The sequence below is a fragment of the Sarcophilus harrisii genome, chromosome 6, assembly GCF_902635505.1.
Source record: "Sarcophilus harrisii chromosome 6, mSarHar1.11, whole genome shotgun sequence".
Classification (NCBI taxonomy): Eukaryota; Metazoa; Chordata; class Mammalia; order Dasyuromorphia; family Dasyuridae; genus Sarcophilus; species Sarcophilus harrisii.
The window spans coordinates 135,359,570-135,481,465 of NC_045431.1; the positions used below are offsets into that span (position 1 = coordinate 135,359,570).

The window sequence follows — 121,896 nt, forward strand, 5'->3', positions numbered from 1 at the left end:
CTGAAAAAAGCCACAAATATAGTACCATCAGAAGATATCCTTGAAATTCACCAGAAAAGGTCTGTTTTGGCTCGTGGGTGGATACGGTTAGATCAGGCGCAGAGAGCAGGCAGGAAGCAAGAGCATGGAAAGCAGACCAGAAGAGGATGGGGTGTGATCTCAGTCAGCAAAAAATCTGCAGGGAGAACTTTATCACAGTGGGCTACTTTGCCCTAGTAGCAAGGCAGTAGATCAGCAGAGAAGCTATAAACACAGGGGGTAAAGACTATAACCCTGAAAAGCTAGGGTATCTTGGGATTTGGCCAACCCCCACCCAACACCAGAAGTGACTCAGCATGCTCTCAGAGTCTCACAGCATAGACACAGCGCAGCCATTGCTGTCCTGCTATTGCCTCACTGCTGCTCCCTGCAGTCTGTAGAGGAAGCTTGGTAACACCATCCAGCCTCCCCCCACCAAAAAAATAAATAAATAAAACAGAATCCATTTTGTTGTTGTTGTTGTTGTTGTTGTTGTTGTTCTCGTTAATTTGTTTTCTATGATTCTTCTTTGACAAATGTGCAAAAAAATCAAAGCAGACTCTAAGAATAGATAATTTCTATATGGATAGAGAGCAGACTTCAAACCCTGAGGAAACTAAAACAGATTGCCTCCAGATGAATTCCCAAAGGGGGATATGATATGGACCCCAACACACAAGACTCTCATAGAAGAAATTAAAAAGGCTCTCATAAGAGAGCTAGAAGAAAACTGGGAAAAGGAAAGGGAAGCTTGGCAAGACGGTATGAATAAGTCATCACACTCATTTAAAGATAAAGTGGATAAAGAAAACAAATCCTGGAAAAACAGAATTAGTGAATTGGAAAAGGTAAAAAAATTCCAAGGAAAACAGAATTAGTGAATTGGAAAAAGAAAATATCTCTCTAAAAAATAAAATTGGAGAAATGGGGAAAAATAATTCCATAGAACAAAACAACCCATTTAAAAACTCAATTGCAAAATTACAAAAAGAAATAAAAAAGTAAATGCAGAAAATAATTCATTAAAGATCAGAATTGAACAAATGGAAATGAATGATTCAAGGAGAAACAAGAATCAGTCAGGTAAAACTAAGAAAATGAACCACTGGAAAAAAAATGTCAAATACCTTCTTGGGAAAACAACAGCCCCGGAAAATAGATCTAGGAGAGATAATCTGAGAATTATTGGACTTCCTGAAAAATATGATGAAAAAAAGAGCCTGGACACTATTTTCCAGGAAATTATCAAAGAGAACTGCTCAGATGTTATAGAAACAGAGGGTAAAATAGACATTGAACGAATTCATCGATCACCTACTGAAAGAGACCCTAAAATCAAAATTCCAAGAAATATTGTGACTAAACTCCAGAACTATTAGACCAAGGAAAAAATACTACAAGCAGCTAGGAAAAAAAAGAAACAATTCAAATATAGAGTCAAAATGAAGACTACTCAGGATTTAACAGCATTCACATTAAAGGACCAAAGGGCCTGGAATCTGATATTCCAAAAGGTGAAGGAAATTGGTATGCAACCAAAAATAATTTATCCAGTCAAAATGAGCATACTTCCCAGGGAAGAAGATGGACATCCAATGAAATAGGTGAATTTCATCTATTTTTGATGAAAAAACTGGAACTAAACAAAAATTTTGATCTCCAAACACAGGATTCAAAAGAAACATAAAAAGGTAAAAAGGAATCTTGGGAACTATCTTTCTGTTATAAATACACATAAAGAACACATATATAATTTGTTCTAGAAACCAGAAGTAGAAAAGAAATTGTACCAGAAAAAGGATAAAGTGGGGGTACTACATCCCATGAAGAGGCAAAGGAAACCTATTGTATCTGAGGGAAAGGAGGGAAAGAACATAGTATGTATCTTACTCTCATTAGAATTGGCTTAAAGAGAAAAATATTAAAAATATTCAATTTAGAGAGAAACTTCTCCCACCTCAGTGAAAAGTGGGAAGGGAAAAGTGAAAAGGGAAGAGGCAAACTAAGCAGAAGGGAATACAGAAATTTTGAGTAAAAGGGGTAGGAAAGGGGGAGGAGATTTAAGGTAAGGAGAGGGATGCTAAAAAGGGAGGGTTATGAGAGGTAAGTGATGCTCACAAGTTTAATACCAGGGAGGGAGGTAAGAGGGAAGGAAAGAACAAAAACATAAGCAGGGGTTAACAAGATGGCAAATAATACAGAATTGGTAATTTTAACCATAAATGTGAATGAGGTAAACTCCCCCATAAAGAGGAAGCAGTTAGCAGAATGGATTAAAAGCCAGAATCCTACAATATATTATTTACAGGAAACACACTTGAAGCAGGGAGATACATACAGAATAAAGGTAAAAGGTTGGAGCAGAATTTACTATGCTTCAGGTGAAGTTAAAAAAGCAGGGGCAGCCATCCTGATCTCAGATCAAGCAAAAGCAAAAATTGATCTAATTACAAGAGATAAGGAAGAACACTGTATCTTACCAAAGGGTACCATAAATAATGAAGCAATATCAATATTAAACATATGTACACCAAGTGGTGTAGCATCTAAATCCTTAAAAGAGAAATTAAGAGAGCTGCAAAAAGAAATAGACAGCAAAACTATAATAGTGGGATATCTCAACCTTGCACTCTCAGAATTAGAAAAACCAAACCAAAAAATAAACAAGAAAGAAGTCAAAGAGGCAAATAGAATACTAGAAAAATTAGGTATGATAGAAATTTGGAGAAAACTAAATGGAGACAGAAAGGAGTACATTTTCTTCTCAGCAGTTCATGGAACCTATACAAGAATTAACCATAGATTAAGATATCTCTAGAGGCCTACTTGCATAAAATAGAGAAAGAAAAGATCAATGAATTGAGTTTGCAACTAAAAAAGCTAGAAAAGAAACAAGTTAAAAACCCCCAGTTAAATACTAAACTTGAAATTTTAAAAATAAAAGGAGAGATTAATAAAGTTGAAAGTAAAAAAAACTATTGAATTGATTAATAAAACTAAGAGTTGCTTTTAAGAAAAAAAAATATATATAAACCCTTAGTAAATCTGATTTAACAAAAGGAAAGAGGAAAATCAAACTGTTAGTCTTAAAAATGAAAAAGCAGAATTCACCACTAACAAAGAGGAAATTACAGCAAAAATTAGGAGTTACTTTACCCAACTTTATGCCAATAAATTCAATAACTTAAATGAAATGGAGGAATACCTTAAAAAATATAGTTTGCCCGGATTAACAGAGGAAAAAGTAAATTGGTTAAACAGTCCCATCTTAGAAAAAGAAATAGAACAATCTATTAATCAACTCCCTAAGAAAAAATCCCCAGGACCAGATGGATTTATATGTGAATTCTACCAAACATTTAAAGAACAATTAACTCCAATGCTATATAAACTATTTGAAAAAAATAGGGATTGAAGGATTCCTACCAAATTCCTTTAGTGACACAGTACTGATACCTAAACCAGGTAGGTTGAAAACAGAGAAAGAAAATTATAGATGAATCTCCCCGATGAATATTGATGCTAAAATCTTAAATAAAATATTAGCAAAAAGATTACAGAAAATCATCTCCAGGATAATACACCATGATCAAGGAGGATTTAAACCAGGAATGCAGGGCTGGTTCAATATTAGGAAAACTATTAGCATAATTGACTATATCAATAACCAAATTAACAAAAAACATATGATCATCTCAATAGATGCAGAAAAAGCATTTCATAAAATCCAGCGTCCATTCTTGATAAAAAAAAAATTGAGAGTATAGGAACAAAAGAATTTTTCCTTGAAATAGTCAGGAACATCTACTTCAAATCATAAGTAAGCATCATATGTAATGGGGATAAACTGGAACCATTCCCAATAAGATCAGGAGTGAAACAAAGTTGCCCACTATCACCATTACTATTTAATATTGTATTAGAAATACTAGTTGTGGCAATAAGAGAAGAAAAAGAGATTAAAGGAATTAGAGTAAGTAATAAGGAAACCAAATTATTACTCTTTGCAGATGATATGGTATACTTAGAGAACCCCAGAGATTCTACTAAAAACTATTAGAAATAATTGTCAACTTTAGCAAAGTTACAGGATACAAAATAAATCCTCATAAATACTCAACATTTTTATACATCACCAACAAAATCCAACAGCAAGAGATACAAAGAGAAATTCCATTCAAGATAACTTTTCAATAGCATAAAATATTTAGGAATATATCAACCAAAAGAAAGCAGGATTTATATGAGCAAAATTACAAAACACTTTCCACACAAATAAATTCAGATTTAAACAATTGGAAAATGTATAAATTTTAAATTATTAAATTGATAAATTTTCCAGAATTTCTTTTACCTAAATAAATAAACAATTGGAAAAATATTAAGTGCTCTTGGATAGGCTGAGCAAATATAATAAAAATGACAATACTACCTAAACTAATCTATTTATTTAGTGCTATACCAATTAGACTCCCAAAAAACTATTTTAATGACCTAGAAAAATATAACAACAAAATTCATATGGAAGAACGAAAGGTCAAGGGAACTAAAAAAAAAAAAAAAATCAAATGAAGGCGGCCTAGCTGTACCTGATGTAAAAGTATATTATAAAGCAGTGGTCACCAAAACCATTTGGTATTGGCTAAGAAGTAGATTAGTTGATCAGTGCAATAAGTTAGGTTCACAAGACAAAATAGTCAATAACTATAGCAATCTAGTTTTTGACCAACCCAAAGATCCCAACTTTTTTGATAAGAATTCACTATTTGACAAAAACTGCTGGGAAAATTGGTAATTAGTATGGCAGAAACTAGACATGGATCCACATTTAACACCATACACCAAGATCAAAATGGGCCCATGATTTAGGCATAAAGAATGAGAGCATAAATAAATTAGAGGACCATGGGATAGTTTACCTCTTATACTTGTGGAGGAGGAAGGAATTTGTGACCAAGGAAGAACTAGAGATCATTATTGATCACAAAATAGAAAGTTTTGATTCTATCATATCAAAAAGCTTTTGTACAAACAAATCTAATGCAAACAAGATTAGGAGGGAAGCAATAAACTGGGGAAATATGTTTACAGTTAGATGTTCTGATAAAGGCCTCATTTCCAAAATATATAGAGAATTGACTCTTATTTAGAAGAAATCAAGCCATTCTCCAATTGAAAAATGGTCAAAGGATATGAACAGACAGTTCTCAGATGAAGAAATTGAAACTATTTCTAGCCATATGAAAAGATGCTCCAAGTCATTATTAATCAGAGAAATGCAAATTAAGACAACTCTGAGATACCACTACATACCTGTCAAATTGGCTAAGATGACAGGAAAATATAATAATGAATGTTGGAGGGAATGTGGGAAAACTGGGACATCGATGTATTGTTGGTGGAGCTGTGAATGGATCCAGCCATTCTGGAGAGCAATCTGGAATTATGCTCAAAAGATTATCAAAATGTGTATACCCTTTGATCCAGCAGTGCTATTACTGGGCTTATATCCCAAAGAGATACTAAAGAAGGGAAAGAGACCTCTATGTGCCAAAATCTTTGTGGCAGCCCTTTTTGTAGTAGCTAGAAACTGAAAAATGAATGGATGCCTGTAATATTCTTCTTAAAATGTAATGTCCTCTAGGAGCAGGTTTTATTGGGCACTTCTGGAGGCAGCCTTCCTTTCAGTTCAATAATCACCACAAGTGCAGCCAGGGATTAAGATTCAAATTCTTAATTTTCTCCTTCAAAATCTTGTCTCTCTCACTTGGGGCTTGGCTAGTTTTTCTGGAGGCCTATCTCTCTCTTTAGTTCCAAGAGCTTCTGCTCCCACCTGCCTTCTCTGGCCCCACGTTGGGTGCCAAAATGTAATTCTTCTCTAAAATATAATCTTCTCTTGTTGGAGTTTTCTTGGGGTCTCTGGAGGCGGCTTTGTTTTAGTTCAGTAATCACCCAAATATAGCCAGGTATTAAAGTCCAAATCCTTTATTGTCTCTTTATAAGTCTTGTCTCCTTTCCTGTGGCCCATTTAGCTTTCTTATAGGCCTTCTGTAGTCTTGGTTCCAAGAGCATGAGCTACTACCTGCCTTCTCTGTCTTCTGAATCTTCCCCACTGAATCCTGGTTGAGACTCCAAGAGCTTCTAGTGAGCTTGTCCTTTTTTGGCCCTGAGAGCTTCTCCCTTATATGTTCCACACTGAATATACACCAATCATTATATCAAGGAATATTTTGGCCAAACTTCAAAATATTCAGATTAAAGAAAAAATTCTACAAGCATCCAAGAAAAAAACAGTTCAAATACCAAGGTGCCACAATAAGGGTCACACAAGATCTGGCTGCCTCAACATTAAAAAATCGCAGGGCCTGGAATTTGATATTCTGAAAGGCACAAGAACTTGAGATGCAGCCAAGAATAAACTACCCAGCTAAGCTGAGCATTTTTTTTCCATTGAAGAAGATGGACATTTAATGAAACAGAGCAATTCCATCTGTTTCTAAAGAAAATACCAGACTTAAACAAAAAATTTGATCTCCAACAAGACTCAAGACAAGTAGAAAAAGGTAAAAGGAACTCTCGAGAACTGTATTTCTGTTGTGGATATACATAAAAATCACATGTATAATTTGATTTTACTGATATAACATAAAAAAGGGAAGTAGAAATATAAAGGGGATAGTGTCAGAAAAAGGGGAAAGGTGAGATAAAAAGAGGGAAACTTCATGTGTCGATGAGGCAAAGGAAACCTATCATATCTGAGGGAACTGAGAGGGGAAGGAACATTGTGCAAATCTTACTCTCATCAGAGTTGGCTCAAAGAGGAAATAATTGACACATTTGTTTTACAGAGAATCTTGTCTCACCTCATTAAAAAGTGGGAGAGGAAAAGTGAAAAGGAAAAAGAGTAATAATGGAAGGGTACAAATAGGGGGAAGGTATTCAAAGGGAGGGGGGAGGGATACTAAACAAGGAGAGCTGGGTGACACAAGTGGGACCAATAAGTTTAATACTAAGGAAGTGGGGAAGGAGGGCAAAAAAAAGAAAAGCATAATCTGGGGATGTTAGGATGGCAGGAAATACAGAATTAGTAATCTTAACCATAAATGTGAATGGGATGAACTCCCCCATAAAGAGGAGGCAGATAGCAGACTGGATCAAAAGTCAGAACCCTACAATATGTTGTTTACAAGAAACACATTTAAAACAGGGAGATACACACAGAATAAAGGTAAAAGGCTGGAGCAGAATCTATAATGCTTCAGGTGAAGTCAAAAAAGCAGGGGTACCCATCTTTATCTCAGATCAAGTAAAAGCAAAAATTGATCTAATTAAAAGAGATAAGGAAGGAAACTATATCTTGCTAAAAGGTACTATAGACAATGAAGCAATATCAGTATTAAACTTATATGCACCAAGTGGTATAGCATCTAACTTCCTAAAGGAGAAGTTAAGAGAGTTACGAGAAGAAATAGACAGCAAAACTATAATAGCAGGAGACCTCAGTCTTGCACGCTCAGATTTAGATAAATCAAATTACAAAACAAATAAGAAAGAAATTAAAGAGGTAAATAGAATATTCGAAAGACTAGGTATGATAGATCTCTGGAGAAAACTGAATGGTGATAGAAAGGAGTATACTCTCTTCTCAGCAGCTCATGGAACCTACACAAAAATTGACCATATATTAGGACATAAAGACCTCAAAATTAAGTGCAGGAAGGCAGAAATAATAAATGCTTTCTTTTCAGATCACAATGCAATAAAAACTACATTCAAGAAAAAGTTAGGTGTAAATAAATCAAAAAGTAATGGGAAACTAAATCTCATCTTAAAGAATGATTGGGTGAAACAGCAAATTATAGACACAATTAATAACTTCACTCAAGATAATGACAACGGTGAGACATCATACCAAAATTTGTGGGATGCAGCCAAAGCAGTAATAAGGGGAAACTTTATATCCTTAGAGTATTACTTGAACAAAATAGAGAAAGAGAAGGTAAATGAATTGGGCTTGCAACTTAAAAAACTAGAAAGAGACCAAATTAAAAACCCCCAATCAATTACTAAACTTGAAATTCTAAAATTAAAAGGAGAAATTAATAATATTGAAACTAAAAAAACTATTGAACTAATAAATAAAACTAAGAGTTGGTTTTGTGAAAAAACCAATAAAATTGATAAACCTTTCATAAATCTGATTAGAAAAAGGAGAGAGGAAAATCAAATTAGTAGTCTTAAAAATGAAAAGGGAGAACTTTCCACCAATGAAGAGGAAATTAAAGAAATAATAAGGGGTTACTTTGCCCAACTTTACACCAATAAATTTGATAACCTAAATGAAATGGATGACTACCTCCAAAAATATAGGCTTCCCAGATTATCAGAGGAGGAAGTAAATTGCTTAAATAGTCCCATTTCAGAAAAAGAAATGGAAAGTATTAATCAACTCCCTAAAAAAATCCCAGGACCAGATGGATTTACATGTGAATTCTACCAAACATTCAAAGAACAATTAGTCCCAATGCTTTATAAACTATTTGAAAAAGTAGGGAATGAAGGAGTCCTAACAAATTCCTTTTATGACACAAACATGGTACTGATACCTAAACCAGGTAGGTTGAAAACAGAGAAAGAAAACTATAGACTAATCTCCCTAATGAATATTGATGCTAAAATCTTAAATAAAATATTAGCAAAAAGACTACAGAAAATCATCCCCAGGATAATTCACCATGATCAAGTAGGATTTATACCAGGAATGCAGGGCTGGTTCAATATCAGGAAAACTATCAGCATAATTGGCCATATTAATAACCAAACTAACAAAAACCATATGATCATCTCAATAGATGCAGAAAAAGCATTTGATAAAATCCAACATCCATTCCTATTAAAAAAACACTTGAGAGCATAGGAATAAATGGACTTTTCCTTAAAAATAATCAGTAGCATCTATTTAAAACCAGCAGTAAGCATCATATGTAATGGGGACAAATTGCAACCATTCCCAATAAGATCAGGAGTGAAACAAGGTTGCCCACTATCACCGTTACTATTTAATATTGTATTAGAAATGCTAGCTCTGGCTATAAGAACTAAGAAAGATATTAAAGGAATAAGAATAGGCAATCAGGAAACCAAATTATCACTCTTTGCTGATGATATGATGGTATACTTAGAGAACCCCAGAGATTCTACTAAAAAGTTATTAGAAATAATCCACAATTTTAGCAAAGTTGTTGGTTATAAAATAAACCCACATAAGTCATCAGCATTCTTATATATCACTAACAAAATCCAACAGTCAGAGTTACAAAGAGAAATCCCATTTAAAGTAACTACTGATAGTATAAAATATTTAGGAATCTATCTGCCAAAGGAAAATCAGAAACTTTATGAGCAAAACTACAAAACACTTTCCACACAAATTAAGTCTGATCTAACTAACTGGAAAAATATTAAATTCTCTTGGATTGGGCAAGCAAATATAATAAAGATGGGTATTCTACCTAAACTAATCTATTTATTTAGAGATATACCAATCAGACTTCCCAAAAACTATTTTGATGACCTAGAAAAAATAACAACAAAGTTCATATGGAAAAACAAAAGATGAAGAATTTCAAGGGATTTAATGAAAAAAAATCAAATGAAGGTGGCCTAGCTGTACCAGATCTAAAATTATATTATAAGGCAGCGGTTACTAAAACTATCTGGTATTAGCTAAGAAATAGATCAATGGAATAGGTTAGGTTCAAAGGACAAAACAGCCAATAACTTCAATTATCTAGTGTTTGACAAACCCAAAGACCCCAGTTTTGGGGATAAGAATGCATTATTTGATGAAAATTGCTGGGAAAATTGGAAATTAGTATGGCAGAAATTAGGCATTGAACCACACTTAACACCGTACACCAAGATAAGGTCAAAATGGGTTCATGATCTAGGCATAAAGAATGAGATCATAAATAAATTGGAAGAGCATAGGATAGTTTACCTCTCAGACCTGTGGAAGAGGAAGGAATTTATGACCAAAGAAGAACTAGAGATCACTATTGACTACAAAATTGAAAATTTTGATTATATCAAATTGAAAAATTTTTGTACAAACAAAACTAATGCAGGCAAGATTAGAAGGGAAACAATAAACTGGGGAAATATGTTTACAGTTAGATGTTCTGATAAAGGCCTCATTTCCACAATATATAGAGAATTGACTCTAATTTATAAGAAATCAAGCCATTCTCCAATTGATAAATGGTCAAAGGATATGAACAGACAATTTTCAGATTATGAAATTAAAAGTATTACTACTCATATGAGTGTTCCAAATCACTATTGATCAGAGAAATGCAAATTAAGACAACTCTGAGATACCACTATATACCTGTCAGATTGGCCAGAATGACAGGGAAAGATAATGCATAATGTTGGAGGGGATGTGGGAAAACAGGGACACTGATACATTTTTGGTGGAATTATGAATACATCCAGCCATTCTGGAGAGCAATTTGGAACTATGCCCAAAAAGTTATCAAACTGTGCATACCCTTTGATCCAGCAGTGTCTCTACTGGGCTTATACCCCAAAGAGTTACTAAAAAAGGGAAAGGGACATGTATGTGCCAAAATGTTTGTGGCAGCCCTATTTTTAGTGGCCAGAAGCTGGAAAATGAATGCATGCCCATCAATTGGAGAATGGTTGAGTAAATTGTAGTATATGAATGTTATGGAATATTATTGTTCTGTAAGAAATGACCAGCAGGTCGAATACAGAGAGGATTGGCGAGCTTACATGAATTGATGCTGAGCGAAATGAGCAGAACCAGGAAATCATTATATACCTCAACAACGATACTGTATGAGGATGTATTCTGATGGAAGTAGATTTCTTCAACAAAGACAAGATCTAACTTAGTTTCAATTGATCAAGGATGGACAGAAGCAGCTACACCCAAAGAAAGAACACTAGGAAATGAATGTAAACTGTTTGCATTTTTGTTCTTCTTCCCAGGTTATTTATACCTTCCATATCCAACTCTCCCTGAGCAACAAGAAAACTGTTCAGTTCTGCACACATATATTGTATCCAAAATCTACTGAAATCTATTTAACATGTATAGGACTGCTTGCCATCTTGGGGAGAGGGTGGAGGGAGGGATGGGAAAAATCGGAACAGAAGTGAGGGCAAGGGATAATGTTGTAAACAATTACCCTGGCATGAGTTCTGTCAATAAAATGTTATTTAATAAGTAAAATAAAATAAAACAAAATAAAAAAAAAGAAGAAGCAAATTAAGATCTACAAAATGGCTTGTCCAAGGGCATAAAATAAAATTGTGATCAAGCTAAAAAAAAAAAAAAAAACTGAATGGGGACAGAAATGGATGTATATTCCTTTTTCTTAGCAACATATGGAACTTACACAAAAATGATTATGTATTAAGATATTAAAACCTCATAAATGTAGAGGCAGAAATGTTAAATGTATTCTTTCTAGATCATGATGCAATAAAAACTATATGCAATAAAAGGATAGGGAAACATAGGCCAAAAACTAATTGAAAACTAAATAATCTAATTCAAAAGAATGAGTGGATCAAAACCCAAATCATAGAAACAATCAATAATTTCATTAAAGATAATGACAATAATGAAACATCATATCCAGATTTATGGAATGCAGCCATATCAATACTGAGGAAAAAACTTATTTTTCTAAATTCTTATATCAACAAAATGAATAACAAAAAACAAACAAACAAACAAAACTTATCAATGAACTGAGCATGGAACTAAAATGTATAACTTAAAAAACTTGAAAAAGAAACAATTACAAATCTCCAATAGCAAATGGGAAATCCTGAAAATCAACGATGAGATTAATAAGATTGAAAGTTTTAAAAATGAACTAATGGGGCAGCTAGGTGGTGTAGTAGATAGAGCACCAGCCCTGATGTCAGAGGACCTGAGTTCAAATCTGATCTCAGACACTTAACACTTCCTAGCTGTGTGACCCTGAGCAAATCACTTAACCCCAATTGCCTCAGCAAAACAAAAACAAAAACAAAACAAAACAAAAAACTAATAAATGAATCCAGGAGTTGATTTTATGAAATATAGATATATAGATATATATATGTCATTAATTAATTTGATCTTTTAAAAAGGTACTAAAAAAAATATCCAGGATCAAAAATGAAAAGGTTTAAATTACTATAAGTGAAGAAGAAATTAAAACAATAATTAGGAAATATTTTGCTCAATTGTGTGCCAATTTGATAATCTGAACAAAATTAATTTTTTTAATTTTATTTTTTATTTTTATTTTTTTTATTTTTTATATTTTCTTTTATATTTTTCTATACAAAACACATGCATGGGTAATTTTTCACCATTGACCTTTTCAAAGCTTTCTGTTCCAACTTTTCCCCTCTTTCCCCCCACCCCCTTCCCTAGATGACAGGTAGTCAGTCCCATACATGTTAAATATGGTAAAGTATATGTTAAATACAATATATACATATTTATACAGTTATCTTGTTGCACAGGAAAGATCGGATTTAGAAAGAAGGTCAAAATAACTTGAGAAGAAAAAAACAAAAATGCAAGGAAAAAGTAACAGAAAGAGTGGAAATGTTATTTTGTGGTCCATACTCATTTCCCAGTGTTCTTTCTCTGGGTGTAACTGGTTCTGTTCATTACAGATCAATTGAAACTGATTTGGATCCTCTCATTGTTGAAGAGAGCCACATCCATCAGAATTGATCATCATGTAGTGTTGTTGTTGAAGTGTATAATGATCCCTGGTCCTGCTCATTTCACTTAGCATCAGTTTATGTATGTATCTCCAAGCCTCTCTGTATTCATCCTGCCGGTCATTTCTTATAGAACAGTAATATTCCATAACATTAATACACCACAGTTTATTCAGCCATTCTCCAATTGATGGGCATCCCTTCAATTCCCAGTTTCTAGCCACTATGAAAAGGACTTGCACACATGAGTCCCTTTCCCTTCTTTAAGATCTCTTTGGGATATAAGCCCAGTACTAACACTGCTGGATCAAAGGGTATGCACAGTTTGATAACTTTTTGAGTATAGTTCCAAATTGCTCTCCACAATGGTTGGAAATGGTCTGGAAGCCATTAGCATGGTCATTGATTCAAAGTCTCTAGACCCATTCCTGCTTTATTGGTGTGCGGTCAGGACCAGGGCAGGGCCCACTAGCATGTCCTGCATCAGGTGGACTCTGACATCCTGCTGAACTCCCATTCTAATACCAAAGACCTTTTCTGCTTACCTCCTAAGTTGCCTTTGGCTGGAAGATGTTCTATTCTGCCTTTTTGGTTGTTCTGACTCTAGAATTTATTTAGAGTCATAATTTAAGGGAATTTGGAGTGTGGGAGAGGTTGAGCGAGTTCCTGCCTTTACCATCTTGGCTCTGCCTCCTCTGGAAGGAATATTTTAGAGCATATAATCCAATTCCATTTTTCAGCTCAAAAACCTGCAGTGCCAAGAGGTTATGACTTAAGGTATAAAAATTGCCATTCATCTCTGGCAAGGAATAACTGCAGAAATGATCTGTGGTACAGTATTGCCCATAAAAACAATCAGAGACTCTCAGAGTAAGAAAAAGCAAAAAGGGGTTTTTAATGAGAAAGGCATCTCCCATCTGACAAAGTGTTTGTCAGTAAAGAAGTACAAAGTAAAAACTGCAAAACACAAAATTAAAGACTCTGAACCCAGAAGCCCCCACCCCAACCTGGCCTTTTCTCCCACTGTTTGGGGGAGTCCAGTCTGATGATGGAAATCTAATCCAGAAACAAAAGAATAAATTGCCTTTAAAAGAGGTACTTAAATATTAATTAAAAAGAGGATGTAGGAACAGGAGGAGACAAACACCTGCAACTTTTATCTATAGCTTTATTTGTTATTATAAAATCTCAAGTTACAATTAAGATATACTTTAAGGGATTCCCATGAAAGTATCTTCACTCAGTTAATTCCACACAATTCCTCCAAAAAGTTATATCCATTGAAGACCTCTCACACCATTCTTGATGCATTTCCTCAACTAGTTTGTTCTCAGTAATTAAAGTAGGTAAGTTTTCATAAATAAAAATGTCTATCATTAACAGAAATGCTAAAAGAAACAGATCACAAACTTCCTATACATATTCGCAAGGCTCATATATCCACTCAGTGGGAGGTTATCCTTTAACTTTAAGCCACCAGGATGATTTGAATCTACAATCTCCTCTTTGGGAATGATAACTGGTTCCTTAATACAAGTGTGGTGACTCTAGCCTTTCTCTTTGGTCCTCACAGCAGTATCTGATGTCAGCAAGATTTGGAAAGGTCCCTCTGAGGACGAAGAGAGTTTCCTCTTCCATATCTGGATCAGCTCCCAGTTCCCAGGCTGAACTTGTGTATAGAAAGTCCTAGTGGTGGGGTCTGAGAAATTAGCCCTTTATTCTTTTTTTTTTAATTTTCTTCTATTTTATTTTATTTTTTTTAATAGCCTTTTATTTACAGGTTATATATACATATAAGTTTACAGCATTGACAATTGCCAAACCTCTTGTTCCAAATTTTCCCCTCCTTTCCCTCACCCCCTCCCCCAGATGGCGGGATGATCAGTAGATGTTAAATATATTAAAATATAAATTAGATACATAATAAGTATACATGACCAAACCATTATTTTGCTGTACAAAAAGAATCGGACTCTGAATATTGTACAATTAGCCTGTGAAGGACATCAAAAATGCAGGTGGGCAAAAATATAGGGATTGGGAATTCAATGTAATGGTTTTTGGTCATCTCCCAGAATTCTTTCACTGGGCGTAGCTGGTTCAGTTCATTACTGCTCCATTGGAACTGATTTGGTTCATCTCATTGCTGAGGATGGCCACGTCCATCAGAATTGGTCATCATATAGTATTATTGTTGAAGTATATAATGATCTCTTGGCCCTGCTTGTTTCACTCAGCATCATTTCGTGTAAGTCTCTTCAGGCCTTTCTGAAATCATTCTGATGGTCATTTCTTACAGAACAATAATATTCATATACCACAATTTATTCAGCCATTCTCCAATTGATGAGCATCCCACTCAGTTTCCAGTTTGTAGCCACTACAAAGAGGGCTGCCACAAACATTCGTGCACATACAGGTCTCTTTCCCTTCTTTATGATCTCTTTGGGATATAAGCCCAGTAGTAACACTGCTGTATCAAAGGGTATGCACTGTTTGATAACTTTTTGAGCATAGTTCCAAATTAGCCCTTTATTCTGCAACACATTCAAATGTTTTGCCAGACAACACACATAATTACTGAGGAATTTGTCTCTACTGTCAAATATGGAGTCCCCAGTTTCTCTCTCCTCTTTCCAATTAAGGAGCTCATAGGGAATAATCCAATAACCCTCTGGGATTTGGTCCTGATTCTGAGGATCATAAAGAAGCATTTAGCCCATGGCAATTGTGTTTGTAACACTAATTTAGTTAGCTACCTCTTGATCTCTTTCCACCTTATCCAAGGAAGGAGGGTGCCAAGGAGGATGAAACTCCCAGGTAATATACAAGGCCTTTGCCAGGAACTGGAAAACCTTAAAGGTAAAAAGAGTCCCTGGTCAAAGTCTATCCATTCCACCATCCCATATCTGAGAATAATTTGTTTCCAATAAGATCTAACAATCCAAGAAGTAGTTTGGATCACTGGGAAGGCCTGTACCCATGAGGTCAGATGGCCTATTATGACAGATATCTTAGGCAATCTAGCAAAGACAGATCAGTAAAATCTACCTGTATGCTCTGAAAAGGTCTAATTCCCAGTGGTCTTCTTCTTGCTGGTTCTTGGCGCAGGTCAGACTTATTTGTCCTTTGACAAATAAGGCAACCATCCACTAAATAGTGTAGTGCAAGAGTATACAGTCCAGGAGATACTTGTGATGACCGCGTTTAGCACCCAGAGTATTTTAATATTAACTGGAGTCAGGATAAGGGAAAATTCTTGATCTTTATTCTTTGTGGAGATGAAGGGGAATGGCAACAAGAAGTGAGAGCAATCGCTAGACGAATTCGGCCATCAGTGCCTCTGGCTCTCACACTGTGGGCCCAACCCACCCCCACCCCCTGTACAGTAATCTCCTATATACAACACATATCAAACTTACACAGAGAATGGGCGGGGCCATTCTTTCTCCAAGCATACATTAATAGAGCATTGTCCAATTGCTAATTAGACTTAATGCTCGAACTTAGTGCATCTGCTCAGCTTCAGCCCATTATAGATACTAAATGGTTTAAGACTATATCACACAGACTTTGGACATCCCTATAGCTGCCCTGGTAAAGCTGTAAGATCTGGCTCATACTTCCTTATTCAGCACTTCTCAGCCATCAGAGAGGTACCATTTACCATTACCAGTGCTCCCAACTCTCAGACTTGCCATTTCTTCTCTTCTGACAAAAATGGAGCAGCTACAGTTGAAGGAAAGGAGGGGATCAAGATCAACAGGGGGTCGGCTTAACTAGGTTTCTCATTCCCTGCCTTTCTTGCTTCCTCATCTGCAAGACTGTTTTCTCTAGCTTCAAAAGACTGACCAATCTGTTTGCCCATTCACATGTACAATGGCAATGGTCTCAGGCAGTAAGAGGTTCTTTAAGACTTGTAATAACAATAAAGTGTGGGCTAATTCCTTACTCTTACTATTGACCATACCCCCTTTCTTCCCAATTTTTTCCAAACACATGCACCACCCCTCAGGCATACTTAGAATCAGTATAAATATTCCCTTCTACCACTGGGTGTTGTGATACAGGAGTCACCTGCTAGTGTGGAGGTCTAACTCAGACTTGTAGTTTTCTTTTCCTTTTTTTTAAATAAAACCTTTTTCAAGAGTATATGTTGAATCTTTTAAGTTGGACAACTTCCAATCGATTATGGATGCCTTTCATCCATTAACTGTGATAATGGCTGCTTTGTGTTTCACATTTGTGATTTAAATGGTAATTTTAAGTACTGAGCTCAGTGGGTATTCCTGAAAGGTTCTATTCAGGAGTGCAAGGAACCTTAATAAAGCATGTTTGCAAAATGCCTGCAGGAAGAAAATATTATCCTTAAAGTCTTAGACAATACAAAGTCATTAAAATTATAATCTAAGATATTAGGAAAAGTTGGCTATTACTTAAACATTAAAACATTAAACAGCCCATTTCATTTTCTAAGTCAATAAATTATAAAGGTTTGAAGCAGTAATATTTAAATGCTAAGTTTAAGACCTCAAAGAATATCAGGCAAATAGTTTTAAATCACATTTTTTTAAATATGCCATTTCCTGGAGCTGATCTCCAAATTTACCTATTTTCTAAAAAATTGATTCATAGATGAAACCTATCTGGCAGTATTACATTTCAACTGTGGTATTTACCCAGTAGTAACAATCATAATCTTTAAAGAGGATGGATATTTTAGCAAAATACTGAAGAACAGAATACAAAATAGTCTATTCAAACATTAATAGAATATAGAGTCTTTCAATTTCGAGGAATATAATTTATTGGCAATCTAAAAGAAACAAATGACTGATTCATAGTTCTATTGCTTATTAACTGTGTGACTTTGAGTAAATATTCTCTGTGTCTTGTAATGTCCAGACTAGCTTTCTGGAGAATCTATGGATGAGCCTTGGACTTAGGTGGAGAAGTGACAAAGACAGGAGAACCACCATGAGGATGATCAAACATAGAGTCTGGAGTCTGTCTATTTCAAGTCCTCTCAGTCCTTAATTACCTTAGTATGATGACACCACTCAGCACACTGAGCATATGCCAATTGTAGAACCATTACATCACCATATCACAGTAAGTATATGTCAATTAGAGTGATTGGATCATAACATCACACTAAATATATGTGAACTAGAGATCCATTATCTCATCACACTGAGTAAACACCCTGTTGTAAGTATCCTTACTTCAAGTATACCTTTCCCAGAGTTCCCCATTATCTGCAGTGCTCTACAGTATCTCTTTTCTGTTTTCTTCATATTGAAAGTATGAAGTAGATATCTTTAAGATTTCTGCCAACTCTAACATTGTGATCAGTGCCACCATCCAAATTTCAAAGGAAGAATTTTTTAAAAATGGAATGGGAGAACAAAACATCATAACTCATTTAATGTAAAAGCTAAAATCCTAAAAGTGGAAGAAAACATGTATTAGAAATAAGCTATCACTATTCTTTGTTTTTGATCATTTCTAGAAGGAATGTGGAATAATTGAATATATCAGAAATGTATGATTGAATGCTTACCAAATATTGATAATTAATTATTTAATTTTTTTTTAAAAGAAGCACAAAAATGGCAAGAATGAAATGATATCCCCAAACATCTCAAATCACTGTTGGTTAAGAAAGTCATCTATTCAAAAGGATCAACAAAAAATTGGACAGGGAGAAGCATAGAAAATGTTTAGACATCACTTAAGAAATAGATATCTCTAAATGCATGAGAAAAGTCTGAGGTTGGTGACTAGGGAGCAAAATGAATAAACACAACTATTAATATATGTTATGGGCCAGAACTCTGTACTTAAAACAAGGATTCTTACAAGGTGTTAAGTCAGTGGAATTGATAAGCAATGGTTATCTAGTTTAGCATGGTGATTAATAGTTCTCTAGTTCAGTACATGTACTTAGTATTTAATATAGTTCTACAAGATTCATATCTATGATGATGTAATTAAAATAGAGCATATAAAGCTGGGACAAACTCAGCCAGAGACATTTCACCTTTGATCAGGCTCCTGGTGGCTCTCCTTCTTTCTGTACTTTGGGAGAGACTAGTTCAGACTCAGGAGGAATGAAACAGATTCAATACATCTTTGGTCAGGTTCCTAGTGGCTCTCCTGGGGGACCAAAACACTAGGAGACAGACTCAGAGAATACAAGAGGCCTGGGGGCAGGAGCTCAAGCTCTCAGAGCCAAGGAGAGATAGATTCATTCACTCCATCTCACACCACCATGGGTGGCTGGTCTCCTGCATTTCTCCAGTGAGACCAAGGCCATCTGAAAGGCCTCAAGAAAGCTACCCAGCTCCAGGCAAGGAGCCAATAAAGAATTTGGACTTTATTCCTGGCTGTTCTCATGGTGATTAATCAACTGGAACAAAAGCTGGTCCAGATACCTCCAGAAAACCAACCAGAACACATATATATTTGCATTTTTATGGGTATCACAGTGTTTTGGGGGCAGCTTGATGATACAGTAGAGAGAATGCTAGACCTGGAGTCAGGAAAACTTATCTTCCTGAGTTCAAATCTGATCTCAGATACTTACTAGCTGTCTAGTACTGGCCAAGTCACTTAATCCCTTTTTCCCAAATTCTCCATTTGTGAAATGAACTAGAGAAGGATATGGCAAACCCACTCCAATATCTTTGCCAAGAAAATTATGAAGAGTTGAAAATGACTGAAAAATAACTGAACAAATTCATTTTTTGATTCCAAATGCCATTGATTGAGATACTTGGTATATATTAATGGAATTTCCAAAGCAGATTATTAATTTTTTTTTACTTTTTTTTTTTGGAAAGCATTAAGAATTGTAGAACACATAGATTGACTCTGGGCAAGAAACTATTCCTAAAACATAGATTTTAATTTGTTTGTTTGTTTACCTTTAAAAGTCAATAAATAACTTCTAAGTCTCTGTAACACATCTTTGTGACAAGATACAGAGGGGGTTTCTTTGCCTTGAAAAATGAAATGAACCTTTGTTTGCTTGTTTGTTTTTTAAGTATTTATTTTTAACACACATTGCTTTATGAATAATGTTGAGTGAGAAAAATAAGAGCATAAAGGGAAAACCATGGGAGAAATAAAAAATAAAATAGAAAAAAGAAGTGAACATAGTGTGTATTGATTTACATTCAATCTCCTTAGTTCTTTTTCTGAATGCAGATGGCATTTTCTATCCAAAGTCTATTGGTTATTTTGAATCACTGAAACACTGAGAAGAACCAAGTCTTAGTTGATCATTGAACATTCTTGCTGTCATGGTGTACAATGTATTCCTGGTTTTCTCAGCATCAGTTCATGTATTCCAATTCTTTCTGAAATCATCTTGTAACAGTTTTCCCACATCTCCTCCAACATTTATCATTATCTTTTCCTGTCATCTTAACCAGTCTGAAAAGGGTGAAGAGGTACCTTGGAGTTGTTTTAATTTGCATTTCTCTAATCAATAGTGATTTAGAGCATTTTTTCATATAACTATAAATGGCTTTAATTTCATCATTTGTAAATTCATCCATTTGTAAATTGAGGAATGACTTGTATTCTTATACATTTGACATAGTTCTTTATATATTTTAGAAATGAGACCTTTATCGGAAACATTGGCTGTAAAATTTTTTCCCAGCTTTTTACTTCCCTTTAATCTTGTTTCTGTTGGTTTTGTTTATGCGAAAACTTTTTAATGTAATATAAGCAAAGCTATCCATTTTTCATTTCATAATATTCTCTAGCTTTTCTTTGTAATAAATTCCTCCTTTCTCCAAAGATCTCTTAGCCTATATATAAGCTTGGCCTAGTCATGAAAAAAGATATTTTGCAGTTGTTTAGATCAGACTTTATTTGTATGAGAAGTGCTTTGTAATTGTGTTTATATGGTTTTTGGGTTTGCCTGAAATGAAACTTTCCTGTTATAATTTTTCTATTCCTTTGGATTTTGTCCTAAATGGAAACTGGAAAATTTTTAATTTAAAAAGTTTTTTTTTATTTATTTGAAAATTATAATCAGGACTCTTATTGCTATTCCTTTCTATTCTTCATTTCTCCAGACTAAGTAAAATTTAGTTCCTCAATTATTTCCTTAAAGATCTAACTCCAAATCTTTTTTTCCCCCCAAGGCAATTAGGTTAAGTGACTTGCCCATGGTCACCCAGCCAGGAAGTATTAAGTGTCCAAGGCCAGTTTTGAACTCAGGTTCTCCTGACTTCAGGACCAGCACTCTATCTACTGCACCATCTAGCTACTCCTTCTGTTTTTCTTCTTCAGGAATGTGGCCCTCTTCTGAAATATCTTCACATTTTTAATATCATGGTAAGACCCCCAAAATAAATATAATTCATAAACAGAACTTTTTCAAAGATGAATGGAAAGCAATAATTAAATTTCAACAACTAAAATAATTAGTATGTTAATGAGTCTCATAATATAATGTGTATGCTTTTAAAAAATAGTTTTACTTTAGGGAATTGTATTGCAGCATGCCATATATAAGAAACATATATATGTATGTATGGAGTTGCATGTGCATGTAATATGTGTGTGCTGGTGAAGTATAGCTTCTAGTAGAAACAGCAGTCAGGAGTAACATAATCTTAGAGTGCTTCTGTTCTAACAATCTGTCAATGATTCAAAAATCCTGACGTTCCCCTTACTTTAAAGTTCTATTGTTGTAACAATCTGTCCATCAATGATTATAAAAGTCTTCTGGCCTGGGAATATAATAAAAAATTCTTCCCTTAGATTTTAAGAAAGATATATTAGTGATCCCGAGACTCTCTAATCTTAGAGTGCTATTGTTCTTACAATCAGTCTGTCAATGGTTCTAAAGTCTTCTGGCTTCAGGATAGTCCTAGATCTGCTGGTCAGTGATAACCAAATTCCTGAGACCACTCTTCAGTTCTACCTCTATCATAAGTTAGCATATCAATGATATGAAGAACTGGATAAATGTGTCTTCTTTTTCTTGGTCCTTTGCTTAATTTTTTTGGAACTTAGCCTACTTCAATTGGCTTCACAATTGCAATAAATTCTGCCCTTTCACTTGGATATGGATTCAAGCCTACAAATTCTTTTGAGACACTTGGTGACACTAGTATGCCACCCCAAATCTTTTGCAGTACCTTTCCAACCTCAACATTTGGTGGCCTGATACGGGGAGAGTCTGGCCTCCCCTGGCTTGATTCCCTGCTTGTCAAGATAAGCCCCTCAGTTTTTTTCTCCCTCATTCCTATAGCTGAGACACCCAAGCAACTGGGAGAAAATTTATCTGGGTCATCTTGAGGTCCACACTCAGCAAATTTTCCTTGACTGGGGATGCCCAGAGTTGGAAATTCTTGCTATTTCTGGCAAAGTTACTAAGGAATCTTTACCACCTTTTCACCTTCTCTGGGATGCCAGAGGAGATGGAGCACTATAGGATAGCTTCTAACAAAGGCATTTTATGACTTTTGGTAAATATGGGACAGACCTCTTTCACGTTATTTTTGTCTGTCTGTGCCTCTGTGCAGAATGTCTTTGTCATATTTGTTCTGTGAGCTAGATTTTGTTACCTGGAAAGATTTAAAATGCAAGCAGCAAGAAAAAACTTCCATGCTGTAGTTAGAATGCTGGGAAGATTTCTTAACATCCTTAGCTCCCATCTTTAAAAGGGAAAAAGTCTAACTTTTTCCTGTGGACCTCAGCTCTGGTCAAGCTGGTAGTTACAGAAATAAAGTTAGCTAATTAAAATTAAAATAACATATTAACAGATTCTGAAAGTTTTGAGAACAAACATCCTGGCAGATTCTCAAAGTTTTGGGAGCAATGATTAAGAAGTTTGGCAATTAGTCATTTTAAGACTGCAAGAAAAATTCCTGAAACTTTAGGGATAATTCCAGGAATTTACCCCATTCTGAAAGAAACAAACAAACAAACTAGGTAAATATAGCAACTTTTTGCTAACCCTTTCTTGACTCCTATCTTGTCTGGAGTCCCCTTCTGCTCCTTTGGGAAAGCACCCCAGAAGACATTAATGCATGTTCTCTACTCCATTTCCAGGAGTCCTGAGTGCATCTCAGTTGTGGGGATTACTAATAAGATCAATATAACCCAAGTCCCTCTGTTACTAACTCCTCTCATCTCAGAACAGATTAAGAAAAGAGAATGCTAAAGTAATGTAAAAAAATTACAATTCTGCCTCACCTGTAGAAATAGGGGAAGCGACAAACGATGGAGACCCCACAGAACCTTAACTAAACACCTCCTTAACCCAACTTGGGGGAATGGAACAAGCTCCATAGTCAGCATTCCCTGAGCCCTGGCATTTGAAATTACCATAAAAGGGAAATTCTGGCACTACTCACCCCAGCCTTCAGTAGGTACCTAAGAAGACTCCTGGTACCTCTGGTACCACCTAGCATGGCAGTGTGAGGTGAGGAAAGCCAATAAGTCTTTGCATTTGGTAAGCCCACCATTCTCTGTTTCAGTTGTGAAAGTGTATTAGCTATATAATTTATGGCAAATTATTTTATCCCAGTTTTCTGACTTGTAAAGAAAAAAAATAATGATCCCTGTAAAGCTCACTGATTGCAAAAGTGCTTAGCATAAAATGTGCCATATGAATGTTATCTGCTTTATTGGATATAGTTGCTTTGTATTTGATAATTTTACATGAGTTTTTAGATGTGACCAATATACAATACCAATGTTGAAATAAATGATTTCTAATTTATTGTTTGAGATATGATAGTAAAAGTAGTTTTAAAGGAGCTATAATCAAAGCCAAGCAAAGGGATATGTAAATTGGAATCTATTTGCAATAACTGTTAGACAATTTAAGAGTTTGCAAACTTGAGGAAAACAGAAAAGCAACTTGCTACTATTTAAAAATTCTGGCAACATACAGCTTGCTTTTGATTTATTGAGAATCAAACTTCTAAAGGCCCTGTTAGTAAAAATTGGCACTTTAACTATTTCCTGGCTCAAAAAAGAGAAATGATTTGTGTGAATTGGAAAATAACCAAATGGCAATTCAGTTTGTCAAGAACATTTAATTAGAATTTAGGGAATCTCATGAACTAAATTTGTCAATTTTAAAATCTGTTCTATCTCAATTTTAAGAATCGTGTTCTTTTCTCTCTAAAACAAAAGGGAAACTTATTTAAGGGAATAGAAATCCACTCTGAATATTTCCAAAGCTGCAACAGCTTGGGGACAGAATAAAGCTGTTTGGTGCTGCTAGAAAAACTCTTAACAACAAACAGCCTGCTTTTGATTTATCAAAGAGTCAGACTTTTGAGGGCCTTTCAACTAAAAGAAGGTGTAAACTTTATTTAGCTTTCTTAAGCCCATTTTATAATGCTTTGTAAATGTAATTTAGGGAATTAGGTATTTTCACTTTTGCTAGAAAATTAAAAAGAAATTAAAGCTAAGATTATATGGCTATTACTCAGGAAAATTCTAAAATTGTTAACTAAGTTATTTGGAGTTATTGTCATCATGTTAAACCTAAAATTGGTAATTATTGTGTGTGGAACAAGAAGGAGAGAGGTAACTGGCATTTTCTTGAAACCATCAGGGTATGCAAAGTCATGAATACTGAGAAATGATCCTGTTTAGGATTTGAAGTTCCTAAACAAGGAATGTATTTACTAAGAATCTATAAATTTGTTTAATGATTGATCCTTTGCACCAGGACAAGTTTAAACATATAAAACATGTTAAACAAAAGTCTCATGTATATAAGTGCTAGTATCTAGTCCTAAGTTGCAATTAGTAGAATTTGCTATTAGAAATAAAATCTTTTGGAATTGTAATTGACATTCTTTTGAATTTTGAATTTGATTGCTTATTATTAAGTCAGCAACTCATTATTCAAGAGAAATGCCATAAGTTACTCAGAGGAATGTCGTCCTGAACTGTTATAGGTGGACATCTTATCTGGGGAAGAGCTAAGAGGACAACCTTAGGCTCTGCTCAAGGCGGGATCTTTCTGATTCAGATTCCCAATTCTGATTCTTTGTTCCCACCTGATTATTCCCGAGTCTAGTTTGACATGGAATTGTTACTGCATGAATGGTTGTCAAACAGAGCTGAGGATGCCTTATCCTGTCATGTGTGTGATCTCAGGCTGAAGCGAAGCCTGAAGGACCTGTTGGAATGCTATTATAATTATGTCCCTGCTTTTTCCTCTTATAGCAACTTTCTATAATCAGAGCAAATGGTCAATAGAAGCCATGAGTCCAATATGAGTTTCCTAAGGGACATAATGGTTTTCTACCTTATATCTTAAAGATGCTTTCTTCTGCATACCATTGCATAAAGATTTACATTTTCTTTTTGTCTTTGAAAGGGCAAATCCAGGGGAACATAACTCCCACCAATTAACATGGGCAGTCATGTCCATAACATGGAGGTAGCTCAGGGCTTCTATGACAGTCCCAACATATTTGGACAGACACTAGCTATCCTATATGTAGATGATATGTTCATCTGTAGCCCCATCTGAGAGGCTTCTGTGGCTGCAGCCATAAAAATCCTTAATTTCTAGGGCTATAAAGTTTGTTTGTCTAAAAGAATAATTTGCCTATCAGCCTGTTAAATATTTGGGCCATGAATTAACTCCCACATCCCTTTTTGCTTACAGTGGAGAGGAAGCAATCTTATCACTCCCTGAACCTTCCTCAAAGAAACAACTGTGAATTTTCCTGGGCATGGCTGAATTTTATACCTAACTTTAGTTATTGCCAAGCCCCTCTAGGATTCTATTCAAACACAATTCTCCTCAAATAGGGGCCCTGATCGGGCCAAGATTTTTAAGATCCTGAAAGCTAAACTAATCTCTTGCCCCAGCCTTAGCCCTACTTAAAGCCTTTTACACTGTCCCTTGATGGAAGGTAGGGCCAAGTCCTAGGGATCTCGACTTAGTCTCTGTACTCCTTGCTTACTTCTCAAAGAAACTTGGTGTCTTTGGGGGTGACCCGCCTGCCTTAGAGCTAGCTACAACAGCCCTTCTAATTGAAGAATCTTCTAAGCTCACCTTAGGCCAACCATTGGAAGTTCCAGCTCCCTACCAGGTTCAGAGCATTTTTGCCCTCACCGAATTTTAGAATTGGAGGAAGGAATGAGAGTGAACATCTATACTGACTTCAAACATACCTTTCATATTTTGTATGCTCATGGGGCTATATGGAACGAAAAAGGATTTTTGATAACAAAACAAGTTATCCATGGACCTAGAGAGGTTTATGCTATGTTTTATAAAGGACACAAGAAAGGGAATTCACTTCAAGCCAAGGGAAACAGGCTTGTAGATTCAGCTGCTCATGCTGCTGCCTGTTAGCCCCTGACCATGGCACCTTTAATTCCCCAACTCCCCAACTCCTACATTCTTTGATAGCTACCAGGAATAAGCTTTTGCTTAAAAAAAAAGGGGGGGGCGGTTTACACCATTTCTCCTTTTAGGTGGTTTCAAATACCCTCAGACCAACTTCTAATCCCCAAAACCAGTCAATGGAAACTTCTCTTTGGCCTATACCAAGCTACTCACTTGGGGGAAAAAATGCTCTCCAATCCCTTGTGAAATCTAATTTCACTGTTCACAAGCTAAAGAGGTCTGTCAGGCCTGCCCGGTTTGTGCCCAAATAAATTCTGAAAAGGGCTATTAAATTCCCTATCCTGAAGTTTATCTGGAGGAAGGGTAGATATTTAGGAGAGATCTGGCAGATAGATTTTATACATGCCCCCTCTCAGGGGCTTCAAACTGCTTTTGTTTTTTGTAGATACCTTTATTAATTGAGTAAAAGCCTTCCTTTCTAAGACTGAAAAAACTCAGAGGTTTTTGCTAAAGGAAATAAAACCCACTTAATATTAACTATTATCTCCAATCTGCATGTCATCTTCTCTACCCAAAGCTTAATGCCTTTTAAATATTATGGTACTTGCACCTGAGCTCACTTAAGCACTCTTTTCACTGTATAGAATGCTACTATTTTACCCATTACCCCTACTTGTTTGAGGAGAGAAAAGCAGGGATTTGGGGAAAATGTTCTCTGGTATTTACCCTAGAAAAAGCTGTCTGCATGAGAGACATTCATGATAGCCTTGTCTACTCCTCCAAATATTTCTTTGAGTGGGGTTCCTGGTTAATGTCCCCACTAAACTAACAATTTTTAACTCTTTTTTTTTTTTGCTCATATTTGGCCCCTGCATTTTTAACCTTGTGAAATTTGTTTCCTCCAGACTCCAACTATGAACTTCCAATTATTTGTTCAACCTGAATACCATTGGCTAACTGATTCTGACACTCAGCATCTCCCTAAATGCTGCTGTGTCTCTCCCCTCTTCAATCTGGATCCCACTAGTCAGGGACAACTCTACACTTCTTATTAACATGAAGTAGTTCCAGAAGATGAGATCTCCATCCTTCTGTCCCAAATAAATTTGGAGTTCAAACTGCTTGAGAGGAGAAAAATGAAGGAGTATATCTTCTAGGAGAAACAGCAGTAAGTAGGTCCCCACCCACCCACCCACCCAACCTTAGCATCCTTCTGTTCTAACAATCTGTCAATGATTTTAAAGATTCTAGTTTTAGAATCAGTGATCCTGAGGTCCCCCTGACATTAAAGTACTATTGTAAAGATTGTTGTAACAATCTGTCCATCAATGATTGTAAAAAGTCTTCTGGCCTAGGAATATAATAAAAAAATTTTTTCCTTAGACTTTAGGGAAGATAAATTAATGAACCTGACATTCTCTAACCTTAGAGTCCTATTGTTCTGACAATTTGTCAATGATTCTAAAGTCTTCTGGATTTAGGGTAGTTCTAGTTCTGCTGGTCAGTGATAAACAAATTCCTGAGACCACTCCTCAGTTCTACCTCTAATCATAAATTAGCATATCAATAACATGAAGAACTGGATAAATGTGTCTTCTTTCTCTTGATCCTTTGCTTAATTCTTTTGGAACTTAGGCTGCTTCAATTGGCCTTACTCTGCCCTTTGAATGGGATATGGGTTCCAGCCAATTCAAAGCAAATTCTTTTGAGATAGTTGGCAACATCTGTCTATGATCCCAAACCTTTTGGGGTCCCTTCCCAACCTCAACACATGCATGTACATATATGAATGTGTTTTACATACATGTGTATCTGTATATACCTTGAATATCTAATGCACCTTAACATATTATGGGAGGAAGAAGGGGTCATCGAATCTCAAGGAGGTTATGTGAGTTGTCCAATGTCATGCTGGGAGTAAATTCCAAAAGTAGACTTTCAGCCAAATATGCTCTCTCTAGAGTCACTATTCTTTCCATTGGATCATGACATTTCCCCAATTGAATTATTAGCTTCAGTCTGTGGTTTGTTTATTTTGCATCCTCTGCAGCCTAATACAGAGCTCTGTATGTGCATAATGTATGCCAAATTGAATTCATTCGATGTTTATGCTTTGCTATTGAAAACTAAAGGGAGAAAAAAAAAGGAATGTGGCGGTCTTTAATTGAAAATGTAAACATATTTTCCCAGAGTGTTGGTGATAGTGAGGAGGTGTTCTTTAAAAAAGGAAGAATCAAATCTTGGAGATACAAAGACTCATTTTTTTATGTGGCACAGACTGGCAGAGCTCAAAAAATCAATCATCTATAATCATAAAACAAAATATTTGTTTAACTTTTCATCAGATTTAAAGTGTTTTGAATTCCCAAAGAACACCTGTGTGCATCTTACATTTTGCTTCATCTCAATTAGTTCTAATTAGAGTGAATTAGCTTAAACAACTGGGAACTATTTTTTAAAACAATTATCAAGCTCAGAATTCTTGTTTCCTTCAATTAAAAAAATTTAAATATATTTTATTTTAAATTTATGAAATAAAACAAGCATTTCTATAACATAGCATAATAAAAAAGATGAAAATATGTATCATACACATCTAAATCAGTTAATTCAATAGCTTTTTATTTCAAGTGAGGGAGCATACTTTCCCAAGTTATCTTGAGTCCTCAACCTTAAACTATATCTATATAAGTCCTGCCAATACAACCCACTCATAAATAATACTCAGCAACCAAAGTCATCAGTTCTTTTTCATGGATTCTTTTGCCCTTTTATCTCTTCCCACCTGAGAAATATCAACACACACACATATGCCAGCACTCCTGCTTTCATCTCTTCCCTAATCTCTAGAAACACCTAATCTTGGTTCTCCCCTTACCCCTTTCCAGCCAGAAACTTTCAACTCTTTACATATTTTCCTTTTGCTAAATAACTGATTCACAATGTTTTTTTCTGTGAGAAATGGAGGGGCATTTATTTAATTTCCACAGTTATAAACATTAAATTAGAGAAATGAAACAAATTAGAAAACTGAAACTCACAATGATATCAAGAACATAATCAAAAGTGAAGATATTTCCCCCAAAAAATGTAAGCTCCTTGGGAACAGGTACTAACTTTTCTAATCAGGGATGGTGTCCTGAAATTTGAAAAGAATCTTTTGTTCTTTGTCCCAAACCTTCCACTGTTACCTTCCATCTTCTAGAATGTAAACACCTTTTTGGGGGCAGGGACTGGCTATATAATGAGGGGTGAAGATTCAGGTTCAATAACTTCTGTATCATCCAATTAATGTAGGATCTGGAGAGGAGCTTGCCCTTCAGGATTGAAATAGCCCGGGAAATCAATAAAAGTCTAGATAGCCACAATGAGTGAAATTTTAGAATTTATTTTGTACCGATCTCGGGACGGAGTTCTGATCGGATTCCGTGCCCCGTAAAACTAGAGACAGCCTTATAAGCATTTCTGTTCGGCTTTTTACAATTTAACATTAAACAGTGACTCGATTTTACAACAGGAAAATGGGGGTTTTACAGGATGAAAGGAGAATCCACCAGGGCAGATATTTTGATATAGATAGGGGTCAGAGTTAGGTGACCACCCTCAAGGAACAGATATCCTTGGGAACATTGTTGATCTGGCACTTTGAAGTGCAAAACAAGTCCCCTAATCTGACTGAGCAAATGTTTCTCTGGGAGCCTGAGGCCTTTGAAGTATGGCTAAAGAAGGCGGCCAATCCTTTGTCCATTTCATTCCCCACTTTCATTTCAAGGATCTTGGTTTTTGGAGTTTCAAAGGAGTGTCTACTAACCTAGGCACCCATTCTTGAAAGTGTAAAATAAATCTTTGCTACATTCATCCATAAATCAGTGGAGTTTGTTTCCACTGTAAGTGAAAAACAAAGTAAGGTATTTTGTTTCTTACACATCCTATTTAGAGATACAGGGAATATAGCAAAGGTGGGTTACACTGAGAAGAAAATATCTTCAACAGTGGGCAAGATACTGTTAGAACATCTGCCAAGATTCAGAGTTCAGAGTTGTCTTTTATTAGCTATCGGAGACTCAGAACTTCAATTCAGTTCAAAATTGAATGAGATTATTTAACAGGGAATTTGAATCACTCAGTGTTGACAATGCCCCAAGCCTAGATTTCCAATTAAAAATAGATAACATCTTAGGAGTTTCTTTTATAGACAGAAGGATATGGCCCCTCCCAAGATGCTGGGAGAGTTTGAGATTCAGAAATTCTTCCTCAAAAGGGGGACAAAGTTTCAGGGTCCCCCCAAAGGTTAAAGGGGACACAATTTACATCACTTTGTTGTTGTTACTGTTTTATTTTTGAGAGCTTAACTCTCCATATTTATTACCTTTTGAACGAGATGAGGTGAGATCTTTCAAGACAGTTGTGAAAATCGAGTAAGGCTTCATTTATTTCCTGTGTAGGCCTGAAGGATTTTAAATATTAATAAGTCAAGGGCATACTTAAGTCCCCTCCCTGCTATCCTCCTGAGGGCATACTTCAGTCCCCTTCTTGCTATCCTCCCTATTTCAGTCAAATATGGGCAACTATGTATTTATTGGTCAAGTTCAATTTCTTGGGTAGTTCCTGCACATAGAATGTAAGATCCTCAGCCAATGAGGGTCAGTGGTGAGAGGGGGTATTTGAGTTAGGGATAAAAAGTGTTGACCCTGGCCCCTACAATGCCTCCTCCCTTCAATTGTCTACTCGATGGGTGGGACACCCGATTCTTACCAAACGTATAATAAACTTTGCTTTGCTGCTAGAGATCTCTCCAGCTTTTTTTTTTATTAAATGCTGTCTGAACCACACTTTTAAGTCCCTAGATTCGTACTTCTTCATTCATCTTCAGGTATCTCCATCTCTCTTGTACTTCAAGTATGCACTAGGGCAGCCATACTTTATACCTCATTATGCACATTCATAACTACTCTATACCCCCCAATTTTTTTGTTTTGTTTTTAACTAGAAAATTTCCTTTTCTGCCCACAGCCTACTACCATTTCTTCAACTATTCTTTTCCTTTATTCCTATCAAATTGGAACTGCGAGGCATTATAAATGATGTTCCCTTGATATCCCATTTTAGTCAGTTTTCTATTCTCATTCCCTTTATAAGCTCTCTTCAACTGTGAGTTACATATTGTTGTCAATTATAACTCCTTAACAAGTAAGAGTTATGTAACAAGATAGTATGCTTGCTTTACAAAACTCCCTTCTAAACTACTTGGTATAAATTTTGCATTTATATTTATACATATAGTTGTTGGTGGTCCTAATAGGATATATGTAAGGAACTGAAGTTAGATCTTAGCCAGATGAAGGAATATAAAAGGTGCTTTAAAAATGTCAGTAGATCAATTTATTGCCAATCTCCAAAAAATTGGAACTGGAATTCTAATCAGCCCAGTCAGCCTCCACTGTCACTAACTCTAATATATTCATCCTATTCCTATTATTATAGGGAGATAAGCCATCTTCACAGATTGTCTTGATTAGTATATCTTGAGACAAGTTTTGAGACTGATCAGTCAATTAAACTTACCTGGCTCCTCTTTGGCCCCTCCCTAGACTTTTCCTAACTCTTCCCCAACTCCTCCCTAATTCTTCTCCTCATATCCCAGACCCTGTTCCTGCTTCTCTTCCCTGAGGCTGTAAAAGTTTGCCAATCTGTTTAATCTTGCATACTTCTCCCTTGCTTAATCATATTTGGTTGAGCACATGAACTATTTCACATTCATAAATGGCAAATCTTTTTAATCTGTGATAACTGTTTCACATGAATTTTCATGTCTTTTAAACTATAATTCTGTAATTCTAACAATCTAAAATTTTTATGCTCCCCCATTCTATTACTCTCTAACAATTTAAAGCTAAGTGCTACAAATCTATTTCATATGGTGCTGAAAAATCTGTATGACCTTTATCACAGACACAAAGGAAATGTAAGATTACCCCAAATTTTTTGAGTCCTATTTTTCCATAAAGTGGTAAACCCTTGAAAAACCCCAAAATTTTACAAGATGAATCAATTAGCATATTGAGTAGCCATTGATGGGACTTTATCAAGAATCTCTCTGATTTAGGTTGTGTTCTTTTCAAAGGATGTTACTTGTGCCTCACCTTCTTTGGGACACTGGGATAGTGGACATCAGTGGGACTTTGGGGATCCTTACAAAAGGGAACTAAAAGCTGTCTTCAGCACACTTTGTAAGATCAGGAAAACAACGCATGCCTGAGTTTCTCAAGTAAGGATATTAAATGCAAGCTTTGTTTTTTCTCTCTGTTGATCCATCTCCCATGAGTCTGCTCTCTGAAATGAATTTCTATTTTGTTTGTGGTTTGAGCTGGACTCCATTTCTTCAAAAAAGTTAGTTTGGGGAAGCTCTGCTTACCAAAAAAACCAAAAAAAAAAAACAAAAAACTTCTGCCTATTGAGCTAAATGCACCCAGTTGAGAGTGAAAAGCTGTGTTTAGCAAATGTATTAGCATACTTAAAGAAAAGGGAAATGAAATTCTTAGTAGTTGGAACTCTGCTACTGAGAAATGGGGGAGGGGGAGCTGCAAAAAAAAAAAATTTAGCATATCTTGAAAGTTTTGAGATTAATCACTTTAAGATTGCAGAAAAGACTATCCCTTCTGATACATCTGGGATATAGCTCTATAGAATCCTTTGTGAAATTTTCTTGAGGACAATCCATGCACTCCTGCTCTTGGATAAATCAATGTCCTTGCTTGTTCCAGCATGTCTGACATCTTTCCAATTTAGGGAACACTTATCCTTACTCCTCAGTAGCCCCTTTGTTAATGCCACAGTTTCTTCTAAAGCCCCAGCATAACCCCCTCTAATTCTCCTGCTGATTCTGGCCACCAATGTCCAAATCTCCATTTTGAGCATCAACCTCCTTGGCCCTTGCACTCCAATCAGTAATTTCTCTAGATGCCAGATTCTCTCTGCTTCATGTGGCTTAGGGGAGATCTAAGCAGCAGTGATGGAATTGTGGCAAAACACCAGCCATTCTGTCTTTAGTAAACCCACCTTTTCTCCTCTTCACAGGGCTTAAGGGAGATCTGAGTTGCTGTATCTGGATCCCTGAATATGAAAACTAACCCTTTTTATTTGGAAATAATTAGGACTTCACTCTTGTGTTTAAGCCATTGCTGGAATAAGGTAAACCCTTCATCCTTGATAACTTTATGCGGGTTTTAGATGTTATAGTACATAGTGAAAAGAGAGTCTCTCTCTTTCTTCCCATAGTGGGGTGAATTGGAATGGTAAAAGAAAGAAACGGAAAAGCAGTTTACTGTCACCTTAAAAACTTTTGGGAACCAGAAGACAAGTTAAAAGCAAAGTCAGGAAAATTTCAGAGTGAAAGACCTGTACTTTTATTTATTTATAAAATATTTTTCCCTAGTTCTATTCTTTTTTACATTTATAAAATTTCTGAGTTCTATTTCCTCTTCTTTATCACCACCCACAATTTAAAAAGAATACAAAATAAAACTAGCATTTAACCTTTTTTCCTGGCTCACAAAAAGAAAAAAAAGGCTTCTTCCAAAATGTAAAGTTAAATCATTGCATGTATAAAAATTGACTGTAAATTATATGAGATTCATAATTTTTTTTTTAATTAAAGCTTTTTATTTACAAAACTTATGCATGGGAAAATTTTCTACATTGACCCTTGTAAAACCTTCTGTTCCAAATTTTTCCATCCTTTGCCCCAGACCATCCCCTAAATGTCAGGTAATCCAATACATGTTAAATATGTTAAAACATATATTAAATCTAATATATGTATAAGTATTAATACAGTTATCTTGATGCACAAGAAAAATCATATCAAGAAAGAAAAAAAAAACCTGAGAAAGAAAACAAAATGCAAGCAAACAACAACAGAGAGAAAATGCTATGTTGTAGTCCACACTCAGTTCCCACAATCCACTCTCTGGTTGTAAATGGCACTCTTCATCAATGAACAATTGGAACTGGTTTGAATCATCTAATTGTTGAAGAGAGCCACATCCATCAGAACTGATCATCATACAGTCTTGTTGCTATGTATAATGATCTCCTGGTTCTGTTCAATTCACATAGCATCAGTTCATGTAGGTCTCTCCAAGCCTCTCTGAAGTCATCCTGTTGGTTGTTTCTTACAGAAAAATAATATTCCATAACATTCATATATCATAATTTATTCAGTCATTCTCCAATTGATGGGAATCCATTCAATTTCCAGTTTCTTGCCACTACAAAAAGGACTGCCATAAACATTTTTGCACATGTGGATCTGTTTTCCTTCTTTAAGATCTCTTTGAGACAAAAGCCAAATAGTAACACTGCTGAAGTATGCATACTTTGATCAATTTTTCAGCATAGTTCCAAATTGTTCTCCAGAATGGTTAGATCCATTCACAATTCCACCAACAATGTATCAGTGTCCCACTTTTCCCACATCTCCTCCAACATTCGTCATTATCTTTTCATGTCATCTTAACCAATATGACAAGTGTGTAGTGGTATCTCAGAGTTGTCTTAATTTGCATTTCTCTCATCAATAGGGATTTGGAGCACCTTTTCATATGACTAGAAATAGTTTCAATTTCTTCATCTGAAAATTGTCTGTTCATATATCCTTTGACCATTTATCCTTTAGAGAATGGCTTGATTTCTTATAAATTTCAGTCAATTCTCTATATATTTTATAAATGAGGCTTTTATCAGAATTTTTGAATGTAAAAATGTTTTCCCAGTTTATTGCTTCCCTTCTAATCTTGTCTGCATTAGTTTTGTTTCTACAAAAACTTTTTAACTTAATATAATCAAAATTAACTATTTTGTGATCAGTAATGAACTCTAGTTCTTCTTTGGTCACAAATTCCTTTCTTCTCCACAAATCTTAGAGGTAAACTATCCTATATTCTTCTAATTTGTTTATAATATCATTCTATAATGTCTAGAGCATGAAACCATTTCTACCTTATCTTGCTATATAGTGCTATATGTGGGGCAATGCTTAGTTTCTGCTATACTAGTTTCCATTTTTTTCAGCAGTTTTTGATAAACAGTGAATTCTTATCCTAAAAGCTGGGATCTTTGCTTTTGTCAAACACTAGACTGCTATAGTCATTGACTATTTTGTCCTGTGAACCTAACCCATTGATCAGCTAATCTATTTCTTAGCACCAAATGGCTTGATGACCACTGCTTTATAGTATGGGTTTAGATCTGGTACAGCTGGTCACCTTCATTTGATTTTTCTTCATTAATTCCCTTGAAATCCTTGACCTTTTGTTTTTCCAGATGAATTTTGTTGTTATTTTCCCAATATTTTATACTATCAAAAGGTATTTTAAATGGAATTTCTCATTGTATCTCTTGCTGTTGGACTTTGTTAGTGATATAAAAATGCTGATGATTTATGTGGATTTATTATTATACTGTAACTTTGCTAAAGTTGTGGATTATTTCTAATAGTTTTTTGGTTAATTCTCTGGGGTTCTCTAACTATATCATCATATCATCTGCAAAGAGTGATAATTTGGTTCCCTCTTAGCCTATTCTCATTCTTTTAATCTCTTTCTCTTCTCAGATTGCCAAAGCTAGCATTTCTAACACAATATTGAATAGTAGTGGTGATAGTGGGGCTAAAATGTCTGGTCTAGCTTTCTGAAAGATCTTTGGATGGGCCTTGGTCTTTAGGTGGAAAAGTGATGAAGGCAGAGGGCAACCACAAAGCTAGTCAAAGGTGAAGTCCACTACTTCGAGTCTGGAAGCGGGATTGTCAGTCTTCTCTGTGTCTATGACTGTGATTCTTCTTTTGTCCCCATGTCTGAGGCTTTCTTTTAAATATTTCAGTACCATTATATCACTACAACAGCTGAGCATGTGCAACCATTATATCACCATTTCACATTAAGTATATATTTAGAGAACCATTATCTCATATTTAGTAGGTGGTTAACTATAAATACTCTGCTGTTCTTGATTCAAGTACACCTTTTCAGAGTTCATCCCTCTACATCTCCTGCTTTCTTTTATTGTAGAACACAGGTGGTCAAGCCCTCCCTGGCTTCTTAGGAAGGGGGTGAGAACACTAAAGGGAAATGGGGAGTCAAACCTGATATTGTTTACAAGTTTCCTCTGTTAATGTTATCAATATTTAGACTATTAGTTAAATGCTTTTAGCCTGGTAATCTGAACTTGAAGGTCTGATGTATGGATTCAGGGAATCTGAAAGCATTCCATTCTAATCTGTTTTTGGCACCAATGTCTAACATTCAATTAAGGGAAGAGGTTACCTATTTCTTAATGCTCCCCAACCCATGAGGTAATCCTTTGTAACTAAACCTATAAAAACTGTATATCTTTCCTAATTTTTTAGCCCTCCTACCATGAGCTTTCTCTCTTTCCCTCCTCATAGTGGAATTGCTCATTCTCATGAGAATCTATTAACTTCTCTGCTTTTTACTTCTAGAAGTCTCTGAGTAGTCATTTTTGGGTAGGATTTCTATCCCTCACAAAAATACAGCTTTAAATTCCAATATAAAACTGCTTTTCCAATCATATTTCAAATAATGAAACAGTGTAGTCTCTTTCTCTCCTTCTGGCCCCATCTGGCCATTATTTCCAATGGGCTTCTCCTAAACTCCAACTTGGCAAAAGTTGGAGTCTTCAGAAAAGTCAGATCCTTTTTGCTACATACTTTACCTAATTAGAGGCCCATGATCCCTTTCAGTCAAGTTAACAGAACTTCTTTAACAAGCTATTGTTCTTTTTAAGATCTTATACTTAAAAGATAACTAAATCTAACTTGCATAGGCAACAGTAAAATTATTTTCCACAATTTTAAAACTGTCCAAAAGAATACTCAGAACAAATCTGGCATGCAAAGGAAAACTAGTAAAATTATTTCCCAAATTTAGAATCATCCTAAAATTCCTAATCAAATGTTTTCTCCAGCTGGAATTCAGAATTATACTAAGTACAGCTGCAACACTGAAATAATCCAATTCCAAAATTTCTTCATCATTGTTCTTAAACTTAACAGAGCTCTTAAATTAACAAAACAGACAAACAAATCACACAGAACACAGAATACACATAGACTGTGCAATCAAAACATTTAACACAGACCAAGGGCTATCTGGAAAGAATCGCTCTGAGGAAGTTGTCAGCTCCAGAATCTTCCCTTCCATAATCCAAACAGAGCCTTCTTTTTTTTTTTTTTTTTTTTTTAGCCAGATGGCGTCTTAAAAAAAAGACACCCAGATTTATACTCTGGAATGCCCAGAGTTGTGCCAACTGGCACACAGATGTGTCTTAGGCACCCAGGTAGGGTCCCCTGTGTCCAGAAGATTCTATTCCCAGAATTTATGCCCATCAGCATTTCATAATTCTGGGAATCCAGATGCTAGCTTACAGACAGAACAAGTTTTAAGACTTAACCAGATGGTACCCCAAAAGGTACCCAGACAGACTTACTTTCCTGTGGCCAAAATGGGGGTGTCTACCATCAGGCTGTTGTGCCTGGAAACAGTTCTCTTTCCTGGAGGCTCTGAAAAAAAATACAGGGGGACCCGGTTTCTCCAGGCCAAGAATTCAGATCTGCAGCCACCCTGATACTCAAAGCAGAGACCGGAAAGTCTCTTATCTCTAATCCTGCTCATTTTCGAACATCTCGCTGGGGCCTCCAAAATGTAATGCTGGAGAAACTGAGCAAGATAGAACTTAGAGAGTATTTAATAATTTATTAAATGGAGAGATTTACTGGGACCAAATGGATCCATGGTTTGGTCCCAGGGCTGAATGAGACTATTGTCTCAAAGAATCCAGCAGTGAACATCAGATACAAGATTCTTTTATAGGCAACAAGAACAATGACATAATGGAGGAGGTACCTGGATGGGGATGACCTGATGGGGGGAGGCACTTAGGATGACATAATGGGAGGTACTGGAGAGGCTCCTGATATTCTAATGATGTCTAAAATGGATAAATACCTTTATTCCAGCAAACATTAAGAGGGAATGATTATAGCCTAAAGACTAAGATATAAGACCTTTATCCTAACATTAACATGAATGGTTATAACCTGAGGCAGAGTAACTGAATAGGACAATTAAGGAAATTGGGTCAGGACATTAAAAGAGAGCTGTGGCACAACATTACACCCCCCCTTTCCAAGGCAGCGGTCAATCTGAAATAGGTTGTACATGTACAATCATTTTAAACATATTTCCATATTTGTCATGCTGCAAAGCAAAAAACAAAATAAAAGGGGAAAATACAATGAAGAAAAGTAAACAAACCCTTCAAAAAAATGAAGATAGTATGCTTCCATCTGCATTCAGATAGTTATCTTTCTGGATATAGATGGCATTTTCCAACCCTTACTGGAATTTTTTTTTTATCATCACATCTCAGTAATGTCCATAATAGTTGATCATCACATGATCTTCACCTAGCATCAATTCATGTGAGTCTTTCCAGGTTTTTCTGAAATCAGTCTGCTCATCATTTCTTACAGAACAATAATATTCTGTTACATTCAAATACCATACCTTATTTGCCATTCCCCAACTGATGGGCAAATACTCAGTTTCCAATTACTTGCCACCATAAAAAGAACTGCTACAAAAATTTTTGCACATGTGGGTACTTTTCCCTCTTTTATGAGCTCTTTAGGTTATAGAACCAGCAGTGATACTGCTGGGGAAAAAAGGGTATTTGATATGCCTTTCAGCATAGTTCCAAATTGCATTCTGAAATGGTTGGATGAGCTCACAACTCCACCAACAATGCATTAGGATCCCAATTTTCCAATATATTCTCAAACATTTGTCAATTTGCTTTTTTGTCAGATTATTCAATCTACTATATATAAGATTGTACTTCAGAGTTGTTTTAATTTGCATTTCTCTAGCCAACAATGATTTAGAGCATTTTCCAATATGACTATAGGCAGTTTAAATTTCTTCAATTTATCCATATCCTTTGACTATATGTCAATTGTGGAATGACTTGTATTCTTATAAATTTGAGTCTATATATATATTTTAGAAGTGAGACCTTTATCAGAAACAATAAACAAACTTGGCTGCATTGGATTTGTTTGTGTGAAATCTTTTAAATTTGATTCAGTCAGAATTATCTATTTTGTATTTCATGTTCTCTAATTCCTGTTTTGTTTTCTCCAAAAATCTGATAGGCGATTATCCCTTGCTCTCCTAATTTGCTCAGTATCACTTTTTATATCTGAATCATGAAGCCATTTTGATGTTATCTTGGTGAGATGTTGGTCAATGCCTAGTTTCTGCTATAGTATTTTCCAGTTTTTGTCCAATAGCAGGTAATTTCCCAGAAGTTGAAGCCTTTGGTTTATCAAACAATAGAAGATTTTACTCATTGGCTATTGTGTCCTATTCCACTGATCTACCACTTTATTCCTTAGCTAGTATCAGATGGTTTTCATGAGTGCCTCTTTATAATATAGTTTTAGATTAGGTACTGCTAGAGCAGCTTCCTTTGCAGTTTTTTTTTTTTTCATCAGTTCTCTTGAAATTCTTGACCTTTTGTTATTTCAGATTTTTTTTCCTTACTCTATAAGGTAATTTTTTGGCAGTTTGATTGGTCTGGCAATGAATAAATAGATTAATTTAGATAGGATTGTCATTTTTATTCAAATAGCTCAGTCTACCCATAAGCAATGCATATTTTTTCAATTGTTTAGCTCTGGCTTTATTTGTGTTAAAAGTATTTTGGAATTATGTTTGTATAGTCCCTGGATTTGTCTTGGCAGGTAGACTTTCAAATATTTTATATTATGTATAATTATTTTAAATGGGATTTCTCTTTCTGGCTGCTGGGCTTTGTTGGTAATATGCCAATTATTTATGTGGTTTTATTTTATATCCTACAACTTTGATAAAGTTGTTATTTTAAGTAGTTTATTTTTCTTATTTTTTAGGATTCTCTTAATATACTAGCACATCATCTGCAAAGAGTGATAGTTTTGTTTCCTCATTGTCTACTCTAATTCTTTCAATTCTTTTTCTTCTCATTACTATAGCTAACATTGACTAATTATGTGGGTTCAGAAATCTGCTTTACAAACACAAAGCAGAAAAAATATGGTTAAACAGCAAATAGGTGAAAAAAATTTCTAGACAATATTAAACAATAAAGTATAGCAGCATCCCCCCAAAATCATATGATGTTAGACTGGATTAAGAGCCATAGTTTTAAGAAATTCGTAGTTGAAAAGTGCTCACCATTTTGTCCTGGTCAGATCTCTTTTGGAATATTGTATTTTGTTCTGAGCTTCACAATATATGAAAGTCTTTAATAAGATAGAAAGTGTCCAGAAAAAATGCAATAGTGACTATGGCATATGAGATTTGATTGGAAGAATGGGAAGCTTTTAGATTGGGCAAGAGAAGATTCAGGCGAGGCATTTTGATTGTATTCAAGTATTTAACACTCTGTGATGTGAAAGGATGTTCAGGTTTCATCTCTGCCTTTAGAAAGCAAAACTAGAAACACCGGGTATAAAATCCACTTTGTGTTGATATAAGGAAAAACTATTACTATACATTATTAGCTAAAAGTAGAATTGGTTGCTTTAAGAGGTGAGTTCTTTTCTTTGGAAGTTTTAAAACAAAGTTTAATGATCACTTGATATGAGTTATAATTGGAATTTTTTTTTTGGATAACTGCTCTAATTTCCCTTTTAGTTATTCCACGTCAGTTGCTACTTATGAACTTGATCTCAATAAGAGTGCTCTCTGAATGACCCCTAAGATCTCTTCCATCTCTAAATATTTAATGAAATCATGTTATTCTGCAACAAGTATTGTATTGTAATCCCTATTTTAAGATAAGAAAATATGTCTAAGTTACTTGAGCAAATTTACACAGGAAGCTAAATTATACTGTGGAGAGAGTATTAGACTGGAGTCGAGCAGAGGGACTTGAAATCCTGGCCTCAGACACTTCCTAGCTATATGACCTTGAGAAAGCTATTTAATCTGCTGCAAATTTTCAACCCTCATCAGTAAATTGGTATATTAATAGTACTTCTTCATAGGGTTATTGCAGCAATAAATGAAGTAATATTTGCCAAGAACTTTGTTTTTAATTTGTATATATTAATAGATTGAATTTATAAGCAGCTAAAAGATCATTAAGTAATGGATTATTATTGATGGTTAAGTCTGGACTTGGGAGTGGGGGAAGTATCCTGTGGAGTTCAGTAATTATACTGAACCACAAATCATTTTTTTAAAAATCTTATCATTGCTTAAAGACATAAAAGCATTTGAAAAATTAGGGACTTTGAAAAAAATTAAAAATCATAGGTATTATCATTATTAATAACAGAGTTGCAATTAAACCATGCAACTCTTTTGTTCTGAGACCAGGGTTCTTCTACATTATGGTGTGACATAACAGTGGTTATACTTAAATTTAGAAACATTTCTATAAATAAGAGTACTTGATTCTCAAGCCAACCTAGCAAAAATAATGTTTATCTTACACCTCTACAAATTCATTTAAAACTTTTATTTTCAGGTATCTGGATTGTTAAAAGTATCTATTCTTTTCTGTAGTAATATACTCTAGAAACTCTATTCTTAAATATTTAGAGAACATATATTTTAATCACATGAGATACCTTTATTAAGGTTCTTTTTTTTTCTGAAACAATTGGGGTTAAATGACTCACCCAGGTCACACAATTAAGAAGTATAAAGTGTCTAAGGCCAGATTTGAACCAAGGTCCTCCTAACTTCAGGGATGGTCCTTTATCCATTACATCACCTAGCTGCCCCACTAAGCTGGGCAATTGTTACACTCCATCTTTCTGCAGGTTCTATTGCTCCAGAATTTATTTAGAGGCTTGATTTAACATTGTTTCCAGGGGAAACTGAGGAGAGTTCAGCCAATTTCCTGGAATTTCTCTGCTATTTCAATTACTTATATTGCAAGCAAAATGGCTTTGATCCATCTTATTACATACACATTGGAATGGAATTTGGACTTTGAAAGGAATTCAGTAGGATGAGTTTGGTGATACTATTGTTCCACATGAAGGAGTAATATGTTTCTAACATTGAGAACTCAGCTTTAAGTTAAAAAAAAATACATCATATAGTCATAAACATAAATAAATCCAAGGCTTAAAAGCAAACCTGAATGAACCTATATATAAAGTCAATGTTCAAAGTGATAACTCTTTCTCATCCCCTACCTGACACTCCACAAATGTACAATAAATAGCCTAAACACTGAAAAACTCTGATTAGCACTTCTAATCTTGTCCATGTCCAATTCAGAAATTCAGAATTATTTCTAACAATTCAATAAATTAATCAAAGCCCACACTGCCACCACTAAAAAACCTTTTATAAAGGTAGCTTTAAGAGCAACAGTAAGGCATGCAAACAAAAACATTCACCATTTCTTATTGGTTATAAGTATGAAACTAGTGTCACCCATGCTAGAGGGAGAAAAAGCCACACAATGACACACTTCACTCCTCTGTCCATTTTCTTCATTTCTATTAGCAGCATAATAGACACGATTTTTTCTTCTCTACTACTCCATAGGAATCTTCCTCTGTCTACTATCAGAGTTAAATTCCTGAGTGATGACTTTGTGCTGTAGATACAAGAGTCATGTTGCCTTTACAATGCTGGCTACATTGTTGAATGATAAATATACAGTTGCCCAAAACACTATTTTATGGAGAATTCACTCAGGGCAGGTACTCACAAGCTAGTAAGAAAAACTGATACAAGGACAGTCTCAAGGTCTCTTAAGAACTTTAGAATTGATTGTATAATCATAAGAGACATTGGCACAGGAGTGTTCAGTGTGGCTCAGAGAAAGTGCTATTCTCTATATTAGCAAAGAAAAATTGAATTAACTCAGAAGAAATTTGAGATCTGCAAATTTAGACTATCCACCCCAAATGTTCATAAGGACTATTTGGGTCTCACCTGTGGCAGAGCCTTCTGAACTCATATTGGTCTAATCCGTCACAGTCAGACATGCTAATTTGACTCTAAAATAGTGATATAATTTTGGTCCTCTTCAAGAACAAAGGACAAGGAATATGTAAAAAAAATTTTTTTTCAGGGCTCTATGATAGAAGCATTGCCTTGCACAGATAAATCTTAGGTACTGGTCAGTCTATAGATCTTTTAAAATTTAAAATTAAAAAAAATTTCCAATTTGCAAAATTACTCAAGACATCCCATGCTTTCTATATGAGAGCTATTGTTCTGGGCCATGTAGAATCAAGGCAACAAAAGCCTTTAATGAAATCCTTTCTAATTCTCAAATGAAATCTAGTGATTTAACCAATAGGAGATACAACTCCTATTTTACTATTACTCATGATACTTATTTTATTCACCAGCATCAATGCTAGCAAAATATCACCTACAAGAGAACAATAAAGAATGAAGTTGTTGAGATCAAATTCATTCAGTCAAAAAAACAAAAAACAAACAAAAAAACCTACAAAACCAAATTTTGTAAAACAAAACAAAAAAACCAGTTTTTTCTTAACAAAAAGGAAAAAAAGGTCAGTGAGGAGAGAAATACCAAGACCATACCATTATAATGGCTATAAGTTACTATAATATAATAAATATAATTTTTCGAAGTTCTGGAATTGTATGCCCCTAATTTGATCATAACAAGAAAAGGTTTTTATTTGTTTCTGGAAGTATCTTTCCACTTGGAAGCAAATATAAAAATGAAATGATCCTAAGCCAAAACAAAAAACCAAAAATGAAATTCTAAAATAAGAATTGACTATTCAAAAAAAATTGTTCTAGAGACTAAATCCAGGGCAATGAAAAAGCAACTGCATCCATAATTTGGGGAAAAGGACAAAATATGATTTTGTTTTTCCCACAAAAAATCTTTATGAGGTCTACTAAAAGTCATCTAAACTCTCTAGGTAACACACAATCACCTAGTTGTTAATGTAGTAATATTCAGTGAGGATATTTTTGCTTCTTTACTAGTAGAATTACACATTTTTTTACCTATGTTTGACCTTTTGGCTAAATATAGAAGTGGGGGAATTGGAGTAAGGAGATGGGAGGAAGTTAATGACCTATGTAGAATGGGATAAATATTTTCAAGGTGAGAGGAGAACATTAGAATCAGCTAAATCACCTTCCCACTGTCATTTCTGGCTATAAACGTCCAGCAATCTTTCTGTTGATTTTCCCTTTTGGAACATTTAATTAGTGTAATTTTCAGTGTTGAGATTTGCAAGGACATATGGGACAGGAAAAGACCATGCTACAGAGTTTTGGACCTTGATCAACAAAAAGGTCTTGTGACCCTAGGAAGTAATGTTGTGTTCTAGTATTTCTATGCTTCTGTGATGATGAAAATCATCAAAAATTCCACAGGACTCTTTCATCTTGAGATAGTAGATGAAGCAGGAAGGTGGTGCAGTGGACAAAGCACATTGACCTGGACTCAAGAAAATTCATCTTCCTGAGTTCAAATTTAGTTTGCTAGCTGTGTGACTTTGGGCTTAATTTAGCTTTCTTTGTCTAATTTTTCTCATCTATAATTGGAGAAGGAAATGAAAAGCCACTCCAATAGCTTTGCTAAGAAAACTCTAAATAGGTTCATGAAGAATCAGACACAACTGAAAAATGACTAAACAACAATTAATTGAATGTGCTTGATGTCTCCTTAAATGGTAACAAATGGAGAGTAAACTGATGCATTGAACTCTTGATCTATTGTCCCCAAGTTCCATTTTGTGGCAAGAAGATGAGAGAGAGGGAAAAGTAGTCTAAAAGAAATATTTGTCTTTGGAGGAGGACTATGTCAGAGGATTTAAAGGAATATATTCTTTATATTGCAGGTGACTAATTCTCATGCTTTCAATAGTTTTTATTTTATGTAATGAAATTGTTTAATGATAATTGCATAAAGTGGGTGACTAGGTGGATATAGTATCAGGCCTAGAATCAGAAAAACTCATTTCTAAATTCAAATTTGACCTCAGATACTTACTAGCTGTTGGATTTATGTCAAGGTAACTTAATCCTTTTTGCTTCAGTTTCTCATCTATAAAATGAGCTGGAGAAGAAAATGACAAATCAATTTAATATCTGTTGAGAAAACCCTAAATGATATCACAAAGAGTTGGACATGACTAAAACAACTGAACAACAAAAATTGCATAAATGCTTTTTATTTCATTTGCAGTTTGTGAAGAGAAGGAAAGCATAACCAAGGGACTGATTGGAATATATACCTCTAGATGAGGAGCTCTTTACATTGTGTGTGTGTGTGTGTGTGTGTGTGTGTGTGTGTGTGTGTGTAGAGCACTTCTTTGCCAATCTGGGGATTATTTGTGGAACTATTTGCAGAAAAATGTTTCTACATACATAAAAAAACTCAAAGGTTTGTGAAGAAAACTAATTTTGAAATTCAATTATTAAAGCATTAAAATGAACTCATGATATAGCAATGTATTGATGTATCAATAACACAATATGCATAGAATACAATCAAGTTAAAGTTGAGTATTGTTATTTTACTTGAACAATGACATTTAACTATAAAACAGTCTTTGACAAGACTACTTGAAGTGTCCTCTTAGATATCTAATCTCTTTAAAATTTTTGTTTCTTTGGTTTAAAATACTGAAAATCCCAATCCATAAATATGAGTTCTTTTAAATGAAAAAGTACATACACTAATGAACTTAAATTAAGTCAGTGATTCCTTGGAACAATTTAATAGCTTTAAAACTGCATGGTCAGCAATATTATTACTAAGTCTGTATTCCAAAGAAATTAAAGAAAAAAAGAAAAGGACTTATATGTGCAAAAATATTGATAGCAGTTCTTTTTATAGTGACAAAGAATTGGAAATCGAGGGAATACTTATCAATTAGGGAAAAGTAAGTGAGAACAACCAAGTGAGACCATTGAGCACAGTCACAACAATGTTGTAATGATGATGAACTCTGAAAAACCTGACTATTCTGGTCAATACAATAATCCAAGACAATTTCAAAGGGTTCATGATGAAAAAAAAAGAATGCTATTCATCTACAGAGATAAAACTGTGAACTCTGGCTGCAAAGTAAAATATAATTTTCTCACTTTTTTTAAACTTTTTTTTGCAATATGGTTAATATGAAAATGTTTTACATGATTTCACATGTATAATTGATGCCATTTTGCTTGCCTGTCTAGTATATGGAGAAAGTGGGAAAAGGAATTTGGAAGACAAAATTTAAAAAGGAAAAAAAATTGGTAAAATGAATAAATTATAAAAAATAATTCTTATCAGTTATTAAAGTCTAGATAAATGATTTATAGTTTGCAGGGCCTATTCCCTTCCTTTTTGATAATGGGGACAATATATGCCCCTATTCAACCCCCTTGTTTAAGTTAGATATCACATATGGGTTCATTCAATACCCAACGATGTGGGTGACTGGATTCATGCTGACATGACATTATACAAAACAATTAATACTTTTTTTTATCTTCTTAATTAACTTAAGTATCCATTTTGTAACCTCTTTTGTTCTGTGTTTTCAATTCCAAAGATATCTTTTAATTAGCTGAAAAGCTACAAGGGAAGATAAGAATTTAGTTTTTCTCATTTTAAAATTTTTGTTATATGAAATTGGCTAAAACTATGTGCTCAGCCAGAAGGAACAAGGAACACAATTTCCAAAACTGTTTATACACAATTATGATTTTGCTCTATAAAAGTCTTGTCCCTCCAGTGAATAAATGGATTGCTTGTTTGTATCCCGCCTAACCTATATCATTCTTCTCAGTGCCTTTGTTTCTTCTACCTTCATTTTATCATAGGGAATAATTTTTAATTTCTCTATTATTTATACCAATTGGGCCATACCTATTTTTTCCCCTTTTGGAATTCATTACATGGATGACATTCTATGTGGATGTCCATATGAAGAAGTACTGGAACAAATATTTATTACAAGATGCTGAAAAGCAGTTGAATAAGTGGGGATTAGTAACAGAACCAGATAAAATACAAAGAAAATCACCATTCTTATACTTAGGATATACAGTTAAGAATAAGGAATTACAGATAAGAAGAAAAATTAAGGTTCCCTCAGAACCCTAATTTATTTTCAAAAGTTGTTAAGGGATCTGAATTGGCTGAGACCTTTATTAGGAATTGTGCTAAAAGCTCTATTTGATATATTAAAGGAAAACTTAGACATGAAATTGCCTAGACAATTAACTTGAGGAGGCAGAAGAACAATTGACATGTGTTGAAGAAACTCTCCATAAACAATTTTTAAAAAGAATTGATGATCAGACAGAGAATGATATTTCCATATAAATACACCAACCATGTCCTTAAGGTGCATTCATCAAAAGTTAAGTGTGTGAGAATGATTGCTTTCCACATTCCAACCTAAAAAATTCTATTTTTCCTTATTCTTCTAGTGTTGCAGACATTAGACATTAGACAAAAAGACATTAAAAACAGAAACAATTGACTAGGGAACACCCAAAAATTGTACGCGTGTCATACACTAATAGACAAAGAGATGAGCTTTTTTTCAGCAAGCCAACATTGGCAAACATTATTAGCCATGTATCAGGGACAATATGATAGTAAGGTAGTAAACAAATTATTACAAACAGTCCACTTGTACCAGTGGATTTATCTTTCAAAAGTAAAAACAAGCCCTTTACAAGAGGCCTCTGTTAGTCTTTACAGAAGCCACAAAAAAATAAACAGTCCTTGTATTAATATTCCCACCAAACAAATTAGAAAGATTATTACCATACCTTTTGAATCTACTAAAAAAAAAAATGAGTTGTTTGCTATTATCACATTTTTAAATGAACTACAAGGAGATATCAATACAATTTAAAATAACAAATATGTAGTGAACACTGGGAATCATATTAAGAAGGCTCAATTTAAAGATCAAAAAGGAGACATTGGGCAGTTATTTATTTACAGAAGATAATAAGGGAAAGGAACAGATCCATTTTCATTATGCATTTTCCATCTTACACTTCCCTTCCAAGGCCTACATCACAAGGAAACACAATTACAGATTCATTGCTTAAATTTCTGCACAAAGATCACATAACCAATTTCACCAATCTGCTCAAATGCTTTGAAAACAATTTGACATTACACAAGAACAAGCTAGACATATTGTCAAATCTTGTCAAAAGTGTATGCCTTTTCATCCTGGACCTCAGAATTCCATTATTAATCCAAAAAGTTTTGCTCCTTTAGAATTATGGTAAATGGATGTCACTCATTTTCCTGAATTTGGAAAGCTTAAGTTCATTTGTGTTTTAGTAGATACTTTTTCAGGCTACACTATTGCTATTGCAATGAGGGGGGAAGCTACCAATCATGTTATTGATTTTTACTGAGTTCTTTTGTTGTTGTGAATACTATAATGCTTGAAAACTGATAATAGGCCTGTTTATGCAAGTAATCAATTTGTAGCTTTTTGTGTTCAATATAATATCTACCATAAAACAGGTATACTTTACAATCCCACTGGACAAGCAATTGTAGAAAGGAAAAATCAGGACATAAAAACTGTTCTTCAAAAACAAAAGAAAGGGGTAAGTGAGGAGAGTAAGATGCAGACTCAAATTAGCCTTTATGTACTTTAAATTTTTTGATGGTATAAAAAGATGGGAATACTCAATCATCACACTACTATAGTTCTACATGACCCTGAGAACTTGATATATGTGCAAATCCTATGACTGAGAAAACCAGGAAATTGGCTAAAATTATATGTTCAGCCAGAAGAAACAAGGAACATAATTTCCATAACTGTTTATACACAATTGTGATTTTGCTCTATAAAGTCTTGTCCATCCAATGAATTGTTTGCTTGTATCCCCCCTGACCTGTGTTATTCTCAGTGCAACACTGAGCCAGGGTTGGATCTGCTGGGTGGATTCAACACTTTCTTGATTTCTTTTCCTTCTCTAGCACAAATTTTGAGATGGTCAGTTTTGCCCAAATTCCCTATCATATCCATCATAAATAACTACTTCATTTAGAAACTGGTATTTGATGGATATACAGTCCTGTATTGCTATTAATGAAATAGCAATCAAAAGGAAGTTTAAACTTGATAATCTGTCTCCTAGACTAACAATTTTAAGGGAGCAGAAAGATATAGTTCCAGCCTATTACACCTACTCCTCTGAGGACAATAGAGTGGCAAACCCTGGCCTCACCCTCCTGCTTCCCTTCCTAGCAGAAATTAGTTTTCCTTGGAGAAGGATGGAGGGAGAAGAGGTTGGAGAAGTCTATTTTACCTCTCTTCAAGCTAGACAGTAACATCCCCATGCTACATGTAAGAGACAACTTTGCATACAAAAAACTGTATTGACATATTTTATTTACATTACATTCACAGATTATCCCCACTTCATGGAAAGGCTCTTGTAATAAAGTTAAACAGTTAGATAAAACAAAAAATACAGTGATCACATCTGAAATATATACAACATTCTACATCTATAACAATACCTCTCCACACACACATATACACACACCTCTATTAAAAAAAAAATTAACAAATCTCTTTTCTCTCTCTTCTATTGCTTTCCCCATTGGAGAGAAATAAAAGAGAAGAAAAACATTATTTTAACAAATATGTGTAGACAGCAAACTTCCTTTAAAATTTATACACATAGGAGTGCATGTTTTGTGTGTGTGTTTGTGTGTGTGTGTATTGAGCCATGAAAGAATTTGTTTTGCTGAATACACATATTTGTTAAAAGAAAATTACATGTTTATATTTAAATCTGTAGATATTTGAAAGACAGATATAGATAATGTTATCCTAAATTTATCACCTCTCTGTAATGATGCCATCTTTTATCATTGGTCCTTTAGAAGCATTGTATTTTTCAGTGTTTTTAAAGCTTTTAAAGTTTGTCTTTACAGTGTTGTTGTTGATGTAAAAATTGTTCTCTTGGTTCTGTTCATTTCATTCTTCCTCAGTTTTAAAAGTCCTCAAACTCGTTCATTTCTATTGCATTAATATAGTATAAATTCTTCTATAGGTATTGTATCTCTCTGAAATCAACTACTTCATTTGATATATTACAATAGTATTCTATACATTGAAATATCTTAACTTATTTAGCCATTCCTCCATTAATTGATATCCATTTAGTGTCTAGGTATTTTTTGACTACAAGGGAAAAAAAGTTTCTATAAGTATTTTTATACACACAGGACCTTTTTCTCTTACTTTGATCTCTTTTAGGTCTAGAACTAGAAGTAACAGAACTAGATGAAAAGACACACACTATTCATTAAACCTATGCATTTGACAAAAATCACATTGACAATTGTGTGAAACTTGGATTAGAGATGATAACCAGGACTTGGAAGAAAAATGCTCACAAACTACTTTTGATTGAAATTCTACCTAAAAACAGATTCTGAATCTAAGCCAAAGAAAATGTCAAATAAGAAAAGCAATGCTAGTATGAGGAAATTACTGACAAGAAGTCATTAGACTTGGTGTCTTGTTCTGGCTCTGCCAAGAAGTAATTATCTGCCCATGGGCCAGTCACAACTTCTCCAGATTTTACTTTCCTTACCTATAAAAGGAAGAGAGTGAAATGAAAATCATCTTTAAAATTCCATCTAGCTTTCTAATTCTTTGATTCAATTATTTTACTTCTGAGTTTACTATTCTGTTAAGTAACATCTGAAAGTCATATCTATCCTCCCCCCATGCTAATTGCAATATTCTAGGACACACATAAGAAACTAAAAATAAGAATAAAATATTGGGACTCCAGAGGTAAACATTGTATTTCAGTATAGTTGTCTCCATTATTTCAGGGCTGATTTATTTAATTTACTTTTATTTAGCCTCCTCATTTTTCATCTTCCCTCTTTAGTTATAAATTGAATGTTATTGCTCTGCTCATTTGCATTTTTAACAAGGTACACTCCCAAGAAGTAAAAGCAAAAAGGAACTCAAATACATTTTGCTACTTACTACCAGTCTTAGAAGAAAATTAATAAAGAAAAATGTCATGCCTATTAACTAGTAATTTTGTAATTGTCCCAATTCATCAACTTCAATTGTCCATGCTTTGCCTAGTCTCCTTTCACAGTAAGTCATATGGCAGTGTGAGATTCTTCACAATGTCCCAGCACTTATCATATGTTAAAATCAGTCTTAGTGAAAGACTGATTCAATAATAAAGTGAACAAAGAAAATAAAAATTGAAAGTTTGTTAATGTGTTCAGTTGAGTCCAATTCTTCATGATCACATTTGGGGTTTTTCTTGGCAAAGAAATTATAGTATCTTATCATTTCCTTTTTCAACTCATTTAACAAATGAAGAAACTGAGTCAAACAGTTAAGTGACTTTTCCAAAGTCACATAGGTCACAATGTACCACCTAGATATCCCTTGATAGTAAGGGACTAACTGATTCTATTACTCATACTATAGAGCCAATTGGTTGACATGTACTGTCAACTGAATCTCTAAAACACATCTTGAATCTGTTCCCTTTTTTCTGTCATTGGTTATAAGTAGGCATCTCCCAATGTCTTTCTCAATCACTTGGGCTGACTTTAGGATCAAAAGAGTTGATTTGCTTTCATCAGCTAATTCCTCTTCCCTCTGCTTTCTTTTCCTCCATATTTATGAGATTAAGAAGGGGAAAAAATGTTAGTATAGCCGTGTGGAAGAGATAGGAAGAACAGGAGAGACAGCTTTCATGATAATGAAAAAACCTATAATTATGAGATCATGGTGCCAAGTTTTGTATAATTTTGCTTGTGTGTCAGGGTATTTCTTGGGGCGATGAAAACCATCTACAGGGTAGACCAAAGGAAATGATTCTTCATTTCTGTTTTCTTTTTTGCCTCCCTCTCTTCTATGATAAAAAGAGCATGGTGTTTAGAGGAAGGGGATGCTTTTATTTCTACTTCTTAACATTAAATTATTTTCTTAAACTTTCTATGGTTAACATTTGTGTGTGTGTGTGGTGTGTGTGTGTGCATCTTATAATTGTGATAAAGCCATTGTTTTTGTTACTGTCCTTTCAGACATGTCTGATTTTTCATGACCTAATTAAAATTTTCTTAGAAAATGCTGCAATAGAAGGGGCGGAGCCAAGATGGCGGAGAAGGCATATGCGACTTTCTAAGCTCTTCTCTTACCCTCTTTATCAATATTATATCGAGCCTCAAAAATAGTCTTGACTGCTACAATTCATAAAGATAAGAAGTATAACAACTCACCAGCCGAAGAAAATCTGCAGTCTCACCAAAAAAAGGTTGGTTCCAGGGCCAGGGGGGAGATCAGCGTAGACTGGGAGAGAAATGAGGTTCCCAGGAGAGCCTCAAACCGAAAGTGAAAACACAGATCTCAGCACAAGCTCGCAGCCCCAACCCACAGTACAGGGCTTTTCCTTGGGGCAGTTGCGAACCTGCAAGGCAGGAGGGCACAGCCCAGGTTACCCTTTAATCTGTGCAGTGGGGGGCTTGGCTTGGGGCCATAGAGCTTTCGCAGGGTTGATTTGTCGGGCAGAGATGCTGGGGCAGAATTGTTGGAGCAGAGACTGCCGGGCAGAATTCCTGTAGAATCAGCAGTTTAGGGTCAACTGCTAATACCCACAGCCCCACAAGAGGCTCTGGCCTGAGGCAGTGACACTTTCACCCCTTAGTCTCTAGCCTAGGGAAATCGCAAACCCACACAGCCCTACTGGGCAGTTCCATAGCTCGGCCAGTGCTGAATCCACCTCCTGTTGGGGAAGGAAAAACTCCTCACCAAGAGCACTCCCAACCTGGAGCAGGAAACCGGTTTAATCTCTCCCTGCTCTGCAGAGGAAGTTGGAACCCCCTTGCCTAGGAGGCATCCAAAAGGCTTTAAAACATGAATAAAAAAGATGAAAAGAACAATAGACAGATTCTATGCAGAAAAGAGCAGGTCAACCAAACCTGGAAGAGACAGCAAATAGCAAAAACCACCAGACTGTCCTCTTTCATGATTGCTCTAAGAAGAGAATTAAAAGTCCAAAAAGAGAGTTAGAAGATAAATGGGGAAAGGAAAGAGAAGCCTTACAAGAGGAAACAACTTCCTGAAATATGAATTGGAAAAAGTAAAAAATCCAGGAAAGTAAAATTGTGAATTGGAAAAAATAAAGGAATTCACTAGAAAGTAGGATTTGTAAATTGGAAAAGACAAAAGAACCAAAAAGAAAGGATTTGTGAAGTGGAAAAGACAAAGAACTCACAAAAATAGGATCTGTGAATTGGAAAAAAATAATTCACTAAAAAAAAAAAAAAATTAGTGAAATGGAAAAAATTCCAGAAAAAACAATACATTTAAAAAACTCAATTGGACATATAAGAAAGAAGTAAAAAAAGCTAATGAAAAATAATTCTTTAAAATTAGAACTGAACAAATAGGAAACTAATGATTCATTGAGACAGCAAGAATCAGTCAACAAAAACAAAAAAAAATAAAAAACCATGAATTATCTACTTGCAAAAAAACGACCAGACTTAGAAAATAGATCTGGAGATAATGTGAGGATTATTGGACCTTTCCAAAAAATTATGATGAAAAAAAAGGCCTGGATACTTATTTTGCAAAAATAATAAAGAAATTGCCCAGTTGTAATAGAATCAGAAAGTAAAATAGACATTGAAAAATTGCCAACACCTTCTGAAAGAAAACCCTAAAATAAAAACCCCAAAAGGAATATTGTCCAAATTTAGAACTATCAGATTAAGGAAAAAATTTTACAAGCAACCAAAAAAAAAACCAAAAATACCGAGGTGCCAAATAAGGACACCCAAGATCGGCTGCCTCCACATTAAAGGACTGAAGGGCCTGGAATCTGATATTCTGAAAGGCAAAGAACTTTGGGATGCGGCCAAGAATAAACCCCAACTAAGTTGAGCATTTTTCCAGGGAAGAAGATGGACAACAAATGAATTCCATTTTTTTCTAAGGAAAAACCAGAACTAAAAAAAAAATTTGGATCTCCAAACCATAGAACCCAAGAGATGGGAAAAGGTAAAATAAATCTTGAGGTTGTATTTTGTTGTGGATATACAAAAAGAAACATGTATAATTTGATTTTACTGATATAACATAAAAAATGGAAGTAGATATGGAAAAGGGATGATGGCAGAATAAGGTGGGAAGGAGGGTTAAAAAAACACATCCACAAAGAGGCAAAGGGAAATTATCATTATCTGAGGGAATTTAGAGGGGGGAGGAAATTTGGTGAATCTTACTCCATCAGAGTTGGCCCAAAGAAAAAAATAATTGACATTTGTTTTAGAAAATTTTCTTTGCCTCATTAAAAAGGGGGAGAGGAAAAGGGAAAAGAAAAAAGATAATAAGGAAGAAAAGGAAAAGATTCCAAATGGGGGAGGGAGGGATTCTAAAGAGGGTAACATCATGATACAAGTGGGGGCATAAGTTCAAAAAGGGGAAAGAGGGTTGGGGAGGCAAGAAAAAGTAAAAGCATAATCTGGGGTTATTAGGATGGCAGGAACCGAATTTAGTAATTCTTAACCGTAAATGGAATGGGATGAACTCCCCAAAAGGAGGAGGCAGATAAACAGATAATCAAAAGTCAGAACCCTCAATATGTTGTTTACAAAAAACACATTTAAAGCAGGGAAACATATAGGAAAAGGTAAAAAGGCTGGAGCAAATCTATTATGCTTCAGGTGAAGCCAAAAAACAGGGGTAGCCATCCTTATCTCCAGATCAAGCAAAAAAAAATGTATCTAATTAAAAAGAGATAAGGAAAACCAAACCTTGCTAAAGGGCAATAAACAAGGAAGGATATCAATTAAATATATATACCAAGGGAAGGCATCCAACTTCCCTAAAGGAGAAAGAAGAGAGTTGAAGAAATAACAACAAACTGTAATATGGGAGATCTCAACCTTGCACCTCAAGAATTAGAAAATCAAACCACAAAACAAATAAGAAAGAAATTAAAGGTAAATAGGAATATTAAGAAAAATTAGGTATTTAGATCTTTGGAGAAAAAATTGAATGGAGATAGAAAGGAATAACTTTCTTCCGAGTTCTGGAACCTATTCAAAAATTGACCATATATTGGACAAAAACCCAAAATTAAATGCAAGAAAGCAAAATGAAATGCTTTCTTTTCAATTTGATGCAATAAAAACTACATTCAAAAAAAGTTAGGGGTAAATAGACCAAAAAGTAATTGGAAAAACTAAACCAACTTATCTTAAAGAATGATTGGGTGAAGTAGCAAATTATAGATAAATTAATAATTTCACTCAAGATAATAAATGAGACGTATACCAAAATTTGTGGGGATCCAGCCAAAGATAATAAGAGGGAATTTTATATCCTTAGAGGCACTTGAATAAAACAGAGAAAAAAATTAATTGGGCTTTTAAAACTAAAAAACTTAAAAAAGACCAAATTAAAAACCCAATCAAATACTAAATTTGAAATTTAAAATTAAAAGGAAAATTTAAAATATTGAAAGTAAAAACTATTGAACTAATTAATAAAAACTAAAGAGTTGGTTCTATGAAAAACCAAAAAATAGATAAGTCTTTGGTAAATATGATTAGAAAAAGGAGGGAGGAAAATGAAATTAGTAGTCTTAAAAATGAAAGGGAGAACTTTCCCCTGAAGAGGAAATTAGAAAAAATGGTTATTTTCCTCAACTTTACTTTTTGATAACCCAAGTGAAATGGAATCACCTCCCAAAAATATAGACTTCCCAGACTAACAAGGAGGAATTAAATTGCTTGAATAGTCCATTCAGAAAAAGAAATAGAACAGGCAATTAAAAACTCCCCAAGAAAAAAATCCCCCAGGACCAGATGGATTTACATTGAATTCTACCAAACATTTTAAAGAACAATTGGCCCCAATGCTATATAAATTATTTGATAAAAATAGGGGAATAGAGTCCTACCAAATTCCTTCTATAACCTTAAACATGGTACTGATAATAAACCGGTAGGTTGGAAAACAGAGAAAAAAATTATGAACCAATTCCTAATGAATACTGGATGCTAAAATCTTAAATAAGATATTAGCAAAACACTACAGAAAAATCATCTCCAATAATACACTATGATCAAGTAGGTTTATACCAGGAATGCAATTGGTTCAATATTAGGGAAAACTATCAATGTAATTGGCCATTTTCCAAATAATGATCATTTAAAATGCAGAAAAAGCATTTGACAAACCCAACATCCATTCCAATTAAAAACACTTGAAAGTTAAGGAATAAATGGACCTTTTCCCTTAAAATAATCAGCAGCATCTATTTCAAAACCATCAGTAAGCATCATATGTAGTGGAGACAAACCAAACCATTTCCCAATAAGATCTGGAGGAAACAAAGGTTGCCCACTATCACTGTTACTTTTTGTATTAGAAACCCTAAACTTTGCAATAAGAGCTGAGAAAAGTTAAAAGGAATAAGAATAGGCAATGAGGAAACCAAATTATCACTCTTTGCCGACGACATGATGGTTATTAGAGGAACCCCAAGAGATTCTACTAAAAGTTTTGAAATAATCCCCTTTAGCAAAGTTACTGGTTTAAAATAAACCCCATAAGGTCATCAGATTCTTTAATATCACTTAAAAATCCAAACAGTCAGAGTTACAAAGAGAAATTCCATTTAAAGTAAACTGTAATATAAAATATTTAGGAATCTATCCCAAGGGAAAATCCAAGAAAACCTTTATGAGCAAAATTAAAACTACTTTTCACACAAAATTAAGTCTGATCTAACCAATTGGAAAAAATTAAATGCTCTTGGATAGGGCAAGAAATATAATAAAGATGACTATTATAAAACTAATCTATTTATTTAGTGTTATACCAATCAGACTCCCCAAAAACTATTTTAATGACCTAGAAAAATAAAAAATTCATATGGAAAAACAAAAGGTCAAGAATTTCAAGGGAATTTTAATGAAAAAAAAATCAAATGAAGGTTTTAAGCCCTTCCAGATCTAAAACTATATTATAGAGCAGCAGTTACCAAAACCATATGGTATTGGCTAAGGAATAGATTAGTTGATCAGTGGAATAGGTTAGGTTCAAGGGATAAAACAACCAACAAATATAGCAACCTGGTCTTTGACAAACCCAAAGACCCCAGCTTTTGGGATAAGAAGTTACTATTTGATAAAAAATTTCTGGGAAAATTGGAAACTAATATGGCAGAAACTAGACATTGATCCACACTTAACACCGAACCAAGATAAAGGTCAAAATGGGTTCCATGACCCAGGCAAAAAAATGAAATTATTAATAAATTAGAGGAACACAGGATAGTTTACCTCCCAGACCTGTGGAAAGGGAAGGACTTTATGACTAAAGAAGAACTAGAGATCATTACTGATCACAAAATAGAAAATTTCGATTATACCAAACTGAAAAGTTTTTGCAAATAAAACTAATGAGACAAATTAGAAGGGAACCAAAAACTGGGGAAATATTTTTCAGTCAAAGGTTCTGATAAAACCTCCTTTCCAAAATATATGAAATTAACCCTAATTTATAAAAAAATCCCATTCTCCAATTTGAAAAATGGTCAAAAATAAAGAACAGACAATTTCAGATTGAAGAAATTGAAAACTATTTCTAGTCATATGAAAAGATGCCTAAAATTATTAATCAGAGAAATAAAATTAAGAAACAACTCTAAGATGCCACACACAACGTAGTTGGCTAAGATGACAGGAAAAATAATGATTTGTTGGAGGGGATTGGGAAAACTGGGTTGATGCATTGTTGGTGGAGTTGTGAAAATCCAACCATTTTGGAAGTAGTTTGGAACTATGCTCAAAAAGTTATCAAACTGTGCATGCCCCTTTGATCCAGCAGGATTACTGGGCTTATATCCCAAAGAGATAATAAAGAAGGGAAAGGGGTTGTATGTGCATGAATGTTTTGTGGAGCCCTCTTTGTAGTGGCCAGAAACTGGAAACTGAATTGGATGATCAGTTGGAGAATGGCTGAATAAATTGTGGTTATGAATATTATGGAATATTACTGTTCTATAAGAAATGACCAACAGGATGATTTCAGAAAAAGCCTGGAGGACTTAACAAACTGGATGCTGAGTGAAATGAGCGGACCAGGAGTCCCAAATACTTCCAACAATTACTATAGGGTTCCAGTTCTTATGGACCTGGCCATCCTCCAGCAGTGAAATCAACAAATCATTTCCAATGGGAGTAATGAACTGAACCAACCAGCCCAGAGAAAAGAACTTGGGTGATGACTAAAACCATTACATTGAATTCCCAATCCCTATATTTATGCCCACCTGCATTTTTTATTTCCTTCACAAGCTAATTGTACAATATTTCAGAATCTAATTCTTTTTGTACAACCAAAATAACGGTTTGACAAGATCTTATTGTGTATCTAATTTATATTTTAATATATTTAACATCTACTGGTCATCCTGCCATCTGGGGGAGAGGGTGGGGGGTAAGAGGAAAAATTGGAACAAGAGGTTTGGCAATTGTTAATGTTGTAAAGTTACCCATGCATATAACCTGTAAATAAAAGGCTATTAAATAAAAAAAAAAGAAAAGAAAAAAGAAAATGCTGCAATAGTTAGCTATTTCTTTGCTCAGCTCATTTTACAGATGAAACTGAGGCAAAAAAAGTGACTTGCCTAGGGGTCTCACAGTTAGTAAGTATCTGAGGATAGATTTGAACTCAGGTCTTGACTCCAGTTTCAACACTAACCACTGAACTACTTAGCTATTTACCATTTACATTAACAATGCATGTTGTGATTTGAATGCAGAAGAAAGGGAAATTTGGGGAGCACTTGGGAGGCAAGAGAGAGAGATTTAAACCTTCAATGTTTTTCTGGAGTGTGTTCTATGATTATGGCCTTGAAACTATGAAAGACAGTTAAAGATTCATTTTAACAACTTCTTAAGGCAAGAAAAAATGTTATATGAGATGTCTCAAAGCAAAGGAATCAGCAGTAGTGTCAAAACAAAGAAATAATCTGGCATTTAGGCAAGCATATGCTATTTTTTTCCCTCTGTAGATCTAATTCTTCAGAGAGGAAAGGATTGAGGCAATATCTGAAGACAAAATAATGGCCCAAGACAGAGAGCAGGCACACTTACCTAGAGCACAAAAAAGAGTGATTTCTCTTTTCTTACTACATGCTTGAGATTTCATCATAAAATGTGCTACCTAAAGGAAAAAAAGGAAAAGAAAAGAAATTTGGTAAATCCTTTTTTTCACAGGTACAAAACATAGGTACAAAAACAATGAAGTTGGAATCAAGAGTTAATGAAAGAATCTTGAAAAAGTATAGCTAATGGAATAACTCAGAATTAGCTAAGATAAATTTGCCTTTGGGAGATGGTTATCTTTAAATTTTAAAAATACTTGGGAATGTTAAAACATTATTTTTAGAAAAAAATTCTTTGTAGGAAATGAGAATTTTCAGAATCCTAATCCTAAAATTTATGAAGTTAATTTTTGTTTTCTGATTGGTGTCTATTAAATCTGCTTACAATTTAAATTTAATTGCCTTAGTTATTTATATGAATGATTATTCATTTTATATTTCTGAACTTTTTGGTAGTTTTAAAATTAAAAATTTATTTTAATATTTTCTTTAAAATCCATTGTTTAAATTAATAAAAATCTATTTTTCTCTACCTTTTAACCCTCTTGCAATAAACCTACTGAAAATTCAGCATTGGACATACTATGCATAGGAGATAGATAAATTGAGATCATGTGTAAGTGTGTGCGCATGTGTGGATATGTATGTATATATGTGTGTGTGTGTGTATATTTTCTTTATAAGACATGATGTGGTATGTTTCAGTCCTCTGGAATTACGTTTGGTCATTGCATTGATGAGAGCTCTTAAATATTTCATAGTTGTTTGTTATAATGTTGTTATTGTCATTGTTTTACAAATTGGTTTTCCTGGAAATGCTCATTTTATTCTGCACCGGCTTATAGAAATTTTCCAAAGTTTCTCTGAAATATTTCCTTCTATCATTTCTTATTATACCTCAATATTATTCCATTACAATCATGTACCATAATTTGTTTAACCATTGCCCAATTTCTGGGCATTCTCATATTTTTCAGTTCTTTGTCAGCATTAAAGAAAAAACTTCAACAATTTTCAGTATAGTATTCTTTTCCATTTTATTTGATCTCTTTGGAATACTTATGTTTTCTTTTTCTTTTAAAAAGATTTCTAAATTATGCTGAATAATAACAATGCCAATTTACAGTTTTATCACTATTTCATGAATGTCTGTGGCTTCCTACAGACCCTCCAATATTTGTCTTTTAAATTTTTTGCCAACTTTTTCCAAGTTAATCATTGTAAGGAAAGATCTAAGAGTGTTTTAAACTTCAATTTTTCTGATTATTAGTGACATGGAACATTATTTTTCATGTGGCTTTTGAAAACTACATGTTTGTCTCCTTTGATCATTGATCAATTTAGAAATCATTCTTATTTTTTTATAAATTGAAATAAGTTCATTAGATAGTGTGGAAATTAGGCCTTTGTCAGGTAGAATTGTTTTCCTTATTTTTTTTTCTAATTTTAGTTGCATTAGCTTTGTGTGAATTTTTAAAAATTAATCAGTATTATCAATTTCAGCTTCTATGATCATGAATTCTTCTGTACATCAGCTTGAAAGGGATGTGTGTGTGTGTGTGTGTGTGTGTGTGTGTTCTTTTGAGTATGCTATTACCCTTCAGTTTTGTCATGTGCCTATTTGTAGCTGTTCCTAGAAAACAGTGAGAGATGTTCATTTATACCTAATTTTCCCAGAATGCTTCACAGTTTTCTCAGTAGCTTCCAACTGTAGATTTTTCAAATACTAAGCTACAATGTTCTTTGGCTCTTCACTACTATATATCTAATGTATTCCACTGATCAATCTTTATTTTATTAATCAGTACCAAATCACTGTTACCTTTGTTTCATGTAGTTTGAGATACTGCACTGCTTTATCACCACTTTTCATTATTTTGCTTGAGATTCTTAACCTTTTGATCTTCTGAATGAATGTCTTTATTGTTTTACCTAGTTCTAAAAAGTATTCTTTATAGTTTGATAGGTATGATTTGGTCTTGCTGACTCTGGCTAGAAACAGGCCAGATATATTAAACTGGAGAAAGTAGAAATGAATCAAAATATAAAATCTATGTCACTACAGGAAAAATGTTGGACTTTATTCATTGATTCATTTACCCACCTATTCATTCATTTCTTTTATTGTTTGGTGGAATTGGGAGGATATAGGTGGGTTCCTGCTTATACTATTAGATTAAAAATCACCTTTAAGTGCTCAAATTCCTATTCATATGTATTTAGATATTAGGCATAGCATTTGGGGAAAGGTTCATTTAAAGAATTGTTTTTCATTTGTTTCTTAGTCATGTCTGACTTTTTGATTCGGGATTTTTCTTAGCAAAGATACTGTAATTGTTTATTATTTCCTTTTCTAGCTCATTTTACAGATGAGGAACTGAGGTAAACAAAGTTATGTGACGTGCTTAGATTAAGTGGCACACCTAGTCTCTGAAAATGGATTTAAGTTCAAGAAGAGATGCGCCAGTCATTCTATCCACTGTGCCACCATGCTGCTCAATGAGTATATAGCAAGTATTTAATGAAGGCTAGTATACTGACTGATTTTATTTTAAGTATGTATGTGGCGAGGGGTAAGAAATCAGAATTCTTATGAAGAAAGCAACAATAAGGTCTACAAGCATAGAGGATGGACACAAATGCAGTAGAATAGAGAGGAAAAGTAAAGGAAACAAGAATATATTAAGTGTCTACTATGTTCTAGACATGCTAAATGCCCTACAAATATTATCCCATTTGAGAATGTGTCTGGGGCAGTGGATATTTCTTTTTCATGATTTGTCTTCATTGACCAACGGATGTTAACATTAAAGAAATATGTCATATTTGGATTATCAAATCCAATACTCCACTCCAATATTTATCAGAATTGAATTCTTTCACAATCTGGCTCTTTTTAAAAAAATTTTCCAGTCAGGAGACACAATTTTATTTTTTAAAAAAATAAAACTTAATTAACCCAGTTCTATTAAGGTTGCAGTTAAAATTCTTGTACTGGAAATTTTTGTGTTTTTGTCTCAAGATAGTCTAATTAAGATCTAAAATAGAAGTTTATTATTTAAAATAAAAGTTTTATTATATATTAAAATAATATATTTTATTACCTAAACTTTCTCATTTGAAAATTTGAAAATATCCCTTAAACTATTATATCATTTCATATCTATTTCATGTTTGAACCTAGTATTTTTTTCCCTCATGCCTCCTTAAATTTTATATTCTATTTATATACTTATTTGTGATCATGGCACTCATGGATAGTATGGATACTCTTTTCTCCAGTTGTTGTCTGATGAGTGCTTTATCCTTCATTGGCAAATCAGCATGCTTATTTGAAAAAAACATAATGTTTCATGGGTTTCAAATCATTCTTTTCCTTAGTACTGATAGATCCTTTTTGATTTCATAAGGAAATTTGTTTTTTGAAATGGGCCCTCTAGGAAGTGTTATTGACATGATATGAAATAGTCTATTAATTACTAAGCTTCAGGTCAAGAGTAGAACTCTAAAAGTAGAACTCAGCCATAAATCACTAAAATGTTCTGAACTGAAGCAACACTTGTTTAGAAAAACAGTTGAAGAAGTGATAGTTCGTAAGTAGTTCTGAATGATTTTAATGGGAAAACAATCATTTATTATAAAATTTTTATTGTTAAAGCATAGCAAGGTAGTCTCAGAATAATTGATCTGATTTTGTTATCACTCAATCTAAATTAAAAAATAGAATAAGCAGTGGTTTTAAGGATCCCTAGATCCCTAGAATTATGAAAAATACAAAACAAACTGTGATAAGAACTTAGTAAAAACTGAAAAGTAAATCTGAGGAACAAGTAATATTTCTTAATGTTGATATGATCACAGTAGCATCTTTTTTAAAATAATAGCTTTTTTGTTTTTCAAAACACATGAAAAAATAGTTTTCAACATTCACCTTTGAAAAACCTTGTTTTTCCATATCTTTCTCCCTCCCTCCCCACTTCCTGCCTCTCTTAGATATCAAGTAATTCAATAAAGTTTAAACATGTACAATTCTTGTAAACATATTTCCACATTTATCATCCTGCAAAAGAAAAATCAGATCAAAAAGGAAAAAAAGATTGAGAGGAAAAAATCAAGCAAGCAAACAACAACAAAAACAATAAACATGAAACTACTATGTTGTAATTCACATTCAGTCCCCATAGTCCTCTCTCTGGATTTAGATGGCTCTCTTCATCACAAGTCTATTATAATTGGCCTGGATCACCTCATTGTTGAAAAGAGCCATGTCCATCACCATTAATTATCACATAATCTTGTTGTTGTTTATAATGTTCTTTTGGTTCTACTCACTTAACTTAACATCAGTTCATTTAAGTTTCTCCAGGTCTTTCTAAAATCATCTAGCTGATAATTTTTTATAGAACAATAATATTCCATTACATTCATATATCATAACTTATTCAACTATTACTTAAGGGCATCCACTCAGTTTTCAGTTCCTTGCCAATATCAAAAAGGGCTTCTAGAAACATTTTTGAACATGTGGGTCCTTTTCTCTATTTTTATGATTCTTTTGGGATACCAACCTAGTAGAGGCACTGCTGGATCAAAGAGTATGCATAGTTTGATAGCTCTTTGGACACAGTTCCAAAATCATAGTAGCATCTTTTCAAATATATGTATTTGCAAACAGCTACTTAGTTATCAGATGCCAATAGAACCTTCCCTCATTTCTATCATTTGGTAATAGTATTCATCCTTTGTGAACGGTCAGGTTATTCGTAAAATGAACACAGTACTTAGTAGAGCTATCATAAATTTCATTTATAAAACACACAAAACTTCATTTATAAGACACTTGTAAAAGTTTGTTCTTAAATAAGAAATGAACTATTTTCTCCATAAGCACTCCTTTAGTTCTTGACTTTGATAAGAATAACCAACAAGTTTTGTTTTTTTATGATACATTTCCCTTTTTGACATATATGTCTTATTATCATTTCTCATTTATTCATTGTGCTAAAACATTTGCATGTATACTTCAAAAATATAATTGTCTGAGAATGAAGCTAGGTTGAATAGATAGCCTCAGAGCTCAAATGGGGATTTTCTAGAGCCATTGCACTTAGACTAACATTTGAACATTACTAGAATTTTAGGAAACTCCTTACACTAGATTTTTGACTTAAGGACTTTCCAATGATCCTATCTTTGTTTTATGTTACAACTTTTCCCAGAAAGATGGTAAACTTACCGAGATTTTGTAACCCTGTGCTTCTTATCCCCAGTATCCTCAATGATTCATTGACTAATATCCTCATTCTTAGAATAGCAGACAAGTTTTTGGAACAGTCCCAGACCTGGTTTTGTGCTTAATGATAACTCCCTCTGCTCTATGCTAGAAATAAGAAGAAAAACCTTGTGCCCAGAACCATTTTTAGTGTTTTTCCATTCCTTTGGGAGGAGACTTCTTGAATACAGAATAGAAAAAGTAAAGGCTGCTAGGGCCTGTTAATGAACTACAAATGCCTATGCAAGATAGTGGAAGAAATCCATTTTATCTTTTTAAGACCATCCATTTTGTCTGATAAAGATAAGGCTGCAACCCCTATTATCTATGTTTTTTTGGAGGGGTTGCAAATGTAGCAATTATAAATGATTATTCTTAAAATGAATGGGATCTAAATCACTGACTTAAAATACCATGTCATGAAAAATTAGAGAAAGGATATGAAAAATATTTAATTAAACTTGATCATCTAGATAACCTAAGGCAAACAAAGAAACAAAAACAACCCAATAGCCTATTTGGACATTTTACTAATTGAGCAAGCAGACAATATTTAGCTTTGTGCTGTGTAGACATAGAATAGATGAATTATGGATTCCAGGAATTCTTAAAAATGACATTTGAGCATATCTATTTAATATCTCCTTATTTATGTTGATTTTCCTAAGACATCTTCTCAAATCCATTTGACCTTTGCTGGGGTGATTGTCATATTTCAGACATGAATTGATGGAAATTTGGAATGAGGTTTCAAGGAGAAACTCTGAAGATGAGAGACTGCAACAAGTGACTTTCATTCCTTCAGTGATGACAGAATTTTATAACTCTAGGTGAACAATTTACGGTTATCTACATGAGCATATCTTGTTTTAAAGATTCAGCCTAAAATGTTTTAGTACATTTAGCTTTTTTAAATCACAAATGTGCTGAGCAGGGTGAAAGAAGCAGAGGTGTTGAAGGGGTTAGAAAAGTCTAGGAGGAGGAAGAAAAGGAGAAAGAGAAGAAGAGCTGTAGGCTGCAGGCTGGAGTATAGATGTTAATTCAGTAATAGTGATCTGAGCTTGAGCAAGGTCCTCTTGAAGTTGAACCCTCCAGAGACATGTTTTATGCCAATCCTGTCAGGAGGAATGCTCTGCAGTGGGGATTTGATAGATTTTCAGTGTTTCCTGGAGCTTATAGAACTTATTTTCCAGCTTGTCAACTTGCTATCAGTTCACACTAAACTCCTGAACTAGATATGAGATGGAAATAGGTGGTCTTTCAACACTTCTAAATTCTGTATAACATTGCTCTGGCAACACCAATAGAAATTTTCTAGAAATTTCATTGGATTTTTCCTGTTAAAAAATATGGATTTGTGACCAAAAAACAACTAGAGATCAGTATTGATCACAAAAGAAAATTTTTATATCAAATTAAAAAGCTTTTGTACAAACAAAACTAATGCAGACAAGATTGGAAGGAAAGCAATAAACTGGGAAAACATTTTTATAGTCAAAGGTTCTGATAAAGACCTCATTTCCAAAATATATAGAGAATTTGCTCTAATTTAAAATAAATCAAGCCATTCTCCAATTGATAAATGGTCAAATGATATGAACAGACAATTCTCAGACAAAGAAATTGAAACTATTTCTAGCCATATGAAAAGATGCTCCAAGTGGTTATTAATCAGAGAAATGCAAATTAAGACAACTCTGAGATTCCCCTACATACCTGTCAGGTTGGCTAAAATGACAGGAAAAGATAATGCTAAATGTTGAAGGGAATGGTGGAAAATTGGGACACTGATACATTGTTGGTGGAATTGTGAATGCATCCAACCATTCTGGAGAGCAGTTTGGAACTATGCTGAAAAAGTTATCAAACTGTACATTTCAAAAATATATTAATTTATATTTTATTAGTAATAACTGGCATTTTTATAGTGATTTAAAGTTTGTGAAACAAAGCAATAACTACACACATTTTAAAATAATTCTTTATAGATTTGTTAGACATCTCATTTATTTGAGCTATAAAAGACATATTTTCCTTACTTATGAGTTTATGACTAAATTTGTTGATCTTCCCTCTGTTACAACCATAGCCACAACCCCCCAGGAAAAATGGGATTGAGAATTTAAAATGACTCTGCAAACCCAAACCCCTTTTGCACACCTAAAAGACCCTTGTCTCCTTCCCTCCAGCATAACATTAGCAGCAGAAATCTTATGCAAGATTTCTGTCTCCCTGGCCCTGTCTTTGAAATATCCCCTTAATAAACAATTGCATATATTAGATTAGGAAGCAGGCTAACCTGTTTGCTGCTTTCTTTAGACCCTATAAATATCTCTATGTCCTTTTGTTTGGAGCCATGCAAATTGGATACTGATCCCTTGGGTTCTTGGGTTCACAGCTCACTTTGGATATCAGCAATGTGATTTTTGAACAAGTCATTTAACTTTTCTGAGTCTCAGTTTCCCCTTCCGTAAAATGAAAAAGATGGTTTAGATGATCTCTAAAATCTTTATTAGCTTTAAATTTATTTTTATCTGCAATTTCCTCAGAGATTTATGAACCAGATATTAGCAACCACTACCACAAAATCTAAGAGAGACTTTGGTTGATTCATTTCAGTTCAAACAATTGCCTGTATTGACAAATTGTAAACACAAATTCACTTAAGAAAAAATAAGAGGACTTCCAGCCAAGATGGTGGAGAGCACTCATACATCTGCTCCCTTAATTTATTTCATGAGAAGCCTCAGAATTAGTGCTTGACTGGAAAAAATAAAACAAACAAACACAAATAATTACCAAGAGGAGAAATCCTTAAAATTCCCCAGAAAAGGTCTGTTTGTGCTTGAGGGTGGAGACGGTTAGATTGGGTGCAGACTGAAGGCAGGCAGCGGGAATACAGCAGACAAGAGTAAGGCAGGAAGCTCACAGCGAAATACACTGGAGGGGGTTAGGTGTGATCTCAGCCATTTCTATGGAGAAAGCTTTAAAACAGTGTTGGCTATTTTGCCCTGGCAGCAAGCTAGTAGACAAGCAGAGAAGCTAAAAACACAGGGGGTGAAGACTATTACCCTGAAAAGCTAGGGTTTCTCCAGACCTGGTCACACCCACCCACAGTGTATCAGCAAGCTCTCAGAGTCTCAGCGCAGGGGCAGAGCAGCCATTGTTGTCCTGCTAGTGCCTCACTGCTGCCCCCTGCAGTCTGTAGAGGAAGCTTGGTAATACTATCCAGCCTCCTTCACCCCCCCCCCAAAAAAAAGCAGACCATTTGTTTTTCTTGTTAGTTTGTTTTCTTTGACTCTTCCTTGACAAAATGAGCAAAAAATTAAAGTCACTCTAACTATTGATAGCTTCCATATGGATAGAGAACAGACTTTAAACCCTAAGGAGACTAAAAAATACTAAAAACTTTAACTCTTAAATGTTAAATTGTATTTTAATTTACAAATGCATCTCCATAATTTTCTTTACATGTTTTTGTCCAGATCTACATTTTTTCTCCAGGATGAAATATTTTTGTATAAATAGGTTCTTTTCCTCTTTAAATGAGCAATACAAATCATTTGAAGAATAAAAGGTACTAGGAAATCATTAGACATATGAGATGGTAGTGGCTGGTGAATGAATACCTATTTCTGTGTTAGAAGTGTTGTGCTACAGTTCCCTTCTAATTGTCTTGCCTCAGTTTCCCTTAATTGTTCTGCCTCTATCCCCCTGGTTGCAACACCACTCTTCCCTCCTAATCATTAGAACTGATATGATTTAGGGCTAGCTATGCTAAGATTATAAACTGTAAATGTTTAATCTAGATAAAGAGAAAGCTCTATTTTAGACATCATGACCCTAGGCCTCCCCTGCTTATCAGAATGTTATGGTGCCTTCCCCCATTCTGTCATTGTTTTTCTTGATCCCAACTTATCAGAATGTCTGGTGTCTCCCCCGGCCCTGTCAGAACCAGACTGATAGTCTGTTCCTGCTCTCAGTGCTCTAACTTCACTGCTGCCTCAGTCTACCCCAATGGCTTGGGAGCCACGTGTGCATATATATATATATATATATATATGTCATGGGAGACATACATTAGCTGCTGGATGCTTTGAGATATCAGCCCTGGGGACAATATGTTCCCAGCACAATCTCTCCCTCTCAAAGAAAATATTAAAAACTCTAAATTCTATCTTGCCTCAGTTTCTCTGACATTACAGAAGTGATGGTTCTATCTTACTTTGTTTGAAATAGGAGATAATCCCTATTTGTCAGAAGATTTTGAGTAAGTCATGTGGAGGAATGATTGGTTTACTTTAAGTTCCTCACACCCAAACAGAAATAAATGAGCCAGACATTCTCTGCAAGTTATAGATTTCAGTCAAAATTTAGCCTTTAATTTGAGAGTATTTATGAAGGAGATTTTTCCATTTTCTTGTGCTAAATCCTGAAATTCTAATTGGAAGAGGGAATGTCATTGTAGAAGTCATTTGGTTTGAACTAGAGATTTTGTAAAGTTAATCTAGATTTGTAATTAACATTCAACATTCACTGAATTAAAGAGGGGGAAGGATGAGTACAAGTTTATTACTATTCACAACCTTGATTCAAACAAGATAGGGGAAGAGGAAACATAACATAAAAACAATATAGAATCAACAAATGTAGCAATCACAATAACAATAAAGACAATATAAGAAACAAATAGACAAACAATATATAGCATCACCACTCCAAGGGAATAGCAATATGGGAGTTTCTTGGCTAAGGAATCCCATTCACAATCTTCAAAATATATGAATGGGAGAGCCCCAGGCAAAGTGTCCCTTCTTAGTGGATTCAAAAGTCCCTTTCCCACTAAGGGGTTTTTATAGGACTAGAACAAGGAAGACACTATGCTAAGTATTCTCTTTTGATAGATGACTTGAGATGAAGCAGCCTTCCGGGTTTTAATCAGAGACTTGGCATTTTTAAATATATATATATATATATATATATATATATATATATAGAGAGAGAGAGAGAGAGAGAGAGAGAGACATATATATAGATATATCTAAATATCTATGTCTATGTCTATATGTGTGTATGTTGTTTATTAATTTCAGTCATGTCTGAGTCTTTATGACCTCATTTGGGGTTTACACAGCAATGATAATGTAGTAGTCTGCTCAGCTTAGAAATTGAGGCAAACAGGGCTAAGTGACTTGCCCAGGGTCACACAGCTGGTAAATTTCTGAGATTGGATTTGAATTCATAAGAATGAAACTTTCTGACTCCAGACTTGATGCTCTGTCTTTACACCTCATATGTATGTGTATATATGCATACATATGTGTGTAGTCAATTTTCTAAAGTATCTACAATCCAATAAGTAAATAGATGAATCAGTCAGTGAATGGATGGATAGATAAATACATAACAACATAAGGAAATGAGGTAGATAGATAGATTCCTGATCTGTAACATTTGACAATTTCTGAAGTAGAAATTTTTTTTTCCTGTTTGAATATTATTATGTTAATTTAGTTCAGTACTATTCCGAGTGTTTGTTTTGTTTGCATGCACATTGAAAAGATAATGCTACTTCCCATAATAATATACCAATATCCTATAGATGGAGATAACAGATAATATCCTGAAGATAGAGATGAGTTCCCTTATTTCTTTCCTAGTATCTATTCTAGGATGGCATACCAATTAATTCCATTGGACTTTATCTAATTAGTTCAGTGAAATTCCATTTCTAAATAAATCATTTCACAACTTAGGTATAGTCACTAATGATTAAAAAATGAATAGCAATTGAAACTTGCATGGCAAGCATATAGTATAAGTTAAGTTCCACCGAGTTATTAACATTGACTAAAAGGTCTGAACAGATTAAAAGAATATAATGAAAATTATGTGCTGCTCATTTTGTTATTCATCATTTCATGCAAGTATTTCCATTCCTCTGGGTTGTGAGGACTGGAAAATGCCAGTACTGCCACTGATTCAGAGATCCAGGAATCTATACTAGGACTGTGTGCTGGACTCCCAGTCTGGTGCCACAGACCTTTCTTACTGACCATCTAAGTTTTGTTCATCAGGAAAATTGTTCCATTGCATCTTTTTGCATGTTCTGATGCTCTAAAATTTGTTTAAAAGCATTATATAAAGGAATTTGGAAAGGTATGAAATAGATCTTGGAGAATCCCTGTCTTTACTTCACTATTTTGATTCCTCCTCCCAAAGTCATTGTTAAAACAATATTTCTGTTATCATCCATATACAATATTTTCTTGGTTCTGCTCATTTTGTTCTTCAACATTTCATGCAAGTATTTCCATGTTTTTCTAAAATCATTGAGCTTGGGAGACAGAGCCAAGATGGTGGAGAAAGCACAGGTGACTTTCTTAGCTCCTCTTATGCCCTCCTGACCAACTATTAAATTCAGCCTCAAAAATAGCGCTTAACTGCTAAAATTCATGAAGATTAGAAGCATAACAACTTACCAGCCAAAGAAAATCTGGAAGATCGCCAGAGCAGGTTTGTCCTGAGGAGTGGGAACAGACCAGTTTAGGCAGGAAGATAGGAGAGATTAGGTTCAGGAGCAGACCAGGCATAGGGGGTGACCTCTGTGGCTAGAAATGTTATAGAGACAACTTTGCCATAGGCCAACTGCTCTGCCTTGATTACAAAGCAGTAAACTGTCAGAGAAATTAAAGCCATAGACAGAGGGTACCCTAAAAAATGCCAGAACCTAACAAAATCTGGCTATAACCACCTAAAACCAGAAGTGACTCAGCACAGACCACAGCACATCTGTGCCACTTCATCCTGCAGGCAGTTACAAATCTGCACAGCAGGGGGGCACACCCCAGGGCAGCCTCTAATCTGCACAGTGTGGGGCTTGGCCTGGGGTAATAGAACATTCACAGCTTGACAGTGCTTCCCTGGGTAGGGACACTTCTGGTCCCTGCAGGACTATTTGCTGATCAGCAGCTAATGCCCACATCCCCATAGCAGGCTTTGGCCTGAGGTAGTGACACTTTCACTGCTCAGCTTCTAGCCCCAGGGCAGTCGCTAACCAGCACAGCAGGGCTCTTTGCAAGGCACTTTCACAGCTCAGCTGTGCAGGGCTGAGTTACTTCTGATGGGGAATTCTTTCCCAGAGCACTCCCGTAATTCACTGCTCTTTGTAGCCTGTTGGCAGGACAGCTACCCGTCCATACACCTATCCCTGTTCTGCAGAGGAAGCTGGTAACCTCCTGGCCCTGAAGGCAGACCCTACAGGCTTTAAAAAAATGAGTAAAAAAATCAAAAGGAAAATCGATAACTTCTATACAGAAAGAGAACAGGTTTGCAACCCTGAGGAGATTAATAGCCGACTGTCCCAAACAATTAATTGCTGGTCCCCAACACAAAAAACTCTCCTGGAAGAGACTATTAAAAACCTTAAAAGAGAACTAGAAAAACAATGAGGAAAGGGAAGAAAAGCTATGCAAGAGAGCAACAACTTCCTGAAATGTTAATTGGAAAAGGTAAAAAACTCCCAAGAAGTGCAGGGAAACAGAATTTGTGAATTGGAAAACATAAAGAATTCCTAAGAAAGTAGGATTTGTGGATTGGAAAAAGAAAATAACTAGGCAAAAAAAAAAAAATTAGTGAAATGGAAAAAAATTCCATAGAGCAAAATAATTCATAAACTCAATTGGACATATACAAAAAGAAATTTAAAAAAAAACTAATGAAAAAAATAACTCACCAAAAATTAGAACTGAACAAATGGAAATGACTGATTCATTGAGATATCAAAAATCAATCAAGCAAAACTAAAAAAAATGAAAAATTAGGAAAAAATGTTATATATTTACTTGGAAAAACAACAGACCTGGAAAATAGATCTAGGAGAGATAACCTGAAGATCATTGGACTTCCTGAAAATTATGATGAAAAAAAGAGCCTAGATACTATTTTACAAGAAATCATCAAAGAGAACTGCCCAGATGTAAAAGAAACAGAAGGTAAAATCGGCATTGAAAGAATTCATCGAACACCTTTTGAAAAAGACCCTAAAATAAAAACTCCAAGGAATATTGTGAACAAATTTCAGAACTATCAGACTAAGGAAAAAATATTACAACCATCCAGGAAAAAACAATTCAAATACAGAGGTGCCACAATAAGGATCACTCAAGATATGCTGCCTCAACATTAACGGATCAAAGGGCCTGGAATCTGATATTCCAAAAGGCAAAAGAACTTGGAATGCAGTCAAGAATAAACTACCCAGCTAAGCTGAGCATTTTCTTCTATGGAAGAAGATAGACATTTAATGAAACAGGGGAATTCCATTTGTTTCTAAGGAAAAAGATCTAAATAAAAAATTTGATCTCCATAGGGCTCAAGAGAAGGAGAAAAAGATAAAAGGAACTCATAAGAACTGCATTTCTGTTGTGGATATACATAAAGAGCACATGTATAATTTTATTTTACTGATATAACATAAAAAGGGGAAGAAGAAATGGAAAGGGGACAGTGTCAGAAAAAGTGAAAAGGGGAGAAAAAAGAGGGAAACTACATCTCACAATGAAGCAAAGGAAACCTATCATATCTGAGAGAACTTAGAGAGGGAGAAGAACATTGTGTGAATCTTACTTTCATCAGAGTTGGCTCAAAGAGAAAATAATTGACATATTTGTTTTACAGAGAATCTTCTCTCACCTCACTAAAAAGTGGGAGAGAAAAAGGGAAAAGGAAAAAGAGTAATAAGGGAAGGGTACAAGAAAGGGGAAGGGATTCAAAGGGAGGCAAGAGGGATCCTAAAGAGGGAGAGCTGTGTGACATAAATGGGGCCCGTAAGTTTAATACTAGGGAAAGGGGTAAGGACGGACAAGAAAAAGAAAAGCATGATCTGGGGATATTAGGATGGCAGTAAATACAGAATTAGTAATTTTAACCATAAATGTGAATGGGATGAACTCTCCCATAAAGTGGAGGTGGATAGCAGACTGGATCAAAAATGAGAACCCTACAATATGTTGTTTACAGGAAACACATTCAAAGCAGGGATATACATACAGAGTGAAAGTAAAAGGCTGGAGCAGCATCTATTATGCTTCAGGTGAAGTCAAAAAAGCAGTGGTAGCCATCCTTATTTCAGATCAAGCAAAAACAAAAAATGATCTAATTAAAAGATATGAGGAAGGAAACTATATCTTGTTAAAGGGTACTATAGACAATGAAGCAATATCAGTACTAAACATATATGCACCAAGTGGTATAGCATCTAACTTCCTAAAGGAGAAGTTAAGAGATTTGCCAGAAGAAATAGACAGCAAAAGTATAATAGTGGGAGATCTCAATCTTGCACTCTCAGAATTAGATAAATCAAACCACAAAACAAAGAAATTAACGAGGTAAATAGAATATTAGAAAAACTAGATATGATAGATCTTTGGAGAAAACTGAATGGTGACAGAAAGGAGTATACTTTCTTCTCAGCAGTTTATGGAACCTATACAAAAATTGACCATATATTAGGACATAAAGACCTCAAAATTCAATGCAGGAAGGCAGAAATACTAAATGCTTTCTTTTCAGATCATGATGAAATAAAAACACCTAAAAAAGTTAGGGGTAAATAGACCAAAAAGTAATTGGAAACTAAATAATCTCATCTTAAAGAATAATTGGGTGAAACAGAAAATTATAGACACAATTAATAATTTCACTCAAGATAATGACAATGAGACATCATACTAAAAATTATGGGATGCAGCCAAAGCAGTAATAAGGGGAAGTGTTATATCTTTAGAGGCTTACTTGAATAAAACAGAGAAAGAGAAGATCAATGAATTGGGATTGCAACTTAAAAAGCTAGAAAAAGAACAAATTAAAAAACCTCAATCAAATACTAAATTTAAAATTCTAAAATTAAAAGGAGAAATTAATAGAATTGAAAGTAAAAAAAAACTATTGAATTAATAAGTAAAACTAAGAGTTGGTTTTATGAAAAAACAATAAAATAGATAAACTTTTGGTAAATCTGATTAGAAAAGGGGAAGAGGAAAATCAAATTGTTATTCTTAAAAATGAAAAGGGGGAACTTTCCACCAATGAAGAGGAAATTTGAGCAATAATAAGGAGTTATTTTGCCCAACTTTATGCCAATAAATTTGATAACCTAAGTGAAATGGATGACTACCTCCAAAAATATAGGCTTCCCAGATTAACAAAGAAGGAAGTAAATTGCTTAAATAATGACATCTCAGAAAAAGAAATAGAACAAGCTATTAATCAACTCCCTAAGAAAAATCCCCAGGACCAGATGTATTTACATGTGAATTCTACCAAACATTTAAAGAACAATTAGCCCCAATGCTATATAAACTCTTTGAAAAAATAGGGAATGAAGGAGTCCTACCAAATTCCTTTTATGACACAGACATGGTACTGATACCTAAACCAGGTAGGTTGAAAACAGAGAAAGAAATTATAGACCAATCTCCCTAATAAATATTGATATTATTTATTAATAAATCTTAAACAAGATATTAGCAAAAAGAGTACAGAAAATCATCCCCAGGATAATATACCATGATCAAGTAGGATTTATACCAGGAATTCAGGGCTGGTTCAATATTAGGAAAACTATTAGCATAATTGACTATATCAATAACCAAATTAACAAAAACCATATGATCATCTCAATAGATGCAGAAAAAGCTTTTGATAAAATCCAACATCCATTCCTTGAGAGTATAGGAATAAATGGTCTTTTTCTTAAAATAATCAGTAGCATCTATTTAAAACTATCAGTAAGCATCATATGTAATGGGGATAAACTGGAACCATTCCCAATAACATCAGGAGTGAAACAAGATTGCCCACTATCACTATTACTATTCAATATTGTATTAGAAATGCTAGTCTCATCGATAAGAGCTGAGAAAGAAATTAAAGGAATTAGAGTAGGTAATGAGGAAATGATATGATGGTATACTTAGAGAACCCAAGAGATTCTACTAAAAAGCTATTACAAATAATCCACACCTCTAGCAAAGTTGCAGGATATAAAATAAATCTACATAACTCATCAACATTCTTATATATCACTAGCAAAATCCAAACAGAGTTACAAAGAGAAAATCCATTTAAAGTAACTACTGACAGTGTAAAATATTTAGGAATCTATCTGCCAAGGGAAAATCAGAAACTATATGAGCAATACTACAAAACTCTTTCCACACAAATAAAGTCAGATCTAATGTAATGGGCTGAGGTTTGAGCTGATGCACTGAGGTCCCAAGTACATGAGACTAAATAGTAATTGGACTATACTCTATTAATATACATGATTGGATAAAGAATGGTCCCTGCCCACTCTCTGTGCAAGTCCTGATGTGTTGTACAGGAAATGACGATTTTGGTGGGTGGAGGCAGAGAGAGGAACAGGAAGAGAAGCTGGGAGAGATTGGGCCTGGGGTCCTTTCTCCTAGTGGCTGGTCGTGTGGCTGCGGGTCTAGCTAGCTTCTTGACTCAGCTGCACACATTGCTATCGCCGATCCTCTTCCACCTCTGATCCTTCTTCACTGAGAATGAAGACTGACAATTTTCCCCTAACCTGAACTCCGGACTCCTGCTGATTTAAAAATACACGGTCTTCACAATCTAACCAATTGGAAAAATATTAAATACTCTTGAATTGGGCGAGAAAATATAATAAAGATGACAATACTATCTAAACTAATCTGTTTATTTAGTGCTATATCAATCAAACTCCCAAAAAACTATTTTAATGACCTAGAAAAAATAACAAAGTTCATATGGAAAAACAAAAGGTCAAGAATTTCAAGGGAATTAATGAAAAAGAAAAATCAAATGAATGTGGCCTAGCTGTACCAGATCTAAAATTATATTATAAAGCAGTGGTTACCAAAACCATTTGGTATTGGCTAAGAAATAGACTAGTTGATCAGTGGAATAGGTTAGGTTCAATGAACAAAACAGCCAATAGCTTTAATAATCTAGTGCTTGACAAACCCAAAGACCCCAGATTTGGGGATAAGAACTCACTGTTTGACAAAAATTGCTGGGAAAATGGGAAATTAGTATGGCAGAAACTAGGCATTGACCCACACTTAACACCGTACACCAAGATAAGGTCAAAATGAGTTCATGACCTAGGCATAAAGAATGAGATTATAAATAAATTAGAAGAGCATAGGATAGTTTACCTCTCAGACCTGTGGAAGAGGAAGGAATTTATTTCAAAGAAGAAGTAGAGATCATTATTGATCACACAATAGAAAATTTTGATTATATCAAATTGAAAAGTTTTTGTACAAACAAAACTAATGCAGACAAGATTAGAAGGGAAGCAATAAACTGGGAAAACATTTTTAGTCAAAGTTCCGATAAAGGCCTCATTTCCAAAATATATAGAGAATTGACTCTAATTTATAAGAAATCAAACCATTCTCCAATTGAAAAATGGTCAAAGGATATCAACAGACTGTTCTCAGATGAAGAAATTGAAACTATTTCTAGCCATATAAAAAGATGCTCCAAGTCGAGCATTAATCAGAGAAATGCAAAGTAAGATAACTCTCAGATACCACTACATACCTGTCAGATTGGCTAGAATGACAGGAAAAGATAATGCTGAATGTTGGAGGGGATGTGGGAAAAGTGGGACACTGATATATTGTTGGTGGAATTGTGAACATATCCAGCCATTCTGGAGAGCAATATGGAATTATGCTCCATATATCAAACTATGCATACCCTTTTACCTAGCAGTGTTACTACTGGGCTTATATCCCAAAGAGATTTTAAAGAAATGAAAGGGACCTGTATGTGCAAGAATGTTTGTGGCAGCCCTGTTTGTAGTGGCCAGAAACTGGAAAATGAGTGGGTGCCCATCAGTTGGAGAATGGCTGAATAAATTGCGGTATATAAATATTATGGAATATTATTGTTTTGTAAGAAATGATCAACAGGATGATTTCAGAAAGGCCTAGAGAGACTTACATGAGCTGATGCTGAGTGAAATGAGTGGGATCAGAAGATCATTATATACTTCAATAAACAATACTATATGATGATCAATTCTGATGGACGTGGCCCTCTTCAACAATGAGATGAACCAAATCAGTTCTAATAGAGCAGTTATGAAGTGAACTAGCTACACCCAGGGAAAGAACTCTGGGAGATGACTATGAACCACTATATAGAAATCCCAATCCCTCTATTTTTGTCTGCCTGCATTTTTGATTTCCTTCACAGGTTAATTGTACACTATTGAAAAGTCCAACTCTTTTTATATAGCAAAATAGCTGTTTGGACATGTATACATATATTGTATTTAACTTATACTTTAACATATTTACATGTATCGGTCAACCTGCCATCTGGGGAAGGGGTTGGGGGAAGGAGGAAAGAGTTGGAACAAAAGGTTTTGCAACTGTCAATGCTGAAAAATTACCTATGCATATATCTTGTAAATAAAAATCTATAATAATAAAAAATAAATAAAAATGAAATCATTGAGCTCATCATTTTACAATATAGCACATCCCAATCATTTAACACAACTTGTTCAGCCATTCTTCTATTGATGGACATCCCTCCAGTTTTCCAGTTCTTTGCTACTGAATTAGTGCTATTGCTCAATCAAAAGACTTAGGCAGTTTACTAAGTCTTTGGGCATAATTCCGTATTGATCTTCAGAATGGTTAGATCAATTGACTATTACACCAACAAAGAATGTGTCCCAATTTTTTCATGTTCCCTCCAACATTTGTCACTCTTTCTTTCCATCATTTTAATCAATTTGATAGGTGTTTTAATATGTATTTCTCTAATCAATAGTGAGATTTTCTTTCACATAACTCTAAATTGCTTTGATTTCTTCACTGGAAAACTATCTGTTCATATTTTTAACTATTTATCAATTAGGGAATGACTCATAGTTTCATAGATTTGACAAAGTTTTTTTTAATATATATATTTGTTATGAGACCTTTATTTGAGAAACTGTTTATAAAATTTCCACCCAATTTTCTGCTTTTCTTCTGATCTAATACTTCATCTTCAATGTTATTTACATTGATACACTCTCATCAATTTCTAATGGTTAACCCTTTGATAGTAACCATAAAAGCTTTGTTATCAAAAACTTTCCTTTCTGAATTTTCAATAGATTTAGCTATAGGACCTACAGAAGCTGTTGTCATGAAGTTATCTCCAAAAAGATTTCTTACAGAAGATTGACTAAAGACATTTTATGGAATAAAAGCATTGTCATTCCCAAGGTTCTCATGTTCAGTGTCCTGGTCGGGACCCACTGAGTTCTAATGGGAATTAGTGGTCATATATACAATCGGACCTGACAGATTTTTCTCCTTCAAGTTGATCCATTGCTTCATCTATCCTAGCTCAACTGCCCTGACAATGTGGTTAATTGGCATTTTGGTAGGGATGGTTGACATCTTATTCACAGAAATAGTTTCTCCAAGATGACAATTGTGAGGGTCTGATTAGAAACTTGGGGAATTCTGCCACCCTTCTGTTGATCAGCAATTGCTGCCAATGCTGTTGAGGAAGGGAAGGACCTTTTCCACAGTGATGTCTGTGAAGGACTGGGCTGGAAGCAGGTTTGTTGGATTTCAGGGGCACTGCCATTTCAAAGACTTTTCAGCTAAGAGTTCTAGACTCTCTCCACCAAGATTTGAGGAGAGATTGTGTTCAAGGTTATGGTTTGACTTGCCTGGCACATGCTCCCTCTTATCTTCTTCAGAGTAGTATCTTCCTAATTTATCTAGGCTACTGGTCTACTCTTTGGACAGAAGTTGTTTCTTTTGACTCTAAACCACATACATTCAATTTGCAATAAGATAAAATCATGAGAGTTATCATTTGTTATTAAATCTATGGGCCAGCCATACAGTCACTCAGGAACATGTGAATATATTTATAAAATAGGCATAGAAAAGAGTGTTAGAATGTTGACTAGATTAGTATTTTATTCTTTTTTCAAAGAGCAAGGACTGACTATAAAATGCCCGTCATTACCTACATGACCATTAAGAACAGACTTCAGTAATTAATCTAAATTATTTTTATCTATTTTCAGGCATAACTCTTAGGAGTTACAAGGAGGTACAAAACTCTTTGTAAGTTTACTACCATGTGTGTAAAATAACATACTTTTGTTTTTCCAAAACTGATTTCACTGAACCTTTTATGGATGACTTCTAGTCTTGGTGTTCTTGGATTTGGTAAACAAAGTACTATTTACTTTGTCTATTTATACTATTTACTTTGTCTAAAAAAATATGACATGCTTATATTGATTTCAATTTTGACACTTTTCATCCTTTCTCTTTCACAAGATAAAGTATTTTTACTTTTTTTAAATCCAACCTTTTTGTATGTTCTCATAAAACAGGCCTTCTATCACTTTTACTACTTCTTAAAACGTTCTCAATTTCCACTGCATATTTTCTAAGACTTACAACCAAAATTACCAATATCTCAAAAGGGCAAATTGACCATGATTTTGTACAAGAATAAACTAATGTTTTTTCTTTTTTCCAATACCTTTTCTCAAGTGTAACCAGTATTTAGATGGCCTTTTGGGAGGTAACAGAACATTATATTTATTAGTACAATGATTTCTAAGTCTCTTTCCTGGGATAATGTCTCAGATTTTTTTCATCATATAAACATCATAGTTTTTAATTTTTCCTACATATATTATCTTTCATATGTCCACATTAAATTTATCTGCCACTTTTGAGCCTCAGAATTTATTCCTGCAGTTTATCTTCCTCAACAATGAATAAAAATGAAAGTATTATGGAAAACTGTAAACTCTGAATTTCCTTACTCTGTGCAATTAGTCAACAAGGGAAATGATAATGTTAAATCAGCTGCTTGTGAGAAGGAACTGGAGTTCAACAGAGAGACTAGGAATGTATCTAGGCATTATTAGTATAAATATAGTAATTGTGCCCAAGGGAGTTGATGTTAAATTAAACCTAGCACTGAACCCAGAAAATTGCATATCCAGGAAAAAGAAACCCATTTTACTCTATCTTTATTTAAATGTGAAAATTTTTTCCATTGTTATTTGGCAATGGTTTTATATAAAAAGAAAACTGGTGTTTGTAAGGAAAGGAAAGGAAAACATGAGAGGAGAGGAGAAAAGAGGAGAGGAAAGGGGAGAAGAGAAAAAGAGAAGAAAGGAGAGGAGAGAAGAGAACAAGGGAAAAGAAGGGAGAAGAGGAAAGGGGAAGGGAGAAAAGGGAGAAAAAGTTGGAATCCTTTTGTTTGTCAAATGCAAATTTTCCACTCAGTAAAATGTCATTCAATGTTGCTAAAGATTTATATTATTGGTTTGGCTCATATACCATATTGACATAAAGCAAGTGAATTTTATTTCCCCTGGAAACTCATTAGATTTAACATAGAAGAGATAATAATAATTCAATAAACATTTAAGTGCCTTAAAATATTCCACTTTTAGATCACTAAAAAAAAGTTGAAACTTTTCATTTTACTAATGCTTGCAAAGCATTAAAGAAAAAAGCTAGAAGAAAACATTTACATACTAGTATTCTATATACTTCAATTTGTCCAGCCATTCCCCAAATTATGGGCATCCCCTCAGTTTCCAATATTTTGCCATTATGAAAATGGCTGCTATGGATATTTTTATACATAGGTTTTTTTGTTTGTTTGTTTGTTTTTGTGATCTCTTTGGAAGTCTTTTGGAAGACTTGTTAATGATATTTCTGGATCAATGAGTATGTCCTCTGAGCATAGTTCCAAATGCCAGAATGGTTAAATCAATTCACAACTCTACCATCAACACATAAGTGTCTCAATTTTACCACATCCTCTCTAACATTTAGCACTTTCTTTTTTTTTCCATAGGCCAATCTGGCAGCTGTGAGGTAGTACCTGAGAGTTGCTTTAATTCGCATTTTTTCCTAAATAAATAGATTTAAAGCACTTCTTCATATGTCTATAGACAGCTCTGATTTCTTCATCTGAAAAATGCTTATTCATATCCTTTGACCACAGTCGGGGCTTGTATTCTTATCAACAACACATTTGAAAAACGAAGCTTTTAGCAGAGATACTTGTTATAAAGAGTATTTCTCAGCTTTCTGCTTTCCTTCTAATCTTGATTGCTTTTGGGAAATTGGTCTATAATTTTCTTTCTGGTTTAGCTGCTTCTGGTTTAGGTACTATCAATCCTTCCTGTTTATGTCATAAAAGAAGTTTGGTAGGATCGTCTATTTTTCCAAATATATAGTATTTGAATTAATTAATTTTAAAATGTTTGATAAAATTTATGTATGAACCTATTTTCCTCAGGAGTTAATTAATGACCTGTTCAATTTCTTTTTTTCTAAGATGGGGTAATTTTTCCTGATCTGTTAATCTGAGTAAAATATATTTTCCTAAATATTTATCACTTTCACTCAGATTGTCAGATTTACTGGCATATAATTGAGCAAAATAGTTCCAAATGATTGTTTTAATTTCTTCATTAATAGTGATTTAAACTTTTTCATTTTCGATATTGAATATTTGGTTTTCACTATTCTTTTTTTTTTCAGCATCAAATTAATCAAACTATCATATTTTTTCATAAAACCAGCTCCCAGATTTACTAATTATCTCAATAGTTTGTTGTTGTTTTTATTTGTTTCTTTATTTTACTTTTAAACTAATTAATCTCATTTTTAATTTTCAGGATCTCCAATTTTGCTGCTCACTTGGAGATTTTTAATTTGTTCTTTTTCTAGATGTTTTTAGTTGCATTCAGAATTCATTTATCTTTCTTATTCCATTTTGTTGATGTAAGAATTTAGAGAAATATTTTTCCCCTATTGTTGTGACTACATCCTATAAATTTTGTAATGTTGTCTCATTGTCATTCTCCTTAATAAAATTGATATTTTTATGTTCTATTCATTGCTCTTTGGCCTACTTATTCTTTAGGATTAGATTATTTAGGTTCCAATTTATTTTGAGCCTATTTTTTCCACTGCCCTTTCTTGAGTATAACTTTTATTGCATTATGATCTGAAAAGAATACATTCAATATTTCTGCCTTTTTACATTTAGTTCTGAGAATTTTTGTTTTTGTGTAGGTGCCATGTATTCCTGAGAGAAAGGAATGTTTAAAATTGCTTTTAAATGTAACTGAGGAAATATAAAATATCAAATAAGTTTAAAAAAGAAATCTCCAAATAAAAATTCCAAGGAACATAACAGCTAATTTTTTAAGACTATCAGGTCAACGAAAAAATACTGCAAGTGCTCAGAAAGAAAGAATTTCTCAATTAATTTTAGTACTTTCTTTTCCATTTGGCCAACTCTTTAAGGAGTCACTTTTCTTCAGTGGATTTTTTGTATCTCATTTTCCATTTGACTAATTCTATTTTTTAATCTCTGCTTTAAGCTGTTGATTATTTTTTTCATAATTTTCTTACATTACTCTCATTTCTTTTCCCAATTTTTCTTCTGTCTCTTTTATATGGCTTTTAATGCTCTTTTTTGAGCTCTTCCACTAATTCTTTTTGGGATTGAAAACTCTTTCCATTTATCTTTGGGGTTTTGCCCATAATTATTTTGACATTGTTGCCCTCTTCTGAATTTGTATCTTGATCTTCCCTGTCACTATAATAATTTTCTATGGTCAGGTTCTTTTTATTGTTGTTAACTGTCACATTACTTCTCTGTGTGTCTCTGTCTCTCTTCTTTTTTGTCTTTTCTCCTCTGAGATTTGAGTTCTGCTCCCAAAATAGAAAGAGTACTTAGGCCTCTTGTTCCAAAGGTTGTATGCCTTGACTGTTTATCTTGTTTAAACTGATGTTGCCGTAAGGCAATATGGGGGACTCTGATGCTGGCTGAGAAGTGGCTGGCTGCTAAAGACTTAGTGGTCTGGTAGCTTATCTGGTGCTGAACCAGAGTCCTAGGGATAATGTATGCTAAAGCCATGCTGGGTGTTTCTATGTTTCTGTGTTTCCTTGTGTTTCTACTGAAGCACACAATGGTCTGACTACTAGAGAAAGTCAAATTGCCAGGGGCAGCAGAGTTCTGGCCACTGGAAAATGCTTAGTTGTCCTGGGCTACACCAAACATGTAGTGATTGTCAGGAGCTAGAGTTTGCAGGTTCCCCTGGTTTTACCAAGGCATGTAGGGATTCCTGGTATTGTCATTCACCTGATTCACCACCTTGGATTTAGTACCTTCTGCTGATTTGCTGAGGTGAGGCTTGCTTTTAGTTCACTGTGAATGTTCCTACCTTGAATTGCAGCCTATCTCTTACCTGAATGAGAAAGAACCCTTCTGTAGATCCTTCTAGTTTCCTGGATGAAAAGATTGTTTCACCCCCATCTCCTTGCTGGTTCTATCACTCCAGGACTTTTTTTGGGGTGTTATTTTATGATCACCCAGAAATGAACATGGAAGGTTAATGATTCATTGCTTATTCTACCATCTTGGCTCCTAGAAGTAGAATCTTCAGAAGTAATATTTTGAAAGAGGATGATCTATGTAAGAAAAGTACCAGCTATATAATATTAAAATTTATGCATACATACATACTCACACATATATATTTTCATAATGTATGTGTATAGAAATGTTAAATTTTACTCTGAGTCTAATGAAATTAAGAATTTCATTTCCCCTTCCCAAAGTTAAAGATCACTTGAAATCCAGCTTGACCACTTTCCTCAAATAATACCTTAGCTTTGAATCATTTAAATATAAGCTTTGTTCAGTACCAAAAAGTATAATTTGTCATGTTGAAAAAAACAAGAACAAAAAATCACCTGCATTTGTGAAATGGGCCAAGTAAATACCCAACCAGCACATAAAAAAGAGCAGTCAAAAGCAGATTAAAACAGCAAGATGTAGCACTGCTTCCTTTTTAGTAAGTAGCATAAACCATAATACTGGCTCTAGTCCTGGAAGTCTAAAAAAGCACTGTGGTAAAAACTTGGTGTGCAAATACAAACAAAATAAAGATAGTCCCTGACCTCAGGGAGTTCATTTCCTAATGAGGGAAACAACATGAAAATAGCTATGTTCTCTCTCTCTCTCTCTCTCTCTCTCTCTCTCTCTCTCTCTCTCTGTATATATGATATATATATATATATGTTAACAAATAAGTTATTCCAAAAAGAAGACCCTAACAGTGAAGGAAACATGTGTAGAGGCTTTCATGCAGAAGATGATATTAGCTATATCTTGAAGGAAGCCAGAAGTTGGAGGTGAGGAGGTCAAGCCTTCTAGATATGGCAAACAGTGAGTAAAAAAAAAAAAAAAAAAAAAAAAAAAAAGTTAGAGCAGAGAGATGGGATATAATAAAAAACAGAAAGAAGCCTCTTAATGGCTCATTGCCCACAAAAATGTTCTTTTAAAAGGAAATAGATAGATAAAATAGCAATATTATTGATAGAAGTATGGCAATTTGTTGTCCACTAGGCAAATATTAACAATTGAGTACAAACATTAATTTAATAAACAGTATAAAAATCAAGAGATTATATATATTTTGCAACCTTCTCTCTGTGCCTTTATATTACTACTGAAGCAAAAGACAGCTAGCTATGTAGAACTACAGGTCATCTTGTGTGTTTGCCCATTTTGTGGGACTACATAGCCAACAAATTCATACATTTGGCAGCCAATTTTCTTGTTATATTCAGTGTGAAGTGAGGACTTCTGGTATCTGAGGACAAAATATTGAAAGATACTTATCAAATACTAAACAGAGACTGGTTATACTTGTTCTAAAGGGCTTTCCAGTTTGGTAAAGCATGCCCAAGTTTATACCCTCTCAACCTCACTTTTATGAGCACTTGATAACATATGACACATTGCAATAAGATTTTTCTTCAATTAAAAGTATTCCAAATGTAAAAGAACAAGGCAAACAACAAGAGAAAGGTTTGATTGTCTTTTTAACTGCCTATTGTCACTTTTCGCATGATCTTTTATTTATTGAAAAAGTCATTACAGTCTTAATTGGGTTTTTAATGACTCTGAGGCAAAAAAATAAATAAATAATTATGTAGTATGCTATCATGGCATCTAGATAGATGCTCATTAGGCAAATTTAAAGCATCCAGGCAAAGTTTCTGGGCATGTAATCAATTAGATGGAGGTACAGGTTTTTTGTTTTTTTTTTTAAATGCTAATTACTAAATCTTCACCACTTGTGTCATTTCTAATTAAACTGTAGGCAAAGATTTACTGTACCAGTAAAGTGAAAGAAATGTACAGTCCCATTCTAGTCCTGAATAACAATACACACTTGAGTAAGTCTTGTGTGTATGTACACACAAATTATTAATCTCAATCAAGAAAGTTAAAGCAAATTTCTCCAACATATATTGGGTCTTTCTCCCAATTGCACATGCTACCGGGTAGACAAAGCTAATGAATAAGCCAAGTCAATATAATAAGAATGAAAATTCTGCCTAAACTAACTTACTTATTCGAACTATCAAAAAAATTATTTGATAGTGCTAGAAAAAAATTCATTTGGAAGAACAAATCAAAAATATCAAAGGAAAAATATTGGGAAAAAATACAAAGAAAGGTTGCCTAACAATACTAGATCTCAAACTATATTATAAAGTAGTAACATCAAAACTATCTGATAATGGCTAAGAAAGAGTGGTGGATCAATGAAATAAATTTGGTATATAAGACACAGTAGTCAATACCATAATAATCAAGTGCTTGATAAACCCAAAGACCCCAGCTTTTGTGAGAAGAACTCACTATTAGATTTTTTTAAAAAATTGCTTGGAAAACTGGAAAAACAATGACACAAACTAGGTCCAGACCAACATCTCACAGCATATATCAAGTTAAGGTCAAAATAGGTGTATAATGTAGGCATAAAGGGTGACACCATAAGCAAATTAAAAGAGCAAGAGATAATATAATAGTCTACCTCTCAGATCTTTGGAGAAGAGAAGAATTCGTGAACATATAAGAGACAGAAAGCATTATAAAATATAAAAAATATAGTTATATTAAATTTTGATTATATAAAATATGGAATATAAACATAAGTATGTTTCATACCAACAAAATCACTGCAACCAAAATAGAAAAAAAAAAAAAAAAGCAGAAATCTGGGAAATAATGTGTGTGTGTATATATATATATATATATATATACATTTCCCAATTTCCCAAATTATACATATGTCATATATATATGACATATGTATAATTTGTAATATATTTCATATTATATATTATATGTTTTATATATGTCTGCTTTATTTGTCAAATATGTAGAGAAATGAGTCAAATTGATACAAATATAAGCCCCAATTGATAAATGGTCAAAAGATAAGAACAGGCAGTTTTCAGATGAAGAAATCAAAGCTATTCATAGGCATATGAAGAAGTGATTTAAATCACTTTTGATAGAAATGCTAATTAAACAACTCTAAAGTATCACTTCATACCTATCAGATTAGCAAATGATATTCTTTCAATATTTTAAATTCATCTATATTTGCATGAAAGGTGCTTTGTAATTGTGGTCATAATAGTTCCTGGTCCTGTCTGAGTAGATAAGTTCCCAAATATTTTATATTGTTTAATGTTCACTTAAATCAAATTTCTTTTCTATCTATTGCTGCTAGACTTTGTTAGTAATTAAAGAAATGCTAACGATTTATATGGATTAAACTTTTCTAAAGTTGTTAATTATTTCAAGTAGTTTTTTTAGTTGATTCTTTGGTGTCTCAAAAGAAAAATAATAAATGTTGGGAGAAGATTAGGGAAAATTGGGACACTAATGCACTGGTGGTGGAGTTATGAACATATCCAACCATTCTGAAGAGCAATTTAGAACTATGCCCAAAGGGCAACCAAACTTTGCATACTTTTTGATCCAACAATACCTGTACTAGGTCTGTTTCCCAAAGACATCACAAAAAAAAAAAAAAAAAAAAAAGGGAAAAGGACTTATATGTATAAAAATATTCATAGCAGCCCTTTTCATGGTGGCAAAATATTGAAATTGAGGGGATGCCCATCTTTTGGGAAATGGCTGAACCAGCTACAGTATATGAATGTAATAGAATAGTATTGTGCAGTAAGTAATGATGAATAGACAGACCAGCAAAAGTAAGTCTGAAAATGTTAGACAATATGAAGAGGGGAAGGAAGAGAGAGAGGGAGAAAAATTTGGAATTCAAATTCTTGCAAAAATAAATGCAAAATTTTTTTCTTGACATGTTATTGGGAAAAAATATTTAAAGAAAAAAAAAAAGCTGAAGGTGATTAAACTCCCAAGGTTCCTTGCAGCTCTAAATCCATTGCATACTCCTAATTTTATCATAGAAGAAAAGCTAAGTGATTTAGTCAGTGGCATACAACTAGTATTCTTTGAGGACAGGACTCATACCAATGTATTTCCCAATCTGGATCCAGACCCAATTTCTCTCTCTCTCTCTCTCTTTTTCTCTCTGTCTCTCTGTCTCTCTCTCTCTCTCTCCCTCTCTTCAATTATAGCATTTTATTTTCAAAATATGTACAGGATAATTTTTGATATTCACCCCTACAAACCACGTCTTTTAATTTTTTTCCCTTTCTTCCTCCTCTCCCCCAGTCAGCAAATGATCCAATATATATTAAACATGTGCAATTTCTCTATACATATTTCTACAGATATCATGCTGCACAAGAAAAATCAGATCCAAAACAAAAAAGAAAGAAAGAAAGAAAAATGCAAGCAAACAACAACAAAAAGAGTGAAAATACTGTGTTGCAGTCCAGATATTACTAACTCTGAAGCCAGTCATTATCCACTTCACAACATTTCCTCTCATATTTTTCTTTGTTAAAAGAAAAGATAGAGGATATCTTGGTAAATGAACTAAACATAGCATAGTTATCAAGAGAAGTCTATTACCAAAAAAGGAAAAAAAAAGGATTTATCATTCCAAAAAACATAATTTTTTGGTTATTTGAATTATCAACTATTTTAGACTATCTCTGTCACTAAGCCAATCTATTAGTGTATTTAATTAGAAATTAATTACATATTAATGTACTATGAACATAGGCCTTTCTCAGTGTGATCACAATATTTACACAATATTACTTTTCCCAACAGTACAGAATCCAGAGTGGGAGAAACAGTCCACAATAGTTACGCTTATATGTTATAGGATAGTTCATATATTTCCTCTTCTTAAAGTTCAAAATTGCTCTGGGGAGATGTCAGGCCTTTGTATCTAGACTAGGAGGTCAGACCCTATCTCTAATAAGACTGGAAACAATCAACTGGATCAGCAGTAAAAGGTAGAGAATTGGTCACAAGGAAAAATATAAAATCTTAGTAATTGATAGTGGGGAAAAAAATTCAGAGTAAAAGAGCAAAATTGAATTTATATCAATTCACAGACCACAGACCTATGGTTTGGAAACTAGCCATACTTAAGACTGATATGCAATGAGTCAGGATTTAAGTAGCTCACAGCTGAAAGATTAAGGAACATTAAATAAAAGAAACAAAGCAGCTCCATCTGCTTATCATAACAAAAAGTTTATTTAAGCTACCAAATGATTAACTTGGGCATATAAATAGATTAAAAATTCATTAATTTGTTCAATACTTTTTCCTGCTTTGAATATTAGTGATAGAACTCCATCATTAAGACATATTCAATAGTTTTCATTGTTTTTAGGGAATTTGTTAATTGATCTGAATGTAGTATAGTGTAGTATATTGTAGAGGGCCAGAACTCTGAAAAGGTGTACTTGAATCAAGGACAGCATGGTGCTTATAGTTAAGCACCTACTCAGTATGAGATAATGATTCTCTATATGGTGATGTAATGGCTCTTCTAACAGTTGGCACATGCTCAGTGTCCTGTAGTGATGTAATTGTCCTGAGGTATTTAAGGGAGTCTCAGACACAGAAGACTCAGCCACAGACAGAGAGACTTCAAGCTCCAAACTCAAGATTCCAGACTCTATCTTTGATTAGCCATGTGGTAGCTCTCCTGCCTCCTTCACTTCTCCATCTAAAGACCAAGGCCTGTCCTGGGACCCTCCAGAGAGCTAGCCAGGACATTACAGTGTATATGTGTGCATGTATTTCCTCAATGGAATATTGTTGGATGCAAAATTAGATCTAGTGATAAAGAATTAAAAAGTGAACTTTGAAGCTAACCCACTATTTGCCAGTTTTTCTCTGTATTTACTTTCTCTCTGGGTTCCAGGGAAGTCTATTTGGTATATCTTATGATATGTCAGAAGTATTCCCCACATATAAAACACTAAGTTTATGAAATTTCTATTTTTCTCAGCACTCCTCCCCAATATTGACTATCTTTAATTCATAGGATTTGGCAATTTTCTATTAATTACTACATGCTTTTTACTATATGCTCTTTACTAGCATTGAGGCAAAATTCCATGGCTTTGCCCATGAGCTCTGGGTCTGAGTCCTGGTTGGTAGTCCCAGATTGAGAAGGAGCACTAGTACACCAGAGTTTGTGACCACAGTAGAGACGGGACTTTCATCTGATTCTAGGGCCAAATGCAAAGAGAGCTACAAAAATTCATTCACTAAAGAAAAAAAAAACTTTCTTAACTTTCTTAAATAGTATAATTGCCAAATGGAAAAGAAGTTACAAAAAAATTCACTGAAGAAAATAATTCCTTAAAAATAGAATTGAGTGAATGGAAACTAGTGACTTTATGAGAAATCAAGAATAAAACAAAAACAAAATAATAAAAAAAATTGAAGCCAATATGAAATATCTCACTGGAAAATTAACTAACTTGGAAAATGGATCCAGGAGATATAATTGAAAAATTATTGGACCCAAAAGCCATGTCAACAACAACAGCAAAAAAAAAAAAAAAAGATAAAAAAAGAAAAGAAAGAAAGAAAGGAAAAAAAAAAAAGCCTTGTCATCCTCTTTCAAAATTGTCAAGAAAATTCCCCTTATATTCTAGAACCAGAGATTAAATATTAATTGAAAGAACCCACTGATTGCCTCCTAGAAGAGATCCCAAAATTAAAACTTCCATAAATATCATAGACAAATTCTAGAGCTCCCAGATCAAGGAGAAATATGGCAAGCAATCAGAAAAAAATTCAAATATCATGAAATCACAGTCAAGATAACACAAGATTTATCAGCTTCTACATTAAAGAGTCAGAGGGCTTGGAATATGATATTATAGAGGGCAAAGAATTTCAACCAAAAATAATCTACCCAACAAATCAATATAATCCTTTAGTGGAAAATGGAGAGTCAATGAAATAGAGGATTTTCAAGTACTCCTGATGGGAAAAAAAAAAACAAAAACTTAATAGATGATTTGATTTTTAAGTACAATGGGAAATCATGAGAAATTCAATAAGGTTAAACTACTTATTGGAAAGATGATAGTTGTAACTCTTAAAATTTTTCTCATTTTTAGGGGCAGGCAGAAACATATAAAGAGGGCACAGATATTAGTTGAACAGGAAGGGATGATACCTAAAATAACAAAACTAAGGGGTGAGAAAGAAGAATGCATCCATAGAAAGAGAACAGGAGGGGTATAATAGGATAAATTATCTCACATAAAAGAGGCAAGAGAAATCTTTTACTGTGGAGAGGAAGAGTGGGAAGGTAAGGAGTACTAAGTGAACTTTATTACTCAATTGGCTCAACATGGGAATAACATGCACATTCAATTGAGTATAGAAATCTATCTTACTCTATAGGGAAAAAGTAAAAGAAAGGGATAAGAGAAGGAGTAGAGAGAAGTGAGGGCATATTGGGAAAGGTGATACTCAGAAGAAAAATACTTTTGAGGGACAGGGAAAAAGAGAAAGAGCATAGAAACACAGAGGAAAAATATGATGAAGGGAAATACACTTAGCAATAGTAAATATCAAAAAAAATTGAAGCAAGTTTCTCTGATAAAGTCTTCATTTTTCAAACATATAGAACTGGGTCATATTTATAAAAGTAAGAAAATTTCCCAATTTATAATGACCAAAGGTTATAGTTTTCAGATGTAGTAATCAGAGTTTTCTATAACCATATTAAAAAATAAAAAGCTCTGACTCACTATCAATTGCAGAATTGCAAATTAAAAGAATTCTGAGGTACTATCTCTTACCTATTAGATTGGTTAATGGAATAGAAAAGGAAAATGACAAATGTGGGAGAGGATGTGGCACAAATTAGTCATTAATGCTCTGTTGGAGCTGTGAGCTAATTCAACCACATTATATAGCATTTTTGAACTATACACAAAGAATTATAAAATCATGCATACCCTTTGATCTAGAAAAACTACTATTAGGTCTATAGTCCCAAAAAAGACAAAAAACAAAAAGAAAAAGGATTTATAAGTACAAAATACCTTTAGAGCAGCATTTTTTCTAGTGGCAAAGGATTGGAAATTGAGGAGATGATCAACAACTGAGACATAGTTGAATAAATTGTGGTATGTGAATATTATTACTATTATATTACTATTGTACTATAAGAAATGATGAGTAGGATCCTCTCAGAAAACCCCAGAAAGACTTCCATGAGCTGATGCAAAGTGAAATTTACTGTGTACAAAGAAACGGCAATACTGTAAAATGATCAGCTGTGAATGACAGCCATTTTCAGCAATATAATGATCTAAGACAACTCTGAAGGATTTGTGTTGAAAACTGATATCATTTTCAGAGAAAGAACTGATGGCTTCTAAATACAGACTGAAGCATATTTTTTTTTTTATTATTTTGAGTTTTTTCCTGTTTTACTTCACAACGTTACCATTATGGAAATGTTTTACATGTCTATATATTTAAAACATTTTATTGTTTGCCTTGAAGCAAAAAGTATAAGGAAAGAACTGCGAATCTTTAAAATGAATGTTAGACAATACTATATGATGATCAATTCTGATGGACCTGGCCATCTTCAGCAATGAGATGAACCAAATCAATTCCAATGGAGCAGTGAACCAGCTTCACCCAGCGAAAGAACTCTGGGAGATGACTTTTTGCCTGATGGCATTTTGGATTTCCTACAAAGGCTAATTGTGCAATATTTCAGAATCCGATTCTTTTTGCACAGCAAAATAACAGTTTGATCATGTATACTTATTTTGTATTTAATTTATACTTTAATATATTTAACATCTACTGGTCATCCTGCCGTCTAGGGGAGGGAGTGGGGGGAAGGAGGGGAAAAATTGGAACAAAAGGTTTGGCAATTGTCAATGCTGTAAAATTACCCATGCATATAACTTGTAAATAAAAAGTCATTTTTTAAAAAAATGAATGTTAGATGCTGTTTTGACATGTGAATTGGGAAAATAAAATTGTAAATGTAAAACAAAATTTTAAAAAAATTATGAAAGGCATTGAGAGGTTTTATAACAATCAGCAAATCAGAAGTGACACTTTAACTGAGGTCTTCCTCAGTGTAAGACCAGCTCCCTCTCTACCACTCCAAATTGTTTTTCCAGAAAAAAAAGACAATTTTATATGAAAAATCTGAAATCTCACTTCAACTTTTAGTTTCCATTTACTTTTCCATAATCCTGATAAGTACTTCTCACTGCTAACTGAAGAAAATTGACTTAATTTTTGCCTTTTTATTTTTTTTTAAACTTTCTTTCCTCTTTGGCAAGATGCTCATGATGTGTGAATTGTCTTTACTGCAGGGAAAAGGAAAAGAAACAAGATAATCAATATAAACTTGTCATTTGCCAACTTTCCAGTTGTGAAAACAGCTTCTCTCTTTTTACTACCCTTTTCATTAGAGAGAGAATAGTGAATTAAATGATTTTGATTCACTGGAAGACTTCCTAGATCACGGCTTTTTTTTCTTCTTCAGATGTACCCTTGATGACTATATTTAGACAGGAAAAACTATTTTGGCCACAGAAATCATAAGCCATCAATATTATGAGCAGCTCTTATTTCAGAAAAAGAATAAAATCCACTGCTATAACTTCTTTTTTTTAATCTAACATTGACTGAATCCATCACTTGTGTCTATTCAAATTAAACAGAATCTTCTGTATGCAGCCTTTTTTACTTGCAAAAACTTTTCTCAGGACATTTATAATAGCAATCAATGACTTACGTTGGGAACCTGGCTCATTCTTTTAGTTTGCCGATCTGACAGGTGCTACTATTCCTGTAGAAGCACTTTTTATTTACTGACTGCTAAATGAACTTTATTACTAACCCATTCTATAGACTGAATTTGGCGTCTTCAAATGTAACTTAATCAGCAAGGAATTTTTTTTTGCAAGGTATTGTTCTATATTTTAGGAATATAACAGAAATAAGATAAACTAGCCTCGAGCAGCTTAGAATCTTTTGGGATGAAAGACCATATTCATATGAATATGGTTAAGGCCCAGAAAAACCAGAGCACCAAAGTCTTACACATTTGGGGAGTTGGAATATGTGTGAGTGTTTTACCACATTTCCCAGATTTATTAGTTTCAGTCCTTTGATCTTGAAGGCATGTCTGCCCACAACTAGAGTACAAAAAGAAGGATCAGTCACTCTGTAATACTATTCTTGTCTTATGTTGCAAGAAGCAAGATAGATATGCATTGTCATAGAGCTAGCAAGTGGGAGAAGATGGATACAAAATTACTAAGGATGAATATGAGGTTGTGACTGAACTGGAAGTGAGCTTGAAGAAACTGGAGGAAGCAGAAGTTGACTGAATCTAAGAATATAGCCAAGAGTATATGGCAAAAGTAGCAGCTGTGGTTGGTGAGAGCAACTGAAATCAAATCTAGCATGAAGCTTCTTTCACTCCTCATTTATCCAGGACACTACATTGAATAAATTCTTATCAAGGTTTAAATTTTATTTCTTTTCCCTTGTCTTCTGCTCAGACTAACTAGGAAATAACTTAACAGGGAAAAGGAAAAAAAAAACCAACCCTAGCTATGATTATTGTAGTCTGCTACCTAAAGCATTTTAAAAAATATGTCTTTGTGTTTTCTGTGCTATCTGATTATTTTAACAAGTCACATAGCTATTGACAAAGACTTTTTAAAGCCTCTGAGTTTGAGGAAATCAAGATAAAGGAGTCATGGAAAATAAACATATAAGATAACTATGTGGTGTGTATGTGTGTGTGTGTAAGACAGAGAGAGGGGGAGATGGAGGAAAGGAGGGAGGGACAGAGAGAGAGAGAGAGATGAAGAGAGGGAGGGAAGAAGGGATAGAGGGAGGAAGGGAGAGAGAGAGAAAGAGAGAATGTACTACTTTTGTACTGGTTCCTAATTTCTCACAATTTCCTGAACATATTTACTAGACTTCTACTGAACCTCAGAGAGAGGAGTTTTGAGATTATACTGGAATATGGCTTTTAGTAGAGATCTGACAAATCATTACTCACCTTCTTACACACAAATAAATTATTATAAAGTATATATACAAAATTAAAGTTCCATGATGGAAGTGGGGTACTAACATGAGGGTTCACCAGAAAAAAGATTTCAAAGGAAGTGACACTTGTTCTGAGCCTTGAAGGGAGTTAGATTTTCCTAGACACAGAGGGGAAAATACCCAAATATGAAGGGCATTCTGCATAAAGGGAAATAGAATGGCAGCCCACTAATGTGAACACAGAGGTCAATTTAGCTATTGGTTGGAGGGTAGAGTGAAGGAAAAAATGTAAATTCAGTTTGGGAATATAGACTGGCAGCAGATTGTAAAGAAATTTATAAGCCAAATATGGGAGTATATATTTAATTTTTAAGTTAATGGAAGGCTACAGATGCCTCTTGAACAGAGGAGAGAAGTAGTCTGATTTATACTTCAGCAAGATCAGTTTGGCAGATTTGGGATGATGGATTAGGGAAGAGAAAGAATAGATACAGAAGAAAAGTAGGAACCTTTTGAAATAAGAGATTGTGCGAGCCAAGTTTATAAAGATTATAGGAGTGATGAATGGCAGGATGAATAGACAGATATATGCAAAGAGATGTTGAGGTGAAATAAAAGATAAGAAATAGCAAATAACTAGATTCAGAGGGTTCTGTAAAGAGTCGAGGGTGGCATGTAATTTGCAAACTCAGGTGCTGGAAGTGCCTTTCATAGAAATAGGGAAGTTAAAAGGATTTTTCTGGAAACATTGAGAAGTTAAGACACTTACCAAGATTAAACAATTAATATAGGTCAGAGTTAGAACTTGAATTTTAAAATGCTTCTGATTTTAAGGATAGTATCCACTAAGCAAATCTGCCTCTCATCATAACTTACAAGTAGATAAAATATCCAAAAATTGTAACAAGATTAAAAGGTTCACAAATATAGATGGAAACAAATGCATAATTGTATTTCTATAAAAATTTAATATTTGCAAAGCACTCTACACATTTTATCTAATTTGATCCTGACAATAACCCCATGAAGGTGTTATTCTTATACTAATTTTATATAGGAGAAACTGAAGCTTTGAACTCAAATTTTCCAGAATCCAAGTCCAGTGTTTGATTCAATAAGCCACCAACAACAGATCATCTTGATGGCAATAAAGTAAAAATATTCTGAAAGATTAAAATTAGTATAATTAGAAGTAAAGGAAAATATATGTTTGGAAAAGATCTGCATTAACTTTCTCTATTAAAAGTATAACATTTAGGGGCAGCTAGGTGGTGTAGTGGATTGAGCACCAGCCCTGAAGTCAGGAGGATCTGAGTTTAAATCTGGCCTCAAGACACTTAATACTTCTTAGCAGTGTAACCCTGGACAAGTCACTTAACCCCAATTGCCTCAGCAAAAAAAGAAGTATAACATTTTAAATTTCTGAGGTATTTTTTAAAATAAATATTTAGGATGAAAATAGCTCCAAGTAAACAAGAGAAATATTTTATTGCAACCAACTACAAAACTTCTCCAAATCATTGGTAATCATATATATATATATATATATATATAGCCTGAGGCATAATCTATTCTACAGATGAAAGAACTGTAAATTTAGATTGAAACTGTGGGAAAATTCTAACTGCTATATCCTATCTGTGTAACCTGAAACCTGTCACTTAAGCTTTCTGGTCCTCAGATTCTTTACCTATAAAATAAATCGATTATACTATATGACCTCTCATATCCATTCCAACTCAAAGTTAACAAACCTATAAACCTGGGGGCTTCACATCCATGAAATCAACAAATATGGTTAAGAATGGAGACATTTAATGCATATTTATGCATTGAATTACCATTAACTGATGGTAAAGCATTAGTCCATTCTAATAAACAATATGGAATTTTACAAGATACAATTTTAAAATAATGAAATAATATTAATGATAATTATTCCTTTGATTAACAGATATCAAAACTGAGTTTTTAATCAAAGATTAATGACAGAAAGAAAACATGCATCTGTGAAATTGTTAATTATAGCAAAAGCTTAAATATATCTGTCCAACAATTGGGGAATAGCTACACAACTTGTGTATAGATGTAATTTAATATTCACTATACTTCAATTAGGAACAAATTGAAGAATTAAGAGAAACATGGAAAGTCTTTTATGAAATAATACAAAAGGGAAAAATAAAATTCAAAAGAACAATATACCCAATTATTAAAGGATAGCAAATTAAGATCACTTCATCCTGTTATTTCTTACCCACATGTAGTTGTGAACAAATAGTTGTAAAAGCTATTTCTGTTATTTTTTAGCGTATGACATTTATTATTTGGATTGCTTATCAACTTAAATTTATTAAAAAGTGAAAAGCAGCTTACTATAATAAGAATCAGGGAGACTTGAATTTGGGTACCAAAGAAATTCCCCTTTACCTCTATCCATAATCCTCCTTATATGAATGTAACGGAATATTATTTGTAAGAAAGCATGAATGTGGTAAGTAAAAAGAAGCATAAAAATACATGAAATAAGTTGAACCAAGAAAATAACATACAAAATGACTGGAAAATATAAATGGAAAGAAAAATCGTCAAAAAAATACAAAGTTATTATTGAAAAAATCATAAAGAACAAGTATGTTCCTAAAGAAGAGTTATTAGAAACCATATCTTTTCAGAGCTGGATAGTACATAGGTATGAATACTATCTATAGTTTCATGATCTTCTTTTAATGTATTGCTGTATTTGATGTATTTTTAAAAATTATTGTTATATAGAATGATTTATTTTTCTGGAATGAGAGAGGAGAAGGGATAGAGGAAGAAATTTATGTAATGCAAGAGCAAAATTTAACAAAATGTATTTTAAAAGCAAAAAAATCCTATAATTTCCTACAGTCCATGTCCATTCAATTTTCTTAAAATGGATATATATATATATACACATATGTGTTCATATATAAACACACACATATATGTTATATAACATGTAAGTATTCACATATACAAAAAACATGTTATCTGGCACGGAAAGTAATCTCATACTCTCTCATCCACTACAACAGACATCCTTAATCACCAGCCTTCTCAAATCTTTAACCTCTCCTTATATAACCATTCTTTATCTACTACTTTCAAGTATTCCAATTTCTCTAATTTTCAAAAATATGAACTTCCCTAGACTCTGTCATCCCCTAAAAAATCTTATTCTATGTTCTTTCACCTATTCTCAGCCAAACTTTTTGAAAAAGTTGTCTATTCTTGCTCCTTCTTCATCTTCTTTCTCAGTAGTTCTTCAACCCTTATGATTTGGTTTTGGATTTTTATCATTCAACTGAAACTATTCTTTCCTTAGTTACTAATGATCTCTTAATTCCTAATTTGTCATGATATGTTTGCTACATATGACACGGTTTATTATTTTCTCCTTAATATTTTCCCTTCTCTGAGTTTTCATGACACTATTTTTTCCCTATATGACTTCTTACCTACCTGATTTCATCTTCTCTATGTTTTTGCTAGCTCATTATCCTTATCATATTCTCTTTATGGAGGAATATTAGTTTTACTTAAGATTCTGTTCTGGGTCGTCTATTCTTCATCCTTTATACTCTCTTTACTAGGGAACTTCATCAGATATCATAAGTTCAATGATCATTTCTATGTAGAAGATTTTCAGAATTATAATCCAATTCTTTACCCTGACCTACATTCTCTCCCTATCAATTGCTTATTGAATTTTTAAAGACTTTCTAGACACAACCTAAACTCAATATGTCCAGTACTAAACATATCATCTTTCCTTCTATACCCTCTCTCTCAAGCTTTTCTGTCAAAGGTACTAATAGCCTTCCCGTATTTCAGTTTTATCATCTTGTCTTTATTCTCACTCTACTTGCCTCCACATATCCAATCAGTTGCCAGTTATTGCTGTTTCTGCCTTCACATTCTTGTATCTAACCCCTTCTTTGAACTCATAGTAACCAAATTAATTTAAACTCAGAACAGCTCTGGTGTAGATTATTACAATAGGCATATTTGGTCACCCCACCTCAATTCTCTCACCACTGAATCCTATGCATTCAACAAAGTAATTTTTCTTTAGTGAAAATGTGATCATATGCCTCTCCTACTCAATGACCACTTGGTTAAAATATAAACATCTATCATAGCTTTTAAATCCATATACAATTTGACTGCATTCTATCTTTCTATTCTCATTAGATATTATTTCCCAAGTGTTGGTTTTTCAATTCAGTCAAACTAGAATTCATGTCACTTCTAGCTCCCATCTGTCTCCCATGATTTTTCACTGACTAGCCATCATGACTGGAATGTAGTCTCTACTCTTTGCCCCCTAGAGTTACTCTTTTCCTTTAAGATTTAGCTTGGATGTCATTTTCTTTATGAAACTTTTCTTGATCCCCCAAAATGTCAGTGCCCTCCTTCATATAGTTCCTTATATTTTACATTTTCCAACTATAAACACGTGTGAAATATGTATTTACCTTATAATTATGCTAGATGAATCAACTTTAAATTTATTCTGTATATATTTTTCTATCAATGTATCAATCTTTTCCATTATAAAATTAGCTCTTTTCCCCTGAGGAACATTTCACTCTTTGTATCTGTACTTTTCACATCTAGCATATTAGATGTGAGGATCATAAAAAATACTTAATAAGTATTTGATAGTTAATTTTTTTCCATCCAGTAGTCACTTATGTCAGCAAAATGGCAGACAAACTTGGGTAAAGAATTCTGTGCTTACAGTACAATGTGACTTATATGAATAATTGCTAATACATGCATTAAAATTCCCTGAGTTTCTGCTCTGACCGCTTTTTTTTTTTTTTTTTTTTTTTTTTTTTTTTTTTTTTTTTGTAGAGGCAATTAGGGTTAAATGACTTGCCCAGGGTCACACAGGTAGGAAGTGTTAAGTATCTGAGAAAAGATTTGAACTCAGGTCCTCCTGACTTCAGGGCTAATATCTGACAGTTATTTTTAAGAGTCCTAGCATTTGTAGCAAGACTCAGCATTTTTCTGGAATTCTGGATTGGTATTTTTCTTCTTTATCTTCAGAGTCTCTGCCCACTAATACACTATGCATAACACTGCCAGACCATTCTCCAGAAACTCTATGGCCAAGATTTCATTCTAACTTTCACTTACCACAATTGTATATTATTGGAACCACTTCCTTAAATCTAGAGTACCAAGCTAGAGGTCTGTTGCTAACAAAAGAAACAAAATTTCCTACCAATGAGTTTTTAAAATTGATGTATGTGAAATTTTCAGATAAAATTTCATTAGCTTCCAATGACTTTTTCTCACTCTGAATTGATTATTGCATAACTATTCAGATATTATTTCATGATTTTTCCCCAAAACTATGGACATATGAATGTTTCTTCCCACTTATTTATCTTTCTATGAATCCACACTTCAGATACTTTTTAAAATTTTATTTTTTTAATTATAGGTTTTTAATATATAAAATGTATACATGGGTAATTTTTCATCATTAACGCTTGAAAAAAATTCTGTTTCAACTTTTTTCCTTCTTCCCTCCATCCCGCCCCTACATGTCAGGTAGTCCCATACATATTAAATATCTTAAAGTGTTAAATGCAATATATGTATACATATTTATAGTTATCTTGTTGCACAAGAAAGATCGGATTTAGAAAAAAGATAAATATAACTTGAGAAAAAAAAACAAAAATGCAAGCAAATAATAACAGAAAGAGTAGAAATATTATGTTATGGTCCATATTCCTTTCCCAGTATTCTTTCTTTGGGTGTAGCTGGTTCTGTTCATTACAGACCAATTGGAATTTATTTGGATCCTCTCATTGTTGAAGAGAGCCATGTCCATCAGAATTGATCATCATGTAATATTGTTGTTGAAGTGTATAATGATCTCCTGATTCTGCTCATTTCACTTAGCATCAGTTGATGTATATCTCTCCAAGCCTCTCTGTATTCATCCTTTTGGTCATTTCTTATAGAACAATAATATTCCATAACATTCATATGCCACAATTTATTCAGCCATTCTCCAACTGGTGGATATCCCTTCAGTTTCCAAATTCTAGCCATTATGAAAAGGGCTGCCACAAACATTTTTGCATATATGGGTTCTTTCCCTTTCTTTAATATTTCTTTGGGATATAAGCCCAGTAGTAACACTGCTGGATAAAAAAGGATGTGCACAATTGGATAACTTTTTGAGTATAGTTCCAAATTGCTCTTCAGAATGGTTGGATCCATTCATAACACTAAAAATGCATCGGTGTCCCAGTTTCCCACATTCATCATTATCTTTTCCTGTCATTTTAACCAATCTGGCAGGTGGGTAGTGGTATGTCAGAGCTATCCTAACTTGCATTTCCCTGATCAGCAAGGATTGGAAGACTTTTTCATATGATTAGAAATAGTTTCAATTTCATCATCTGAAAATTGTCTGTACATATCCTTTGGCCATTTATCAATTGGAGAATGGCTTGATTTCTTATAGAGTCAATTCTCTATATATTTTGGAGATGAGGCCTTTATAAGAACCTTTAGCTGCAAAAATGTTTTCCCAGTATATTGCTTCCCTTCTAATCCTGTCTGCATTAGTTTTATTTGTACAAAAGCTTTTTATTTTAATATAATCAAAATTTTCTATTTTGTTATCAATAATGACCTCTAGTTCTTCTTTGGTCACAAATTCCTTCCTCTTCCACATGTCTGAAAGGTAAATGAACCTATGTTCTTCTAATTTGTTTATAATCTCATTCTTTATGTCTAGATCATGAACCCATTTTGACCTTATCTTGGTATATGGTGTTAAGTGTGAGTCAATGCCTAGTTTCTGCCATACTAATTTTCAATTTTCCCAGCAATTTTTGTCAAATAATGAATTCTAATCCTAAAAGCTGTGTCTTTGGGTTTGTCAAACACTAGATTACTATAGTTACTGACTATTTTGTCCTATGAACTTAATCTATTCCACTGATCAACTATTTGCTCATTTTGCAGGAAAAAAAAAACAAAAAAACAACTATGGTCTGCTTATGGGAGCAGTGAGGCATTTCTAAACTGCCTCTACACATTAAAGGAAGTGGCATTGAAGAGGCAGTGGGACAGCACGCACTGGCTACGCTGGTACCTGAAATCATCAGCAGAGGAAAGGCAGCTACTAGGGCTACACTGGGACTAACTACTATGGCTGCTCCTGGATCATGCTGAGTCACTCTGGGCGCTGGGTAGGTGTGGCCAGGTCCCAAGAGACCCTAGCATTTTGGGATTATAGCCTTTACTCTCTGTGTTTATACCTTCTCTGATGATCTACTGGCTTGCTGCCAGGGCAAAGTAGCTCACACTGTGGAAAAGTTCTGTCCTGCAGATTTTCTGCTGAGACCACACCCCATCCCCTTCTGGTCTGCTCAGTGTGAGATGTTTCCTGTGCTCTCACTGCCAACTTGCCTGATGGCTGCACCTGGCCTGACCTTGTTTTGTTTCTACCCGCAAGCAAAAACAGACCTTTTTTGGCAAATTTCGAGAATATTTTCTGTTGGTAATATGTTGTACTCCCAATATTCATGAGTTCTGACAATCAAGCACTAATTCTGAGGCTGAATATCGTTAAAACAGATTGAGGAAAAAGGAGAGTTTAGGAAAATGCCTGTGTCCTCTCTGCCATCTTGTCTCTGCCCTTGGCTCCTCCCTGTTTCAGATACTTCTTTCTCAAATTATGTTCTTCACTTCAATCATCATCATCATTTTCAAACAATTTTAGGAATTGGATCTGTGGTTTCATAGGTAAAGGAACTTCCAAGTGAGAAAACTCCATTTACCAATGCAGTCCAACACTTTCTCTGAAATGCATAGTTTTTAAAGAGTTACTGGGGGCAGTAGGAGATTAAAAGACTTTCCTAGTGCTACCTGGCAAATAAATGTCAGAAGTGGGCATTGAATCTGACTCTCCCTCTCTCTTGCCAGCTAATTGGCACAATGGATAGAGTGCCAGGCCTGAAGTCATGAAGACTCATATATCCCCTCAAATTCAAATCTGACTTCAGATATTTATTAGTTGTATGACCCTGGGAAACTCCCTCAATCATGTTTTCTCATCTGTAAAATAAATGGAAGAGAAAATGGCAAACCATCCTAGTATCTTCTTCCTTCTCTCTGTTATCTAGTATTTAGTATCTTCTAAGGCTCATTGTCTCTTTATTAGACCAATCCTATTTGTATCAACATCATAATCTTAATAATAATATATCATTCTGGAGAGCAATTTGGAACTATGATCAAAAAGTTATCAAACTACATACTCTTTGATCCAGCAGTGTTACAACTGGGCTTATATCCCAAAGAGATCTTAGTACAAAAATGTTTGTGGCAGCCCTTTTGTAGTGGGTAGAAACTGGAAATTGAAGAGATGCCCACCAATTGGAGAATGGCTGAATAAATTGTGGTATGTGAATGTTATGAAATATTGTTGTTCTGTAAGAAGTGACCAGTAGGATGATTTCAGAAAGGCCTGGAGAGACTTATATGAACTGATGCTGAATAAAATGAACAGAACCAGGAGATCATTATACACTTCAACAACAATACTATATGAGGATCAATTCTGATGGACGTGGCTGTCTTCAACAATGAGATGAACCAAATCGGTTCAGTTGTTCAGTGATGAAAAGAACCATGTATACCCAGCAAAAGAACTATGGGAAATGAGGGTGGTCCAGAACATAGCATTTCCACTCCTTCTCTTATTGTCCACTTGCATCTGAATTCCCACAAGGCATTTGCTACTTTTGTGAATACCCTTGTTAATGCCCACTCTGCATTCACTACAGCCAGTCTAATTCCTAGGCCCTCAGAGAAATCTCTGGTCACTGTCTTTTGCAGTGCTTAAACCAATTTTACCAGCTTACCTATGTTGGGGGTCTTCAGAGATCTCTGGCCATGATTTCATAGGAAAGATGGTTTAAATACATGATAGAGTGCTTGAGAACAGCTATGTGCAAGTTCAAGATCTTTTATTCACATGTTTACATCCTGTTCTTAGTTAACCTCCTCCTGACTCTTGGTGAACTCCTGATGAACTCCTGGTCAAAGAGAGCTCCTTCCTCTTCCCCACAGCTTAAATAGGATTTATGAGGTCATAAGCACAGTTAGTCAAAGAAGGAGAAGCCTCCCGCCTCCCATTGATGATGCAATCTCAATGAGACCAGAGTTCCCACCCATGAGATGGTCTCTGTTTACTACAGCAAATCACATCCAGGGGTCTCAGGCTTTATTTGCCTGTTTACTTCCTGACTGTGGAGTGCCTGACTCCTCCTCCAACTATTGCACTTGCATTTTTATTTTCCTCCCAGTTATTTTTTACTTTATTTCTAAATCTGATTTTCCTTCTGTAGCAAGATAATGATATAAATATGTATACATATATTGCATTTAACATTTACTTTAACATATTTAACATGTATTTGTCTACCTGCCATCTAAAGGAGGGGGTGGAGGGAAGGAGGGGAAAAGTTAGAACAGAAGGTTTTACAAGGGTCAATGCTGAAAAATCACCCATGCATATGTCTTGTAAATAAAAAGCTATAATAAAAAAGTTGAACTTAAAACAATTAAATTAAATTAAATTAAAATTAAATAATAATATCTAATAAGGCATGATTTGGCAACTAGACTAATATATGAAAATCTCACCGTATTTCAAATATAGACACACAAAAGCTCATAATGCAAATAAAGACCTCAAAATATTCTTGGGAATTCAGCCAATAAATTGTGGAAAATATTCCATTATCACAGACTAAACAATTGCACATAATCATCAGTACTTAACATTGTCCCATAAAATCTTGAAAAACAGTATTTAACTGATGTTGTTATGCCAAATACACATAATTTCTAAGTTGAAAGGAACTAAAAATTTCTAGAACATAAAAACATAGAAAAGATTTGTTTGGGAATGAGAAGAGATATTTATCATCCTGTAAAAGGCTGAAACTCTTAAAAGGTGTGCTTGAATCAGACCACCAAACATTTAAGGCTAATCGCTTATTGGATAATAACTATATTAGCATATGTTTGGGAAAATGGTCCTTCTCACTATTCCATGCTGGCTCGATCTTTTGGTGTATACAGATAATTGTAGGAGGGATTAGAGGGTGGGGTGAGACAAGCAGACCTAGTTGGTCTCAGGACTGAGAGGAGAAAAGTGTGGAGATTCTGAACTCTAGATCCTTGGCAAAACTCCTGGCAGTTTTCTCCATCTCCTTCACTCCTTCCTCTAAAGACCAAGAATTTTTACTTATCCTGACTCTGGCTGACCCTGAGGCCTCCAGGGAGCTAGCCCGGGACTTCACATTTTGGCACCCAATGTGGGGACCAAGGACTCTAATTTCACTGAAGAAGTCCCAGGTGACCAGGAAATAGGGTATTTTAATAGACAAACAGGGAACTTACTTTGTTAAGAACTAAACTAGTAACTCTCATTTTCTAGCTGAAATGGGGCAAATATTAGGGAAAGATTCTCCCCCACCCCCAACCCCACCCCAAAGGAGTTCTACATGAAGCATACTCAAACTGATAAAGAGACAGGGTTTAATTGTAACTTGGGAGCAGATTGATGGACTCCTGGATACGTAAGAATGTATGTCCCCCCTTGGTTCTGCAAGGAAGAAGAAATAGAGGCAGATAATTGGAAACTAGCAGGAGATCAACTATGTGAATATTATAATAATAATGGTCCTGATTCAATTTCCTAGGAAACATTCTATATATACAACATAATACAATTGGCCTTAAAGAATCCCACAAGTTATAGAAAAAAGAAAAGTTTTAAGAACAGCCAGATGAGGAAGTGTGAGGAAAAAGAGGAAGACAAAGGCCAGATTAATGGCAATATCGCCAGAGGGCATGATGTGAATTAAGGGTGTGGTGATTCTCACTCTCATAGCCCAGGTTCAACTCTTCCTACACCAGAGCAGGTCCTTGACACCGCCCAATCAATTACACCTTTCTTGGTGGAGGAAGGAGGAGGAGTGGGAGGGGCAGTGATATCACCAGCACCTCCCCTCTAGCAATCACCCCTTCCTATGACTTCCAGCTCTTAGTTATTATCCAGGAGATATAAATACAATATCTGATTCAGCCTATTCAGTAGGTGTAGTCTAAAGAACTGCCCGAGTAAGTTCTAACTTACCAAATAAAATTTGTAGCTTCTAATATACATCAGCTCTTTAAGGAACTTCAAGAGCAATTGAGAAAGCATCCAGGTAAGATTTATATCTTGCATGTCCACTCTCATAGTGGACTTCCAGGTCCTATTTTTGATGGTAATTCAAAGGCAGATATTCTTCTAACCATGTTAGCCAATACTTCTTCATTTCAAGAAGCCCAAGAAACTCATTCTAAATATCATCAGGCTGCTCGAGCTTTACATTTACAATTTGAAATAACAAGAGAGGAAGCTAGGAGCATAGTAAAAGCCTATACAGCTTGCAATTCCTTTCCATGCTCCTATACTCCCTCCAGGGAAGAACCCTCGTGGTTTAAGACCCAATGAAATCTGGCAAATGTGACCCATTATAAATCTTTTGGTTGTCTATCTTTTATCCATGTTGTGGCAGACACCTTTTCAGGATTCACTTTTACAATACCAGCAGCAAAAGAGACAGCCCAAGTGGTCACTGGACTCCTTATACAAGCATTTGCAATTATGGGGGTGCCACAAGCAATAAAAACAGATAATGGACCTGCATATACTTCTAAACATTTTGCACACCTTTGTGCACAATATAAGATTTTACACACCACTGGCATACCCTTCAATCCTCAAGGACAAGCAATAGTAGACAAGAGAAACAGAGACATTAAGACGCTCCTCCAAAGATAAAAGAAAAGGGGAACCACAGGTAACCCTAGAGAACTTTTAAATTTAGCTCTTTACACTATTAATTTCTTGATTTTTGACAAAGATGCACTGGCTCCAGCAGACAGGTTTTATAACCCACAGGAAGGGCAGTGTCCAGTGCAAGCAGCTCCACTATCTTTAGATAATTGCCAGGTGATGTGCAGAGATCCAGAAAGTGGTGAATGGAAAGGACCAGATAGGTTAACTGGGAGAGAGGGTTTGCTTGTATCTCTACAGATGGAAAAGGAATCAGATGGGTGCCAATGAGCCATATTCACCTTGTCTTGGAGAGAGATGGAGCAGACCCTTAAAATGAAGGAGTAGACTCAAGGAATATTGGATGGTTCCATCACTGATTGTGCCCACCACTGAAAGAGCATGGCAGTTATGGAAATTGACTCATAGACATCAAAAATTGTTGGACTTCAAAATCCTCAGGAATCATTGGATTCTCTGAGACATGATAAGACTGTTGTAGGACTTGAAAACCCTCAGGAATCGTTGGATTTTCTGAGAAATGATAAGACTGTTGCAGGACTTCAAAATCTGCAGGAATCATTGGATTCCCTAATACATAAAAAGACTGTTTCAGGACTTCAAAAACTTGCAAGGATCATTGGATTCCCTGACAAGTGAAGCAATGGACAATAGATTGGTTTTGGACTATCTCTTGACTGCTGAAGGAGGCGTATGTGTGATTGTTGTTTACATACCCCTCTTCTAGGACTTCTGGAAATCTTTTATAACACCATGTTGATTCATATGGTTTGTTATATCATCACTTGCATGTACAATTCATGTCTGTTATACCACATTGACCCTGCACTGGCTGTGGGGAGAGTCACCAATGCTAGCCTGTGCTTTATTGCTATGTGCTTGTGTAATACCTCCCATGCTGATGGGTTTGTGTATACCTGTTTCTAGTAAGACCCTTCAGCCCAGAAACCCACTAACAATATCTGGCTAGTCTCCCCACTTCCCTTTGGCAGTTTTTACCTCCCTCCTGAGAAGTCAGGGGGGCGCGATCACCTCCTTTGTGGTGTTTTCACCTCCTTTCCTGAGAAGTCAGGGTGTTCTAAAACAAAAGAAAGCAGGAGATGTAAAGGGCTGAAACTCAAAAGGTGTGCTTGAATCAGACAACCAAGCACTTAAGGCTAATTATCTATTGGACAATACTCCATTAGCATATGTTTGAAAAAGTGGCCCTTCTCACTATTCCATGCTGGCTGGATCTTTTGGTGTATACAGATAATCATGGGAGGGATTAGAAGGTGGAGTGAAAAAAGCAGACTTACTTGGCCTCAGGACTGAGAGGAGAAAAGTGTGGAGATTCTGAACTCAAGATCCTTGGCAAAACTCCTGGCAGTTTTGTCCATCTCCTTCACTCCTTCCCCTAAAGACCAAGGATTTTTACTTATCCTGACTCTGGCTGACCCTGAGGCATCCCTCTTCCTGTGTCCTTTTACCTCAGTTATGCCAAGCATATTTATAGTGAGTATACAATGAACTAAAATGCTAAGGTTTTTATTTTTTTCAATTAACAGCTCCATGAAGATAATTCTCAAATATACTTATTCATTTCATACCTTTTGTTTGGCCTCCAGTTTCATATCTACAACTGCCTATCAGACATCTTGAGCTAAATTTCCTATAAATATCTTAAACTCAATATCTTTCTCCCAAAATTGTAATTTCCTGGTTGCAGTCAAGGATACCAACATTTTTAATCATTCAAGCCTAAAATTTATGTAGTCATCTTTGCCTCCTCACTCTCTCTCTCTCTCTCTCTCTCTCTCTCACTCTCTCTTTCTCTCTCTCTCTTTTGGCTGAGGCAGTTGGGGTTAAGTGACTTGCCCAAGGTCATACAGAAAAGAAGTACCCAGAGACCTCTTCAGATTTTCATATTAGTCAAAGAATAAGAAATTTTCTTAACCTAATAGTAAGAGTTTTATATCCAGTGCCATCATTTGTCTTGCTATTCCCTATACTAAATGCAAATGCCTCTTAAGTTTCCTTTTATTTGGGATTTTGGAATGGTCATGGAATTTCTGTATGACACTCAAACCACTGTGTTAGTCAAAGAGAATGTGATATTCTTAGATTTCTTCAAATAGCTCTATTACTAGCATCTAATAATAAATGCAATTTCTACTTATACTAAAGAGAAATATATTATAATTATTGATCACTGATGTGAATCCATAATTTCAAGAACTGATCCATGAAAAAATTACATTAGAAAATGAGCCATGATCCTATTAGTTTATAATCTATCCATGGATCATGAAGTTAATACATTAGTTTTAAAATTATTCTAGAAACATATTTTAAGATGACATATTGACATTTATTGCATAAAATTTAGTTGTACCTTTTCCTAGTTAGTTTCAATTTTTATTTCCAGGTACAAAATGTACATTAATGTTGGTAAAAACAAAATAATACTGTCTACTCATCATTATTCCCTGAGGAACAGAAGCATCCAGCTGTTTCTTTCACCTCAGAAGAACTATACAAGGCCATCAGGGAAAGCTTATCCTTCTGATTCTGTTTATTAATTCAGTAACTATAATTTTCTCCCTTGTTCTAGGACTGACTCTATTACAAGAGAAAATCTTTTATATAAAAACTTCCAACTGCCTTGTTCCTTCAACCCTAATACATAGTAGGCATTCAGTAAATTGATTGGTATAGTGGGAAGGGTAGTGAAAAATCTGAAGTCTTTGGATCTGTATGCTGCCTATGTTTGCTATCTGATTTTGAATACCTCATTTCATTTTATTGTGTTTCAGTTTATTCATCTATAAAATAAGGGAATTAAATTACATATATAAAATGAAAGATCCTATTATGTATTATATTCTATGATCCTTAGAAAGAGTTGTTGGAGGAATGAATCAATATTTCTGGTTCTATGTAATGGATAATACAAAATTTTATTTTGAAGTAATAATAATGGATATTTACATAGTGATTTCAGGTGTGTAAAGCACTTAAAATTTCTTCCTATCACCAAATACTGGAGATAAGTACTAAAAGTATTAGTTTGTCAATTTTATAGATTGGGAAACTGAGTCAGAAGCTAAGCAAATTGCCTCTGGTAAATCACACAAGACTCACCATATTTTATGACTGATTACTATCCACAGCTGGTGATTTACATGGGATCAAATGATATAGCAAATGGACAGCATTTCTAAACAGTATAGAGTCCTACTTAGGATACCAAAGATCTTAGAAGCACAAGAAATATTTTCATTACTTCTTTTAATTAAAAGAAGAAATTTTAGAAAAGAAAGGCTGATTTGAAAAATGAAAAACTCTACAATATGGTTTCTAAGCACGTGTTTTGAATTTCTGGACAGTGACTAAAATTGTAGTAACAATAAAACAAGGAGAATGGTTAGAAAACTGAAAAATACCTAAGTGTTTTAATAAATGTAATCTCAGTTTAATTGGTGGCATTATTTCCTAACCAAAAAACTTAAATCAAGTTAAAATACATTTATTATATACTTAATACCAGAGACTATGTTAATGTAATTGTCAGATGTATTGAAAGAAGCATACTATCCAAAACATAAGAATGGATAATTCTGCCAAACACCACTGGATACTACATTTGGGAAGAATGTTGACAAAATAGGACAAGTCCAGAGAAAAGCTTCTGTAATCATGAAGAACTTTAGAGCATGTTATGTAAGGAGGTATTGAAAAACTGATGATAGTTCACCTGTAAATGAAAAGGCTGAAAGGAAAATAGTAGCTATAGGTTTATTGAAGAAGAAATATTAACAATATTTTTCTTGGATCTAGAGTACAAAAATGGGAATAATTAGAGTTAGTATATGAGAAATGAGAAAGTATTAGGTCTGGGCTTACTCTCTGGAGGGCCTCAGGATCATTCAGAGTCTAGCTCAATCAAAGTCCTTTGTCTTTAGGGGGAGAAGTGAAGGAGGCAGGCAAGCTGCCACGTGGCTTGCCAAAGATGTATACTGGATTCTCGAGTCTGGAGTCTCCAGCCTCTCTCCTCCTCCTCCTGCAGTCAAGTGACACTGACCTCTTCCCGCAGCCCTCCAATCTTTGCCTATGATTACCTCACCACCAAACATTCAGCAAGTGCCAATTGTGAGAAGAGCTATCACATTACCATATCATCTAAGTATATGCTTATAGATCCATTATCTCACATCAAATTGGTAATTAGCCTTAAGTGCTCTGCTGTCTGATTCAAGTATGCCTTTTCAGAGTTTCAGCCTTTTAAATTTCCCACTTTCTTTTGTTTTAGAACACAGGTGGTCACACTCTCCTTGACTTCTCAGGGAAATGAGAACCCCAAAAAGGAGATGATCATGCTCTCCCTGACTTCTCAAAAAAGGATGTGAAAACACCAAAAAAGAGGTGATCCTGACCTCCTACCTTCTCAGGAAGGGAAGTGAAAACACCAAAAAGGAGGTGATCAAGCTTCCCCTGACTTCTCAGGAAGAGAAATGAAAAACACCAAAGGGAAGTGGAGAGTCAAGCCAGATATTGTTAGTAGGTTTCTGGGCTGAAGGGTCTTATTAGAAACAGGTATACACAAATCCATCAGCACACAAGCACATAGCAATATAGTACAGGCTAGTAGTAATGACTCTCCTCACAGCCAGCACAAGTTCAATGTGGTGTAACAAACATGAATTGTACATGCAAGTAGTGACATAACAAGCAATATGAATCAACCTTATATTGTGAAAGATTTCCAGAAGTCCTAGAAGGAGGGTATGTAAATAACAATCACACATATGTCTCCTGATTCAAGTACAGCTTTTCAAGTTTCAGCCCTCTACAAACAAGTTTCCTTACTGAAAGTTCAGTAGGTGGATCAGTGGATAGAATGTTGAATCTGAAATCCAGGAAGACCTGAATTCAAATTCACATCTATGTGTAACTGTGTGAATTCAATGTGAATTCAAATACACAACTATGTGTAACTACAAACAAAAACATATGATCTTTTTCTACCTCAGTTTCCTTAATTATGAAATGGAGATAATAAACTTTGCAGGATCAAATGAGGTATGAGAAGGATCAATCAGATAATATTTGTTAAATATTTTAGCATAATATCTAACATATGATTATTGTCATTTGTTCTTTATTCTTGAAGAAGACCAATGACATCGGGAAAGTGATGTCTTGACTTGAAAGTGAAATAGATTTACATGAGGCACAGATGTGCAAAATCCTAAGTCTCTATGGAAAGTCCTGTGTTTGCATTTCCCTTGCTTCTACAAATGGAACCTCTCATTGAAACACTCTTCATGTCATCTTTATTGTGGAACTTTGAGTGTTCTCAGTGTGGAAACAAATATCAACAGAGTCCAATGGAAGACTTACTTACCATCCACCATGGCCGTCCTATTTTCTTTCTCCTGACAGAATTGGTAAACTGAGCTATGAGCTGCCCCAGCTTTGAAACCCCTCGGTGTTTGAAGAATCTGATAACCTTCACAAACATAATACCTGAATGGCATCCACTTGATGTTGTCCATTTTGGTCCATGTAATAGCTGTAAAAACAAATTACAAAGAAGAAGAATGGTCTTGGAAAAAAGTATGATTCAGCTAAATTAACACTGGGCACTGAAAAGGCAAATCTTTTCATATCCTCCTTATCTAGAGGGATAGAATAGAAACCATCCTTGATGTCTATAACCCAAAGAGGCCATTCTCTAGGCAACTGAGTAGGAGAGGGAAGTCCAGGCTGAAGAGTTCCCATAGTTTCCATCTGTTCATTTACCTTTCTTAAATCTGTTAACATCCTCCATTTTCCAGATTTCTTTTTTATAATAAACACTGGAGAATTCCAAGGACTTAGAGAAGGCTGTAGATGTCCTTGGTCAAGTTGTTCTTGTACTATATCTACTAAGGCCTGAATTTTATCTCTTATTAAGGGCCACTGTTCTACCCACACTGGTCTATCAGTTTTCCACTGAATAGGAACAGGTGAGAGTGCTGGCAGGCCTAAAAAGCCAAAGTACTTAATTGTAATCCTATCTGCTGTAAAATGTCTCTTCCCCATAGATTGATGGGGATTTTTTCAACCACAAAAGGAGTAAAAACTCCTGTTTCATTTTCAAATGTCCATCTCATAGGGGCAGCACTAACTTCTGCTGCTATTGATCCTCCTACACCAGACATTACATGTCTGCCTTAATCTTTGGCCAGTGACTGAGCCAGCTGGCACCTCTAATGACAGTACGATCTGCACCCGTGTCTACCAATCCTTTTAATGGTATTCCATTCACATAAATAGTGAGCATAGGTCGGTCATCTGTCACAGCTGCAGTCCAAAATATTCCTGGACTCTGCTGCTTGAAGTCAGAATCTGGGCAACTATCATCAGATTGTCTATTAGGGGTATGTAGTAGTAAGCCTGATGCTACTATTTCCCCTGGTTGATAAATCACAGGTTATTTACCTGTATTAGTGACTGGGATATTAGCTACAGATTCCCCAGTCTCCCACATCAGTGTGTGGATGGCCACTGTTTTGTAAGCACTCTCCGATGGTGAAATGGTCCGGCCTACTGTGCCTGGAGGCAAGGGAGCCATAGGCTGGACAGGAACAGATTTCACTTCTCCAGGGCATATCTCAGTAGTAGTAGTAGCTATTACAAGTCTCTCTCTCTCCTTCCATGACATCTCAGACCAATGGCAAGACACAGGTTGAGATAACCTTAAATGACCTCAGGTAAATGGGAAACCTTGTCCTTTTGTCTAAGACAATACCCATTCAGTGATTTAAGACTAGATAAGAAATGAAACAAAAGAGAGTACAGTTTGCCTACTCAAAAAATCAAATAGGAAGCTTCTCAAGTTTCTGGACAGAGCAAAAAAAAAAAAATTGCTATTTACACTCTGAGTTCTCAAAATTCATAGGACCAAATAATACTTGGGTCTCAATTATTATTGGACAATCAGTGAGAACCATGAAGAATTGGATTTAAAACATGGTCAAGTAGCTACATTTGAACACCAATGGGCTTTATCAAAGCCTAGTTTTCCAGAGCTCTTTTTTTATATGAAATCTTTGATGAAATGCCATGGGACAAAATAATTAAATGTCACAATTTTATAGGTACCTAATTAGTGCTTATTACCTTTACCGCCTAAAGATAGAATGTGTTGTTTCACCTTATTGTTGTTTCCTCTTCAAATAAAGCCTCAAATAAAGCTTCAAATAAAGTCTCAATGATCATTTTTCATTTATTATTATATTCATTATTACATTCATTATTATTACAGTGAAGATCCCTATTCATGTATGGTTTAAACTACATAGCCTCAAAGTTCCCTCCCAATCCTAGAATTTCAACTCTTAGAATTACAGAATTCCTAATTATGAATTCATTTTATTTTTTTAATTGATACTTTTTATTTTCAAAACATATACATGTATAATTTTAAACATCCACCCTTGTAAAATCTTGTATTCCAAATTTGTCCCTCCCTTTCTTCACCCCCTCCTCCAAATGGCAAGTAATCCAATATATGTTAAGCATGTGTAATTCTTCTATACATATTTTCAAAAATATGCTACACAAGAAAAATCAGATTAAAAAGGAAGAAAATGAGAAAGAAAATAAAATGCAAAAAGAGTAAAAATGCTATGTTGTGACCCACACTCAGTACCCATAGGCTTCTCTCTGGGTGCAAATGGCTCTTTTAATCACAAAACCAATGAAACTGGCCTGAATCATCTCATTGTTGAAGACAGCCATATCCACCAGAATGGATCATTATATAATCTTGATATTGCCATGTATAATGATCTCCTGATTCTGCTCATTTCACTTAGCATCAGTTCATGTAAGTCTCTTTAGTTCTCTCTCAAATCATCCTGTCAGTTATTTCTTACAAAATAATAATATTCCATAATATTCATATCCCATAACTTATTCAGCCATTCTCCAACTAATAGGTATCCACTCACTTTCCAGTGTCTTGCCACTAAAAAAGGGCTGCCACAAACAATTTTGCACATGTGGGTCCCCTTCTCTCCTTTATAATCTCTTTGGGATACAAGCCCAACAGAAACACTGCTAGATCAAAGGGTATGCACAATTTGATAATCCTTTGGACATAGTTCCAAATTGCTCTCCAAAATGATTGAATCAGTTCACAACTCCACCAACAATGTACTAGTGTTCCAATGTTTCCATATCCCCCCCAACATTCATCATTGTCTTTTCCTGTCATTTTAATCTATCTGAGAGGTGTGTACCTCAGATTTGTCTTAATTTGCATATCTTTGATGAATAGTGATTTAGAGCACTTTTTCATATGACTAGTGTAAAGGGTTGAAAACTCTGAATAGGTGCACTGGAATCAGACAATCAAGCACTTAATGCTAATTACCTATTGGACAATACTTTATTAGCATATCCTTGGAAAATGGCCCTTCTCACTATTCTGTGCTGGCTCGATCTTTTGGTTTATACAGATAATTGTAGGAGGGATTAGGGGGTGGAGTAAGACAAGCCAGAGTCACTTTGGCAGTAAAGGAAGAGAAGGGAGGTTGTGGAGAGCTTGTAGCAGTCTTGGCCATTCCCTTCACTTGTCCCTCTAAAGACCAAGGACTTTTGCTTATCCCAACTCCTACTGATTCTAAGGTATCCAGGGTGTTAACCCGGACCTCACAACTAGAAATAGTTTTAATTTCTTGATCTAAAAATTGCCTTCATATTCTTTGCCCATTTATCAATTGGAGAATAGCTTGAATTCTCATAAGTTTGAGTCAATTCTCTAAATATTTTAGAAATGAAGCCTTTATCAGAATCATGAATTCACTTTACTATTAAAAAAGGCATATGTATTTATATACACATTTTCATAAAACTGAAGTATATATGCAAATATAGCTCTCTCTCCTTCAAGTTATAAAATGTGTGTGTATTTTTCCAGAACTGTTATTTCATGAGTATGAAAAATTTTCACATTTAAAAGACTCTGACCATTTGTGTAGATTGAATTCAATTCAATTTTGAAAGTCTTTATTAAGTTGGAAGAGGTCTGCAAAACATGCAAACTGATAAACAGTTGGTACAACTGTGAATTTGTCTATTGTGGAAAATAATTTGGATTTATGACAGGAATGAAGCCAAGATTACTGGTTCTGCTGGTTCTTCCATTTGGGATCTGTTCCAGCAGGAGATAAATTGTTTGATCCTCCTTGTTCTCTACCACCACATAATAAATATACATAAAATCTCTATATAAATATAGGAATTATAGAAATGAAAATGATGATAGAGATGTTGATAGCAGTAAATATAGAGAAACTGTATAGAAAAAGAAAAGATTTATAGTGAGAAGATGAATAACATATAAAGAGAAATGAGAGTCAGTGAGAGAGATTTGGCTTAATAGACTTTCCAATTATATGCATTTTTTTCTAGAATGAATATTTAGCCTTCTCTTTTCATATCATTGTGTTTTTTTTTTTCTATTATGTGCAATTAGTACAACATCATAAGAGAAGGGGTAGGGTAGGAAAGGAAGTGCTTCCAGAGTATCTCTTCACAAAAAAAGAATCCTTTAGTTTTGACTTCACAGAAGGTATCATCTTCATTTAAGAGAACAAATGATTCTTTGGTTTTTATTATGCTTCATGTCAATACTCAAAGGACTTTGAAATAAAATAAACTATGATACCTTTATGGTAGAAACTTACATAATTTCAACATTTCTATGGTTAACACATTGAGAAAGGTCTTCAAAGCTGCACCTTATAAATTTGCTTTTTAAAAAAAAATTAAAATGATATATCCATATAGAACCACCAATTCATGTTTTATTATTGTTATCACTAGTATAGCCTACAAATTGTAACTCTGAAAGGTTCCAAATTATTACCGTATTAGAACATAAAATCTACACTTTATAACTGGAAGAAATCATAGGTGCCATCCAGTTCAACCCCTTATTTTTTGGAAAGGGATAGTAATAACTAGAAAGGGAAAAGAGGAAAAGAGAGCTATACAACTAAGGCTGTATAGAAGTTAGTGGCAGAATTGGCACCAATCTTTAACTCCATGGTCAATGTTTTTCTGCACATAAGGCAATTTATTCTAACCATGTGCACTGTCAGGTATTTTTCTTTATGTTTTATTTTTAAATTATATTTACAGATTCCTTTCAATTCATGAGAGATCTCATAACAAAATAGTGAAGTAAAAATAACAAGTGATCTCACACAAAAATGTATGCAACATTTCATATCTATAGCACCTTTCACCTCTCTATTTTTCAAATGAACACAAATATTTTCTCTTCTGTCTATCCTCTCCTACTCCACTAAGAAAAAATAATTTAAAAATAAATTTCTTACAGCAAATATGCATATTCAAGCAAAACAAATTCCCCCAATGACTGTACTATATATGTAGTTTATATATATACATAATATACATATACATGTGCAAAATCTCATTCTGCACTAAAAATTCAGTCATATCTCTGTAAAAGATAGCCTATTTCTTTATTGGTCCTCTAGAATCCTGAATGATCATTAAAATGATTTTATAATTATGTAGCTGTTAGATCAATAAAATTTATAGTTCTAGCAACTTTAAAAGTTGTTTGTTTTTCCATTTTTTCTATAAATTATTATCCTGTTTTTACCAATTTAATTCATCAGTTTATGACAGTACTCAAAATTGTCCATTTTTATAATATTGATGTAGTAAACCCACTTCTCTTCTCCCTCCTTTGCAGTACTTCATTTAGTGATATTATAATCTCCAATGAATTTATTTATTGTCCCAGTGCAGATGATTTTAATATCTACTCATCCTGTATTTAGATTTTTGCTGACTTCTACTCTTGCATCTTAAATTTCCTTTCAGACAAAATCTGGATATCCAGTAGATATTCAGTAGACATGGCCAAAATGGAATTCATCATTTCCCCTAAACTTTCCCTTCCTCCTTTGATATTTATTACTATATAAAGCAACACCACCTATCCAGGTCCTCAAGTTCTCAATCTACAAGCCATTCTTGACTGTTACCAAGGTCTGACATCTCTTTGACAAAATCTTTCAAGTACATGCCCTTCTCTCTTCTGACATTGCAACTATACTAGTATAGACCCCTTATTATCACTCCTGAACTCTTGCAATAACCTGCTGTTGGATCTTCCAATCAGAATTCTTACCATTCCCTTCCATTTTCCATTCAACTCTAATCCTTAAACAAAAGAATGACAACAGCACTTGCCTTTAATTAGCTCCAATGGTTTCTTGTCTTCTTCAAGATCAAATATGAAATGCTGAGTTTGCACTTTATAAGCTATCCTTCTCCAGCCTTTTCAGTCTTTTTTTTTTTTTGAGCCTACTTCCCACCACATACTTTTCAATCCAGTGACACTAGCTTCCTGGCTCTTCCATAAACAAGACATTCCAGGCATTTTCTTTGGCTAAAATGCTCTCCTTTATTGATTTCCTGGTTTCCTTTAAGTCTCAATTAAAATTCCATTTTTATAAAAAGTCTTTTCCAATCCCTCTTAATTCTAAAGCCTTTACTTATTTCCTATTTATCCTGCATATATGTTTGTAAATTATCTCCCCATTACATTGTAAACTCCTATCTCTTTTTGTATCTACAGCATACAGCACAGTGTTAGACACATAACTGATAAACTTCTTATTTTATTAATTTATTGATTAATGCACTAAAAAAGATCATGTATAATTATCTGCAAAAGCCTGCCAGTTATCTTTGGACATTCTTGTCAATGAATATATAAACCACTTTTATAACAATTATATGGAATAAGAATATGTCAATAATTCCTGATGTCCTCTTACATGCTCTTCTGATGAGAATAAAAATATCACTTGTGATCTTTTCCACAGCAATGTATAGAGGAAAGGACACAGAATTTGGAACTGGGAAAGATTCAGGTTCCAATTCTATCCATGCTATCCTATTTGTTAATATTCTGGGGTATTCTGGAGCCAGCTGTTACCAAATTAGAGAGTTGATTGTTTAGATATCAGAAAGCACCGCACAAAGTGTTAATAATGTATATTAAATTTGAAAGTAGGCCATGCATGCATTACTTCATAAATGTTAACATTTATCATTCCCCCTTGTGTATAACTATCAGCAGGTCACATGTTCTCTGTAAATCTGTTTTCTCATATATAAAAGAGAAAATTGTACCTATGGCATCTGCTTTAACAAATATTCTTTTTTTCTTTTGTGAGGAGTAAATGAGGTACTGGATATAAATCTCAAATATTTTCATTTACTATATAAATATCACCTATTGTTATTATTATGTAATTTTTTAATCTTTTCCTTTTTTGAGATATCTTGAAGATAAATCCCTGAGTACCCTTAATACTATGCCCAGTTTGGGGTGGATTTCTTATTAATCTTCTATTGCCAATTCCTAATATAATACATTGAGAACTGAGATAGTAAAGTTTACTATGTTTGCCAATAATACATAACTGTAGAAAATACTGGCAGATCAGTTCCATTTTTATATATATATTCTGTTTTTATAATTTCATCTATAAGTGCACTTTGATATATACCAAGTATGAGTTATAAGCCAAGCTGTCTGAAGACTCATTTTCTCCTTAACTGATTTTCTGTTTCCAAACTAATTTTCACTATTTTGATCATAATCTTTCATCTTCTTTCATAATGCTTGACAAATGAATTTGTGCTCTAACTTGGTTTTATCTTTGATTACCTTGCCTTCCCTCTTGGAATAAATGGAAATAAAAATGTTTGCTGGCTGAGGAGGTTTCAGAGCTCTTTCAGTGTCCTAGTCATAGCAATTGCTTTCATCACTTAAATTTGTTAAGAAAATGAAGATAATCAATATCTACTGTTGTGCATTCATTTATATGTATGTGTGAATATGTATGTATATACACACAAACACACATACCAAAACACACAACAATATATGTATATGATGTGTGTATATATATATATGTACATGTATGAATATACAGTCTATTGATATGTGTGATGCACATGTGTATAGATAATAATTTTTCTGTATAAATGGTCACATATATGCATGTGCATATATGTATATATATATATGTGTGTGTGTATGTGTATGTGTAGGCATTTATACAATAATAGATATAAATGTAAATGCATAAATATATATCATTTTTTCCTCAGAATCAACTGATTAATTTTTTTAACTAGGTAAAAGAGGTCATTTGTTGCCTCATTTCTTACTTACCCTTAATCACTACATGGGTGTCAGTCAAACTGAGTCCTGTTAAGACCTTAACTCAATAAAGACAATGTCTTTCACTGTATCTAGCTCCATCTCTAGTCATCCAAATATTTATCTTGCCACTGGACCCAAAATCTCTGGAGGAGAAAATGAAACTAGTGACTTTGCACAGCCCACCCTCATTAAAATCTAATACACATGCATGTCATGGCATCGCCTCCCTATTATTATCATGGTTCTCTTCAAAAATGAAAGACAAACAACAACAACAATTATATTAATTCTACTCTTTTTAATGTTAGTATGGTGTAGAAGAAACAGGTTAGGGTTAGGGTTAGAACCAAAACTGTACTAGGTGCCTAAGTATTTGAACCTTTCCCCCCTTCCTCCCCCCAGTAAATAAAAATTTGCCTGTGGGCCTGAGGAAAGGAAGAAAACAGTGTAATTCACTCTAAAATTGTGTGAATCTAAAATGTCTGGAGATAGCCCTAAATCAAGTCAACAAACATGAATTAGGTATTTACCAGGCACTATGCTGAATTCTGAGGTTACAAAGAAAGGTAAAAGACAGTTCAAGGAACTTACAATCCAAAGGAATCCTGATATCATGCCATTGAGATTTCCTAGAGAGGAGAAAAAAATATTGTTCCTTTCAGAGCAAATGTTTGGGAATTACAAATATAAATCCTGGCAATTAGAGCTGCCTATATTTTATTTTGAATACCAACTCAACCAGAAACTTAATTTTGGTAATAATATAAATAAAAAGGCCACAAAAATGCCATTTTACTGAAAATCTTCATTATGGTAGTAATGATATTCTGCTTTGTTAAATACTAAAAATTTGGAGAGGATTTTCTTTCCTTTTTGTCTTTTTTATTGTTGTTGTTTTAAAAATTAAGATTCAAATAGTTTAGTCAAAAGTTATTTCAATTAAAAATCAACAGGTAAATACTGAGTGCCTGCTTATATACATAAGATTATAACTACGTATGTGTAATGCCATATACAAAAGAAATATAGTTAATAACATTAAATAAGTGCATAGTCTTTTGAGAGTAATAAATCTAACATTTATGAAACAATTAGATAAGAAGCAAACTCAAACAATTAGAGATGATTTGAAGAAATACATTAGCTTGTATGCATATTGACATTTGTAGTAACAAACTACTTTATATACAATGGTCCTTATGATAAACCTTTGCTATAGGAAGTACAGATGCAATAATCATAGTTGTAATAATTATTAGTAGTAGTGTTTTCATATTATATATAAGAAAATTGAAATTTAAATGTTTTATTAGTTATGTGCCTTATGGCTGGCATAGTGCCTGGCACATAGTAGGCACTTAATAAATGTTTGCTGACTTAGATAAAGTCAAGAAAATCTTAGTTCAAATCCAGTTTTAGACACTTAGTAGCTATGTTAGCCTGTGCAAATCATTTAGGCTCAATCTCCTCAATTTCATCTACTATAAAATGGTGATAATAGCATCTACCTGCCTGCGTTGTTATAAGGATCAAATGACATATTATATTTAAAATGTTTTGCGAGCCTTAAAAAGCCATATAAATGCTAGCTGTTGACTACTGACTTACCCAGCTGGGAGATTTCAAAGTTAGAACTTTAACTTCCCAGTAGAACTGAGA

General features: G+C 34.3%; 1 long non-coding RNA gene across 1 annotated transcript; it reads right to left on the minus strand.

Moving 5' to 3' along the window:
• Nucleotides 1-37,529: 37,529 nt before the first annotated feature.
• LOC116419868 lies at nt 37,530-104,425 on the minus strand. The gene is made up of 3 exons (XR_004230194.1): nt 103,990-104,425; nt 59,369-59,438; nt 37,530-37,712 (listed from the first exon to the last, which is right to left on the minus strand). It is a non-coding gene; the product is annotated as an uncharacterized LOC116419868 (long non-coding RNA).
• Nucleotides 104,426-121,896: the final 17,471 nt, after the last annotated feature.